The sequence below is a fragment of the Canis lupus genome, chromosome 36 (genome assembly GCF_011100685.1).
Source record: "Canis lupus familiaris isolate Mischka breed German Shepherd chromosome 36, alternate assembly UU_Cfam_GSD_1.0, whole genome shotgun sequence".
NCBI lineage: Eukaryota > Metazoa > Chordata > Mammalia > Carnivora > Canidae > Canis > Canis lupus.
In genome coordinates, this window is record NC_049257.1 from 20,783,596 (window position 1) to 20,927,774 (window position 144,179).

The 144,179-nt window shown below is 41.6% G+C and overlaps 1 long non-coding RNA gene and 1 pseudogene across 1 annotated transcript; both read right to left on the bottom strand.

Annotated features, from left to right (window-relative positions):
- Nucleotides 1–10,250: 10,250 nt before the first annotated feature.
- On the bottom strand, nt 10,251–89,410 carry LOC102151426. The gene is made up of 12 exons (XR_005384772.1): nt 89,086–89,410; nt 88,798–88,969; nt 83,300–83,427; nt 80,711–80,824; nt 58,447–61,962; nt 47,372–47,467; nt 40,507–40,595; nt 40,069–40,392; nt 37,710–37,847; nt 23,601–23,672; nt 15,171–15,341; nt 10,251–11,663 (listed from the first exon to the last, which is right to left on the bottom strand). It is a non-coding gene; the product is annotated as an uncharacterized LOC102151426 (long non-coding RNA).
- Nucleotides 89,411–123,716: 34,306 nt separating this feature from the next.
- LOC100688223 lies at nt 123,717–140,573 on the bottom strand (annotated as a pseudogene).
- Nucleotides 140,574–144,179: the final 3,606 nt, after the last annotated feature.

Genomic DNA, 144,179 nt, shown 5'->3' on the forward strand with positions numbered 1-144,179 from the left:
CTTGGTTTACTAGGTAAAATTTCTTGCAGCTGATGAGGCTAAGAAACAAATACTTTCTTGCTTTGAATAAAATGGTGTGTTTACAAAGCCTTAGTCAAATTTAAAACTGAAAGGTTTTGTGTATGCTATCCTTGTAATTCAGGAACAATTTCAAAGGCATATTACCCACTGGTGAGTTACTTTCCACAAACTACAAGTACGTGGCAACTCTGGCTTTGTCAAACACTTGGCACTGTACTGCTCCACGATGGCCACTACATAAATATTTGTTTAATCAATGAATACATGAATTCAGTCAATGCATTAAATTAGCGATTATATCATCTTGCATGGATAGATCGCTTTATAATCTGTTAAGTGCTTTCACGTTTATCCTCATTATAATACTTTGAATAAAGAAGAAATTCATTCAGCATGTTGAATTATACTTAAAAGCCTTGAGGTCACCGAATATGTCCATGGCCTGAAGTGAGAACTATAGTAGAAATATGCTAGGAGGTATGAATACTCAGAAAAACAAAACAGAAATGATAAAAAGTATACAAGCTTAATAAACAACATAAAAATAAACTAGAAAGGAAGATAATGGTTTAAAGGATTATGCCACTATAGCTTTGATACAATCTGGGGCAGAGTTGATGCCTGAGCCAGAATTCCACTTCTAAGTGATCTTTATTTCACTTGCGTGTGTATGTGTGTGTCCGCGCGTAGACATGTGCAGGCATGTATATTGTAGGTTTTCTGGTCTCCCTAGAAACAAAACCAGAAAAGCTAGAGAATTACAAATATGTACACCAGAATCTCACTGCAGGGAGTCAAGATGGACAGTAGAGTCTTTTGGGGTTTTTCCTCATTGGTGCTATGGTCCTGACCCAGCTGAATGTTATTTAAAGTAGTGGTGGGCAGTGCTTCCAGATAATCTAAGGACTCCGAACTGGCCCTTTCACGCAATTCTTGTGAGTGAAAGGCTTCCTTAAGGAATGAGAGGCAAAAACACAGAGTAGCTCACTTCAAGCTCCCAGACACGTCAGCTCCCGATTTTGTTCCAAGAGCTCATCGTAAATTGCTGTGCATTCAAAGACTCTCCTGGAGCAGAGCTGATAAGATGTTACCTGAAGTACACTGAATATTAACTTAGAAATAAGGAAATTCCTGAATTGCTTGGTTGTTGTTACTGATTTGTTTCCTTGGATGACTGCATTTGTTAAGCATACTTAGAGTAAAAAGGGTTATAATGAATTCACAGGATGGTAAAATTTAAAAAGTGTCCAGATAAACTGCATAAGTCCCTAAAAAAAATGTGTTCCCAAAATATATGTAGCTTGCTTTCTTTTTTTTAAAGATTTTATTTATTTATTCATGAGAGACACAGAGAGGCAGAGACACAAGCAGAAGGAGAAGCAGGCTCCATGCAGGGAGCCCGATGTGGGACTTGATCACAGGACCCCAGGACCACCACTTGAGCCAAAGGCAGATGCTCAACCACTGAGCCACCCGTGTGCCCCTATATGTAGCTTTCAAGCCCTGCCTCAGGTTCCCTGAGTGTGGGTTTCCTGGCTCCCAATCCTCAAGAGTCTCCCGGCCACAGTTAGGCTCCTCAGGGCCTTATTTTCTCAAAATTAAATTTGAAAGAGAGTAAAAAAAAGGATATTAAAAAAAGAACTAGAAAGCAGCAGACAGTAGATGGAAAACACATCTGGGCTTCTCAGAGACTGGGGTTCATCAAAATGCTCATGAAAACTTGTAAAGAAGCCATTTTTAAAGTTCACGTCAAAGGGCATTGTGATTTAGGATCAGAAGACTGAAGTTTCGTGTTCCTCTTCTGCCTCCTGGCAGCTGAGTATCTTGAGGCAAATCTCTTAATCCCTCTGAGCCTCACTCTCCTCATCTAGAAAATAGGGACACTAATACTATATTTGTGAAGTTTTTGTGAAGATATGATAAATAAGTATATGAAAGTCTTCATAAACTATAAAAGGATGTCAAACAGTTGTTACTATCAGTAGTGATATTTTTGCATAACACTTAGCGTTTTTAATAAAAAAAAATAATACGCGTTCATGGCAGGAAACTTGACAATTATGTAAGTTGTAATGTCTGAAGGATTCTGGGGTTATGTGCAGATCCTAGGAAGTCTAGAGCATGTGCCTTATATTATTGGTGTTTGCCTACCTTGAAACTCTGCTTCAGAGCTCTGGATGACAGGACTGCCTCAGAGGACCTCAGAGACTGGGGTTCATGAAAACTTGTAAAGAAGCCATTTCAAAGTTCACATCAAAAGGGATTGTGATGCCTGCATGCTTAGGGCCACTTAAACAGTTTCCACCAAAGACTTCCTAGAAGTAACCAACCAGCAAAAACTGCAGGTGCCCATAGAAACCATTGGGTGGCCTGTGTCCTGAAAAGAGACCTCTGGGATGGAGATCAGGGCGGGAGATATGTCCTAATTCTCCATTAATTCTTCACTTTCTAAGTCCCAGCTTTCTCACCTGCAAAAGGCCCTATTTGAAGAGCTATTCTTTGAGGTAGATGCTGGGTATGGTTTTTATGAGTCTGTGCTCACTCTATTGTTTCCGTGGGCTCTTTGAACACCAATAGGGACCAACCAGGAAGGTGAGACCTGCTTGATGTCAGCTTGGGGCACTTCCCACGGTGTTCCGGAGGCCTTCGGGAATCTTGAACACCACTGTCACTTGGTGTCACCCGTAAGATGCTGGAAGGGATAAGTTCATAAAGGTGATGAGGAACAGGCTGTTGCTCAGTTTACAACGTCTCCGTTCCCCTCTTGCTTTCTCTGGGTAGATGGATAAAACCTCAAATATAGCTAGAAAGCCAGAAATGTGAATTTTGGGGGTGGGAGGGGAGGATAAGACAGAGAAGCAGCTGTTGAGAAAGACCAGAATTCCTTACACCTCTAGAGGGAATAATAATATATTACAGGCCATTTAAATGTTGCTCCAGACTGTGGATTTCAGCCTAGATGGAGCCCTCGGAGTGTTCTGGAATGAAAAGTTCTTAAATGGAGTGTTTAAATGCTAACATACAGATTTAATGTTGGGGTTCTTTGACCTGAAATCAGCACCAGCTTCTGCCCTGATGAAAGCAGCTTTTCTCGGGGATTTGGACCTTGCCAACATTTGCCCATTCAAGGCAATTGACTAAAAATTTGGGTCAGATCTAATAAGAACACAGTAAAGAATAGAGCCCTTTTTACACTTTTAAAATTGGCATCAAGAATATCAGCTGTCAGAATGTTATGTTTAATATGAAAATGTGGTCTCTCAATAAAATCATTTTCCTTTCACTTTAGTGTAAGCACAGTAGACATTAAGCTCTGAAAGACCTGAGGCCAAAAAGAAAAGAAAGAAAAAGAAAAAAAAAGAGAAAAAAAAAGCAATAATTAAAAATGAATTCTTAAAAGCATAAAAATCTCAAAGTAGGTTTCTTTAGAACATAATGCAAGAGAAGTTGAAAAGGTAACTTGCCAAAGTGACACTGCTCTTGTAATATTACTGGAATAGTCTTCCGGACTGAATCAGTAATACACTACTTTAAAAAAAAAATTCGGGGAGGCTGATATACTGACATTAAATTCTACACAAATATTCTGGTTATTTAATAGTAATTTATTGTAGTTTTACTGGAAATTTTCTCCTCTTAGTTCTTAAAAGATTTTACAGCCTCAATTAGCACTTTTACTCCTAATAATCAATATTGATTTTACTGTATTCGTTTTAGATCTTAAAATTTTTACCTAGAATTCTAATCTTAACTGTTTTTGAAGTAACATATCTCATTAAAAAAAAAAAAAAAAACAGACTTGTTGGATAGTCCTGTGTTGCCAACTGGAAAATTGATAAATTTCCATTTATTTGAGGTGGGTTCTTTATTCAGAAAAGAAAGGACAGTTCCGGGTAACATGGACTTGACATTGTTAACAAAATGTTAAACAAGAATGTGCACACTATTTTCCAATGTCTCCTGATAATTAGGTAGTGGTTGTTATTTTTAATCATATTGCAGATTCTGTTTTTAGCCTTGCTATTTATCTCTGTGTTTCAGTATGCCTGCTATTTCTGGGAGCTGATTCTCCTGCTCACAACTTACATTAATTTTACGGTGCACACTGCCTGACTGGAGTCCACATAGGTGGCCCCCAGTGTGCAGTGAGATGTCCTCAAGAGAACAATGGACAGTTAGGGATGATTCCTGTCCACTCTATGTGTTCTGACAATGAACTGGAATTTCTCATTTTTTACATTAATAGCTTTTCACCCTGCTTTGTCTGATAACATGCCACACGCTACATGTGGAACACAAACGCTTTACCAAAACCCTTCAATGAAATCCTACAAATTGTTTTTGTTCAATGTCTCCTGGAATCTTGTATGTGGAGTTCAATATTATCTTTCTTTTTTTTCTAATGTATAAATGATTAGGTTTTTGATTTTTGCCTAGCATTTAGGGGTGCTAGTAAAAAAAAATAAAGAGTTTCTTAGGACTACCTTTTCCAGTTCCACGTTTCACAAACATTTGAGCTACCTTGGGTTGGCCAGGAAATGTCTGCTGCCACATTAGTGATGTGATAATGGGCTTCACACATCACCTGGACATTAATAGCATGAGATCACTTACTGCTTCTGAAAGCAGCTTTGTTCTCAGCTGGTGTCCTGAAGGCACTGTGTGAGCACAAAGGGACTTTCTATCACGGAGGTGAAAGTCAGAAATAAGCTAGTCATCTTTATCACTAGTGTGTATTTGTGTGTGCATGTGCATGAGTGTGTGTGTGTGTGTGTGTGTTTCATCTCTATTTAACAGGTCCATTGATATTTGATGGAAATGACCAAAAATTCAGCGAGTTGCAGAAAGTATGTCTGGGTCTCCAATCTGCTCCGCTCTGTGACATGCAAAACTTCTAATAACTGGGGACCTCTAACTCAGCTGCAATGGCCCATCAAAGGTGCAACTTTATTCTCTCATAACAGCCCTGTAATGTGATCAGCAGACATATCTGCAAACTTTTCCCTGAGCTGTGCAGATGTGGCCGTAAAAGAGGCACGTATGCCATTGTGTATTTCCTACTTTCCTCTGAAAATGAATTTGGTTTCTGGTTATGGCAGTGTAGCTGCCTGCCGTATAAAATTTCCTACAGGTGCACACCCTCTTAAAGAAATGTAGTCTATGAAAAAATCAGAAACTGAAAATGGGACCGATTCGGGGCTATTATTAATTTGATAAAGTGCCCTTTGCTTTGTAAAGGTATTTGCCAAAGAAGGCTATCATAAAAGGCTTCTCTGGTGCCTTTATGATAGCCCTCAATTAATCAAAAGCAGATGTATAGGAATTGTTCAGAGAGACACCCGTCATGTAAATTAAAATGTGGACATCATTAAACAATTCGCTGTGTGATTTTTTTGTTGTTGAGATAAATTATACACCGCGAATTCATTTGCGATATGATACGTTTACTTAAAAATTGGGCATCTGTGTTCTCCCTGAAAAAAATCAGGCTTTGAGTTATTGTTCCCCAAAATGAGATGTATAGTTTCTAAAACTTAATTTGGAGTTTTTAACCTATTTCTCCTCTGAGGAATATGGGCTTGTGAATAGCGTACATTCTTCATATCACATTCAAAGTCTAATCTGGTTTTCTTAGCAATCACATGGATAGGTGTAAACAGATAAATAGTCACCATACACTATTGACTGCCATGGCTCATTTTTCATCTTTTGAAATAAAAGCCCAAGAGAATTTTTGTTGGGATAAATTGGAAATAAAAAAAAAAAAAGTTCTCTTTTGAAGTGGATACTTTGAACATGGCAGATTTGTAGAGAATTTTCGTTTGCCTTTGACTCCTTTTCAGATCGAGATGGCTCTATAAAATTAGAATTTTGGTTACTATAAACAGTGTTTCTTCTGACCCCGAATTAAAGAACCACTTTTGAGCCAGTGCCGGTGCTGTTTTGGTTTTTGAAATTTCAGGTCTATTATCAGGCTTAACACTAAATTTAAGCATTATGAATTAGCTAACTTTTCCCTTAATTAGCCACCGCTACACTCCTACATAAAAGCTAAAAATACAAATACTTACATTTCCCTCTAAGGAGTCTAATTACATTATTATCTCAAATAATGTCTCCTTAATGATTCTTTGAACAATACCTCCTATGTTTTCTTCCTCCATGCAGACCTTTCATAAATAACATAGTCTGCATCAAGACAAACAGTACATTCAGCATGTTTTGCAAAATAGAAAAAGGCAAGCTGGAAAAAGCAAATGAACCAAACCTCTATATTCCCAACACGCTTCTAGACCACTTTAATGTAGAGTTCACAATGGGCATGTACATTGTTCGTTGGAGTATTTTAATACTTTTTTTTCATACAATGCCATCTATCAAATAGCCAAAGAAGGCAAATTACTCACAGGAAAGAATCCGGAAAAGCCCAGAAATACCAAGCTACCCACAGTGACATCATGAGAATAAAACACTCAGTGAATAATAACAATACCAGCTACTAACAAGGGAAACACGGTGCCAAATGAGTGCTCGTGGTAAAATGGACCTTCTTATTTATTTAGGTGGAAAAAAAAAAAAAAAAACAACCCTCTCAATTCTGCTCCATCTTCTTTATTTAAAACAAAATAAGACGATGCTTGCTTGGAACAAATAAAACAGGGTTTCCCGCAAATCCCTCAAGACATTTTAAATCCCACGTAGGATACACCGGAATTAAGGAGCATTACGGGGACTCTTGAATGGCACAGCTACAGAATTATTATCCATCGGGCTGTAAGGCACGGAGTCCCCTTAGCTCAGGTTTGCTTTGCTTTCCCAGCCGTCAGCATTTCCCATCCCATCGGCTGGGGAAAGCCAGGTGCACGGAGTTTCACTTTTCCAAAGGAATTCTGTTCAGAGAGTTGCGCTGCAGCACGGTGGGTCCCATGCATTGCTCTCCACTACAGGTTTCCCTCTTTCCCCAAATCCCATTTCGTGCTATGCTTATTCATTTTCGTGAAGGACGACCTGAGTTCACGAAAATAAATAAATAAATCAGAACTCCTTTATGCGTGCTACGTGCCATGGTCCGTGGGCATAAATAACACGGCGTGCATTCAAGTACACATCCTTTTCCCATTCGTTTCCATTCTCGGTGCCAACTTTGGCTCAATAAACAATGACCTTCAGCTTTAGCGTGAAGGAAGCATCCAGAACATAATGCACAGAGCGGTGCCCCTTCAAAGAAGGAACCCCTTTGGAAGGGCTTAGGGCCGGATTTAAGCAGAAGCTCGTGGGAGCACAATCCCCAAGGAGGTGGCTTCAAATCCAGCTGAGGGGTGGCCAGACAACTGTGCCTGAATCCGAGAAGTGTCTTTCGAGCACGGTTTTGCTGAGCACTTTGAAAATCATGACCCAAGAACAGGCCTAGAAGATGCTCGCCAAATGAGCACTTTAGACAGTCAGAGGACTGAACGAGATCTGAGATCTCCTGATTCATTCCTTGCTGCACGTGTTCCTCAGCTTCTCCAGCAGGAGAATGGAGGCATTAATCCTTCCCACATTTCTCAAAAGCATGTTTCAAGGATTAGAGAATTCAAGGTGGCAAAGGATCAAATTGCTATTTATCTAGGACTCCTTCTAACCTGGTGGGGCATCGCGGGGTAGGCTGAAAGGGCTTATTTATTGAATCCCCAATTGAATTGGCCTTAGAGAGTTAATACAACATCCACGGTGACAAATTTACTCACTAGGAATAAATTGCATTAGTTCCATTATTTGTAAAGCACTTTCCCATCTGGGAAGAAAGTTACAGCATAAATCCCATTCTGTTCAGTAGCATGGCTGGAAGGTATCAACCTTTTATGAGCTAGGAAAGTCAGGTTTTTTCTTCTATTAATTTGCTAAGCATTCTCTGCCCCATGAGTTTTAACACATTGGAAGTACAGCAGCTGGCAGATGATGAGGACAGGAGGAAAGAGGGGAACCTTTGGCCCCACTGGGCTGTGTCAGCTTTTTAATTCAGTGGAGGCTGGTTTCACAGGATTTGGAGTTGACTTTGGCTCAAAAATAGGGCTCCTGAGTTAACAACCTGGAGAATCACTTTTAGTTGAGACTTACTTCCAGGTAAGTCTCAAAATTTGAGCACCTCAAAATTTTAGTACCTACAGCATGGTCTCAGGAGTTCTAAAATCTTGAGGTTCTCTATCCCTAAGCACTTCCACAGCGGCAATATTATATAGTCAGCCCAACGATCTGAGTTCAAGTCCTAGGGTTACCATCCTTCACTGTTCGACTTTGATCAAATTAATTTCACCTCCGAGAGCCTCTATAAAATGAGAGCTAGCATTGTAGCAAGTCAGGAGGCTACAGAAGATGAAGTAAGATAATGCACGTAAGGCTCCTAGCGTGGTACTTGGAACACTGTAAACCATCACGCATGCTCGCTCTTACTGTTACTATTGGACAGGACTCTTCAGATGTGTTACCCGAAGTGTCTACTTGGCTTGAGATGGCACCCTCAGTGGCTTGGACAGTCCAGTAGACACAGAATCACCTCTCTACCATGTAACCAATGAACTGAGACACTTTCCCTGGCTCCTGTTGACACATTCTGTCCATCAATTTTGAAGCTCCGATTCTAGAAACTGACCTGGATTCATTCATCCATTCATTCAGAGGACATGGAGTTAGGACCTCTGTGGGCAGCTTGCTCTCTACTACAAGTTTCTTTCAAAAATAGAAGGGAGGGGGCGCCTGTATGGCTCAGTGGTTGAGCGTCTGCCTTCAGCTCAGGGCATGATACCAGGGTCCTGGGATCGAGTCCCGCATCAGGCTCCCATCAGGAAGCCTGCTTCTCCCTCTGCTTATGTCTCTGCCTGTCTCTCTGTGTCTCTCATGAATAAATAAATAAAATCTTTAAAAAATAAAAAGAATAGAAGGGAGAGCTCTTATTTTTTGGAAAGGGGAAAATGCATACAATTGTTTAAAAAGTAATATGAAGCCTTTCTATACATGCAGATGACTAGTTTGAATTTTATACAGTTTGATTCTTTGATAATAGCTAACACTTACTGAAGGCTCACAAAAGGCCAAGAACTAAGCTGAGGACTCTATGTAAATTATCCTCACAAGGATGCTAAAGGCAGACACTACTAGTATTCTAAACTTTGAGCCCCAAGAATTCAAGCTCCAGAGTCTGTACCTTTAACTACTACCCTAAACTCCCATCCACAGACAGTACTGATTTTTAAAAATTACTAGACACTCCTCTAATACAGTTTGTCCTCTTTGAAGACTGACCCCTTACACCTTGCTACCATGCTGTGTTGCATGAAACACAGTTCAATTGCATTTACTGGCCGTCAGAATCCCTTACACTTTTATTTGCAATTTTCAGTTCACAAAGGGGTGGTATATGCCTTGTTATTTACACCACCCCCTCTGTCATTTAGTTTTACGAAAATACTATAGGGTGCTTGTTTATGTCATCCTGGCCAGGAGGTGGCTATGATCTCCATTTTGGTGCTAAAGAAGCTGAACCTTGGATACAGCCCATGACTAGGCCATGGTCACTCCATTGATGAACAAATTGAGTGTGAACCCAAATCTTTTGATTCAAATAAATAAATAAATAATAATAAATAAAAGAAATCATGGCTATCTTTTAAAATTAGAATAATGCATATTATGTATCCAAAGGAAAAGTGACTTTAAACTGGGTGGGTGAGCCATTACATCACCCTTCTCTAGCTAGTTCATTTGTAGCTCATTCAGTCAACATCATGGATCTCCTCCCAAATAATAGGCATAATCAGACACAGAGCCTGACCACAAGGAACCTATTTGAAAGGGGAAATTAGAATCTTCAATCAAAGGTAAAATAATAATAATAGCCATAAAAGAAGGATTGGAGCCAGGGGATTCAGGAGGTTTTGCAGCTGGGCTTGCAGCCCTGCAGAAGGAGAGGGCTGCTTTGGCCGGGGAGGGAGCTCACGTCAAAGAACTACAGAAATGGTTTACTCTGGGAAGAGCTGATGAGATAGCACGGACGCCAAAAAGCTCAATCTGGCACTAAAATGAAGAACATTTTTTGTCTATTTTTTTCTACCAGTTGTTTTGTTCCCCCAAATGCAGTAAGAAATATTTTAGGAACTCCAATGAAAGGGTTCATACACCAAATGAGAATTTTGAAGTTCATAATTTTCAGTTATTTCATATGGTGGATTTCATTTGTTTGAATGGTATTCAATACTGTTCCACTACTGCATGGAGAAACATCCCCAACACATGCAGTTTCCCTTTAAGAAAAGACTCGGGTCCTGCTTTTCAGATGGTCATTCAGTGATACAAACCTGTAGGACTGAGATAAATTGCTCCAGGAAACATTTTCCTCTTGGAAAATCACAGATGAGACTAAATGAGACATTTTATATATATAGTAGCAAACAGTCATAGGTACATTTCATTTTGAAGGTCCCATCTGTCTTGCAACCCAAACAGGTTTTGACGCTGCAGAGTGATTGCAGGGTTTCAGGACGTAGGAAGAGCCAGGGATGCACAACAGGATGCTGACAAACTCACTATATTTTTACTGTTTGGGAATTTTTTAAAAGCAAAAATGTAATCAGAACTGTAATTATGCCTCTTGACTTATGCGACCATTGTATTTTGCAAAGTATAACTTGAATACTTCAGCCCAACATTTAAATATAACTGCAGCTTTTATAACAAAAGGGACCCGGCAAAGCTTTTTGCTTTTTTTTAAAATATTTTTTTTTTTTGCCAGGATTAGAGTTTTAATTGATATCATTATAGCTCAAAGTTTGAACATGATGGGAATAATGACTCTGGTGTTTTTCAGCACCTTATTATTCATTTTACATCTTTATGTCAGCTATGTGCCCAAGTCCACAGAGTCTGTAATATTTGAATTAATAATGTAAATTTAACTATTGCCATTAAAGCAAAGAGCTAATTAGGTCCCTGCTTGCTGACTGGCAGTATGATGCAATGAGTAAAATGCTTTGAGCTGATAGCTAACACTGCCAGGAAAATGTGAATTGAGTTCACTTGAGATTAAACAACCTCCAAGACTACAGAGGAGGGGAAAATTAAAAGTGTCTCATCTCATTTTTCTTAAAAACAAAACAAAACAAACAAAACAAAACAAGAAACCAATCCATGAAGAGACACGGATAGCTCATCATATGGCTCAGAACAAGATTTCCGAGATGTTTTGCAATTATTTTGTGCCTTCCATTCCGTGGCTTTCCTTCCAAGCTCCTGGTGGGGATGCAGTTTTTCTCAGGCATCAGTTAGCATGTTGGCCTTCTTCCATAGTTTTCACCTTCTACACCAAAGAGGCCAGCAAGCTGAACTTTACCTGTTTTATAAACACCTCTTTTAAGTAAACCCTAGCATTAAAAAAAAAAAAAAAGCTTGAACGATACTTCTTTTTTTATTTCTTGCCATTATTCTCATTTCAGAAAAACAGCCAAAAACAAATAGCAGAAATGGAGAGGAGAGGCAAAATAATGGTTATTTCAAGTTCAGGTAAGGAAAATCTGTCCTGTAACTTGTAGAAGTAGAAAAATGGTGCACAAAGGCATAAGCACGTACAGGTTTCCCGCCGTCTGCAGGGAGAGCACTCCTACGAAATCCTGCATAAGCCAAAGCAATAGAAATAAAGCAAGAAGCAATTACCATTAATTAATATGGAAAAATTGTTGAGCATTCCCAGCCCCCCAAAATAACCTCTTGTAGGCTTTTCTCATACCTTAGGACACATCTTGCTAATGGATGCACAAAATAAATTGAGATAAAGCACAGATGCTCTCAGACACGGTTCAGAGCTGCAGCGGCTGGGCCTGAGATGCCGAGCGTGGTCCTGGGGAAGGAGCGAGCTGGGGCTGCTCCTGCTGCTACTTGTGCTTTTGGCTTTTTTTCCCCAAAAAATCCAAATCCTCATCAGATTTGAGTTAGCAAGAGCAGCTACTAATTAGGTGTTTCATAAAAGCAAAGTGGCATAACATGAACTTTCGGAAAGCAGGGACTACCTGTACTCCACTTACTAGAGCAGAGCCTTCGCGATGGTCAGAACAAGGCCGGGACTTTCTCACACGCTGGGGTTTCCTCTAGAAATGGGCATGGCCTTGCCCAGCGCTGCACACCAGCTCAGTGGGAGTGCTTCCAGAAGCCTGCAAGAGGCCAGCCTCTCCCCATCTCTCGGGGCTGACCTAGCTGGTGGCTGCTCGCACACCTAGTGGGACGCCAGGGTGACCTGGCCGGAGAGGCCATGGAGCAATAATTGGATGTGAAGTAGAATGAGGGACTTGGCTCAGCATGCTTCTTCAGGCTTTTTCAAAATAAGTTTTGAATGTAATAAAAGGTGAACGTGCTCACTGAGGGATAGTTTCATTTGCTATGTGGAAAGACTGTTTTTAAGAACACTCTTACTCCGAGAAAAGCAATCATTTAGTTGGATTGCTCCAACCTAACACCATTAAATATTTGCCTCATTTAATTTTGTCAAATGACGGTTCATACATCTGTACTGATGAACTCATTTGCTAGGAGTACTTACTCACAGCAACTTTACTCATGCTCTTGTGTACTCTCAGCCATCTCCCTCCCTTTCTCCCTGTTTCTAAAGCGTCTTAGCATGATTTCCTAAGAATAAGTTGGTCTGGTTGTCCATTGTTGCGGAAGGCCCTCCCATGACCAATACTGCAGAACCCCATTGACCAAAAGCATTGTTTACCTTTATCTCCAAGTTGGCAAGGAGCTGGCACTAAAGTGGCAGACGGAATAGGAGTTTTTTTTAAAAATATATTTTATTTATTTATTCATGAGAGACACACACACAGAGAGAGAGAGAGAGAGAGAGAGAGAGAGAGGCAGAGACACAGGCAGAGGGAGAAGCAGGCTCCATGCAGGGAGCCTGACGTGGGACTCGATCCTGGGTCTCCAGGATCACACCCCAGGCCGAAGGCAGAGCTGAGCCACCGGGGCTGCCCGGAATAGTTTTAATTACTAAAAGGCTATGCTTGCTAAAGGTACTGGCCAAACTAGTCTTCGGGAACTTGTCCATACACTATTACTGTTTTCTGTTTCAGACCAAAAATTCCTTTTTATTTTATAAGATTGGACTGTTTAACCCTGCTAGAAACAATATTGCATAGTGGTTTATAAAACTAACAGCGGCTATGTATTGAGAGGTTACTATGGCTTCACACACACAATGTCACCTAATTTGCAGGACAATTCCATGACTGGCTTTCGAGTCAGACAGCTCAGTTGCCCAGCTTTGGAACTTAGTTCTCTATCTGTAAAATGGGATAATAATACCTCATTGGATTTTTGTGAGGATCAAATGAAATCCTGCATGTAAATTTGTAAATTGAATAAAAGCATACCCTGCAGCCTCACTAAATGGTGCTTACATGAATCACTTATTAGGAAGCACGAGGCTGTTGTTCCTGTGCTACCGGGGTTTGGTAGCTACAGTCAAAGAGTGATCGCACATTATGCTCATGCTTGGAGAGCGAAATTGGCTGGCCCTTTTGAAAATAGCACCCTTTCTAAAAAGATTTATTGGTTTGTTTCAGAAAGAGATAGAGCATGAGCATGAGCATGAGAGTGGGGTGAAGGGCACAGGGAGAGGGTGAGGGGGTGAAGGGCAGAGGGAGAGAGAGAGAATCTTAAGCCAACTCTACACTGAGCGGAGCCTGAGGGTGGGGCTCCATTTCATGACCCTTAGATCACGACTTGAGCCCAAACCAAGAGTTGTGCGCTTAGCCAATGGAGCCACCCAGATGCCTGAAAATAATCCCCTTTCAAGAGAAGGCTGTATTAGAAAGACTCTATTAAGTTTGTTATTTCAAACCTTCCTCTGGGGTGAATACCATTGCAGAATCTTTCTGAAAATTCCCAGTGGGCCCCCAGAATTGAGCTGCTAACGCACCCTTGATTCGATATGCCAGTATGAATTAACCACAACTCTTTTGGTAGATACTTAGGTTGTTATCAGTTTTAAGATACTTTAAATCATATTGTGGTTAATATATTTATAATCATATTTTTCTTACATTCTAGATGATTTTCTCAGAAACGATTCCCAGAGATGAAAGATAATGACTGGGTTTAAAAGTTGAGCATTTTTATGCATCTTGATATATATTTCCACATTCCTCTCGAACTGATCATGCATTGTGCAAATAGTTTTACCAAACTCTAGTACAAGCTTGAGTTCTTTTCTCTTAGAGAAAATCTCCAACTCGAAACTCTTTGCTAAAAGAGCACTACACTGAATGGTGTAAGTGTCTATTGGAGGGTACCATAATGAAATATGGTACTCAAAACTCCCAAGAATCCTTGGAAGTTGGAAGTCAAGGAAGAATTGCCATGTTGGACATAGGACCTGCAGGCTGTTGTGAAGAACTACATGAAAACCAGGATAACTCATAGGATCCCCAAGAAGACAAGAATAGCCAACACTGATTAAGATCTTTACCGGATTGTCTCATTAAATCCTCCCCAAATATCCATTTTACAGTTGAGAGAACATTACTAGCATCTAAAAGCAAAATTTCCAAGGGGAAGAGACAGGTCATAATAATCAGTTTAATTTTCTTTTTTGTATCCAAACTAGTAACTAATAACCACAGTACTTTCTCCAAAAGACGTGTGGGGCGTCAGGCATCAGAGGTGATGGTGGGGGTAGGGGAGAATCATCTATGAGTTTAAACAAGGAAGAAAAGGAAGAAGAAGAAAGGCAGTTGAACTGTCCCCTCTCCAGAAGACTTCAGAGGTGTCTATGTCACCATGACCGCGATCCTTTGGGTCAGCAAGACCCCTTGGGTCTGCAAGCTTTGCAGAATGGAAACAGCCAACTCTCTGCAAACATTGTCAGGCACTGGAGTTCACAGTGCCAATGGGCTGGCCTTTCCTGCAGCATTTCTCCATCTGCGAACCACAAAAACATATACATTCCTGTCCAGATCAGACTCCTGAGCTTTCTAGTTCACCTTTTCTTTCCTGAACAAGCATATTTATCATGGTCAACGTGAGAGAAATGCCCTTTTTCTGTGCAATTCTCTTTTGTCCCTCTTCCCACGCCTTAGTCCATCTAAAGAGCACAAGACTCAGTGACATTTTGTAGGATTTACCTCTGAGACTGGTGTCGTAAAAACAGCTGGGAGTATGAATGTATCCGGGTATTAACCACTGTCTTGTGGGGGGGGGGGGTGTCTTTCCATTGATTTTTACTTCTGAGTTCACAGGAAGACCTGGTGTGCTAACTTTGACTCAATGTTGAGATATAAGTATCCTGGGACAGTCTGTATGGAGATAAGAAAAAGGAAAGTAAGGGGGGAAAAGCTGCAGGCTAGCTTCAAAAGTACAAATACAAGCAAAGTGAGCTATCTTAACTGCTTTACTTCACAATAGAGTCGTTTCCTATTAAAAGACTATTTTGTGAACTCCCATTGCTCTCAGAATAAAGCCCAAGCTCCTTGGTGGGGCACACACAGCCCATTCGGTCTTGTCCACCTTCCTCCAGTGGCCACTATTTGCTCCTCATGAGATACACCCTGGTCTTACCCATTTTCAGTGCTAGGATCATATTGCTCTCTTTGCCTTGAAGACTAGAGTCTGTAGTAGTCTGAAGACTGATTCCTCTTCCTTTAGAGCCCTTCTCCTCGTTCCTTCCTTTGTTGCCTGGCTACCTTAAATGCCATCTCTTCCAGGAAGCACTCCCCGACCACCCAAGATCTGGTCATGCTCCTCTCCTATGGGCTCCTATCCATGCCCGTGTACTCTGTCCTTGTCCAAGTGCTTTTCCCACCCATTTGGGTTCCCTAGGGGCACCTGGGTGGCTCAGTCAGTTAAGTGCCAGACTCTTGGTTCTGGCTCAGGTCATGATCTCATGGGTCACGGGATCGAGCCCTGCATTGGGCTACCCACTCTGCAGGGAATCTGCTTGGAAATTCTCTCCCTCTGCTCCACTCCCTACTCGTGCTCGCTCTCTCTTTCTCTCAAGTAAATAAATGAAAATTTTTTTAAATAGAAGAAATTCCCTTTTGCTTATCATTCCCTTATTAGACTGCAAGCGGCTGCAGGATGGAGACTATGTCTTATTCAGTGTTTTCATGCCCATTCAGTGTTTGACTCCAAGAAGGCCCTTCTCTGGTCATTACTGTGGAAGTGTTGACTTGCCTGACAGCTTCTTTAGATGACATGCGCTCTCAGTAAAATGCACTAACTGTATAGAGATTCTTATCCCATTCCTGAATTGCAGGCTGTGAGAATACTTATCACCACCGCACAGCTCTGTGTCCCTCTTTCTTATAAACACACTCATACATAGTCACATTGTTAAGCTACGTCGTTGAACTAGACTGTTGCCGACAACACCACTTCATGCCCCAAAGGAGCATCCACATGGCATTTACCCAGAAAACATGGTTACTGGCTCTACTAACTAATCTAGGCAATTTGGTAAGGAATTGGCGTAAGCTTAAATGGAAGGAGGATGAAACAATATCCTCCTCCTTCCATCCTAAATAGCTGGATTTGGGTTCCTAAGCTGGATATGGGAACCCTCAGAAAGGGCACCTCAGAAACCTCCTGTTAGTTGGGGGAAGGTGGCAGGCGGGGGGAGGGTTTTTTTGTTGTTGTCCACCTCGTTTTCAAAATTCGGCTAAGACCCGAATAGATAAACACAAAATGTACTATAGAAGCAGCCTATTATTCTTGAGGTGACTGTGAGCGTCCCCAGGACCTTGCAAATCATCGATGAGAAACGCAACATACTTTCAAAGAATTAAAATGGCCCAACTTCAAAGAGTGGCTTTGTTGAGAGCCACCTGGTGACAATTTCTTTAGTCCTCCTGTCTGGATAGAGAGTGGGAGCCACTACTTACCACCTCGCTCCTGCCCTCTTAACCCATCGCTTGTTACATTAAGGTAGGAAAGTTTTATGCGTATAATTTGTGAAGTTCTCTTAAGCAGACAGTGCTATATAAATGTGAAATGCTGTTATTAATAATAAAGGTTGGCTCACCTAAGAATACTGTAGAATTAAAGTAATGAGATTCTATTTTTAGGCAGACTTGCCAATAACATGCAAGTATGATAAGGCTGTGATTTAAAGCTCGCTTTAACCTTCCACTGCTCCAAAGAGTACATTTTCTGGGCTGACTACACAGCAGTCAGCCGCCCAGAGCTCTATTAACACTAATGGTGGATCCGCACTTGAATCCCAGCATGTCCAGCTAAAAATAGGCTTCGGTCTTTGAGACATGGGAGCACATCTCACAGATAACCTGCTTTCACAAAATATAGATTGGCCTCTTCAGCCACCACCTCCCATACCCTGATCACTGTCTTGGAAATGATCAAAAGGCTTCTAGAATGTGTTTGGAGATTTCCGTACAACTGTAACTAGGTAAAGATACAGGATGAGTATGGGAGGCTCAGTGACGCTTATTTTCGATGTGAAAGATACTTAACGAAGGCCCGGGTTCAAAGTGATTCACAACTAGAAAAGAAGTCTCACTCCTCAGGAAAAAAAAAAATAATTAGCTCTTCCTCCACTAATGTTCAGGTCAATGCTTTGTCAATAACAGTAACTCTTCTTCACCAATTTAGTGCAGCCTATAAAGATCGTTATGACTCATAATTACAGATGCAGATTTATGTCAAAATGCATATATAAATCTCTGGTTCTGGCTATGGGTCACCTCTTATCAGAAAAAAGATTTGTGTAAGGAGACACTCTCCTTGATCCCTGTGGGGATTTTTCTCCTTTCAACTTGGGGGCAGAATTATAAGAGTGTGCTACCGATGACACAAATATGACCCAAGGCACGGTGCAGATTCACAGCTGGAGGGACTGGGGAACTGGCTGGCTTTGATGGTGGGAAACGGGGGAGGGCGATGTGGCTGTGGAGATATACTTTCTGGGATTATTGCTCTCTGGCTAAATGAAGACACCTTTTCAACACCTGCAGGCCGGCCACTATAAATCAGAGGAAAGATGATTATCTGAACAGAGGGAGATGGGTTTTAAAATGACTAACACTTCCTGAGGCCAAAGCCTACCGCTTGGTTCAGGGACACAGGGAAGTCTTAGACGTGAGGGGTTATCAACTTCTGTGGAAGCCTGAGTGGTCAGAGGAGATGTCAGTGTGGCCTTGCCCGGGATTCTCATATGCTAGGATTTGTTTTGTGACACATTTCCTGCTAGGAAATCTGAGTTCTGAAACATCACCTGGTCTCCAGAGAACAATCTCCCTGATGGTAGAGGGGCAGGATTTCCTCAGCATCCATGAAGGATGTAAAAGGTGCATTCATCCTCTCTGTGTGAACCGCTAACTGCTGAAAAGCTGCTGGATCATCTACTTAGTAACTGTTTAAATGCTGGATCTGGGATATTACCAAGAGTGTGCCCAGGATTCCCCTTTTTTCCTACCCACAGATCTCAGCTCTATGTATCCCCACAACCGATGTTCAATGCGGCAACTCTCCAACAGTGTTCATAAAATACATAAGGTCAACACATGCCTACCCCGTGACAATCGGTTCTACTTCTGGGGCTACGTGCAGAAGAAGCAAGGGCACATGTCCACAAGAGGACTCGTATAAGGTTATTCATTACAGCTTTGCTCCTAATAGGCCTAGGCCTGGCGACAGCCCAAATGCCCATCGACAGGCGAATGGGTATCCAGACTGTCCTATATCCCTGCATTCAGCAAGAAGAAGAACGGACTACCTGATGGTAGAGGGGTGAGGGTGTGTACACGACACAGAAGAATCCCAAAAGATGTTATAGTGCGTGAAAGCAGTCAGACACAAAAGAGTCCATAACGTGTGATTCCATTTATACGGATTTCAAGGACAGGGGCGAGGGCTATTGACTAGTAAGGTGCACGAGGGAACTCTCCGGGTGATGAAAATGTTTTATATCCTAATCTGGGCAGTGGTTAACTTGATACATAATATGGGAAAAAAAATCACTGGGCTGTATACTTAAGATTTGTGCATTATACTGTTTGTAAATTATAGCTTAATACATAAAAAATTTAAAAAGCTATCTGAAAAAAAAATCTGCAGAGCAAAAATACATGCTCTCCCTTTGCAGGAACAATCACCGAACAGACAAAGATAAAATCAGGAAGATATTCTAAAGAGTAAATGAAAAAAGGATAAATGAAAACACATGAACCTTTCACCTCTTCTCACTTTTATCACAGGACATGAAAATGCCGGGGCTGAGGAAACTAAAATCATTATATGATATGCTTGGGAATTCACCGAGAGCTCTTCAAGGCCTTGTTTTCAGAATGTTCCTGTTAAATGAGGGAGTGCTTCATTTGCAAGTTTCTCCTTAGGAAATGGTGGTGTTTAAACATAAACAGTCAGGAAATAGATATTTTAGGTTGATTCATCACTTGCCTAAGCCAGAGATCAATTAGTTAATGATACTGTTGGCCTCCAGCATGCTTCAGTAAAACGTATTTCATTCTCTTGAATATTTAGATTAATTGAGGTATGAGGCTACCGTGTTTTTATGACCAAAAAAATTGATATTAAATACACATTTCCCATTTTTCATACAATACACCTCAATTCTTTAGCATTTGTCTTTTGAGAGAGACTTTCAAGTTGTTAAAGGAAGTCTTTGGGGTACTTGTCTTCCTGTGTCGCTAATGAAACAAAGAAGGCTTATTTTTCAAGAACGATCATGACAGAGTTTCCACATGGTGTCTGCTCCTCATTATTCCGTTGACATTTCCATTTCTGGAATTCTAATGTTTCTCTGAAATGGTTAGCGACATTTATAAAATACTTGCAGAATTTCCAAACAGACCCTAGAGATCACCCAAGTCCCTACCCCTCAATTAGGATGAGGAAACGGAGATCAAGAAAGGTCAAGTGACTGGCCCAGGGCTCGACTTCTTGGGCTGACTTCTTGTGTGGAATTTGGATGCCTCTCTTGAACTGCCTGGTAACAGCAGATTCTCTGATCAAAGAGATACTTCCCCCTGCACTGTTCGTGAGCATGAGCTCGTTGTCTAGAATGAGGACTCCATGGAAAGATGGTCTTCAGGACCTAGGGTAGTACGGAGTCTGGGAAATTCTGTTTCCAAGCTCTGGACAGTTTCCCTGCAGTGAAGCTTGTGTCACTAACATTAGCCTAAGCCTATCTTTCTTCCCAGTAATACCCCGTGTGGAACTCCCTGGATCAATGTAATGTAGAACATGTGGCTTGGGACCTGCATTGCCTGGGTTCACTTCAGCCCGCATTGCTTACGAGCTGTGCAGCAGTTACCTGCAGTCCTAGGTTCAGGTTCCTCATCTGGAAAATGGGGATAATAATAGTATCTTACCTCCTTTTTTTTAGGTTTAAATTAAATGATGCAAGTCAAGTCAGCCTGGTCCTTAACAAAGAGTCAATAAAGGGTAGCTATCAGGTCATTTTGAAATTCCCCAAAAGAGAGTTCTACTCCATTTTATTTTGCCTGATATTCCTACTGGCACATTTTTGTACCTGCAGCTCAATGCCCAGAAGACCTCCTCACCCCACCTCTCTGAGCCCTTTCTCAGCTTCATATCTCTCACCAGTTGCTGCTTTGTCCTCCACACACACCCCTCATCTGATTTTTTGTGGCCTGCACAGCTCATCGTGCACATTTCAGCACTTGGCACTTGATTTTATATCTTCATCTGATGTGAGCTTTCAGAAGGCAAGAGCTATTGAATGCATTTCTTTTGCATCTCTAACAGGACCTGGCATAGTGTGAGGCATGTAGCCGGTGCTTGAAAATCACTGTATCAAAGAATTGAAATAGAGAAACTTAAAAATATTAAGTTTTGATTCCAGGGATGGTTGGTAAACTATTGCAACAGATATTTTCTATAAAATCATATTCAAAAAAATATTTTATATAGCAGAAGTACCATAGCCCCAAACAAACAAAAATGAAAAAGCCAAAACCTTGCCTGGAGCAGAATTATGACTTTCATAATAATCCAAATCCTGAAAATCTGGTGCTTTCTTTTGGTTCTGCTATAGTGCATGCAATCTAATAGTAAGACTGAGCTCCTGTTTCTGATTTATGTATCAAATAATGACCTGAGGCCAAAAAGAACATATGAAACAATATCTCCAATTCTTGTTCATAGTCATACTCTTTTTAAATACCAAAAAGTAACAGAGCCAGCAAGAATATACAACAGCAATGGTAAGATTTATGGTTTATGGCTAACATTTTACATATATTTGTGTAAATAGAGAAATAGAGAAATAGAGATTGTCTTGTCAAATTTTTCAAAAAAGTCCCCCAACTACATGGGCTTTGTGGTCATACCGTACCGAGTCCCTTCATTCCCTTTTTGATGCTATGATTCCCTAGTGTCCATTTCACAAAAGATCTTTCGCAAGTACACTTAAGAATGTAGAACTGTTTGGACTGTTGCCATTTACACTGAAACTTTAACCTTCTCAAGGCCTTGGTCCAATTTTGTGATTTATTTAAACGATAAATATTTTTTTTCCTGTTTACATGAATTCATTGCTAACTTAGGCATCAGCATTTTACTTTTTTGTGTAATTCCTAGGTAGCAGCCAAGATGTCCTGAGTGCCAGAAGAAACAAAGCCAGGCAATACGTAGTTCCTCCACTTTCTGTTGCTAAGTGATGGTGCTTGGCAGGAGTAAGAACTGTCAGGAAACCATCCTCTGCAAAGAGTTTTGCTTACCAAGTTTGCTTACTCAGGGTGCCAGCGTTCACCTGAAGTTGCTAGAATAACGCACACGTAAACACACACTATTAGTAACATACAGGGCATTTATGATATTCTCTTCCAATCTTTCTTCATTCACTCATCTATTCAACAGGTATCGAATGCCTACTGTGTACCATTGTGGGACACAGAGCCCAAAAGCAAGCACAGACCGGCCCCCCTCTTGCCTTCATGGTGCCTAATTTTAAGACCTTCTTTTGCCTTGAGCCTCTCAGAGCTTGATCCTTTGAGCAAAGGAGATCCTTTGCCTCTGTTCCATGATTAGGTTTTGACAAAGTAGCAGATAACTCTGCATTCCTGTGGCCAGTGTTTTCATTTCAGCATTACTTGTTTTATGTTATATTGACCAGACATGTCTCATACTTAAAATGTAGTCCAGGCATATATTAATTACTTTTTTTTTTAAATATTTTTTTTCTTTATTTATTTATGATAGTCACACACAGAGAGAGAGAGAGGCAGAGACACAGGCAGAGGGAGAAGCAGGCTCCATGCACCGGGAGCCCGACGTGGGATTCGATCCCGGGTCTCCAGGATCGCGCCCTGGGCCAAAGGCAGGCGCCAAACTGCTGCGCCACCCAGGGATCCCTATTAATTACTTTTTAAAGTCTGGTATCCTTTCTTTAGAGCCTTTGCCGTGGAGGTGTTTTCTTAATAAAGTGTATAAGGGGAGCGTTTTTTTCTAATGAAGAAAATTGGAAAAAGAAAAAAAAGAAAATTGGAATTATTTTAATGTACCTTATGGGTCTAAGTGTCTGTGATACTTGGACAATTAGCAAATGGATTGATGGTCCCATTAATGCTTTGTGGAGGCTAGTGTTTGCAGTAAATTGTCTTTTACTTTTTTATATTTATTGTTTTAGGGAGACAGAGAGAGCATGTAGGCAAGTGGGCAGGGGTGCAGAGGGAGAGGGAGAGAGAGAATCTTAAGCAGGCTTTATGCCCAGCAGGAGTCCAACTTGCGGCTCCATCTCATGACCCTGAGATCATGACCTGAGCTGAAATCAAGAGTAGACACTTAACTGACTCAGCCACCCAGGCACCCATCTTTTACTTTTTTTGTGTTCAAAAATGCAATCCATTTATTGTATTATCTGCACTCCCCATGCTTCTCTTTGCTATTATAACATATGTTAGTGATAGTATTTGGGGTCTAATGGTCATATATGGACTTCCATGTTCAAATATGAATGATGAGCATAATGTAAAGATCACTACGTTTTTGACTCTCAGCAGGACTAGTTAACAGAGTGAATGGTTTAGTTTGCACACAAAAATTGGTAGCAACCTGTATCGTGCTCAGTGGAGCAGAACTCAGGAGACATCCTAAGGTGTTCATTGTTCCTTTAGGGGATGGTGATTTGATGAAGTAATGGCAAAGGTGGGTATCGTGATTAAGATTAAGTAGGATTTCTCTGCAGCGTAGAAGTTATTTTCAGAACAGTTAATGGTATGTTCATCCCCCTGACCACAGTGAGATTAACAGGAAGTGAAGAAATCACTGCTAATTGACAGTGTTCAAAAACTAGAGGAACACACAAGCCCTTTTTTGTTTTAAAGGGCCGTTTATCTTAAGCACTACTCATGACTGCCCTACATCTTCCCACTCTAAAGAGGCAGTCAGTTGTTTCTATCACACATATGCATTTCAGAATAGCTATGTAGGAATGTAATTTGAAGCAAAGAGCAGTTGGGAAGTTATGAATTGCAATTATGAGTGGAAGCCATGGATTGTAGCCAAAACTCAGTTGGGTCTATATTTATAAATCTGAAATAGATTTTGGAATTTACCTCTAAACATTTCTGAAGAATTTCCTTTCTTTCTCAAAGTCCGAAGAATGACTCCCTTCACTGTTGATGGGACTGAACCAAATGAAAATAATAAAATAATATAAGAATTACAAAATAAAAACGGTAATCCTTATAGATCATTTTCCATTTGTCAAATATATGCAAAGTACAAAAACTGTTTTATTTAACTATTATCTTAACCCTACGAGTCTAGCGCATTTTAATAACCCTTCTACAGCTGAGGAAATTGAGGCAGGGAGAGATTAAAACTCCCACAAGCTCACATAGCTAGTATGTGAGGGATGGGGGGGCCTCCATCGCCTGTGCCTTTAACAGTCTTTTTACAATGCCTGTCAGGTTTCGGCAAAACAAAATAAAATTCTGTATTATGCTTTTTCATCTCATGGTTTTTATTCAAAGGTCAAATCCACATTCTCTTCCAGATGGACAGTTGTGGTTCTATGGGAAGGATGGTTCACGATTCTTTTCAAAGCCCTCTTTGACTGAAAGGGCTTATATCCAACTTCAAAAGTTGCCCAATCTGAGTAGCTTAAAATTATCTGCTGCTTACTTGCAACCTTTTTAGTAAATACCCTCTGGCTTGGGGTAGCTTTGGTATTTCATATTTAATAAAAGTGTCTGCTACCTGCCCTTAGAAAATTTCTTGGTTTTATGTCTCCCAGACTGCTTGTTGCTGAGGGCAAATTGTGGAATGGAGACTGGTGGAATTTCACCGTGCTGCAGAAATTAGGAGCGACTACAACATTAAAAGCAACAGCAGGTACTATAAATCTGAACTTTGGGGAAAAAAAGAATACAAGTAAAACATGGGAATGTATAGGCTGCTACATTGCCAAGCTGAAGACAGTTTTCCTAAAGAGACAATTAAGCCTTTCTACAAAGAAATCATTTTTTATTTTGGATTGCATTTAAAATCTGAAGGCACAATGCAGATTTCTCAACAGTTAATCATTCAGTCAATTTCTGCAAAGCCATTTCATCTCTTTGGGGCACCTCTCTTTTTCCAATATTTTAAAAAGCAGATTTTCTCATTATCAAAGTAATTCGTATTTGTTGTAGAACATCTAGAAATAGACAGATAACCCCAAATATCACAACACAGAGATATATACTGTTAACAGTTTAGTGTAGAGCCTTCCAACATTTGTTTTACACACACATAATTTTTGATGTTATCTGTTCTTGTCACTTATCAATATATTATAAAATCTTTTCATTTTGTTAAATATTCTTTGATAGTATCATTTAATGATGATTATGCCATTCCTTAACCAAACCAGTATGCTGGGAATTGAAATTGTTTCCAGGTTTACACCATTATAAATAATGCTGCAATGAACACATTTGTAGTTAACTCTTGGTATGCATCCATGGTTGTTGTCTTTAGGAGAAATTCCTAGCACTGGCCATGTTGATACCAAGTGTTTGCAAAATAACCTATGCAATTACTCCTCCGGAAAGGCACCAATTTACATTCACACAGTATGGCATTTCTGATTTTTTTCTTTTTTTTTAGTATTTTTTGGTGAGCTCTTATTTCTATACCAGAAAAGCAGGGCTCCTCTTTATCTGGGTGTCCAGCAGATAGGGGATGAAAGGACGTAGTTGCTCAGTCACCTTTCTATTCATTTCCATCTCTACCTCAGGCTTTGTATTTTGCTCTGTTGTATTTTGGTAAGGTTGTCATAAAGGAAAGAGAAATGGTAGGAGAGCAGGGTGAGGAAAAAGTAAACACAGTCTCCTCAATCTGCTTCTTTAGGATATAGTGTTTTCCTTGTAACAGACTTATAATGGGGGATGGGGAGTGTGCTCTTTATTTTTATTCATTTTCAGTTGTAACTAGCATTTGGAACACTGTATTATAGTATGTGAAAGGGACCTAACAAATAAAAAAATCCTGTTGAGGTGTTTCATAGTACTGCCCTACTTGGTGTATCCTTTGCATGGTGGCCTGGGGTTCCCCTTTGGCAAGAATATGCTCCTCATCTGCAATCAAGAATGGCTTGTTCTTGTGAAGAATGACTCTGATCCTTAAAACCACAGAGAAAATATTTAGAAATTGGGCTGGACTCCTGGGATAAAGGTATCTACCCTAAACTCTTAGGGGACTCCTTTATCTTTAAGCAGAGATTTGAAAAATGAAATCCCAGCTTTTTATTTTTAGAAAGCACTTGGAATGATCAATCATTTTTCTTTCCCACATATATCATGTATGAATAAAATAGGGAAACATAAACTAGTCAGGTTTTACCTCAAATATACTAAAATAAAGCAAAATCACTTCTTCAAATACGATATCTATTTTGGATAAAAACAGTGTGGTTTTATGGCATCAGCTCTTCATTATCTAGTTATGCCTATGTGATAGACTACAGGGCAAACTGCTTTAATTCTACATAATTTGCTTGTAGAGCCACACAGAGCAAAAAATACTGCCTTCCTTTCTTTTCTTCTTGTGAACAAGCAAAAGAAATAATTTTGTGTGAAAAATCCTAAGGATTAGATCAGTTGATGTAGTTCATTGAGCACAAAGAAGAAACTAGAGCTTTAATAATAATAATAATCTAGGAAACAGGTATAGTTATAGCAAAATTATGTTTTATAACCCAAATATAAACATAAATGTTGGTTACAGGCCTCCAGAGTAGTTGATAGAAATGGGCTTAGTCCACAGTGTATGGAAACCAGAGTTAATCCTAGAGACAACTGAAAGCCATTTGGTCTATGGATTGCATGAAAATGTGCAAAAAGTGGATTGGATTGATGGACATTCCAAACTCTATTATTTTCAAAAGAAGGTTTTCTTCTATTATGTCTATTCTTTATAAAAGAAACTGATATCACTATATTTTCCTGTGTTCTAAACGTAACCCTTTGCCAAAACCCTTCAATTTAAAATACTCAGCCTATTGCATGTCATATGCCTCTTTTTTAAATTTATTTTTTATTGGAGTTCAATTTGCCAACATATAGAACAACACCCAGTGCTCATCCCATCAAGTGCCCTCCTCAGTGTCATATGCCTCTTCTTAACCTAGACAAATACAGCTGCTTCAGATTCCGTAAGATTTATTAATACGTATTTTTTTGTATTTTCATTTGCTCATCATAATTAGCCCGTGTGTGTTCCTAATTCAATAGTCTTCACTGAACAGGGAATTTTTAGTGATGAAGAACTTCATCAAAACATCAATTCCACCACCTACGCTCCTGGGAGAAAGGAAGACTTTGGAGCTATAAAAATATGCTCTGATGATGTTTGTTAATATAGTTGGAACATTATTATAGACTATAACCAGGCCAATGAACAACCTCACTGATTTGGAGTTAGAACAGTCTTACTCTAGAGTGTGAATACAATAGTGTATAGTGAAATACAAGCCTGTGTTTTCACAGAATGGTAGCCAATCAGAGCCAAAGTAACATACCGATACCTAAAGAAAGCATCTTCCCAAATAAGGAAATATAAATTTCTTATTCCCCCGTATCTCAAGGATATTGGCACAATGTTGGAAAGAAACCAGTTTAACTTTTTGGGGGCTGATTTAAGCTTCTCTGGCTCCTTGAAATAAGAGTAAATACTTTTCTACATTCTATCTAGAGACGAAACCTTTAAGTGAAGCCCAAGAAGAGAATCATGCAAAGCCATGGTTCTCAGACTCTGATACCACTGAAACTCTAGGAGTTTGGCTAAGGTGCTTCAGAATTTCAGTATTTCTGCTTCACCCAGAACAGGCCTGCTTTTACCTGAGCTCTACCTTGGACGTCCTTCTCAGCAACCACTTAAAGGAAGGCTTCCTTAGCAATAATAACAGTGACAACGACAATCATAGAAAAGTACCAGTATCACTGTAAAACTGTGATTTACTTTTTAAAAAAACTTTATTTATTTACTTATTTGACAGAGAGAGAGCACATGCAGAAGCAGAGGGAACAGGAGAGGGAGAAGCAGGCTCCTTGCTAAGCAGGGAGCAGGACTAGGGGCTTGATCCCAGGGGCCCCGGGTCACGACCTGAGCCGAAGGCAGACACTTGACCGACTGAGCCACCCAGGTGCCCCAAGTAAAACTGTGATTTAAATAATGATTAAATTATGACCAGAATCTTAACTCTGCCATCGATGCCAGCATTTAAAGATGGTCTAATACTTTTACAGACTACATTTTGAAAGAAAGATTACAGTAGCCTTGTGTCTAGCACATAACAGGTGCTCAGTAAATATTTACAGAATGAATGAATCAGTGGGTAAAAGAGAGAAGAGAATTACACCAGTGGTATAAAGACCTGAATTCAAATCCTGATTCCTTAAGAGATTCTGGCTTCCTCTCTGGGCCTGTTTCTCAAACTGATCAGCTTCCAGATTAGTTTTGAGATCCCATCCAACATTGCCTGGAATTATGATCAGAAAAATGTGTGTTGTGTTGGAAAGGAAGTCGTAAAGGGAAAGAGCAAGTTTCAAATGCTAAAGGTCAGGCAGGCCAATAAAGATCAAGCCACCAACAGCATCTACAATATCCAGCACAGCCTGCGTAGAAAGCCGAATATGACTTGCTGGTCACAAGCAATTGCACACACATCCTAGGAATACTTTCAGCCCCATTTTAAAAATAAGAAAATGGAAGTTTGGCAAGGCAGGTGATTTTCTTTATATCACCCAAGTGGCAGAGCTGATTTTGGAAACTGAGTCTTTGAACACCATCACTCTGTGGACTCAAATATTTAAAAGGCTTTTACAACCTATTCACTCATGTAAGAGATCACCCATGTGGCAGAAGGATGCGACAGAATTGGGGTGGCCTAGCTCCCCTCTTCCAAGAAGGAGGCTCATAACCTAAATCTCTTAATTCCCGATCCAGAGTTTCATGCATGAAACTTTATGGCCTCTTGAAAGGTGAATGAGTAGATTTGATTCATTGGAAGTCAGAACAGCTTTTTTAAACATTTGGGAATCAAGATAGGTAGTTAGTCTGACTTATAAAATTTTCTTATGGATGTCACCATCAGAAAAATTTATCTAAGCTTAGTATACTGCAAAGCTTATTCAAATCCATCACATCTTCAGATGCAGCTATTGTTAGCTGAGGGTTTTAGCATGAATTCCAGCTGCATCTTATTCATGTGATCTCGGAAAATAGCAATTTGTTTCACTATCACCAAATTTCATCCATTTAAAATAGGTCACCAAGACATCACATTTTTATGAGGTTATTTTTACCATCTCTCTCTTTTTGGGCTGTAGTTTTGCAGGTTATTTTTCTTCTGTGTATTAATGAGAGGAGTTCAGAGTACTGAATTTTGTTTTTTGTTTATTTGTTTATTGAAGTACTGTCATCTTCGAATCTCAGGTAAATAAAAAAATAAAAAATACAAAATGAAATAATGAAATACCTTTTCTGGTCAAGAAAAGATAAATTCTAATTTTATAATAGTAATCAGGAAAGTTTTAAAATGAAAAAGTTCTTCATTTCCTATGTTTGTAAATTGGTATGATCTATACAAGTAACTTAAAAATCACTCAATTATTATTATTATTATTATACCTTAATAGTCCTTTTTATGAGTGTATCTCTGTGTGTACTTTTTTTTTTAAAGTTAGCGCTTTTTTAAAATTTTTTATTTATTTATGATAGGCACACAGTGAGAGAGAGAGAGGCAGAAACACAGGCAGAGGGAGAAGAAGGCTCCATGCACCGGGAGCCTGACGTGGGATTCGATCCCAGGTCTCCAGGATCGCGCCCTGGGCCAAAGGCAGGCGCCAAACCACTGCGCCACCCAGGGATCCCTCTCTGTGTGTATAAATATGCATACATATACCACACATACTCTAGGATAAAAATGAATCATTGAGGGCTTTTTTTTAAAAAAAGATCTTGTCCAATAACTTCACTATCTACATGCATTACCAAGATAATTTTCTGCAAATTAAATATAATAAAGGGGTGGTGGGGATTAAGGAGGGCACCTGTTGTGATGAGCACTGTTGTATGCAAGTGATGAATCACTAAATTCTACTTCTGAAACTATATTAAACTATATGTTAACAACTAAAATTTTTAAATAAAAACGCGAAACAATAAAATAAATTTAAAAAGTAAACAGCAACTATATTCCATTAACAAACTAATAATTGTAAATTCTAACTTGTTCTAATTATTTCTAATAATCTCTGTAGAGACTAATATCTCAAATAGTGTGTATGTGTTGATGATAGAAAGCAGGTTGAAAGTACTGATTTATTACAACCCTTCATTAAGGTTAAAAGCATTCCAGTGAGATGAAGACATCTGCCTTGTATTTTCACATTGCAGAAGAAAAGTTAAGGACAGGAAGAACAAAAAAGAAAAAGAACAATGTGTCAAGTTGAATTCAAGCCAGGTTTGAAGAAAACAATGCTATCTTCATATCTGTAAAAGTTTTTAAGAAAGAAACTTCCCATGCCCATGACTACCATTTATTATTGTGCTATCAAATTATGTTTAATACTGTATAGTAACAGCACAAAATATGCCGTATGTCCCTAAATTATGTTTCAAATTTTTATGCACAGTTAATCAACATATGTATCTTTCAATGTCTTTTATTTAAAAAAAAATTAACAAAGAAAGCTACTACCAGAAAGAATCAAGGTAGGGTAATTACACAGTGTACTGGAAAAAGATTTTTTAAATGGATTGTTTCTTTCCTCTTCTTTCAGAGGTGGGACTGGCTAAGGTTGGCAATTATAGGGTTTAGTGAATAGTCACTTGATATCTTGGAAATCAAAGGAAAAGGCCACTGGAGAGGGGCTGAACTTAGCTGTTGCAGGATTTTTATCTCTCTGAATGAGTGCTACTGACAGGAACCATATGTGTTACATAATATAGCTGAGGAAGAGAACATGGGTGGTTTTCCAAGAAGCTGTGACCTGCCTGTGTACTCATGTCTATCTGTGCGCACATGTGCAAATCTGATGTATTTATGATATTTAATAAACACTTAGGGACTCATGTGAGCTTGGGGACTATGTGTTTGTCCCGTTTAAAAGATTATATGTGAGTATTCAGACTGATTTTGCCTTAGAATTAAAACTGATCTTTGCACTTTGTGGTGCTTGTCACTATAAAAAAAACATTTGTTAAAGTGTGAGGCTTCCTTTGAAATGACAGAAGAAAACTTAATTGGTTCCTAACTAAGCTTGTATTTAGCCCACTTAAAAATAAAAAAGAGGCTTAAGCAGAGCTGATGATCACTCAAAACAATCTCACTGAGGTAATCAAATGAGTTTACTTCAGATTGTCATGTCAGGGCTCTTGAATGGCAGATATTTTCCCAGGAAGAGCAGATAGAAGTGGTATCTTAATTCATGTTTTTGTGGCATATCCTTTTTCATTTATTATTTTACTTTTCTCATTTATTATTTATATGCACATATCCCTTTACTTTTAACCTACCTATATTACTATATATGAAGTGTGTTTCTTATAGAAAGCACCTAGTGGGGAGCATGATTTTTTTAATCCATTCTAGTAATCTCTATTTTTTGATTGATGTGTGTAGACCATTTACATTTAATGTAATTATTGAGATGTTCAGATTTAGGTCTATCCTTTTATTTTTTTTCTTTTGGATTACTTGGACTATTTTTGACTATTCCATCTTAATTTATTGTTTTGTTTTTTACTATATATCTTTGTATAAATTTTTAGTGGATGCTCTAAGGATTATAATGTATACACTTAACTTTTTATAATCTGTTTAGACTCAGTACTTTACCATTTCAAATAGAATGTAGAAATCTTACCACCATATCGATCCTCTTATATTCCCCACCCTTATGTTGTAGTTGCCACATATTACATCTACACACATTGAAAATCCTATCAGACAGTGCTATAATCTTTCCTTTTCAAGCATCAGTTTTTAAGAACTCAAGAGAATAGTTTATTACATGTACCCAGATATTTACCATTTCTATTGTATTTCTCTTGTTCCTGAGGTTCCAAGTTTCCTTCTAACATGATTTCCTTTCTTTCTGAAAAAGTTCTTTAGCAGCAAATTATCTTAGTTTTCCTTCATCTAATAATGTTTTGTTTCACTTCATTCCTAAAGGATATTTTCTCTAGATAGAGAATTCTGTGTTGATAATTCTTTCCTTTCCGTACTTGAACACTATTATGCCACCTCCCACTGGTCTCCATGGTTTCTGATGAGAAATCTGCAGTCACTTGAATAAAGCACCTAATCTTTATAGATCCTATAGATAATATCCTGGTTTTCTTGGCTGCTTACAAAATTTTTTCTTCACCTTTAGTTTTCAACAGTTTGGTTATGATGTGTCAAGGCATGGATTTCTTTGAGTTCATCCCATTGAGATTCACTGAGATTCTTGAATCTTTAGGTTTATGTCTTACTAAATTTGGGAAATTTACAGGCATTATCTCTTCAAAATTTTTTAAGCATCACCCCCTTTTGCTTCTTCTGGGACTGAATTGACATGAATATTAGGCTTTTTATTTTCCCATGATACCGGAGTCTCTGTTACTTTTTTCAATCTTGGTTCTCTGCGGTGTTTAATATGCATAATTTCTACTGATCAGTCTTTACATCAGACTGTACGTTATCATCTCCATTCTGCAACTGAACACATCCAGTGAGTTTTTTATTTCAGCTATTGTATTTTTAGTGCTAAAATTTCCATTAGGTTCTTCTTTATATTTTCTGTTTTTCTGTTCACAGTTTTTTCTCTTTAAGAGAATTTATCATTGCTTGTTGGAATATTTTTATAATACCTACTTTAAATTTTATCAGATAATTTGAATTTACATGTCATCTTAGCATTGATGTTTATTGATTGCCCTTTCCCATATGAGTTGAATTATCCTGGTTGTTCATATGCCAAGTAATTTTTAAAAAATATTTTAAAAATTTATTTATTCATGAGAGATGGAGAGAGAGGGGCAGAGGCATAAGCAGAAGGAGAAGCAGGCTCCCCATGGGGAGCCTGAAGCCGGATTCCATCTGAGGACCCTGGGATCATGCCCTGAGCTGAAGGCAGACACTCAGCTACTGAGCCACCCAGGCGTCCCTGCCAAGTAATTTTTGATTGGAGTCTGGAAATTGTGACTATAATGTGACTATACTATGAAACTGGATCTTATTTAAAACTTATGAAGAATATTGATATTTTCATTTCAGTAGGCAATTGATCTGCTTATTTTCAAGCCATAAGTTCCAACTTACTTTCTATGGACTGTGGTCCTAATGTAAGTTCAGGTTTTAAAGCCCATTGCTATTCAGATCTGTGCCATGAGTGTACCACCCACGGTAAGTCTGAGACCTGGTTGAAAGTCTATTCACTTTTCGAAGTCTTGTATATACTGGCTAGGATGAGATTCACTCGTGCAAATCTCGGAATTTTAGAGTTAGTAAATGACTTTATGAGGTTGCTTTCATGAACCCTTCCCTTTCCATAATCTCCCTAGCACTTTCTGTTTTCCAGGGACTCTTCTTTTTTATTTTTTAAAGATTTTATTTATTTATTCATAAGAGACACAGAGAGAGAGAGAGAGAGAGAGAGGCAGAGACACAGGCAGAGGGAGAAGCAGGCTCCATGCAGGGAGCCCAACGTGGGACTCAATCCCAGATCTCCAGGATCAGGCCCTGGACTGAAGGCAGGCACTAAACCGCTGAGCCACCCGGGCTGCCCTCCAGGGACTCTTCTTATGAGGCTTTCAGTCAGAAAGCTGGGATTGTGCCAGGCATTTCTACAGCTGTGCCTGCTTCTGGGGCCATGTGGCAGGGAAACAATCATGGTAAACTCACACCAGTTCAGTGGCACTTTGAATCTGGGTCCTCCTCTGCAATTTTCTATTTACTGCTTACTTTTCAGAGTCCTCAACTGCTCCATACATCCTGTCCAGCTTTTACACCTGTATTCCAATGGAGATCAGAGAAGAATGTGCTTTCTCCATTTTACCCAGAATCTAAATCTTGGGAGTGACATTTTAAAATGACACATTTTGTTACAATAAACTTGTCAATTAAAGTTTCAGGGATAGTGTCCTCCATAATGGAGGACATTCAGTTTAAAAAGAAGTTTTCAGATATTTAAGTCTTAAATCCCTTAATATTATAAAGAAAGGCATGCATAGGTAATGAACCAGGAAATAGTTGTGACAAAATCAATACAGTGTCATATAAAAAGATAGGTGTGACAGTATAGATTTATTCATATTCCTGCATAAGATACGCATGCAGCGCTAAACTTTGCTCATGCTGATTCTTGTGTATTATCTATATGGTGGCTCCATAATATATCATAATATGGTATAATGTGAGATATTTTTAGCTCACAAATAATCCTTCTGTTTGTGTGTATACATGTGCGCATGTCCAGCCACACACAGAGCTTTGTTCTCAAAAATAATTTGTTTGGAACTAAATTTTCTGAAACAGTGGTTCTCAAACTTTTAATATGCTCTATCTCCAGAGTTTTGGACTCAGTATTTTTGCAATTGGGTCCAAGAATTTGCATTTATAACAAGACAATGCCAGATGATGCCAATGCTGGTGATTTCAGGGCCACAATTTGAGAACTGCTACCATAAAGAATGAATGGAGCATACCAGAATTTTATGTGGCCCATCAAAAGGCACAAATTGATGATTAAATGTAAACTTGTGACTTTCTATTAACTTTGTGAGATTTTCCAAGAACAAATTCATTCCATCCTTAAGTAAAATCACAATTGCTTTAAATTGATGCAAATTTAAATATTTTCAGTCAGTTCAAGTGCTGTTATAAACATGTATTCACAAATGCTTATGCAAATATTCATAATACTAACATTATGAATATACTAATACTAATATCACAAGCTGAAATAAGAATAATTCAATCAAATCAATTATTTGGCCTCACTAGTATCAAAAAAATGTTTAATTAATGATCTCAATTGCTACTCACACAATTAGGTTTTATTCACTTTTAATGTATAGCGGGGATTGGCTTATGGGCCAAATCTGCCCCATGGCCTGTTTTTGTACAGCCAGTAAGCTAAGAACGGGTTTTACATTTTTTAAACGTAATCTTAAAAAATGCCACAGAAACTTTATTTGGATCACAAATTCTAGAATATTTACTATTTGGCTCTTAACAGAGAAACTTCACTGACTCTGATCAAGGGCATTGTCTGGTTGAGTTGAGGTAGTGCCTCAAGAGATGGCATAGTAGAATAATTAAAGACATAGTTTTTGTTGTTGGATTGCCCTTGTTCAAATGTTACCTCTGCCAACCACTTTATGTAGCCTTGGAGAAATTAATGCAATCTTTCTGTGCATCAGTATCCACACCTACAAAATGCAGATGATGAAAGTATTTGACTCATAGGGCTATTACTGATTTAATTAGTTAACACAAGCAAAGCCTGTAGAATAGCATCTGGCACATAGCACAAGATAGATACTAGCTCCTACTATTCGACTTGATAATATACCATGTAAACACTAAAGGTGAGATTTGTCCTGAACATTTACGAATATTAAATTTTTAAAAGTAAGGTACAAAATGGCCTGCAACGATTTGTAGAATAAGCAAAACACAGAAATGATACCATGGAAATAATACACACAGAGACACACACAAACACACAGAGGAAGGAAATATTCCAACTTGTTAGCTGTGGTCCCAACTTATCACTCAACTTATTAGCAATGGTGCTCTGGATGATTTTCTCCCTTCTAGTCTTTTACATTTTCCGAATTTTCTAAAATTCACGGAGTCTCAGCTTAATGGCTGTACCTCAGAAGTAGCTTATGCCTCTGCCAAGATTCTTATCCCCAAGATAGGATAAAAAGATGAGCTAAGGCTGCAGTGGTCACCATAATTCTGCCAGTATTTATTTTGGTCTCTGTAAGTCAGGCTGTTCACATTCTTTGTACATAGTTGTATTTAATTAGGACTTAGAGCTAGCCATAAAATGTGCATTAATTGTCTTTTATTTCATAAATGATGGCCAAAATAACAACCTTTGATAGGAACAGTTTGGGGGTAAGCACTATTTGGTCTGTTCATCTTCCAAGGCTCCCTGCCCCAAGCAAGAGATTTCTACTTGTTATCTCCTTTATCCTGGAGAATTACTAATCCTGTACTACCATATTAAGTACCAATTAAGCAGAGATTTGTCATTCCTGCTCGAGAACATTGAGCTGGGCTGTGGCTGCATATTTCACAGACTTCTGACAGAAATTATTTTAATTAGACTGCTGCTAGCAGCATTTAAAATAGTCTGTACAGCCAGAGAGAGGAAGAATGGCTCCTCAGCCAGATAATTTACTTATTTTTCTTTTTCACTCACCATAAATCTCAGGATTGTGGTTATTAAGCCTTTAGAGGGGGAAGGGGATAGTCAGGGAAAGAAATCAGCTAAACTTTATCTTACTTTAAATACCAGAAAAGAAAGATCCCCCACAGCTTTACTGAAAAAGACACTTTTAAAAGAAAAATATGTTCAAGCAAAAACTGACACCAATAGGATATTTTTACATTATGAATATCTAATATGTTTTAAAAGGACTTTAACGTATGAATATCTAACATGTTTTAAAAAGGACTTTTATATAAAACTAACACAGTGGGAACTTTTCCTTTTCCTCTTTATCATGCGCCCAAAACTGAAGTTCTTATTTGGTAATTGTTAAGTTAATCTGCCACTGAAAAGCAAACTAAATAAATAACAACTAATCTGACCTCCACATTTAGTAGATCTTGATTAACTAGACAAAAGTTTTGCACTTGCAAAAGGATACATTCTATTTTATGAACTCCATTTGCCAAGATGACAAATTGGGTGAGTACAATTTTTTCCTCTTTTAAAAAATTTTAAATAAGGATTTCTCCGCCACATCCTGCCCAATCCTTATCAAAACTCAGCTAATTAGAATATTAATTGGAGTGTCTTATTCCAAACATTCTAATTTATTTAATCAGACCAAATATATTTTTTGTACATATTTTAAAAATAGGCTAAAATATTTAACCATCAAAATGCATATTTTTCCTTTGTGTTCTTCACTCACACATATGGTTCAATCTTCTATGAAGCAGCCACAACCCCATCACTTTACGTCTGTGGAATTTTAATGCTATATGGGTCACTTTGACAGGTTTCCCACATGAAACCCAATAAACTTCCAAAACACAGGATGAATCCAAAGACCACCAGCCCTTGAAGAACAAGCTAAAAGACTGTCTATATGCCCACCACTTACCATTAAAAATGAAAAACATAAAAATCACACGATCAGATTTTAATGGGAAGATTCAAAGAATAGAGAGAGTTGCTTGGATGTAACACTACCAGAGAGCTGCCCGTGGACAACCAAAAAACCTCAATAAATCATGAATGCACTTAGAGTCCCTCTTCAGCCTGGCTGGCTACTACACTATTATCATTAATCATTAAAAAAATATTTTTGGAAGAGAAGACATGAAGATATGGCTGCGTTTCTTAATGTAGAACTTTAGAAATGGTAGCCTTTTGGAGAGCCTGGATGGTTCAGTCGACTAAGCATCTGCCTTCGGCTCAGGTCCTGATCCCAGGGTTCCGGGATCGAGCCCCACGTTGGCCTCTCTGCTTAGCGGGAAGTTTGTTTCTTCCCTTTTCTCTCCCTCTGCAGCTCCCCCTGCTTGTGCTCTCTCACACATGCTCTCTCTTTCAAGTAAATAATAAATAAAATCTTTTTTAAAAATTAAAAAAAAAAAGAAATGTTAGCCTTTGTAACTCTATTAGAAATTTAGTATTTTTAAAAAATTAGGTTAGGGGCACTTGGATGGCTCCATCAGTTATGTGTCCACTCTTGGTTTCGGATCAGATCCTGATCTTAGGGTTGTGAGATGGAGCCCAGCACTGGGCTCTGCACTGAGTGTAGAGCCTGCTTAAGATTCTCTCTCTCTCTCTCCTTCCGCCTCTGCCCCTCTGCCCCTCTGCCCCTCTCTCTTTCCAAAAAAAAAAAAAAGGGGGGGTTAGAACTGCTATGGAATTGTGGGAACCCAAAGACAACTAGAGGTGAATGGAAAGTGTTAGGAAAGAAGGGATCGTGGCCATACCCACCGGAGGATCAGAGATGGTTATTCATGTCACAGCTGTGTGATGGTTCCATGAGCCACATTTGCATATGGTGGTAGTGAGAAGATGGGCATGTGGCCAGGGAGAGATGGGGAAACAGTTCTTCCTTGAAACAGTTGTTGGCTAGGAATTAACAGTAATTGATACAGTAATTAATTCACAGTCCTCTGACTTTCAAACTCTCCAAAGTCAAATTGTTAAAGTCCAGTTCTCCCTCACATAATTTTAAATGGTTTTCATTTATAATTTGCATGGTTTTCTGTTTATAGCACTTATCACAATTTTAATATTACAGACATAACAGATATACACTGGCTAACATGGAAGTTCCAGATGAGTGCTCAAAAGTTCATTTGTTGGTTAAATCCGATGGAGGAAAGGTATGAACTTACAATTCCAAAATGAATTTCTGAGATGCTTTTTACCCCACCAGTCCCGGGATCCCTGGGTGGCGCAGCGGTTTGGCGCCTGCCTTTGGCCCAGGGCGCGATCCTGGAGACCCGGGATCGAATCCCACATCGGGCTCCCGGTGCATGGAGCCTGCTTCTCCCTCTGCCTGTGTCTCTCTCTCTGTGACTGTCATAAATAAATAAAAATTTAAAAAAATAAAATAAAAAAATAAAAAAAATAAAAAAATACCCCACCAGTCCCTTTTCCTTGGTGATATATGTTTTGTCTGGTGTCTTCTAAGACAGACTAGTCCATCTGTATTGAGACAAGTCACATTCCTTGATGATCTACCCAAGTATAGATGAAACAACTTCGCAGCTGCATTATCTCACACTCCATTCTAGCACTTACTTTCATCATGTGTAGATGTATATGGCCCTTGAAACTGAAGAACCAACCATATGTGGTAGACAAAAACATGTCCTTAGGTGCATTGTCACCATAAAGTCAGGTATAAGCCATTAGGTTTCTCTTGAATGAACATCAGGTTAAAGCAGCAGCAGCATCAGCTAGAAACACGGGAGAAGGGGCGCCTGGGTGGCTCAGTCAATTAAGCATCTGCTTTCAGCTCAGATCATGATCTCAAGGTCTTGGGATAGAGTTCCATCTCGGGCTCCCTGCTCATCAGGGAGCTTGCTTCTCCCTCTCCCTCTGTTGTTCCCCCTGATTGTGCTCTCTTGCTCTATCAAATAAATAAATAATAAAATCTTTTTTAAAAAAAACAACACAGTAGAAATACTAATTCCTACCTTTGCCCCAAACCTGGTGAACCAGAAACTTTGGGGATTGGGCCCAGAAAACTGTAGTTTCATAAGCCATCCAGGTGATTCTGATGCTAAAACCTGAGCACCACCACTGGGGCCCACTTTGATTGCACAGTGGAATCCCACGGGGAGCTTTGAAAAGTCATGATGCCTGTGCTCACCACTAGAGGTGCTGATTTCATTGGTCTATGGTATGGTCCCAGAACGCATTTCTAGAAGCTTGCTGGTTGATTCAAATGTACAGTGAGGGTTGAAAATGACTGGATTCACCCAGACAAGAATGTCTCCTCTTTCATCAATCATCTTGGCAACAACTGTCGATCACTGAGGCACACATCTTTCCACAAGTTGGAAAACTATTCTTTGCCTTTCTGCATTATTCTTACTGTCAAATTTCCATTCCATATTGATGAGCAAGGTTTGGTTTTCCTCAGCACATTTACTGTTTTAGACCTTTTGCTTTTATAAAACTGTTTATTGTCTCCATCACAGTCATACACTTGGCATCTTTAGGATTCTCAGTGCTTTCGTAGTTATCAACTGTGATGGGATTGACATGTTTCTCAAATGCCTCAAAATGAAGTACAGACACACCAGACAGGACTTTTCCTGCCCCCCATTGGTGGCAGGTATCTTGACTGGCTTCTGCTTTGGAGGATCATTTTATTCTCATCTCTAATTTTTTTCCACTGGGTAAGCTATTTTACATGACTTTTTAAAAAGATTTTATTTATTCATTCATGAGAGACACACAGAGAGAGGAAGAGACACAGGCAGAGGGAGAAGCAGGCTCCCTGTGGGGAGCCCTATGCAGGACTCGATCCCAGGACCCCGGGATCATGCCCTGGGCTGAAGGCAGATGTTCAACCACTGAGCCACCCAGGCACCCCTACATGATTTATTTCTACATTTTCATAGGGAATTAAATCTAGGCAGGGCTATCCTGTCTTTAGGCACACCTACACACATAGAGCAATTCTCACCATAAGGCCCCTCCCCACAAATGCCGTTGGTGCTTACACAAGTATCACACTCGCTGATTGATCTATTTACCAAACACTCTGAGAAAATATACACACTGAATGAAACGTGATAGGACTGTATTACCCATGCCATGGACAGTAGCTTACCAAATCTTAGATAACAGCTACCCATTAGAGGACAATCTGGTAGAAACCTCATCAGGGAAACGTTGCCCACAGAGCCGCATTCTAGAACTCTTACACTGTAGCTATGGTGGTAGGGGGTGTCGATCCCCGAGAGAGTGGCAGTGTATCAGGGCGCTACAAGGAAGTAACCACTTTCCGTCGCCACAAAACGGGGTGGTGGCTTAGCATTCCACCCTCCAACATAGAGTCCCAACTACACTCATCAGATACTTATCGAACATCTACCAAACACTGATTACACATCTTTTCATGGAGAAGGCCGGGAACCATTTCCAAGTTGCCAAACTGTACAAAAGGATAAAAAAAAAAAAAGCTGTCAGTGATGCTTTGCTACAGGCGGGCCTTGCTCGTCCCACGGAGGCCGGGCCTAAAGCCTTCCAATTTCCCGGGTAGCCATACCTGCTTGACCGTGCCTGGGTTATTTGGTGGTGGGGCGCGCCTGAGTGCCACGTGAATAAATGCATTGTCTATTATATCCAGGTTTCACTCTGTGTGAAATAAAGAAATGGAGACATTTTTCATGAAAGGAGTTATTCACTTGCTCATGGTCCAATGAGACTTGGGGAATGTCTGCTCTCTGACTCTCCTTTCTGGTGAAAAGTCAAGAAAATGCATGTGGGAAGATTACAGTCTGAATTAATCCTGGGACTCGCTTCAGCGCCGCTCCCTCGTCCAACCCACTGGTTTCCCAGCCAAGTGGCGCTCCTTGGCCTCCCCTGGAGGTGAGGGTTCCCCCGGTGGTTCTGACCCACTTCTCAGCTCCCGGAAGTGACAGGTTGGTGGCCTCTGGTGCCCAGAGTTTCCAGATGCCCCCCAAGGCACCGCGGAAGGGGGGTAGGGCGCGGCCTGTGGCCTGTGCGGAGCTGGGGAGGCAGGGGTGGAGGAGCAGAACTGTGGCCAGGAGGAAATAAGAGCAAATTCCTCCCCAACGGTCTGCCAGGAAATGACAGAGTAGCGGCCTCACACGGCCCCACCGGGCCTGGGCTCGGAGCGGGGCAGGCCGGCCGGAGGCAGAAGGCCTTCCAATCACAGAGCCGTGCCAGAGCGCAGTAGGTGAGGATGATGAAATAATAAAGCATTTCCCGTGTGTGTTTTTCATTAGGCCTGTTTTGTTTTTCTTCCAAGTGCTGGGGAAACAGAACAGAAGCCCCGCTTCAGCCAGCACCACAGCGGCCGCCTCCCCTGGGAGCAGCAGCTGCGCAAATAGGAGGGGAGCCCTCTGTGGAATTGGTCCCAACACCTTCCTAATGGAAATAATGATTTGCAAAGCCCTCTTTATACCCTCTGCTACGTAATTAGTAGCCCAAAGAGCGAAAGATTAAAAACGCTGCTCCTGCTCCCCGCATTTTTGAAAATTTGGCAAAACATTAAATGTTCTGTTCTGAGGGCCAAACAGGTAGAGGGCTTTGTATGGGCCCCGCCCGGGCGGGTGGGCGGCTCCTGGAATCACTCAACACTTATTACGTAGAAATTAACTGGCTCGATGTCAATTAGTGGGAATTTGTTAACAGACGTACCTGAAGGGACCCACCCCTCGCCCAGTTTGGTAGTTTTTGTGGAAAGTATCTAGATGCCCGTCATCCAAGCTAACGTGCACAGTGTTAAGCGCCACAAGTGTGTCAGCCTCCTTGACGGGGTGTGTAGGTGTGTGTGGGTGTGTGTGTGGGGCTGTGTGCTCACACACGTGTGTTCAGGGCCAGGGCTAAACATCAATTTTTACCCATCTCCAGAGAAGATAGTTAAGAGGAAGCTCAAAAGGAGGCTGGCTGGGAACATTCTCTCCAGCCCTGAGAAATAACCAATCCAAAATGCCTGTTGTTAAATGGGTCATAAAAGCCCTGGGAAATCAGAGTTTGAGTTCGGTTTTGGGAGTGGCGGCTGCGGCCTGCGTGCTAGATCAACCTGCGATCGTCACTGAGCCCCGAGACCCAAAGAATCCCTGCGATAACCCTGGACACTTTGAACCTGGAAATCTCCCTTGTGTATCTTTTTTGAAGTAACTGCCCCCTCCACTCCATCCCCGTCCTGCGTAGCCCTTGCAAAATAAACTGCGTGATAAATAAAATAAGGACTCATTTTATTAAATATCTAGGAGAAGCGCTCGGGTGACCTGAAAATGTAATTAAACCTCCAAATAAGCAGATTACTGGCTGAAAAGCGAGATTGATAGATGAACCCCTTCAGCTACAAGGGATTGCTTAATGGACTGAACAACAATCTTGGACTCCTTCCACCTTGGAATCACAGGTCCAGAGCCAGGCAGGCTCCACTCCACCCTTTCCCTTCCTAAGATCAATGGAGACGAGGGCCCCGAGGTGAGACCCCAGGCCACGGGCAGACACACAGGTGGGTGACCCTCCTTGCGAAGAGCCAAAGACGCCCAGAGTTTCCAGGGCTCCTCCCGACTCACTACTGAAAACACCAAAAGAACTTCCTAGTCTCCAAGGATGAAATTTAGTTCTGGCTTTTTAAAAGGAAGGTATTAATTGCAAAATGAAGAGCTGAAAATGAACTGAAAGCCTCAGGAGGACAAAAGAAGCTAAAATCATGAAAACTCGACCTGTTGGCATTGCTCTCACACCACCCCTCCCAAAACAGCGGCCTGATGCTACCTTCCTCGGTGGCAAGTGTGACACACTCTCTGCCTCTGAGCATTCTGACCTCTTTTATGTTTTTCTTTTCAACAAAGTGGTCTTGGGGAAATTTTGGTAGTTTAAATTTTGGCCCCAGTTCTATGAAGTTGATATATTCCAGGTTTAAATATTTGGAACATTTCAGATTTATCATCTTGCTTTTCTGCTTTGTTTAATTTATAAAGCGAAATTAAAGGAGCTGTTCCCCGTAGCGCCGTGTGCCACCTCCAGAAATTGACAATGTCAAAACATAATGTCTTTGCTTTGCTACTGATAGGGGTTCGGTGACCCACCTGACCCCCGCAATTTATCACGAGGTAGGACCCACAGCTCGGCCTCCGCAGACTGACCAGTCGCAGCCACCCTCGTTGGCGGCTCTTGGACAGCCAGGCCTCTGCCGTCAGGGCAAGACCAGTCCTTGATCTAGCACATTCCTTCCCAGTATGAGGAGGTCCACAACACTGACTGGACGCAACAAGCCAGAGAAGATAACCTAATGGATCCCCCCTGGACGAAAACCCCATCCTCCAATTTACTTTTGCAGAACAACGGCATCGCTGCCCCTCAAGCTACAAAAGGCTGAATTCTGTCCTCTTCTCACTGTTAGAAGAGAGCAAGGGTGGAGTCCTTATCTCCACCTAAAGCTGTGAAAGACACATGCTGGAGGTCATGACCCCTTTAGCGAGTGAATAAACTGTAGTTTACTTCTTGGGGATGACATGCAGTGTGAAAAAAATAGATCGAAGACATACAGGCCATTGAGTCACGTACTCAACCTGGACTAGAGAAAGGGATTCCTTTGATGCTGAAGTCAGTTTAACCCTCCTGGAGCTCATCATCAGTAGGATGAGTATTTTTCTGGAGCACCTCAACCTTTATGGATTGGAGTAACTCAGCCTTCATTTAGCTCCCCACGTACCCCTCTTATTCACCTTGGTTCTATGTTCTTTTGTTCTTAATCTTATTCCATTATGAACCATGGGGGAATGACCTGGGTCTGGAGTTAACTTAAGAATGATCAATTTCCAGAGTAGGTGCAATTATCTGTGATCTTCAGTAAGAATTCCAGAACATGTACAGAATGTCCTAATGTCCCAATGTAGACCCAGCAAGGTTGGTGGTGAAGTTACCCTTAAAAATAAACGACTGAAGAAACCAAGAACTAGCCAAATAAAGAGTCTTTGGTTTCCTATGAATTAGTTGAAAGGCCACTCAAAATGGAGCCTTCAGAGTGAAGAGACTCCGCATGCTGCATAGATCATTTACAATATTCTTCCCTTACAACCACATTCATATAAGCCTAGTAAATAGGCCAGAGACAAATGAAATTTGGAGAAAGAGTAATTCCTATGTTTTCTTGGGCTTATTTCTCAAAGTTTGGCAAATAATCAACATTTAATACTGTGAGCACATGAACAACTTGGCATTTGAGCACCTACAATTACATGCGACTCTCTTGAAGGGGTGTTCACCTGAGAGTACAGTAAGTGAAAGTGTGTACCACTGACTTGGAGTCTAGTCTAGATTTCTATTGTTCTTATGACATCAGGCTTATGCATCGACTACACTGATTTTTCAACAGCCTGAGAGGTGAGTATCATGGTCTGGCCCGTAGGCTCAGGAACGAGCCTGCGTGGACCTGAATCCCAGCTCTACTACTTGTTAACTGGTATCTCCTTGGAAAGTAATAGCCTTTCTGTGCCTCTGTTTTCTCATCTATAAAAGAAGATTAGGAATATTAGGATCATAACCTCAGGAAGTCATAAGGATTAAAAGATTAATGTAGATAAGCTTAGCTTGCTGTTGGGCACATAGGAAGCGTGCTTCTGAAAGCCTCAGCTATTACTGTTACTATCTCAAGACACCAGGTTCCATTCTCCACCGCCCAGGAGGGAGTTCAAGAGAGGTCCTTTCAAGCAGCAGGAGCTGGAGCAGCGACTGTGGGTAGCATGCGTTGAGACTTTGGAAGGCTCCTCTTGACCTGCACTCTCTTGCAGAGTCCCCTCCTCATGGTAACTGCCCAGTTCAGCTTCCAAAAACTTCTCTGTTCTTCCCTCTCTGACCAAGATCCATTCACCTTCTTTCCACTCTCAGCTGTTTTGGTCTTCTTCGAACATCCTTGTGTTCACGCAGATGTAGAGCCAGTAAGGCTCTTTGCTTCTCCAAGTCTGCACCTCTCACCGTTACCCTGCCCTGTCCATTATTCCTACTACAAAAAAATCCTCCTGGGAAGGCAGAAGGGGAAGAAAGACTGAATAATTATACTCTTAAAATTTTTACCTCTGTCAGAATAAATAACTTTCTAAAATAAGTGGAAATGATCCTATGAATCTTTCTAATCTGAAGACAATGCCTGGAGTCTCCTCATTGGCATATATTGCACTGGCAAATTTATTTTTTTAAATATACTACTTGCTGTCAAGCACACTGGCAGCATGATAGAATTATTACTTTATTATTATTTGTTGTTTTTAAATTACAATAGCAATCTACATTAAGAAACCTACCAAAGCCTGTATTTTTCTTTTTACTGAACCATCAGAATGGATTGAAATTAATTTCAAATCATTTCTTAAAAAGAACATTCAGTGTTTCCTTATTGTTCACCATTTGGCTGACAAAGACAAATTCTATTTTGAAATATTATGTGACATTACCTGATACTGTTTTCCTATAAATAAAAAAAATTACACCTATTTTTCTGTTTAATGAACTAAGATAACTGAAGGCTATGGCACTCAATACATCTTGTGGCTTTTATGCTATTGCCCAATTTTGCATGATTTATAATTTACAACCCAAATGGAGAAGGCAGGGGTGGGCATGAATGGAAATTGCAAACCTCTTGGGCAGTACTTTTGAGTGTAGAGGCTTGATAATAATTAAGATGAGAGGTTCCAAGTTCTTCTCCAGATGTGCATCAAACTGACAGCAAAGACAGGTTTGCTCCACCTCCATCACTACTAAAGAGGAAAAGTCTACAAAATCATCTAAGGCTGGTAAAGTTGGCATTTGCTGCCCTGTCCCCACTGCTTCCTTTCAATTTCCATCCTTCTCTAAACAGCATCCCAGATTCCTATCTCCTGTGTCTCCCCTGCACCCCTCTTCTCATAATGGTCGTGATGGCTAGCTGCCCACCAAAACTTTGTGCTCCCCTTCCCATAACGCTCTGGAAAATGGCTGCCCAGGGTCTGCAATTCCTAGCCCCCCCATGCATCTGGGCAGGGCCATGGTCTAGTCCTCATCAATGGTCTGGGGGCACTGTGCTATGTCCATTCTTGGCCAAAGTGCTCATTACGCCTTCTTCTTGTTCTCTCTTCCCTCTTCTGCCACTGAAAGTAGAGGACTGGAGCCCTTAGGATTCTAGAAGCAAAATGTGGAAGGAGTGTGCATTTCTAATGTTCCATATGGAGCAAAGCTGTCCATCCACCAAGATGATTGTCTGGGATGTTACACGAAAAAGAAATAAGCAGCTGTTGTGTTAAACCACTGAAATGTTATGGTTTGTCTGGGCAGCAAGCATTACCCTAAATTAGATCATAAACTTTCGTTCCTGTTTCATTCTAATGCCCAGGGGTAAGTTAGGAGATTATAATTTCTCTTTCTCCAGCCAGAAGGATTTGTATTTTACTTGTGGGGAACTGTCCACCCGTCTCCCCTGCAGAGGACACTATGTGCATGGCTGTACACACTGAGGACATGGGTTTGACTCTGCCCCGTCAGCGTGACGAGCAGAAAATGGTGAAAGTTGGAGTCAGAGTTCCTGGGTCCGAGTTCTAACAACTTAATGTTTAGCTGGTCCTGAGCAGGTCACTTCCTGAACCAGAATTTTCTCATCAGAAAAATGAGAGGGGAGGGTATATTATCATTGTCATCTTTAAGACTTTGGAACCTCACAGTTCCTGGTTTGTGATCTGCAAGATCTTGACAAACTCCTTACCCTGTTTTAAGCTGTGGTTTTCTCATCAGCAAAATGCAGATAAGAGTATCTTTCCTGGGGCACCTGGGTAGCTCAGTGGTTGAGTGTCTGCCTTTGGCTCAGGGTGTGGTCCCAGGGTCCCAGGATCGAGTTCCACATCAGGCTTCCTGTAGGGAGCCTGCTTCTCCCTCTGCCTGTGTCTCTGCCTCTCTCTGTGTCTCTCATGAATAAATAAATAAAATAGTAAAAAAAAAAAAAAAAAAGAATATCTTTCTCATAGGCTTGTTGACTCACTCATTCTTATTCATTCATTCACTCATTCGTTCATTCATTCATCCGTTCATTCATTCATCTGTTCATTCATTCATTCATTCAAAAAGTGTGTACGGAGATCCTAGGTTGTGCCAAGCAAATTTCTCAACGTGTTTACAGGGGATACAGCTGTGAACAAGACAAGGTCCTGCCCTTACAAAGCTTATATTTGAATATGGCAGGTAATAATTAATAGACCTGTACTCAGCTAGTGTGGTCAGGATGAAACAAGCTAGTATCTACAAATTGCTCACGCAGTGGCTAAGAAATGGAAGCTATTTCTAGTGCTAACTACAAATGTGAAAACGTGTAGAATAGTAACTCCAACAGCATCCAATATGGCCCTTGTGAGGATTAGACGAAGCACATGTTTGTAAGTTATGTATGGTTGTCTACTTACTTGATGATTAGGAAGCAAATATAAAGAATATGTTGAGGTCCCTTTCACCATTTCAATGAGGTTGGGCTATTTTCTGGTGGTAGCAGTTGTTTACATCTGGAGAACAGAAAAACCACAGTTACAATCTATCCCTGATCCTCCTGTGCCAATCTGAGTAATTATGCTGAAGAGCTGTGGAGGGAATATATCTGCCCTCAGGTAGAAATTATTTAGCTTTGGTTAAACTTGAATGAGAGAAACCAGACACCCTCAAATGGCCTTTATAGTCTATCATTGGCACAAAGGAGAAGATAAGTCGCTGGGACCGGGATAGCAGATCTACCTGCCTTGCACCGGTGTTCACCTGCTGGAGAGCAGCCCTTAAACACCCCTGGCATGGAAGTAACTTTTTGCACTGGCCCTGGGTAAAAAATATATAAACAGGACGGAGAGTGTGCAAGGCATGCAGAATAAAATATGTGCAAGGCACACTCTTTTTGGAATTCTTACCATGTGATTTTCTTACAAATAGGTAAGCAGAGCATATTGTTAGCTAATGGTTTGAGTTGCGTAAGTAGGATGACTATAAAATTTATCATCCAATCTGGGACACTTTTGAAAGGGAAAGGGGGCAGTATTAATAATTATATCAAGACAGCAGGAATAAATCGGGACTGTCCCGGGGGCAAAACAGGACACATGTTCATACTGGGCACAGATTCTTAGGAATATAGTTTTTATTGATTTTTAATGTTCATGTTTCTGTTGGAGAAGGACAGGACTGTGTTTATAAAAATGTCTCAGCAGTAACAATATGTATTTCTTTGTAACCATAACAGCAATGTACTATATGGTTGGAATCCTCTCTGCATTATGTGAAAGCACTTGTCCTGGGTCTTATGGGGGCTATAGAGTTGTCCAAGGCATGACTCCAGGCCTCAAGGGACTTGTATTTTAGCAAAAGAGAGAAGCCATGTACAGTCAACCTCAAGTCAGAGTATGATGATACTGTGAGACAAGGGCAGGGGATTGTGGGGCTCAGAGCTGGCGTATGTGACTTCTACAAGGGAATCCAAGAAGGCTGCATGGAAGGAAATGGCACTTGAGTTGGCCTTTCAGTTTGGGCAAGATGAAGCTGGTGCAGAACCAGAATGATGGTCCACGTGGTGGGAGCAATAGACAAAGGCTCATAGAACAAAAACCCTGGTTGAGATAAGGGGGAAATGAGCAGTTGAGTTAGATAAAGGTGTTTGAGGATGAGAATGAACTTGTAATGTGAGTCTGGCCCAGATGGTGGAGAGTCAAGAATGCAGGATCTTTGCTTGTAAAGGGTTGGGACTGCTTCTTATCCCTGGATTTCAGAGCAGAGGTGAGGAGGTCTGTGCTACACAGCCCAAGGCCAGTCTTATGCCCAAGTAGACTATAAGGCCAGGTTTTCAGGACAGTACCCATCCCAGTAGGACTAAGGACTAATTTTTAAACCCCAGACATGACATTAAAAGCAGATCCATTTTGTTCTAAATGGATTGGCCTTTACACAGGGATGCAAACATCTTGAGTGCGGGACAAAATACAAGAAAGCCTTTTGATCCTTTGGATCCTGCAAAGACTTAGTGCGGAGGAAGGGCAAGTTCCAATCTAAGAGGGGATTTAATGGTCACAGTTTCCAATTGCTCACTACATGCAGGGATTAGCACATTATATTGGCAGAGAAGGGGTATGGACAGAATATTCTCAATAAGGTCCTCTGGAAAGTGGGTTGGAAGACACATAGGCCTCAAAAAAGAGGCCTCAAAGAGAGGAACCAAAACAGCAGCGAAGTGGCAATGTTCTGTAGCCCTGGGCATTTGCAGAATGGTGGCTACGGTGCCCTCTCTCTTATGGTACTGGGTGTGCATGGTCCTAACTCCGGGAGTGGCCAGGTATCTAAAACTGTCCTGAAAACAGACTCGGAGACGATGACTTGCAGGCAGGAAGTTCATTGGGGCATGTCCGTAGATGAACGGCCCAGCATAGCAGGATTGGGTAGAAGGAGGAGTTGAACAGTGATGTGGTCACAACAAAGGCCTCTGTGGATCTCCTGAGGAGCTCTGGCCTGGGATGGCCCTTCACAGTGTCCCACATTGAGGAAAGGGTGTCAAGCCTTTGGGTCCCCTCTCCTTACCTCCATAGATCAGTCATGCATGCAGGGAGCCACAGAGAGGAAGTGTGACCTTGGATGAGAGAACTCTCTTAGTGGACAGCAATGCCAGGAGAGGGACTTAGCTGAGAGCTGGAAGCTTCCAAATCCCCAAGGTCCCAGGGAGTGAGCACTGAGGTCCCAAGGGGGGAATCTGGGCCAGCTACCATGGCATATACTATACCAGGGGTTCTCAAACTTTCATGCACACCAGCAGCATCTAGAGGGCTCATTAAAATGCAGACTCTGGGCTCCATCGCTAGTTTCTGATCCATTAAATCTGGTGTGGGGTGCAAGAATTTGTATTTCTAGTTAGTTTCCAGGCAATGCTGGTGTGAAACATCACTTTAAAAAACCACTGCACTACATCAAGCATTCAGAACCTCCTGCTTAGGCACAGATAGCTCATTATTGCTTGTAAAACATGTAGCTAGGGGATCCCTGGGTGGCGCAGCGGTTTAGCGCCTGCCTTTGGCCCAGGGCGCGATCCTGGAGACCCGAGATCGAATCCCACGTCGGGCTCTCGGTGCATGGAGCCTGCTTCTCTCCCTGCCTCTCTCTCTCTCTCTCTCTCTCTCGCTCTCTCTCTGTGACTACCATAAATAATTAAAAAAAAAAAAAACAAAAAAACCATGTAGCTAACAGGCCCTCAAATGATTTCAAAGTTGAGTCAAGAAACTTTTATCATCTATAAGATCTTGGTTTTCTACTTCTTTACTGACAATTTGGTGGCCAAAAAGAAGCAAGTCCTGTTGCAATGAGCCATTTCTTTGGAGGGCTCTAGGTCTCAGCATCATAAATTATCTCCATTCCCCATAGGCCAGCAGCTGCTATTTGAAATTGTCATTAGCAATTAATTCTCCTACCTTAAGCATAGTCACCTAGAAAAGAGAAAGAATTTGACTGCCTAGTTTATGGTAATTCCTCTCACAACTTTGTCTATGCTATTCCTGCCCGCCCCCCACCCCCCCAATTCTTCTGGGACCTACCTTTGCCCCTGCTTTCTCAGGCAGTCCAATTCAGAGGGAAAGCTCTCATGAAGCTCTGGCCACCGTAACTGGTTGATGGGTGGACATAGGACCCAGATGAATCCATCTGAGGCCTTCCCCAGGACTTCTCTTTGGAGTTAGAGTTAGGAGCCCCTTCCTCTCTGGGAATGAGGAAATTAGCCTGGAGGTGCCAGTGGCATGGCTTTTGAGTAGTGGAGAAGCCTAAGGGCAGTGGGGGAAACAAGACCTCTCTGTCTCCTGAGGAGGAGAGAGACGGAGGTGTGAGGCTGTCATCCCTAGCTACATCTCTGCCCCTCTTGGTTATGGGAGCCCACAAATCCCTCATTTCCTTAGCTAGCTCAAGTTAGGTTTCCACCATTTGCAATCAGATGAATCCCATCTAATGCTCCCTTTAAATGTTTACCATGGGAAACTGAGTACATGGACCCACTCTAGCAACTTCCAAGAAAAGAATATAGGAACCGTATGAGAAGACTCTGGTCAGGTCTGGGTAGCACACTGCAGTAGGAATCCTTTGGAGCTTCGTTTGCTCTGAAAACACTGACAACTTGGATGGTAGTCAAGGAGGGAGACAAGAGATCCCTGGGTGGCACAGCGGTTTGGCGCCTGCCTTTGGCCCAGGGCGCGATCCTGGAGACCCGGGATCGAATCTCACATCGGGCTCCCGGTGCATGGAGCCTGCTTCTCCCTCTGCCTATGTCTCTCCCTCTCTCTCTCTCTCTCTGTGACTATCATAAATAAATAAATAAATAATAAAAATAAAAAAAGAAGGGAGACAAATACAGACACAAGTGAGCACTTACTATATAACAAGTGTTCTGCTACACGTATAACCTGCTTCATTCAAGTTATATTCCAGTCTGGCATGGTAGGTGACACAGAAAAGGAAAATGAGGTAAAGAGAGGTTAAGTGCATTTCTTAAAGTCATACAACCAGTAAGTGGCAAAGCCATGATTCAGACAAAACCTCTTTGTAACTGCAAGTCACACATATTTAACATTATCCTATATATGACTTGTCCCAAAAGCAGAGGCCACCATAGAGAAGAAGGTATAGGTTATAGTATAGCTGCAAGGAGGCAAAATTTACCCATTTCACAGCTTTGCTGAGGATTATCCCACAGATTGAGATCAGGGACCCTTTCAGTGATCCAGGAGCAATTTTGAGGGGTCGGGCAGTCTCCTAAAAGCCACAAAATCCAAGAATCCGAGTACAGCACTCAAGAATATTAAGTAAAGCATACTGCATTGAGGTCATATTTATATTGAAATTTACAGTTCTATTCTTTTGAATAGACTTCAACCCGAGATGAAATCATGGATTTCATCATTTTTTTTGTTGATGCTACCAAGATGTCTCACACATCCACGGCCAAGATACCCCACAGAACTCTTTCAAACAGTAATTCATGCCCCACTAGTCTGAACTCTTCTTATAACTTATACAATGTCTATGCTATACTATATTGCCATATATATATATATATATATATATATATATATATATATATATACTTATTTAGCAAAAAGTTTGAAATTTGTTATTTTATCAATTCCTGGATGTTCCTCTCAAGTAAACAGAATGCAATCTTATAAGAGTAAAGCTTTTTTTTTTTTTTTTTTAAAGTAAAGCTTTTTCAAACAAGGACTCAGCAATTATGAATTTCCTTATGAGGCTTTCACCACTGTGTCCAGTAACCAAGTCTTGAGTATTACAAAAGTTTTATGTTTGGGAGGCATTAATATGTAGGACAGGCCTGTTGTGAATAATAACTTTTTCATGAATGCTTCTTATTGAATTTATTAGTACTCATTTATGTCTCCATTTACAATAAATACAATACCTAATAATACTGAAACCCAATTTCTTTGAAAAGCATTTTGTATTGAGGCTTTTTTTCCAAGTCTCAAAAGCCTTTAGAGCATCAGTGAATTTGTTCAGGCATCACTCGATGTCACTATCCCAATGTCCTGAAATCAAGTAGATGGTTTGTAAATAAATCGTGTCTAAATTAGCTGGGGCAAGTGTTGCCCTAACTTGCCTCATTATAAGATTGACCTCTGAGATTCTGATTCAACAGGCCTTGTTTAGAACTTGGAAAGCTGTGTTTTCAACACGTGTCCTAGTGGATTCTAATATAGGCTGTCCATGGGCCGTACTGTGAGGGGCACAAAATTAGATCATGCCAAAGTTCTGTACTTCCCTTTGCAATGACTCTGTAGTAGGTCCAAATAATATAGTGCTGATAAGAATGATGTATATTTACATCAACCCATATGTGAACATAAGTGTAGCTGACATGTATCATATACTATGATTAGAGGCTTAGAGAAAAATTCCTTTATAAAAAGTTACAATCCCTTCATACAGAGAGAATTTATGGTGATTTTTTTCATTGTTACTCATTTCTTTCAAGGTGAAATTTAATTTTCCATGACAATCATTTCATCAAGTGACACACACTCACAAACACATAATTTTCCTTTGAAAAATTCAATATACTGTTCACCTCCAGGGCCTTTTCTTTGCAGTAGGATGATTTGTATGATTTCACACCTTAGCAGCATTCTTTGAATTCTTATTGATAATTGTGCATGATTTGTTATGAAGAAAAACACACATCAATAGGAGCATTGAGTGCTACAAATTATAAATGTAAACCAAATAAAACTGTTGTCTGTCTCTGCCAGCTTGTCTGGCAAACACATTTTATATACCACTTCTTTGACCTTGAAAATGAGACAAGAATTATTCAATCATTTTGAGACAGGTTTGAATATGGCCTTTGTTCAATTTATTAATTTTGAAACCATAATATTCCAATTAAATAAAAATATTATAAAAGACCACTGCATCTTGCCCTCTACTTTTCAAAGTATACAATTGCTACAGTACAAAGTTATTAATTTCTTTTTGCTAATTCACTGACTCATTTTTTTCCTAACAGCCAATAAGCTCTTGGTTTGTTGCAAAGGTTTAATGAACAAATTTGGGAGCATTGGCGTGTTCTAAGATGAAAGGTTTACAAAACACACCACAAGTCATTTACTAGTAGGCAATATATATTATCATTAGTAATTAAAACTACATTACCCTTGTCAAAATGAATGAAAAAGTGAGTCTTCTGGTGTGGTACTCTTGTATTTTATCATGTTTGTTTCTCATCTGCCTATTGAGGTGCTTTGTGAGATCTCCCATTGCAGTTTCTGTGTAGTCTCGGAGCAATATTAGAGAACAATGTGAAAGAGTATGATAAATTCATCCCTTGTCTATGCACAAGGGACCCACTATGCAAAATCTTATAATCTGAATTGGGTCTCCCCATTGTCATTAGTGAATAAGCAAAGTTCTGCTTTCCTGATCACTTTAGAAAAATATTCTAATTTCTACTCTTTGCTTTCCCCTTCAAATCCTGATACACATATGCCCTCATGGCTCATGAATTTTTTTCCCCCTGAAAGAGATGGTGATGAAATAAAGGCAAAGAGTACAGTAACCAGTCTTGCTTTGTTTATAATCATGGTGCCTTTTTGTTCAACCAACACTTATTCAGTACCTACCCATGTGCCAAACAATAGGGAGAAAAGATTAAATCAATGACAGGTCCTGCCCTCTAAGATTTCACATTCTATTTGGAGAGACCAATGCGTGAACTAAGTAACTGGAATAGAATGTGGCAAATGCAATGATATATACACATGGTCTGCGCACAGGACACACAAGTAACGCACATGCATGGCAGTGCTGAAAGAGCATGTGGAGAGCATCTACTCAGAGGATGTCCATCCATAAGCTTTCATAGTGCAACAACCATTGAGTTGGGACTTGAGCACAAGCAGAAAACAAAGAGCAGAGTACATTGTAACAGGAGGGGATTTTAAGGAGCAAGGCTTGTGGGATTGGGGTGCAGTAGGTCCAGTGAGTTAATGTAAAGAGAATGGGGAAGAGAGAGATCGTGTTGAAGAATGGGACAAGCTGCATGTTGTGGACTGACTTGTGTTCCCTCAAAATTCGTATGCTGAAACCCCAAACCCCAAAGTAACTATATTTGGATATAGGGCTTTTATATAGGTAATTAAGGTTAAATGAGATCATAAAGATGGGGCCCTAATACAAGAGGGCTTATGTCCTTATAAAAAGAAGAGACACCAGAGTTCTCTCTCTCCTTGAGCATTCAAAGAGGTCATGTGAACACATAGTGAGGCTCCTACCACACACTTGCCAAGGAACAAGACTTCAAAATAAAGCCTACTTTGCTGTCACCTTAAGCTTTAACTTCCCAACCACCAGCACTGCGAGAAAATTTCTGTTGCTTAAGCCACTTGGCCCACAGTATTTTGTAATAGCAGCCCAAGCAGTCTAAAAGGGCTTAAGGCAGGATTAAAAGGGCTTTGTATGCAGTGCTAAGGAGTTTGGACTAGAAGTGATAGATGACTACTTAGCAGAGCAGTGTCACAATCAGATTTGGACTTTTGGAAGACTTCTGGGTCAGCAGTGGGAGGGCAACAGGGAGGAAAGTAGACTGAAGGCATGAAATATGCAAAGGACAAAAGCAGAAAGACAATCAAAGTGCACTGTCCTGGAGTTAGGAGGGCCTGTATTTTGGTTCAGCTCCTCCACTACAAGGTGCGTGGCCGGGGGCAGTCACTTCACCTTTCTGGGCCCCTACTTCCACTCCTGCGAAATGAGAAGAGTTGACTCAAGGGTGGTCACTACGGCCTCCTGGTAGAAATCTTTCTTTGTAAACTTTCTTTGTCCCTTCCCTTTATTATGTATGGACCTCATGACTCTCAGAGGCTAGAGCTGATTAGCTCAAAGTGATCACCTGACTCAGACAGACTCAATCTGGCTCCTTCTTCAAAACTTTAGGAACCAAGCCACATGGATAGCAAGATAAGGTTTTGAACTCCTACTCTCGCATCCCACAAACAGCCCCTCTTCTCCCTCGTTCTGAGACCATTCTTTGCTTGGTTCTCCTCGAGTTCTCACATCTATATGCTTAGAGTAAATTTTTTTTCCCCTTTAGACTAGCTTTAGTTTCTGTTACCTACAACCAAAAAAGTATCATCCAACCTACCTACTTTCTAACACTTGATTAGTCTGAGACAAGGGCATGTCACACACTTGTAGGGAGTCTCAGGCCAGCCATGTCCACTCCAGAATGCAGTTTAATCCAGGAGCGGTAGTGGGGTACTATATGATCATGATTCCTCCTCTAAGATTTCTCTACTCATTTTCTGGCATGTCTGAAATTTCCACTCTAGCAGTTACACGTATGGATAAGAATGTATCCTCGGGGTTACTGTCAAAAACAGTCTTGGATGATCAGATTCACTAGTTATTCATCTGCAGGTACCTATAGATACTTTGGAAGTGGGAAGATTCTGAGGATGGAGAGAGGTGGAAAATATCTGGACTAAAAAAGCCAAGATAAGAAGCTTTTGCACAGCAAAGGATACAGTCAACAAAACTAAAAGACAACCTACAGAATGGGAGAAGATATTTGCAAATGACCTATCAGATAAAGGGCTAGTTTCCAAGATCTATAAAGAACTTCTTAAACTCAACACCAAAGAAACAAACAATCCAATCATGAAATGGGCAAAAGACATGAAGAGAAATCTCACAGACGAAGACATAGACATGGCCAACATGCACATGAGAAAATGCTTCGCATTACTTGCCATCAGGGAAATACAAATCAAAACCACAATGAGATACCACCTCACACCAGTGAGAATGGGGAAAATTAACAAGGCAGGAAACCACAAATGTTGGAGAGGATGCGGAGAAAAGGGAACCCTCTTACACTGTTGGTGGGAATGTGAACTGGTGCAGCCACTCTGGAAAACTGTGTGGAGGTTCCTCAAAGAGTTAAAAATAGACCTGCCCTACGACCCAGCAATTGCACTGTTGGGGATTTACCCCAAAGATTCAGATGCAATGAAACGCCGAGACACCTGCACCCCGATGTTTCTAGCAGCAATGTCCCCAATAGCCAAACTGTGGAAGGAGCCTCGGTGTCCATCGAAAGATGAATGGATAAAGAAGATGTGGTCTATGTATACAATGGAATATTACTCAGCCATTAGAAACGACAAATACCCATCATTTGTTCGACGTGGATGGACCTGGAGGGTATTATGCTGAGTGAAGTAAGTCAATCGGAGAAGGACAAACAGTGTATGTTCTCATTCATTTGGGGAATATAAATAATAGTGAAAGGGAATATAAGGGAAGGGAGAAGAAATGTGTGGGAAATATCAGAAAGGGAGACATAACGTAAAGACTGCTAACTCTGGGAAACGAACTAGGGGTGGTAGAAGGGGAGGAGGGCGGGGGGTGGGAGTGAATGGGTGACGGGCACTGGGTGTTATTCTGTATGTTGGTAAATTGAACACCAATAAAAAATTAATTTATTTAAAAAAAAACCTAAAAAAAAAAAAAAAAAAGAAAAAGCCAACAGGGCAGAAATGAGATTCTAGGGCTGCGGGTGATAGTCACGGAGTCCAAGTGACCTTTGAGGAAGGCTAAGCCTGGACCTCCAGCCAAACCACCCAGTGCACACTTCACCATTTTACTGGAGGTCAACCTTGGGCCTGTCAGAAATTCTGTAAATCTAGCTTGGGTTTTCTCCATGTTCTTCATGTCCTTTCCCAGTCACATGAGTAGGGGACCCGTCAGAGAGCCTACTGAGCAGGTTCTGGGCTGAGTCTTGGGAAGAGCATGTGCTTTAGGCGAGAGATTTGAAACCGGGCGCTGGCTCTGTCACTTACTAACCCCCAGGGCGCTATCCAAGGCACTTAACCTCCTGAACTTCAGTTCCATTTCTCACAGTGTGGCTGTGAGCAGAAGTTAGGTGCCAGAGAGAGATGTTTAGTAAATGTTCACATTGGAAGAAAAGAAAAATATCTACAACTATCAAACGGAGCTCTTTTTCACAGGCAAAAGCTTTCATCAAGATGCTGTTAAATGAATACAAAATGAGAAGGAGTTTGCATAGCACGGATTTGTTAGATTTTATGTTTTGTTACAAACTGTAATTGTAAGAATTCACCTAGGAATAGGCATGCTTTCTCAGAAAACCTTTTGTGCTGCTACAGGATCATTTTTGCCTACTGACATTTAATTGGTTATTTAAGGAAGCTGGCTCTGGCTGGAGCCCCAGAGCATGTGTCAGAACTCATCACCTGCTGGGTACTCTGAAACAGATGGTCGGCCTCTCTGTGCTCTAGCTTCTTCTTCATGTCTGAAAACAAACTCAAGGCCACTGCTCCATCTTACGCATTGTCCATGGGAAATAATAAAGGTGATAACTGACTACTTTCCTGTCAATTGAGTGCTAAGTAATTCAGGTGTATACACATGTTAACTGTAGATGATATGCATGTATTCACTGTATAGTATTTTTAACTAACCTGAGAAATACACGCTCCCTCCTCAGGCCCAAGCTAATTAAGAAGGTATGCATGCCAACAGAAGAGAAAAGCATACTGATTCTGTTCCTTTCACCCATTAACTAGGTTCCCCAAGCAAGAGAGTGGACAGTTTGCAAGCTTCCGTAAGTTTATTTGAATGGCCAAGGGGCTTATCTTCATTTCAAGATAGTCTCTGGGCCATGGATAACCTTAAAATCATGTTCAGCTTGGTGTCTTTGACTTACAATTTTGGTATAATTTTTAAGTGTTAAAGGAATCGTTTATTTGTCAAGTGTGGTTGCAGGCTGGTGATAACAAGCCCCCCCCCCCCCCCCGCCAGGTTCTCTCAGGTGGAGGGACACAGGCACATCCATCTAGAACCTTCAAGGCTCTGCCTGGCACTGGGTTGGTCAGAAACACTAAGGGCAACCACCGTCCAGGCTCTCCAGGGCTGCTGAGCCGGCTGGTGGGCCTGCACTGGTCCTTACCTGAACACAGCTGGGCGTCCGTGTGCACGTCCACAGAAGTGAGTGTCAACACTTCGTGGATCCTCCTTGGAAGAGAGACACAGCCCTGAGTAGCTCATGCCACGTCCGGATGGAGAAGCAGAGTAACGAGTCAGTGATTCTGTGTCTCTCCTGATCCAGTAAAGGTCTTAAGAGTTCGGCAGAAGAACTAGGACTCTCTTCTCAAATGGACCTCAGTACGAATCCTAACTCCGTCACTAGCTCCACCACGACACCCTGTGATCACGAGCAAATTGTCTAATCTTTCGGACCCTGTGCTTCCTTACCGGTAAGATAGATATTTAGGAACAGAGTTGCATGAAATAAAATGCCTGGATCAAATTAAGCGACTCTGTAAATGTTTGTTTTCTCTTTCATTATAAAGCCATTGGATTTATTCAGGATTAGGTACAGTTGCTTAAGTTAGTGTTTTCCACGAAACAAGTGACATTAACCACAGCAAGACATTCTCCCTTAGTGACTGGACAGAGATTCACTGACAGAGACAATGAAAGCATATTTGGGCGATGATCCTTGCCAAGTCTGCTTTGATGTTTTTGTTAGACAAGAGCAAAACCAGATGGGAGTGATGAGATGCCTAAGCTGGGTGCAAAACCATGAGACAGAGGTATGGTTTCCACTAGTGTCTGCCCACCGCAATATTCTGCGCCCTCCCCAAGTTACAGAAGAATCGGGTGCTTCTCTTCAAATCCCACAGATCACAGAGCTCCTATCCAGACCCCATAAGTCCTTTAGCAAAAGCTGACTCAGAGTTAAAAGTGGAACCGGGTCCTGAGCATCTGCTTTGGAGGCCTCAGATAACACTCTGGCTTATCAAGTCTTGATCAGAGGGAATGCCAGAAACACATGGGAAGGTCTTGCCCCTCTGACCTTCCCATCATAATATTTGGAAGCGAGAGGACCAGGGGCGATTTAGGGGGGGCCTGGAAGAGAGGTTAGTGTGCCTCAGTTCAGTTCCACACACATTTATCAAACCCATTCCTAACGCCAGACGTGCCGGGAGCCAGGGTGGAATTAGGAACATCACAGAAACCAGGAGGCATTCAGTCTCTGGAGCCAGGTTGCTCCAGAGCCCCAGCATCTTCGTAAATTCACCTTCACACATACGGTTTGCACATTCTGTCCTCTGTACGGGTTATAAACTGACCCAGCAGAACACAGGCATCGTGATTTTGGGTTGTTTAACATGCATGAGCTCACGGCGTCCCAGACATTGTACAGAACTTGATCGCAGTAGTTTAAAATTCGGTTTTGCATCAGATCTGAGACCCCCACGTGCCCAATTTAAAGATAGGTCCAAGGAATATGGTAAACTATGCAGGGGGAGGATGACGTGTGGTAGAAATTCATAATAATCTGAATCGAGGAACTGATGTGAGGATCCAACGGGAGGACTCGTGAAAAGCACCTAATTCAGTGCCTGGCTTCTTGTCATTCCCTTAATTCCAAATAAGCATCATCAAAATTTGTATCAAATCAGTGAAAAGTTGCTCCAAACAGGCCAGCAAGACCAGGAATTCAGTTAGGCAGTAACTGATAAAATTATGGAATCCCTGGGTTAAAAGAGATTGTGAAAGTTCATCTAACTCCTCCTATTGCTAGCCTAGATCTGTCTCTCTTACTGCTAAGCCCAGTTTTCTTACCCTGTCTAAGCAGATTCAGGTTGAAGTCAACTTTTGATTTTACTCTTAATGAGTGCCTATAATCAGAATTCCATCCAGCATTTTTTTTTTTTTAAACAAGCAGCATGTGCTAGCCAGGGAAAGATGTTTTTCCTCTAACTTCACAGCCAAACTTCAAACAGAAAGCGTCCTCATTGAAAGACTGGCCAGATGCAGGTATATATCTCTGGGAGTTGTCCTGGTTTCTTTTTAAATTAGGCAATGAATATACTTCTTGACATGCACACACAAGATTTGTGGCAAAAACACCTTTCTTTCATGTAACTGATTTTCCTTTAATCCCAACCTTAATGTATATCATTCTTGATGCATAATCTCAAATGGGCTTTGAACTAGCGAATGCTAACTTTGAATAATGAAGAAAGAGATGACAGTTTACTTTATAGCTGGGCTCAGGATATGGGAGGTTGAGGGCCATAGAGGTGTAACTGCTCACCTTTCACCTTGGCATCAGCAGGTAAAGTCCTAGAGGGAAGTGATTAGTAAGAGGTGGCAGCAAGTTAAAACCCCCAGGCTGAGCGCTCCCGACACATTTGCATTCCTTGGTTTGGAAGGCAGTGTTTAAAATAAAAAACCATCACCAAGACAGAAAAACTGCTATAGTTATATCACAGCACACTGAGTTGCAAACCTTTTAATGAAAGCCATAATTCTTCGGTTGTCTCCATCATACTATATTCTCATGCAAAACACTTTAATGCCCGGTGTAAATTACTTTAGACTTTCTTAGCATGTATTGCATTTTTTAATCATGGGTGTTCAGTTCTATTTTCCATTTGGAATCTGGGAGAGCAATATTGAAATGAAGCCAGATGAGTTCCACACCTGCAGCCTCCCCTTCTCTGGTCTCACTCTCTCCCCTATCCCTTCTTCTCCTTCCCCACAACGTCAGTTCCTCGTGCATCCTCAGTTAGAAGCTCTTGTCCAGACAAGGGAACAACTGCAGCCTGTGCCTGAACAGGATGTTATGCAGGGGTCATCAGAAATGCTCCAGCCACCGTGCACCGGGTCCATCTACACGGAGGTGAGGTGCGCCCCGCAGAGCCCTAGCCTTCTCACTGTGGTCTAGGTTAGAATGGCCACACAGAATCTTTCCATACTCATCTGCCCTCAGAGACAGACTCCACTGAAGAACATTTTAAATCATCATGTAATATGCGAGGGCCCAGAGTCAATGCACAGAGGGTTGGTGTTGCCTGCAGCAGCCTCTACACCATCGGGGAGGCCATCTCACTGAAACACCAGTTGGACTGAACCTTTCTTGGCACATGCTCTCATCTTCTACTTCTCTCTCAAAGGCAGAATTAATCATTCCTGAGCACTTCCTTAACCTTGCCCATCCGCCTTCATTACGGCAAGCGACACGGTGGCCTAGCGACGGTGCGCGATGTCTTCCTTGGAGAGCTGTAAGCACATCTGGGGTGCAGATTCTTTCAGCTAAGCATTGCAGGGCACAGCACAGGGCTGGTCTGTCATAATAGGTGCTCAGTCAAAGTTTGCTGAATAAATATATGTCTTGTAGAGAAGGATGTCAGATTTATACACTGCTATTTAAATCAAGTGTATTTTCACTTCACAGCCTCCAAATTGTGTAATGAAAGTAGGAAATACTCCGTGCTGGTGATAGAATTCTGTATTCTGTAGTCTGGAAAATATGTAATGATAGTAAAACATTGACTGTGTTTATCCATTTTTAATTCAGGAGGTTGGCATCATGGCTGCATTTGAGAGATTTTTGGGGGGGAGCAGGGAGTGAAAATGTAATATATCCTCTGCAGGATTCCTCCGTTTTTCCCTGATGGAAAAAAAAAAATGCAGCTTTCACTTATTTATCTATAAGTTTTGCAAGGTTCTATTTTTTCAGCTGGTTCTTCCTATCCAGGTTCAGGGTCTAAATAGGGGGTTGGTCCAAGGTTAGCTAAAACACTGGATAAAATGAGTGTTGGCATCTGTCCCTGTGACTATTGATTCTGGGGCTATGCCAGGTCCCAGGAGATTGGAAAGATTCCCTATCTGAGGCTACTTGGCTACAAAAACCCTTCCTCCAGCCCTTGCCAACTAAAACACAGTAGGAGCAAATGTTGTGTGGCAACTGGGTATAAACACAACAGTTGGAATGCTTCAGAAAGAAGTCTGAATTTCCTGGTTAAGTGTATTCAATGTTAAAACAACAATAACAGTGTTAAAAACACATTTGGGGATTGTTAGAATGCCTTACCCACTGATTCTCATTATTACTCATTGGATACACTGATGTCTCCGAGAAGTATTTCCTTGGGGGATCATCTTGGAAGCTATGTCTGCAGAGATTTAGGTAAGGTAAAATGGATTCAAATAGGCCCCCAAAGGAGGCAAATGCAACATTGGTTAAACCAACATCTTACCCGTGAGAGTGGAACAGTGAAAGGCAGTGTAGAAGCATGGGTCCTACTCGTGGCGATGGTTCCTACAAGCTCTGAGATCTCAGGTAAAGCCTGTCTCTGGGTCTCCAGTGTGCTCATCTGTAAAGTGGGTAGGTGGCTAATGGAAACTTCTGAAATGCCTTCTAGCATTGAAGCTCAGTGAGCACTGCGGCTCTCCGAACTTGACCAAACGTCCTTAGCCCAGCATGCTTTGTGTCTGAGTAGAGGGCAAAGGCCCTTCGTTTTTAAATCATGGCTGTGGTGTTGGCACAAGAACCGAGAGCCTCATGAATTGTTTACCCAAGGGCTACCTAGTGGGGAAGGACCACTGTTATGGGTTGTATGGCATCCCTTCAAGAAAGAGGTGTTGAAGTTCTAAAACCATGTTCTGAGGAATATCACCTTATTTGGAAACAAGGTCTTTGCAGATTTAAGCAGATTAGGATGAGATCATCAGGGGGCACACTACCTGGATATAACTGGCGTCCTTATAAAATGGGGAAATTGGACACCAATTTAGAAGGAAGATATGTAAAGAGACCCCAGAACAGCCCGAAGACAGAGGCAGAGATTATGTTGCCACAAACCATGGAATGTCCAGGGCTACCAGAAGCTGCGAGAAGCAAGGGAAGACGCTTCCCCTGTAGATTTCTGAGGGGGCGTGGCCCTGCCAACACTTGAACCCCAGACTTCTAGCCTCTGGATCTGGGAGACACTGCCTTGCAGCAGCCGTGGAAAAAAGTGCAGAGCCCCTCAAATCTCCCGAGTCCTTGTCTATCTGGCTTCTTCACGGGAGAGAATGGGTATTTTGCCCAGAGTGCGTGTGATTTGACATTTTCCAGATGACCTAGTGGACAAGAGACAAGCAGAGAAGGGGAGAAAGGGGGAAAGAAAGAAATTGGAAGGATAACTTGTTAAGGAAACAGAGAAGTCTGGGACCAGGGCTGGTATTTCACTCGTACGTCTGGAACGGCCTAACCCCTAAAGGATTTCTGTGTGAAGAGCCATTGCCCTGAGCCCTCGGAGTGCTCCATTGCCAAGTCCGCTGCCTCTGCTATCGGGTTGCTCTGTCCCCTCCTGGGTGTCCTCCAGGATTCCCCCCACCACCCCTGAGTCCAGCCAATGGAGGGTTGACTCCTGTCCCTGCAAGCGTTCTCTGGATTCTGCCCCAGGGCTCCCCCTGCCATAGTCCCTTTGGATGGCTCAGTACTCATTGTTCATAACATCATTTCTAATGGGGAACCTTGTGCATTGGGATTGCGGTATTGGACTCCGTGATGATGGGAAAACATGCAAGGGAAGGAGGTCAAACCACAGGTTACTGCGGGGAGTTGAGGAGAAACAGGCTTATGAGAGATCAGAGCAGCAGGAGGGAAGACAGCCAGGAAGCAGGGGCTCTCTGCAGCTACTACTGTACAGTTGGGATATTGCTTCCCCTAAAACTGCCTCTGGCCTTCTGACCCTTTTCCTGGCAACCCACCACTGATCCATGAGTAGCGGAGAGGGGTGGAAAGAAGGAGAAGGAGGAGTAGGGCAAGTAAGGGCCAGAGCAGGTGTCGGGGCAGGTGACCACCTGGTGATGCTAAGCATGGAGGCTCAGGTGAGCTGACAAAGCTTGCTCACAGGAAACTTCTGTGTCAGTCAGTCTGGCAGGCCATAGAGTGGATAGAGACATCACTTCTAACAGCAGCCACCCTCTCATTTCTGCATCCTCACCCACTTAATCCTCACAAGACCTCTAATATTTAGGCATTAACACTAATTCTCATTTTGCAGGCCAGGAATCTTAAATGCAACAAACTTAAGTGATTTACCTAAAGGCCAATGGCCAGTAAAGAATGGAGCCAAGATTCAAAATCATGTGTACTTGCTTCCAATTTCTGCACTCTTCACTATTAGTCCTTCAGTCATCTGTAGAGAGGTTATCTGGCCATGTGTGGCTCAGAGGCCACTCTGATCTAAGAGTGTGTCATGTGTGCTATCACCAATCCCAACCAAGTAAAATCATTTGACCAAGCCAAAGGGATTTATGTAGTGATAAAACCTTATACACTTGGATGTGATTGATACCTAGTTGTACACATGGAACAGGGTAAGCTTAGGGTCCTCTCAGTCTGCCATCTTCCCAAGCTTCTCTCCTCAAGATAAAATCTTACAACAGTGAATGTAAATTCCCACATGGTCAGAGACTTCTGTCCAAGTGACATCATTTAATACTTATTGAATGACTATTGTGAGTTGAGCATAGGATGCACTATTGTCACACACTGGCATTTCTCAAGATTTCTGTATTAAAAACAAAATGGGGACTATTCTCCATGGTCAAGAAGTGATCTTGAGAGATTAGATATTATTCTCATTCTAACCCTATCTACACACCAATTGGATATAAAGGAGCATTTCCCAGATATAATTCAGATTTATGGGTGACATAAATCAATTATTCTTAAATAAGATTTGCCTTTATCATCCAGCCAACTCTGGAGGATTCTTAACTCTTTATCTGTGTTTACCCCATCAACTCCATTTGGTGAACACCACCCAAGCATGCTCTCAAACATACCACCCTTTAGAAATCAATGTAAATGTAATTCTACCAACCTCAACAAAACTAATAAGATCTGAAAGGTCATAATGGTACCAGACATGCTATGAATAATAGCTATGAATGCAGCTCAGTGATTGATTCAACCAATGGCAATGAAGGTTCTAGGAGCTATTTAATTTTCTCCTATGCCCTAGCATGTTCTAAAGCCCCTTAAATTTGGGTTTTGTTCTCAGGCTCGCCATGTTATCATTACATCATTATTGGAGCCTGCGCAAAGAAAAAATTGTAAAAGTAGAGAAACTCGATTTCATTGTGGGCCCAGTATGGTCTCACTCTTGTCATAGAAAGACATTAAATCATCAAAGTGCATGTTTGATCTATACCCCTCAGACACATCCGTATTACTTTCACAAGATTGCCATAACAAATTTCTGCAAACTAGGAAGCAGAAAGCAAGAAAAAGATGCTGTCCTGGAGACCAGAATTCCAAATTCAAGGTGTTGGTTGGATTGCTTCCTTCGGAGGACTTTAAAAAAGAATCTGCCCTATGCTTCTCTCCTAGCATCTGGTAACTCCAGCCATTCCTTGGCTTGTAAATGCATCACTCAGACCCTCCTATCTCTGTCTTCACAAGGCCATCTTCTTATAAGAACATGAATCATGTTGGATTAGGGGCCTCCATTTCTCTAGTATGACTTCACCTTAACTTGTTACATCTAAAATGGCCCTCTTTCCAAAGAAGGTCACCTTCTGAGCTATAGGAGGTTAGGACTTCAAAATATCTTTTTGGAGGAGTACGGTTCAATCCATTGCAATCCATTGCAATCCAAAAAGAAAACAGAGTTCACAGCACTATAGCTATTAGGTTACAAATCAGACTAATTATTTACCCAAACAAGAATACAGAACATGAAAAAAAAATGAAAAAAAAAAAAAGAATACAGAACATGGAAGTTTTAGTTATAAGTAAATAGTTTAACTTGATTATATTTTTACTTTTTAAATTATAAAATAATTATAAAATATGCAAAAAGAATACCTATAATGTATGTATACTATAGAAAGGGCAATAAAATGAATATTGGTGTACCTGTCAGTTTAAGAAACAGGACATCGTGAATAAAATGAAAGCCTCCATATGTCTCTACCTAATCTTATTCCACTTCTTTCTTGGTGAGAAAGAGAGACTAGGTCCCTGCCCTCATGAAACTTACATTTCAGTTGAAGGAGACAGACACAAAATAGACACAAAAATGAGAAACAAAATAGGAAAGGAAAGTGCTTCCTACAGCATTAAAATAGGGTGATGTGATAAAAAAATAACTGGATGGCTACTTTGGACTGGAAGTTTAGAGAGGTTTCTTTGAGGTGGTGACATTTAAGCTGTGATCTGACTGAAAAGAAGCAGTCAGTATTCTTCCTGTGAAAACAAGGAAGAAAAGCATCTAGGACCAGGCAGGAGAAAGTACAAAGGCTATAAGGCAAGACAAGCTGGCAAATAAAAGGCCAGGTAGCTGGGACTTAGCAAGTGAGGATGAGATAAACTCATAGTTCAGAATGTGCCATAAAAACCAGAATAAAGAATTTAGATTTTGTTGCGAGAGCGATGAGATACTATCAAAGTTTTAAGCAAGGACATAATATGATCTGATTTATGTCTCAGAAGCCGTGGTTGCTATATGGCAGGGGCAGAGGAGAAAATCAGGAAACTCAAAACTAGACTAATAATGGTGGAGTTGAACCACATACAGATTTGGAATGTGCTCTAGAGATAGAGCCTACAGGGCTGCTGCACTGAATGTGGGGAATAAGGGAAAGAAAATGATGTTGGATGCAACTGAATGGACTGAGGTGCATTTTAATGAGATGGGAAAGATTTGTGGAGGAGCAAATTTGGGGAGGTGTAAGTTACAAGTTTACTTTTGAAAAATGCCTGTAAGATAATCTTGCGAAGATTTTGTAAGGCAGTTTACCATATAAGTCCTTGAATCTTTGTTTAAAACTAGTCTCATTCCTCATGAAACACAGTCAACTCTACATTAGTCAAGACACAGTCTCTCTGGTCAATTTCCTCAGCCATTTTCTTGTGGCCTTCTTCCCCTTTGCTTCTTGCTTTTTAACTACTCAGTCATTCACCAAATGTTTTCTAGTACTTGTTATGTGGATGAGCATCTATCATTCAGTAGACATTAAGTGGCTCTCTTTGAATATTTGTAGAATAATTGAATGAATGAGTGAATGAATGAGTGAATGGGTCAATTAATATATTGCTCAGGTTGTCTTGAAGCTTAAGTTTTCAAGGTCGAATAGTCTAGTATAGGAAATAACACAGGTACATTAAAAACCAAAATACAAAGTAAAGGGATGCCTGGATGGCTTAGTCAGCTAAGCATCTGCCTTTGGCTCAGATCATGATCCCGGGGTGCTGAGATGGAACCCCGCATGGCAGGGAGCCTATGTTTCCCCTCTCCTCCCCATTTGTGCTCTCTCTCACAAATAAACAAATAAATAAAAATCATCAAAACATACAAGTAAAGGGGATCCCTGGGTGGCACAGCGGTTTAGCGCCTGCCTTTGGACCAGGGCGCGATCCTGGAGACCCGGGATCGAGTCCCACGTCGGGCTCCCTGCATGGAGCCTTCTTCTCCCTCTGCCTGTGTCTCTGCCTCTCTCTCTCTCTCTGTGACTATCATAAATAAATAAAATTAAAAAAAATACAATTAAAGAGGTGCCTGGGTGGCTCAGTGGTTGAGTGTCTGCCTTCAGTTCAGGTCACGATCCTGGGGTCCTGGGATCAAGTCCTGCATTGGGCTCCCCACAGGGAGTCCCTTTATGTCTCTACCTCTCTCCGTGTCTCTCATGAATAAATAAATAAATAAAATGTTTTTTAAAAAGTGAAAAGTAAAGAGTTGAATAGGAAAGTTACTAATAAAAGATTGTGGGCTTTTAGAAGAAGATATGCAATTCAGAAAATGTGGTATATTCACATGATGGAATACCATTCAGTACTGAGAATGAAGAAACAAAAACTACATGCAACATGAAGGAATTCCACAAACATAGTGTTGAGCAACATAAACAATACAAAACCCAATTAAAACCACACACTGTATGATTTCATTTATATCAAGTTCAAGAAAGACAAAACTAAGCTATCGTGTGAGAAATCTGGATAGTGGTTGGTTACCTTGTGTAGGGGGGTTATGACTGGTAAGGAACGTGAAAGGAATCCTGGGATTCTGGTTATATTCTGTTTGGGGGGGTTTGCTTATATGCATTCACTTCATTAAAATTCACCTATTCTTACTCTTAGGATTTGTGTACCTTTTGAAAGTATCATATGTCAAGAAGTGTAAACTGTCCGAGACTTACTCTGCTTGCAATACTGCCACAGTTTTATACATGCTGGCAGATGACACGATACCCCTGGGTCAGAGACAAAGGAGTGGATTACTCAGAGTACAGCAAGCAGCATGAGCTGAACATTTGCTCTCATGGCCCCTGCTCCCACTCCTCAGAATTGCACGGGGAAGGCTCAGATGGATGCTGTGTATGCAATGCTTTGTGTCAACTGAGGAACCCCAAGCTCAGAAAACCCAAACCTCTCATAACAGGATACAGGCAAATCTGCCCCACCTCCATGGATGGACACCATATTTTTGTTATACTAGACAGTGATCAAACCTGTCCTCTGCTTAGGAGGGAGACACTACCTTCCAAGGCTGTTCTCTACATAATCATCCTTGAAAAGACAGTCTGAACAAAAGCTATCAGTGCTTCTCTGCTCACAAGGCATGCAGAACCGTGAGCGACCCCTGGAGGATTATCTCCCAACACGTTGTACTTCAATAAAAAGTTTATATTTAAAGGTCTTATTTGGGCATGATCCAGATTAAGGGAAAATGACTTTAATGCAAGGAACAGTGCGTGGATGAGCTTTAGTCGAACATAGTGTTTTCCAGACCTAAAAGGTCTTCCAACATGGGAAGATGAGGAAAATGAAACTCAAATGGCCAATTTGACTGTCTTTTTTATTGCTCAGATAAAGGTTTGTGGAAGGAAAGAAAATCATATTAAAGAATGAAACCAGACTTTAAGGGATCATCTGTGTATTTCATTTACCTTTTTCCCTACTCCCCCAACTGTGCAAGAGTTTGGATTATTTAGCGTTCAGAGAGTTTGAAAATATTTCCATCATAATATGTGCACAGTTCAGTAGATTTTATTTTGAAAATAAAATAAGAAATACAGAAAATAATAAACTCAAATGCCTTTAAAAGTTTTTTATTCCCGTAATTGAAAATTTTAAACCAAAATTATATTGGTCCTAATTAACTTTACTTTGAAAGACAAATCTCTAAATTCCTCTTGTCTTATTTACAATAAATCTAGATGACTCAATAGCATTTAAGCAGAAATGTGATATGCTTAACGCTTAACATTTTCTTAACATTTTCTCTCAGAAACATCCATTTTTATGCTACCTAGGTAAGAGTGTGGAAGTGAATATTAAAACCTCATAACCATATTTTGGTGCTGATGCTGCATTTTCACGTTTTATGATCTATCTTGAGCTGTTTGACTGAATGGCAGTCTGCTGTTTAATCAAGAGCCATGTGTTATTCTATATAAGTGTACTGTATTATAAAAGTGAATGTAAAATTAATTTCAGGATATATATGTTTAATTACATAGTCTCATGTTACATATCTGAATCAAATTGTGCATTGCCTCTTAATAGCTTGAAAAAGTTTGGATTAATTTAAGCAATGAAGCTTGAAATCTTTTAAAGGAGGCTTTTCTTAGATCATAACTCAGTTCTCAAAGTTGAATCCTTTGTGGTTTTTTCCAATTTAGCCCCTTGGGTGGGGAAGTAAAGAATATGACATTTATTGAATGCTTGTTTTGTACCAGGCGATGCAATATATGGCTTACATACACCACCTTGTTTCAAAGTCTAACAAAATTCCATAAGATGAATGTAATTCTTCCCATTTTACACATGAACAAAAAAATCAAGAGTAAACTACTTGAGGTCACATGAGTAAGTGGTGGAATCAGGATTTGAATACAAAGCTGTAGGCCTCCATGGTAAAATCATTTTTTAGAATATTACTTGCATATGAGAAGGAAAAAAAGAAGGGTGAACGTATACCACTATGCTTAGCCGTGGTTGGATTAAAGTTAATTTTTAATTCTTCATTTCATCATTCTGTATTGTCTGAATTTCTGATAATGTTTGTTTGTTTGTTTGTTTATTTATTTAAATATAGTATAGGATTTGAAATGACCTTGAGAAGTCATTCAGGTTGAAATGGTTAACTGTTAAGGGCTCCAGAGGCTATATTCGTATAGTGTCTCTTGACATGGGAGGTTTGAATCAGGCAGACTTCTGAACGCCCGAGTACTGAAGCTGTGTCTGGGGACTGGAAAATCATGGGGTCATAGTGTGTTTCCCAGAGACCTCGAAGGTCAAGCATAGTCTGAAGGATAATCAATTCAGAGCTCTACTCCAAGCCAGAAAGATTCTCGAGAACCTTGGACAGCTTGATTACTACTAGGTCAGGTAAGCAGGAACTACTCCTGCCTACTTACCACTACCACTTTAAGAAAAATTTCTCTAATAGCTATTGAGATTCATGGAATCATTTCACCCACTCCTCTAATAAAAGTGTGGACTTACTATTTATTTACCAAATAACCCTTTACTCTATATGTATCCTTGTAACAGTTGGGCAAGTGATTATCCACCACCATCCCTTAAATGTATCATTCCTTCTCATATTTCTGAAGCTAATTATTTATATGAAGGTATGGAGATAAAAGTCAGCTGGTTGAGTATAATAATAATGCTATGGTGTGCCACCCAGATTCCTCCTTTTGGACCAAGGTCCAAAAAGGTCAAAGTCATTCCCCCTCTGGCTTCCAGAAGTATCGTTTTGCTGGCAGCTCACGGTTGAGACCCTCCTCAGAAATTGCCCTTGACCAAAGGAAGCTGCCTTGCCCAAGCTTAGCTGCTTCCTCAGGGGTAGCCCACATCTAATGCCTAGACTATAAGTGGGCACAAAGCCCAGCACCCTTACTCCAATTTGGGGGCATCTCTGAAAGGCCATCCCAGCTCCAGACCTCCCTGTAAAATCGCCTGAGGCTCCTGTCTCAACCTCATCACAGTGTAACTTGCCCTTCTTCCCAATCCTCCTTCTCTCAATCCTTTATAGGCATCTCTCCTAGGAGTACTCACCAGTGAGCATCCTCCATGTGATTTTCTGTCTGAGTCTCTTTTCCCAGGAACAGGACTTAAGACTCACCTACCTCCATTTCCTATGCCCTCGGGGCCACCATTCCTTCCCAGCTGAGCTCTGGCAAGAGTAGCATCCATTTTGAGTATCACATTACCCGTACCAGGCAGATCCCTTCTTAGAGGAACTGAGTAAGGAGTTAATCACACAGACTCACATAGCAAGTCTGCTCAGAAAGGGTCTCTACACCCTGCTCTCCAAGCCCTGGGGTCAAGAGTTGTACTGCTGGTTAGCTTCTCACTGCAAATCGTCTCTATGGGGTCTCAATAAAGTGAGCACTGGTGTCAAACCAAACTCCGAGACTGTCTGCGGTTCTGGACTTCAGAGGCCATGGGTGCACTGAGAGATCAGAGCGGAGAGTTTTCTGTAGTAGCAGCCAACTACAGTAGCAGTGGTAAAACAAAGCTGTCCAGTCTGGGATGGAGCAAGGACACCACCTCATAGGTGACCTTCTGGAATCCAACACCTGTCTCTTGGGCTGAGCTTCACCATTAATCACATACAAGGAACCACGGTATTGAAACAGACCCTGTCTTCTCTGGGTTTGGTGCCCGGGTAACTTGGCATCCTCCTGGATTTTTAAACATACCATGACACCCACAAAAGCCAGCAAAGTTAGAAAGAGAAGATGGCTTCAAAGGACACCACAGAGAAATGTGTCATCTCTTTGGAGCAACTCTTTTTATAAAAAATATACTGGAACAGATTGCAGCAGGACACCCTGGTCAATAAAGACTTCAGAATATAACTCATGTAGGGGAACATTTTCCTTAACATCAGAGTGAGGTATTTTCCTCAGTACTGCAATGATTGTTACACATTTTGTAGACTCCCCCAGAACTCTCTCTAGATGGGATCTGCTAACTACCATCCACATTGATGCAAACAATTAATTGGCTCCAGGAGAAAAATATTTAAAAATCATTGAGAATGGTGGGTCTCTATCCTGCTAAACTTGTTTCTCTACTTCTCAGATATAATTTCCTCGCTTCGGCATTCAAAAAGAATTTACAATATGAAATAATTTCATTCAACTGGTAAATTAATTTATTTTTATGGAGATAAACTTTGTAGAGAATTCTTCTGGTTAGGCAGGATCAAGTGCTGCTTGAAATCAGACTATCAAAATAATTTTTTTAATGATCTAAATAGTCAACCAGTAACTTGTTTTAGCATTATTTTTGTCAAAACTGAAATGAAGCTATAAAACTTTTCAGGTTGCCCTCTTGCTTTGACTACTAGGAAACTCGGAGCCAAATTTAATGTCTAATACCAATAACAATTCTTAGCTTAGATTTTCTGATATAATCCCTCTTCTTTTCCCACCCCAACTTCATTCTATCCCTTCCAATACATGACTACATAATTTGAAAAATTATTTCTGAAAGTTTACCCTGGTAAAAGAAAAAACAGAAGATCAAGAAACACTCTTGAAATTATAAATATTTCTGTCTTGTTGGTCCAATATTTTAAAGCTGATCTAGGGGAAGCAGGTAAATCATAAGCAATTAATAAGTGGACAACAAGGAGAAGATGTCCAAGTTCAATGTCTTTCCAAAGACCAGGAATTTGATATGAGTAGCTGAATATGGATTATACATCCACCAGGGGAGGGAAAGCAGTCTCTTCAATATGGAATTCATTCTCCAAAACTGAATAGATCTGTGTCTCAAACAGTTCCATTGGACAAATTGTGCCTTAAATCTTCTTTGAACTGCTGAGCCTAAATTAGATTTGGATATAAAAGGTTTCATTTTGCATAACCAACATTTAAAGCTTCTATTGAGTCTTCAAAATGATTTGCTGCAATGCTTGTGTTTTTGGTGGGAGTCCAACTTTTTAACTTGTCTGAGTTTCGGTGATAAAAGTTCACATTAACTAAGATAACATGCCAGCACTGAATGGTCTCAGGCTAGTTATCAGTGTTCTCCATGTCTTCAGCATATTCAGATAAGATGAACTGAATCTTTATAAAAACTGACATTAATTGGCAGGATTCCCTATATCAATGCTTCAATCAATTTTAAAATATCTTTCCATATTCTTTGTGTATTGGAATCTGAGATAATGGAGTGTATATGTCAAGATAGCATGGGCCCTGATGTAATAAAAATATAACCCTAGAGTCCCAGTTACTTAGCACAATAAAGGCTTATTTCTTTCTTTTTTTTTTTTTTAAGGTTTATTTCTTATTCATGCGAAGTCCCAATGTGAGTCAGCTAACTCTTCAGAGTAGTTGTTCTCCATGCTATGACATAGAGATGCAAGATCTTTGTACCTTACAGCCCGACCATCTCAGTGCATACTCTTCTTTGTATCATGGCAGGAGAAAAGAGAGTCAGAGAGTTGCACATTGACTTTTGAATGATTTAATCCAGGAGTGACTCTTGTTCATGGCCCATTAGGCACATGGGAGCACATGGATTTTCAGTGACCAGCACATGCCTCTGATTCAGGGAGTGTATAGCATTCTGAGGGAGTGTGCAAATTTCTTGCATCTCTTTCTGTGAAAATGTAGGTTCTATCAATGTCACTGTTTTAAATAAGGTCTTGTGTAATGGGGCATATTTGAGTGAATACAAAACATCCATGCTTATAATTACACACATAAAAACAGAATATAACTTTGTTCCATCAAATAACTCCTCTTTTGTTTTTTATAAGTGATTCTTGTGTGGATAGTAAGATATTTTTTGATAAAGGCATTGTTTTATTGTTTGAGTGATAAGGGTCAAAGACATACCCCACGTAGGCAGGAAGTAGGGTTTCACTGAAATAAGAGGCTATTCATGGTGCCAGCCACCAGAATCCTAACAATCTTCTGTGGAAAAAAAAAAAAAAAAATCAAATCTCTTTTCTCCAAAGGGAAACCAGGATTGAGAGGCATTGCTCAGAAAGGCAGCAGAGTGGTAATGCTACTTCTCTAAAGAGACCATCTACTATGTTGGGAGGAGGCATGAGAATAAGTGGACTAAGGGCTGGGTGATAAGGTTCCTAGGCAAGGCAGTATGTCCTGACCTTTTAGAATAAGAACATAAGAGTGAGTGAGAAGACTGGCCTAGGCCCTGGGACCGTGCTCACTACCTCAGGACTTGGAGAAATCAGTTTAAGAATTCTTGGGGGGAACCAACAGCTTGGATTATCCTTTGGACCAACTTTGAGAAAGGAAGCAGAAAATCTTGTTAATCTAGATGGAGATTGAAATGAAGGAAGTAAGAAGTCTGCAGTGGAAGGCTACACTCAGAGACAAAGGCAGGATTCAAGCTGTTGAGCATGGCTGTATGATGTTTGACACCCCGGGGAGGAGGGGAGGAAAGATGAGGCTGTGGAAATGGATGGTGGCCGAATCATAGATTCACTTCTGGAGTCAATATAGAGTCACTGTGGGATTCAGAATCATGACAACATATGATATATTTTCATCGGTTAGGCCTCAGCTGGAGGCTATGGCTGTCTGGAGACAATGATTTGGGGAATTACGGTGGTGATGAGAATACAGCTCCAATATTTGGCATTGGGCTCTGTGGGACTTGCTATTAATGGTGGAGTGGGAGAGTTATAAGGGAATCACGAGGACTTCCAGGTTGCAGGCCTAGGAAACTGGGTAAGGATAGAGTCAGATTTGCCGAGAGACAGTGGAAGCTGGCTGAGTATGGAGAAGGTAATGGGATGGTTCTGTGTGTGGTGAATTTGAGCTATTTGTGGCACAGAACTGATACTCAGTAACTATTCTTTGAATATGTGAATTCCTTACTCCCTCAGAAAGAAAAGTAATGACTCTTTCCCAATATCTGAACTCCACCTCAGAAAGAGCATAGAGATCATTTGATTAGTGTCATGTGTCTATTAGAAATTGAGATTATTAATAAAGACTGAACTTTTATTCATGTTGTCCTCCTCTAAGAGATGAAGACTCTCCTTATGACTCAGATCTTGATACAGTGTTCTGCCCATTGGGTTAGACCTCCTGGTTCCGACTGCTTTGATCAAAGCTGAGTTCCCCAGATCTTCTGAACTCTGTGCCTCTACCAGCATGAACAAGCTGGCACTAGCACTTACCCAGTAAGCAGCTCTCTCACCTGCCCTCAGCCAGCCTCTCATCTGCCCTACCCAAGATCTTGCAGCCCTGCCACTCTTCTGACTGGCATCCTATAGCAATGATAGATACTGACTCTGGTGACCACCATGTGGTTGCCAATCTCTTGTTTACCAACCACATTAGGACTATCAAAATATACTATAGTTCTCCTACCTCAAATTTCAATGAGACATCTTATTCCTGCTTGATGCATGAAAAGTATTGAATCAATGTTCGTTGAATGAATGAATGGGAGATAAATAAATTAAATGGGAGGCCATTAGGAAAATAAACCTCTTACTGATCTATTGGTATATCTTGTGCTCACACACATGTGATTTTGCAATAGCCCCCATGCCAGGGATATATACACCTATCATAGATTAAGTGGTGAAGACAATTTTCACTGATCTCCGACTGGAAATGGCCCAAACTCATCATATATGGAGCTTGAGGTCCACACACACATGTCAGGAGAGGAGTAGACAGGTCAACAGCCTTTGTGACCCAACTTCCCTGAAGTATGGCAAAGCATCTTTTTTTGCAGCAAAAAAAGGATAACACATTGTTTAATTGGAGAGATTTGGATTTACTCTTAATTTAATTCAGCTGCCCAGCGGCCATAATTAGATTTGCATCATGATATATCTTCAATACTATCTATTTTCATAAATGCAAACTTTCCTGAACATGTTTCTGATGGAGCCTGACATTTTAAAATATGTCCTATTGTCCTTTTCTGTGCAATAGACCAAGCCTAGAGTGTTCACTCCTATATCACTGTCACTATACTATCATACCAGATGGCTACTTCATCACAGAATCAAGAATTAGGGATAATTTATGCTGTTCCTTGCTCTAGAATGTGAAAAGAGAAAGCGTTTGCTGCACACGTGCTCATGACAAGCAGCTCGAGCCAGCAGTGGCCACCTCGTCAGAGGGCAGTCGGTGCTAGGGCTGCCCTGCCTTCAGGAATGAGATGCCATTCCATGGAGCCCTAAGCTCTCAGGTCACAGCACGTGAGCTGACACTTCATCCAGTAACCAAATTAAGCCTGGAGTGCCTCTTTGTTAAGGAAAACAAGTTGCAATAAAACAGTTCTAAAATGGGAAAGATAATATCTGAATCTTCCATTGTTTCATATTCAAGGATTTCTCTTCAAGGAAAAAAATATGCATGTTGGCTTAATATTCAGAGCAGTTGTTTTTGTGTCTGTGACCATTAAATGTTAGAAACGGAAGAGCTATTTATCCTCAGCCTGCTGAAGAGAACAGTGGAAATTTCTTTTTATTGGTCTATAAATAAGCAAAGTCTGAACACACCCTTTATTGGGAGAAGAGCCACGGCGACTCATTACACATACCAACAGGCTCGTCAGGATTCCTTCTTTGAAGTTGCCATGAGCATGCAGACAGACATAGACAAAAGACTGTCCTCTCAAACTATCAAACCTATTTAACCTGAGGACCAACTAATATTCCCGAGGTAAAAGAAAAATGTCTATAAAATCAAACATTTCTGGTTAACAGGTGTTATTGTTTAGGAAAACCTAGGCAACTCAGTGAACTATCATTTAACACAAGCTTCGGAGTGACAAATCAAATGGCCCTTGGTTCCTTTGTTGTATAATCATGTACCATCGACAAAGAAACGTAGGGCTTTGGGGTTTTATCTCCATTGTACAAGAAGCAATTGGTCACAAAAAGACTCCCCCAAACGTCAGGTAAGATCCCTATTTGAATGCCACAGACCAAAGATCTGGTTGCCTTAATTTTTGTATATGGCAATTATTTGTGGTTGTGAACATGCAGAAGAGCCATTGAAAATGTCCCAATTATATGGGTAATATAATACGTCCCTTTTATTTGAATCTGTTTCATTTGTTCATGTGTATTAACTTTTTCAGATTAGCTCTCCTGCGAAAACAGACAGCTGCACTGGGGGAATTCAGTTGTGTAGGCAAAATTAAAAGGCTATCAGCATAAAAAGTGAGAGCACAGTGAACAGAAAGCTTAACAATTTGGAAAGAACAACAGACAGCTAGCAATAATCGCGCCCGCCCTTCCAGGGAAGGAACTGCATGTGCCTGTTCTCTGTACATGATTTGAGGCTTCTACTCATGTGAATGATGATACCTCTTCCATCAAGATCTTGGATTATTACCAGTGCCTGGGAGAAATTTTATTGGCTGTTGCAGTTCATTGAGAATTAATTGATATGACACACTCACTCTACATGAACTTGGAAAAAAGTCCATCGAGTGAGTGATTTAACTCATTTTATGTTAATTATAAATTATGCCAGGAAACACAGTTATGGCTGGACTCGTTTCCAGCTCTGGGACGGCACACGTGAGTGGTGTGGACTTCCCACACTCTGGACGCCCTGACCCTGGCTGCCTTACCCCCCCCCTTCCAAGGCATTGACTTGGCACCCCCACTACCAGGGGGGTTTTTTCACCGTGGCGGGTTCTTAAATCTGAAGGCCCACCTATCTCTCCTCGTGATTTCCCCGATCTCAGGAAAGACAACCTCCGAATTGGATAATTAACATTTTTTACTCACACTCTGTATATTTTAAATAATCTCTGAAGTGTTTCATAAAACCCAAAAGGAAGAGGGAGGGGATAACTGCTGCCAAATCAAACAGAAAATGAAAGATGACTTTAGAAAGAGAATGTGAGAATGACTGGCTGCATGTGAAGAACTCTTTTATTTTCATTTCCTGCTCAGTACTGCTGATGAGCAGATTCCTCTGAGTCGCCCTCTCGGGGAGCGCACACTAGTGTGGTTATTAAAAGGAGCCCAGCGATCGCCGTCGTTGTTATGCAGGAGCGGTAGCTCACGTAATGGGGGATGGCATTTCTCTCCACTCCGTGCTGCTCCGCTGGTTCTAATAGCAACCTGGAGCTCAATTTCCTCCTCAAGAACATTGCATTTCATGTGGAATGTCAATTATTAAAATGCAGTGTCCCGTGTCTTACTTCTCACTAGATGAATTCATTTGCGAAACTTGCTAATTTATGCAAATGATTCTTAACCTGTAACTGCCTGGAATCTATTTTGCCCTCTCTGGCTTTTGGGCAGCTGGGAGCCTAGATGCAGGAAGGAAATCCGTTAATGCAGAATTTGTCAGTTCTGTCATCGTTAGATTGGTGATTGAGCTGTTAAAACAAAAACAAAAAACAAAACAAAACAAAACAAAAAAACCGCACACTTCCTACCCCGCGCCCCACCGTGACCACCAGATAAAAATATGTTATTAAGTAGAAGCCAAGACGACAGTTGAAGCTGAAAAAAATTTAGAGATTAAATTAAAGATAAACCAGAATGAGAGGATCTGGTACCTGCAAGTCCTGACAACCTGAGTGATGTTAGAAGCTAATGACCTCTTTTCTGGGAGAAACTAACTGGTTAATAACCCAAGGAAGGTCTATCAACTACCCACTAAGACAGATACAGATAGTGGTCAGATAACACATTTCTTCCCAAGAATGAAAACCCTAACTGGCCTGGATTCCAGTCAATACAAAGCACAAAAGGAACTGTGTACAATTTTTAATTTTTGGCCATGGTTACATGTAAGACAAGGCAGGAAAAAGGGATATTTTTTGAGAGAAGGAGCGTTGTGTGTGCATGTGTTCAAATATAGGGTGTACAAGAGGGGTTGCCTGATATTTCTGGTTGTGAACGTGTGTTCCCACAGGTACCCTCAGCTCCTCAGGGCTTCCTCCAAATGACTTGCGTTACACCTTCTCACATCACTGGCACCATGTTTTAATCACCTCTTCTAAAAAAGACCCTGCAATTTTTGCCCCCACCGCCCTGACTGTTACACAGATCTTTTTATGAACAGTGTTACTTATAAAAGAGCTTTCTGGAAAAAGCTGCTTTTCTTTTTCCATTTCTTTTTCTGAGGTCAGAGGGAGGATTCTGACTCCTGGCTTCTGAATCCACAGGAAATGCATACATCACATTGTTTTTATTCAGTGCTCTTCACTCTGACAATTCCTGAAGGCCATTGAGCAATTGAACAACCTGGATTGGATTAGCCAGGGAGACTCGACCAGGGAGGCAGCTGGTCACAGTGTGTTTGTGTGTGTGTGTGTGTGAGAGAGAGAGAGAGAGAGAGAGAGAGAGAGAGAGAGAGATGCACAGCGGAGCTCTCGTCTGGACACCCACCCTGAGCCACTGCTGTAGACTCTATGCGCGAGCAGCCCCTCCAGCCTGCTACCCATACAGACCACCCTCCACTGTCCTTGTTTCTCTAACTTGATCTCCTTCTGGCTTATCTGCCTCTGTGCTACATGTACACGTACATGGTCACACGCTGTCCTTGTGACCTGCTCTTCTGACTGCTGGGTTGCATTTTCCTTTGCTAAGTGCACCAATAGTGCAAACGAGGTAGGGGGCATTTGTTGTGGATATTGGAATGGATTCTTTCAAGTCCACAGTAGGTTCCAATTAAAGAGAGGGAAAAAAAAAAAAAGAATTTGCCCTTGGTAAAACGGACAGTCACCACTTCAAGGGACTTGTCCAAACTCCAGAAGAATAATAGAAGAGTACATATTTAATCACTCACTTTGCTCCCCTTTCTTTCAGAACCATGTCTCTTTAAATCTACTGAAAAAGATATTCCTTCTGGCCCACAGGATGCCAAAATGACTTGATGATTTATTTATGCAGCACTTGGCAGCCCATAGTCCAGATTGTGGCTGAGGCTGAATCTTATGAGCCTTCCCCTCATGAGTATATTTTTAAATCATATGAAAAATATATTTTTTGAAAACCTCGATTGTGTTTGGCCCAGCCTTGGCCCTGAGAAAAACAGTGATGTGAGTAAGGAATTAAAATTGCTAAGGACCTAGCTAGTGAAATTTTTAGCGTGAGAGATGAGAAAAATGTTGAGTTTTCATTGGAAGAAGGAAAAAAACAGTATTTAGACCTAAATGCTTTAGTGATATTAAATGTGACCTCTATTTATAGCAATTCATCTGGTCATTCAACAATTTGTCGGGCTTTTCCTAGGTTCCAGAAAGTACAGTAGGCCCAGAAGACTGTGATGAAGGAGACAAGCCCTGCCCCTTCTCTTCTGGAACAGACATATCAGAGGAGACGGATGATACAGAGGTAAACACTGTAGGTGAACAGAAAGGTTTCAAATCACACCAATAATAATTCCCAAGTAATAAAGAGAGACATTGAGCTGAGACTCACCTGAGGTGCAGTGAGTTTCCATGTTCACCTCGGAGGACAGCTTCTCTAACATCAAATCAGAAAACAGAGCATCTGGGAAAACGATTTCCTGGACAATTTCACCTCTGCAAATTCCTGGCCAAAAACAAAAAGATATAGTTAAACTCAAAGGAAAAGGTTTAAACCAAGAGCAGGGTGTTAAAGGGCGCACGGTAATCGGACAGAATGGTTCTAGAAATGGCTTTATAGTTTGGCACCGTGAATTAAAACTTTATGTGATGGGTGATTAAGTGTTTTGAGGAGGCCCAAGTTTACAAGGTCTGAAGTAAGGCCAGAGGGGCAGGGTTTTAAGCAATGGGTAATAAAAAGTGGCACAGCAAGGATAAGAACTTAAAATCCTGGCCAGTCTTTACTGAGAATTATTAACAGTAATACCTCATACTTGCATACCACCTTAAGGTTTTTTAGAGTACAAGTCACACTTTTTATGTCTTTTGATTTCCACAACAATCCCATTAGGTGAAGAAACTAAATCACAGTAAAGTCAAAAATGGTGACGCTGTTCTCTCTACCATGGCTAGCCATTTCTCTCATAAAGGCAGATCCTTCACAATTTTAAAGGGAGCATTCTCTGTAATTACGTTACACACTGCCACTGTGGCGAGTTGAAAATGAAAACTCTGGTAAAGTTCATTGTTTTGTTCCTAGTTTTATCCATTCTTACGTGGATTTTTTTAAACTGAAGGTATGTCTTCAAAGTGCAAAAACAATCCCTTCAATAAGCAAATTGGTAGGGAAAATGCTCAAGTTGGTACATTCCACCAAACAAGCTGTTTGAAGCCATGGTGTGCTGTGGAGTCAAGTAGACTAGAAGTCAAGTTCAAAGGCTTAGTCTGTCTTTTATTGCTGACACAGTAGAGCTCGATTTCACTTCACTTAAATTAATACTGAAAAAGTGTAGGTCAAACAGAAGCCTGAGATTGTATCTAAGTCTAGGCCAGGAGATATCAAGGACCTTGTTGTTACTTTCTTTTTTTTTTTTTTTAAGATTTTATTATTTATTCACAAGAGACACAGAGAGAAAGAGAGGCAGAGACACAGGCAGAGGGAGAAGCAGGCTCCATGCAGGGAGCCTGATGTGGGACTCGATCCTAGGTCTCCAGGATCATGGCCTGAGCTGAAGGCGGCGCTAAACTGCTGAGCCACCTGGGATGCCCACTTGTTATCCTTAAAAACCATAGCCAAGAACAATCACGAAAGCTGAGACTCACACATGAGCAATTACAACCTAGACCTTTACTTAAGAAATGCTGACCAAGGAATGACAAATTAATAATTCAAATGCAACTTACTGAAATCATATTAATATCTTTTTGGTAAACAAAGATCTTTTCTCAAAACATAAAGTTTCAGGCGATTTATCACTTACAAAGGAATAGATGTAATTATTACCATGTAACATTAATTGAATGTCAAAAGCATTTTAATTAATTTATTGGGTACTAAAAATTACAAGGATATTGTATAGAACATGAAATCAGACACTTTCCTACCTATTGAGTGCCCAGACATAATTCAACAGATAAGACACAACTCAACACTCTTAAGCTGCAGTAAATCTATCATCAGGAAGCTTGCACTAGTGACCATCTTTTAAAAAATGATTTTTATTTTTGCAACTTCTCCCCAGTTTAGTCCTCAGATGGCCAGGCCTGAAAAATAAGATTGATTTAAGAGAGAATTACGTGTATGTTACTGGGCATTTCATTGAAGGTACTCAAGCATAAATTTGAGTCGGGATTGTGGTAATTTTGTTGTCAAAAAGTATCAAAGGGGAGAAGGCTTGACTTAAGAGATGTCTGATCGCCTTGTACGCAACTTCGTGCTATGTTGAGCTGATGGTTTGGGAAAACTTAAGTATCGTCAGACCTCATCTTATTAAGAATGTGGAAGAGTCCTGCTGTATTTCAATCAGGACTCATGGTGCTCCTTCAGGTGATCATAGGTAGATTCTGGACTCCACTTATGCCATTACTCATACTCCGAAGCAATCTCAGATAGGCAGATTCATAAACAGGAGAGCTCCTCAACTGGTTGAACATCTGGATCTCCTAGGACTTTTATAAAAAAGATGTTCTCATAATGCATGGCCATATGCTTTGGTTCCTTTTCTACTCTTTGGACACTATACTGAATTAGTCTCATTCCTCTTCTACATAATGGTTGCCTTTGGTTATTGGGGAAGTTTCTATGTCAAAGCTCCAGTGGGGCTAAGGGTCTAAAGCAGGTGATACCATAGTATTGATAGGTCTAGCTTTGGAATCAGCTGGACATGGATCTGAATCTCAGCCTATCCCTCCCGTGTGAATTTGGGCAGTTATTTTATTTATGAAATAAAATGAAATAAATATTATCTATATCATGACTCTTTGGGCTTCCTTATTTGTAAAATGGGAATGATTGTATCCCCTTGATAGGATATTGTGAGGATTCAATGACAAAAAAGCCCAGAATGAAGTCATTCCTAGAAAGTGCTAGAAACTCCAAGTTCCCTTACCTCGCAACTCTCAAGGACCTTGGCTTATAAATACATATACTTCAATCCCATACCTCAGTTCAGATTACAGACACACCCAGTGGATTTTATGCAGCATATTTCATCTGAAATTTCCAAGTGCTTCACTGGCATAGTCACGTCTTCTTTTAATGTCATCCTTAGATTTCTTGCTCTACAGCCACTGTTGAAATGGAAATGTGTAGAACAGTATTAACTTTCCTCAAGCGGGGTTTAAGTTAAACTCACTCAACTTATCACATAGCATAAGGCACACTAGGAAAAGGAGCCACCCTGTATGACCCTTGGAGGTGATCTTAAATTCCATTTTGGTCCTGCCAAAGTCAAAGTTTAAAAAAAAAAATTGAACTAACAATTGCCGAGTTTTGTTATTAATACCAAGGAAGGTAATCAAGTGGATTTAATTAATTCATTGTTTTCCCATCAAAGACAGCCTGGTCACTTTCACAGGGACAGGGATTTGGTTCCGTTTAATTAACATGACTGCTTGGAGGCAAGATTCTGGATAGACTCTGTGACTCCTATAGCATAGTCTATTTTCCTAACAGCTATCTAGACAGGATCAGTGTTGTGACTTCAAGAGTTATACAATGGAATAGGGGGGAGTTATAGGTAATCCCTTCTTCTGAACTAGCTCGAAATAAAAATTAAATGGGCCTTGAGCGTTTGTGAATTGCAGTGTTTCATTGGGGCCATGGAACACTAAGTGAGGCTCAGAAACAGGGTGTTAATTCAAGCCTAATCATTTAATTCCACTCTGTTATGTGCCGTATTTATCGCCCTCCTGGATCTGTTTTCTATGGCCTGATAAAGAGACAGTGATGCTCTGAAGCTCAATCAGGGACCATTTTATTTATATCGTTAGTTAGTCCAATAAAAGCACTGGCTTCAGATTCCTGCTGTTATTTTCTGTTTTGTAGCCCTGCCAGTAACTAAGAAAATGCCAAGGGGATTTAATCCCCTGGGCTGTGGTTGCTTTGCAGTTGAAGGGGGGGGCTTGCAGGAAGAAGAGATGGTCAGGACCAGATTGAGGGCAGAAAAGTCAGGTTTGGTATAACCAGACATAACTGACGGGGAGTCAACTCAGGGTTTAGCAGCAAACGTAAACTTTCCTTTGTTAAGTGTGTTGGCGTTGTGAAAACTTGGTCAAGATTGTTTTAGGGTGAACTTAGGCCCTTTGAAGCTGTGATTCTGTTTGTGAACCAGAAAGGTTTACAAAAAAAATTTTTTTAACCAAAAACTTACTGTAATTCTCTCCAAAGTGAAAACAGTCTGGATTCCACACAAAAGGAAATACAGTTCGCCTCTACAGTTATTTGTATATGTCACACAGAGCAGAAGTGATGAAAAACAAAAACTGCAATAGGATCACACTTCAGATTATCTTTTTTATAAATAGTTTTAATTGCACAGCTTAATTGATTGTTTTCCTAACAGTCTGTAAAGTGTTATAAAGAGGCCCAGAGTGAGAAAATGATGGCGGGAAACAGATTTATAGAGGTCGCTTGAATTAATGATATGGCAACCAGAAGATAACACAGGTGCATTAACGTAACATACTGTGTAATTACCAGTGTTTCCAATGGAGTTAATGTGTAGTTACCCATGTAATAACAGACATTATTCCATAGTAGATATGCAATTAGCTCATGCCATTGGTGTGTAGTGCACAAATGAAGCAAATCATTATTGTTGTTTTAACACTAAAAGATGGGGACGTTTTGAGGACCAGTGGGCCTCTTTACCAGACAGATCATCTTTTTAAATTTGTCTAACACATACAGTCAGCAAGTAAATTTGAAACATATTAACAGCCTGAGGCTTCCATACCTATGCGGGTATTTAGATGTTTGGAGCAATTAGCACTACAGAAAGTTGTATTTGAGGAATATGACTGAAATCATCTGAACAAATTTGGAAACATGAGCATCATTGCCAAAGTTATCACACTCTCATTGAAAGATAACGAATGAATATTTACTCATTTTGCACCAAAGATTTGTGGACCACTCTCTGTGGGAGATAGACAGCTAAAGATTTGGGTCACACCTCTAAGTACTGGATAGAGTCTGAAGATCCCAGAAATCTTGCCAATTATAATATGGCAGAAGGTGGCGGCCAAAATTTCCACAACCCAAAGAGCCATCTGACGTGAATAAAATAAACAATCTGTCTAATCCTCCTAAACACAGAGAGATATATCCTTGAATTGTGGAACATTGTCATTAGAATATTTGCAAAGTCCTGATCTGCTCCACCCTAATAGTGTCTTTAGCACTGGGGATATGGGGTGGAGAAGACAGGAGCACGGTGTTGTGTGTGGGGACATCTGAAAAACAGGAACAACACTTAGTACTTTAGAACTTATTAATCGTTTTCTTATACATTATCACATTTGATGTTCAAATCCAATTTGTGGGGTGAGTAGACCAGTTGTCCCTATTTTACAGATATGGTAACTGAGTCTCAAAGGGCTCATGGGGCTGGCCCAAGGCCACCTCCTGAGAAAATGGCAGCATCAGATCTTGTCACCCTTAATCCAGTACAATTTCACTACATAAAGATTGAGAGAAGTTGTATAAAGGAATAACAAATGGCTCTACTCCCTGCCAGTTTTAACTTTTTATCATTCTGTGACAAGTGTCAAATTGTGGATTCTAGAGAGAAAAGGAGCTAAGATAATCAAAGAAAGATGTCTGTCAAAGATGATGTGGGGAGGGGTGCCTGGGTGGCTCAGTGGGTTAAGTGTCTGTCTTCAGCTCAGGTCATGATCCTGGGGTCCTAGGATCGACTCCCACGGCCAGCACCCTGCTCAGTGGGGAGCCTGCTTCTCTCTCTCCCTCTGCTGCTCCCCATGCTTGTGCTCTCTCTCTCTGTCTCTCGCTCACTCAAATAAGTAAATAAAATCATGAAAAAAAAAGAAAAAGAAAAAGAAAATGATGTGCAGAGTATGTGGGAGGAGTTCTAGAGAGAATGGTAGAGACCCAGCAGGCTGTGGGATGGCGAAGGGCAGGATGTGGGGCTGATGGAGGATGCAGCATCCGGGATCAGATGTGTGCCAGGTGCAGAGGGAAGCATGAGGAAGCAATGGGAAATATGCGCTGTTGGTAGACAGTACCCAGATGGTGGGGGCCTTCAATGCGAGCTGGGGAGTTTGTTTTGGAAGAAAGTGAAGAACACTGAAAGTTTTGAGTAGGAGAATGATGTCATAAAAATGACTTTTTGTGAGGATTAGTTTCATAGTGTGCAAGAAAAAAAAGTAGCTATTGTTGGCAAAGACATAGTTATGAGACCACAGCAATTGTCCCAACATGAGGGAGAAACTAATACTGCTTGAGAGAATATACAACCGCGAGGATTTAATAAGTCTCTGGTGAATTAGAAAAATGATTTTCAAATGTTCTAAAGTATTTAAATAAATCAGTCACAGCTGCTCCCCCTTCTTGAGAAATAGCTCCAAATTAAACTTGGCTTTGAGCAGACATGAAAAGCAAAATTAGGCAATCATCTAAAATCCAGGGCAATGCCCTACATTTAATAGGTGCTCAATAAATTCTCCTCATAATTTTGATGAAAATATTATCCAATTCAATCAAGAAAAATCATATTCCTCTAGACAAGTAGCTTTTTCAGATATCAATACTTTTGTTAAAATATGATTTATTAGGCTGCCTTAACTCTTGTATGTATTTTGAATGTATATAGTAAATGAATGCTAAATTTGGAAACAAATGGATTTTTTTCTTCATAAGCTAAGTGACATTGAGTAGGAGAGTAGTAGGAATAAAGGAATAAATTCAGTGTTTTGAGTCTAGAATCTTTATTGTAGAGAAATCCATAAAACTTTGGTCTTTGCCAAGGGTCACAGTTTCCATTGGCTGAACCAGATGGCCTTAACTTAAGTAAGCTTTGTGATTCCCAGAGAACCTTGAGCTAAATTATGAACCAAGATAAATGAGCTTTTAGAGATACTGGATCCACCAGTGTAAATTGTAACTGGCTGGGTACACCTGACCAGCAGGCTCCTTAACATCTCTGGGCCTCAGTTTTCTCATCTGGGAAGTGGAGGTGGTAAGAGCAGTCCTGCCCTCACGAATACATTTTTCAAATATTAGTCACTCTTGAGACCCATTCCCTCATTCCCTGAGCGGAGCCCCCCACACCCTGAGGTGCCTGGTGCCTCTGTGTGGTCTTCTGGGCAGCATTCATTCTCCCCTCGCCACTAGCAAAAGTTACCTGCCCTAAGCTCCCCCTCATCATACTCAGCGCCCTAATTTGGGCCTGATGACCTGCTGCATGCCAACATGTCAATGGATGCTGATATGTCCACTTCCCAACTTTTCTGGACACCTTGTTCGCATTTGAACAGCGCTGAAGGGCCTTAGGCCAAACAGTGAAAATGGTATTGACCTTGGGGTCTTCAACTGGCTGGTAAGGAAGATTCCAGAAAGAGGGAAGGAGGGTGGACCTAAGTCACACCTCCAGGAATAAGGCCGGCTCTGGGCCGAGTCTGACTTCCTGGCAGTCCCACAGGGGCTGCACAACCAATGCCCGACCGCGTCGTAGCTGCTACCACCAAGCCAGGCCCCGCCACACCTGGAGCAGCTGTCCCGTTCATAAAATGTGCCACCATCCCCCGGGGCTTCAGCAAACGGGGAAGACGCCCTCCCTGGGCTCGGTATGTGAGCTTCCCCCAGGTTCCCCAGCCACGGGCTCGGTTTCCAGGCTTCCCTTGGGCTCCTCCAGCTCGGCCCAGGCCCGCGGGCCCCCCTCCTGCACCTGCCGCCCGCCCCGCACCCCCGCGCCACGGGCTCCCTCCGCTCGGAGCAGTCGAGCCACTTGTTCCCCGGCCGGGCGCCTACCTGCAGCTGTGCTCACTGAAGTGCGGCTGTAATTTGCTCCAGCATGCCAGAGTATTAATAGACAATTATTTATTGCAAATCTGAACCATTTATACTGTTTACTGGCTGACACAATGTACAATTTTGATCCAAATGTTAATGTGTCCATGACATTGCATAATTCTGTTCCATGCCACGGTTTTTTCTCTTCTAAATGAATCGAATGCGCCGTACGAGGAAGTGGCATTTTTAATGGATGAATGATTTACAGCCTCCAACTTATAAGGCTATTATTTGTGTAACTAAGGGAAGATTGACTAATTGCAATAACACAGCAAATTAGACAAATTTAGGATTGTATTGGGAATAAATTTGTAGGGAGAAAGCGAGAATAACTTGGTGAGTTTTTAAAGGGTAACTGATAAATCTCACTTTAGCTTTACAGGTCAGTTGTATTTTGGGGGGAGATCAGGTACCTTTGAGGCCAAACAGACTTATAAATATTCAATTGAGTAGAACATAGATAAAAATTACCTCTTCATAAAGAACCATATGTGTAGGAGAGAGTACTTCCAATTCTCCAAATGTTTACTGAAATTGCCTACGCAAATGTTTTCAGCAGTTGGGTGAAAACAAAGAGCTTTATAGTTATGTGGTTTCCACGAAAAAGACACCAATTTTAGCATATTTACCTTCTATTTGTTGAGCACGCAACACAATGCCAGGGAAGAATGATTTCCTAATGGAGATCTTCATGATTTTTCAAAATAAAAAATGTGTATCAGGAAAAATCATATTTCTTTTCTTTCCGAGGTATTCCTCTTAGGTTGTTTACATCGATTCCGGTTCTTCTGTTACTTCTGCCTGCAGAGAGATTGTTAAAGATAAAAAGTGCCTCAAGGCAGCTCTAATTAAATCTCCGAGAAAGGAGCTGGGATATCTGAACACAAGGACATCCGAAGGGAAGATTCCTTTAATACCTTAGTCCGGGTGGCTCCCACAAATTCATGAGGAAAGAAAATGGTTTTGCGGGGAGGGGGTGCTCCAAGAGTCATCATAAAATATTTGTGGGTCTCCCAAGTAGACAGGAAACGGCCTTCTCTTCTCCAGAAGGCCAGCCCCTCCCGCCTCTGGCTTGGTTTTCCGTCCTGCCTGCTGCCGACGCACTGGGCTCCAGCGTATTCTCCGCACGGTCCTACCCCGGGCTGCGGGCGTGCGGGGCTTCTCCGCTGCCGGAGCTGCTCCTCTGGATGGTCAAACTCCTGGGCTGGGGTGCTCAGGACCGAGGCCCCTGCACCACCGTCCTGCTGTCCCCTTCTGGCTGCCCCCCTCCACCCGCCCACCGCATCCCAGGCCTCCTTTGGCTCAGCAGCCCTATGACACTGACCATGAACCAGACGCTCCAGGGCACTGGTAGTCCTTGGAGCAGCCCACGTGCGTAGAGCTCACCTTTGCACAGGGCTACTCCCTCGGGTGCCCTCCTCCCTCTGCGGGGTGGGGGGTGGGCTGCCCTGCTTCCCCTGTCACAGCACTTTCACACCCAGCTGGGAGCCTCGGCTCTTTAAACCACCTGCACTGGGCTGGAAGCTTCTGGAGGGCACGCCTTGTCTTCTTTACCGGACTTGGCCACAGACTAAACACTTGGTAAATGAATGAGGAATAAAGGAGATCCTCCTTGAATATCCGCTTTGTCTCTGGCACCACACCAGGCCCCGGAAGAAGCACAAAAGTGGTTTGCAAAAAAATAATAATAATAATAATAATAATAATAAATTAAATTAAAAACAAAACAAAACAAAACAAAACAAAAGTGGTGTGCACAAGCTCTCTTCTCGCAACTACAATAGCTTACGATTAAGGAGTGACAAGAGAAATCCAGAAATGGCAGAGCAGAATGCGCTGAAAGGCCACGAGAGAGGCGAGACCTGCCAGAGGGTTTCAAAAATTGAAATTCATTCTTTAAAACTCATTATCTCCTGTGTTTCTCGTTCCTTACTCTGAAATCAAGCAGACTTGCAGTTCAATCTTCACTCAACCATTTTTAACGATGTGACCTTAGACAATTTGCTTCACCTAAGCCTCAGTTTCCTCATTTGTTTAATGAAGATAGTAATACTGACTTTACAGGAAGCCATGAGGATTAAGCGAGATTGTGCAAAGGGTCAAATGCACAGAAACAACTCTGCAGATGGTGCTGGGAATATTGTTTCAAGAGGATGCGCTGCTTGTTATCTCAAGCGTGCTCCTCTACACCTCAGCCCTTCCTATTCAGCATCTTCTATGTCACCCGTTGGGAAGGTATCTTAGAGTAGGAGCCTTATCTGCATGTGGCCCACAGCTTATTTTCAAATTAGGACACAATATATTCCATTCCTCTCAATATTAATTGTAAATTAATACTTGGAAAGGCCTCAGTACTATTAGGCCTTAATTTGGGTCTTTTCAAAATATTAAGGACTCAAGGACAGAAACCATAGTTTATGGTCTGCAGGTACTCAGCGACTTTTTGTTGAATTTTAATCAGCGAACTTAAAAAATCTGATTTATTTGTCCAGCACATATTTGTTGTGTTCTTGCCTAGACCTTTTGCTATATCCATCTTTCCTTCCACGGACCTCTGTCTAGAATGGAGAAATGTCAGGGGAAAATGGAAAGCAGTAACCAACTGCAGCAATGTAGACCATAGTGATGTCATCGCTGGTTGAAATTGGTTCAGACTTTAGTATTAATTGCACTTTCTGTGTCAGAGTAAAGGACCAAACACCACTGCTGTAATTTACATGATAAATGAAGCCAAGACTACTGCCCACCATATTAATTATGGGCCCATGGGTGTATCACAGTAAAAAATTTGGATTGTGAAATTAGACAGACCTATATGGCTGTGTGATTTCATACAAATTACTCAAGTCTTTTTATTTTTTTATTTTTATTTTATTTATTTATTTTTTTACTCAAGTCTTTTTAAAGTTCAGATTCTTCAGCCATTTCATGGGGATTATAAGCCCTACTTTGGGAGACTGCTTTGTGGGTCAATTAAGATAATGTGTACAAAACTCTTAACCCAGTAAGAACTCAAAAGATGGATAATTTTGTTATCATTTTGAAGGGAAATCACGGAATGTGTAGCATTTTAATATCTACTAAGGACACCTGTTTGAGAGAGAATTTTTACATCATTCTAAGTTGAATGCCTAAGCCTGTAATCACTGGCAAGTGCAACCATGTCCTCCTCTAAGACTACTAAAAACTGGGGCAGGTATTAAATACACATGCAAGAAACAAGATCAGTAGATGCCAAGATCCTAACTTCCCCAATGAAAAGAGAAATTTCACATTATTTATAAATAACCAGCCACACCCTCAGTACTTGTGATATTACTTAGTCTAGTTTTCTTTGCTATCAAGCAAAATTGGAATGTGAGAATATTAAGGTTTTCTTTTTTAAAAAAAGGAAAGACTATTTTTTTTAAGGCTTTAAGAGACCCATCTGGCTCAGGCCTCTGCATTCAGGAAGAGCCACAAATGGGGATCCTTGGGTGGCTCAGCGGTTTGGTGCCTGCCTTTGGCCCAGGGCACTATTCCTGGAGTCCCGGGATCGGGATCGAGTCCCATGTCAGGCTCCCGGCGTGGAGCCTGCTTCTCCCTCCTCCTGTGTCTCTGCCTCTCTCTCTCTCTCACTCTCTCTCTCTAGGTCTATCATAAATCAATCAATCAATCTTAAAAAAAAAAAAAAGGAAGAGCCACAAATTAGTTTTTGAGCATTTTCTCCAATCTATAACAAAGACGATACCCTGATAGAGTTGGAACCCACATCAGATAAATTTCAAGCTGGGTCCCCATACTGGAGACTGGAGCACACTGTGAAGAAATCTTATTTGTACATCACTTCAATATCTTTGGGATAACACAATTATCTTGTCTGAAATATTTCATGTTAAAGACATGAAATTTGTTTATTTTATTAATTGAAACTATGGCCCAAGTTCTGTAGCCCTATTAAGATGCTTCTTCTATTTTTTTTAATTTTTTTATTTATTTACGATAGTCACAGAGAGAGAGAGAGAGAGAGAGAGACATAGGCAGAGAGAGAGACATAGGCAGAGAGAGAAGCAGGCTCCATGCACCGGGAGCCCGACGTGGGATTCAATTCCAGGTCTCCAGGATCGCGCCCTGGGCCAAAGGCAGGCGCCAAACCGCTGCGCCACCCAGGGATCCCGCTTCTTCTATTTTTAATACTCAGAACCTCTAAAAATAGAAGGAGCCTGGGCCACCGTATTGATATACAAGGGAACACACCCTTTTTGAACTCACTCATGTGGTTAATGCCTGATTTTGATCAGCAGAGGGAAACTACCCCCTTTTCACATTAAATGTATTTATTTTATTTTCATATCCCATTCAAGAAGAGAAGCCATAAGCAGGAATATATTAAGAGCCAGTTTTTAATTGTGTCCAATAGAAGAATTCCTTGGGAGGTGCCTAGGGCTGTATCACTGATGTACACCAAGAGAAATTCAGATTTTATATTATTTGTTCTAAACCAGAACATTTTACTTATTATTCATAATACATGTTGAAAGCAGACACCAAAATGGCTCATTTGGAGCCTTTTTGTGCTCGCCCGCTAATGCACATTAATGCCAGTACACATTCTGTATTACAGATCCATAAAATGCATTTGCATAATATTGAAATTATAATCCCAAATGTGTAGTAAAAACCTTTATGAAAAATTGTTACTGCTCTGCTACTATACAGTGGCTAATTTTTAATCTTCAGCCTCTCAGCTGCGAGTAAAGATAGGATCTTCTTTAAATAAAAATCTCAGGAGTAGGAGCCTGGAATTGAACTCTCCTCTCTTTTAAGTAGGGTATTTTTAGTTAGGGGAATATAATATCTAAGTGGCTACGCAGACACCTTCATGGTCATTCTGGCCTTTTGTGAGCTGATGTCTTAACTTTGTAAATTGGGTTGAAAAATATCTCTAATTTACCTGCCTTGTATCAGCAGCGGGATGAAGGCCTTTCTCATGACCCCACTAGGATCTCTTCCGAGTCAGTGAAGAGCCTTCTGGAAAGGAATCCAAGTGTCTGGGGGTAACAAACATTTTAGCAGAGAATACCATTGCCCACTATTTCTTGGGTGCCATCTCTGTTGGGTGGTGTGGTGGAGTCTTGATTAAATTATAACAAAGCCGCATCATAATTCAATGCCAAAGACAGGTGTCCCTTATCATGAAAGTCTATAGAATGTAGGCACTTGCCACATCTGTTAGCTCCCATGTCTCAACTGCCATGTCCAATAGTGTTAAATACAAATGTTTGATACTTCAAACAATTGCACAACTGTGCTTTCAAATAATTTTCAGAGAGTTCTAGATGAGACTTTCCTAGATTAATGTCACTGAGTTGTCAGCTAGGCTTTTAATAAGGGGAAACCTCCCTAATGGTTGGGCTGAATGCTCATCTTGTGCCCTTTAGGGCCCAGAGAATGGCCCTGCATTTCCTCTGTGCAGGTGGTCATCTTTCAGCCATTGACACCTCTTGCCATCTCACGTAAATCTGGGCAGAGGTTCATCCTCTATGCAACCCTAGGAAGTTCCACACAATTTACATTTATGCCATGACCAAACTGTGAAACAAGGACACGTTCTCTAAGACTCCTTCTCCAGGCCGTACCTCCTTCTTCCTCTTTCTCTCTTTGAAATTTATAGCTAGAGGAAGGAGAAGAGGAAACCAGAGTCAAGCAAGCGCAGCCCCACCGGCCGGTCACCTTGTACTGGTGGCTTCCTGACGAGGACCAAAGGAGAACTGGACATCAGACTGAATGAATCCTCTCCTTTATTTGCAGGATTGCAGTGTGAAAAAAAGGTTTCTTCTTTTCCTACTCACTTATCCTATTTAATTTTAATAGGTATTACACGCAAATTCAGAAGGTCTAATCGTTCACAAGTTACCTTTTGTGCTATGGGAAGCATATTTTCTACTTCTTAACACAAGCAGTAGCATATTATACGTGATATTCTTTACCTTGTTTTTTTTTTTCATTTCATTAGAAATTTAGAAATCCCTTTTCCAGAGCTGCCTCTTTATTGTAATACATAGGTGCCTTAACTCATTTAATCAGTCTTCTTTTGATGGATATTGAAGTTGTTTCCAATGATTTGCTATTACAAACACTGCTGCAATAAATCAGTAATTCATAGGTCATTTCGAAATGTGTAAAGAGATGTGTTAGATAAAGTCCTGGAGATGTAACCACAGGGACACAGGGAATGTGTCCTTTTAATTTTGGTAGATTTTGAAAAATTGTCCACCATAGGGCATGTCCCAATATACACTCTCCTCGCCCCCACCTCATCCCACTCCCTCTCCACCAGCAAGGCAGGAGCTCTCCTGGCTTAACCTTTTCAGTCGGGGGTTTCTGGGCAGCAATGACTGGGACTTGAGAGAAGACAGATTCAGAGGCAGGTGGGGCAGAGGCCCGGCTCCACAGAGGGCAGCCCGAATGCCAGCCTGTTTCCCAGGTATGTGACATAACGAGAAAAACCAAGAAACTCTTGATGAGCCCATTCTGATTCATTTCAAACTATTCTGAAATAAACTCAAACATATGGGTCTCCTGTCTGCTGCGAAAAGTCTCCAGGAGGTAAATTCCACAGCCTTTTTGGGTAAACTATTTGGACTTCTCACAACTCTTCTGAAAGTCAGGACATTTTTCCTTATGTCTAATATAAATCTTTCTCACATACATCCACTTGTGAAAAACGTGTGCTAACATTACCCCAAAGCCATGCAAGTTCAGCTGGGTAGACAACATGATGCTATAATTTCATGGCTAAAGTATGTATCCTCCTTCTTTAAAAAAAAAATAACACACATCCCCTAAATCACTTGAAAAACTTTTAATGCATATGCAAGGGATAGCATGAGTTCTTTTATCTTATTCCACATTTAACTTACTGTGTGTGTGTGTGTATACTTGAAAATTTTGCCACACTCTTCTTTTATTCTTCTCATGTATAATAATCCTAGAATTATGATACACTCTTGTTAGATGCTGATTAACACAGAGCTTTCCTAACAACACTTCTAAAATCACTTCTGCTGAACAAGACAATGTCGCTGTGACGGAGAGGCTTGCAGGTTATTTCTGAGGGTATCTTTCTTCTTCTGTCTAGATACAATAACTATTTTAGGAACATTTGGCATCCAAAAAATCCTAGCATTGTGCAAATTAAAACATCTGCTTATACTTTGACACCCTCATTCTTCAAAGGTTAGTTGGATTTGCGGTTGCTTTGTTCAACAAGACTGCTGCTCTTAGAGCCCAAGGATGCACATTTAATTATTGGGAAGATATGTTTGACAGAGCTGTGGGGGAAAAAAATTACCCTTCATATTCAGACCAGCATTAACATTTTTATAGAACGAGATTGCCCGAGAGTCAAAGAAGGGGGAGACTCCAGGAAAATAAATATGAATCTATTTGGTCACTGGTCTTCTTTTACTGATTTACAAGACACCAGCCAACGACTCTTTGCTCTGTTGCCTAGAACTCATCAGTTTGCTCTCAAACTGGCATTTCTGATTTCTGCTGAGGTTCAAGACAGCAAAGTAAACTCTGCTTCCAACAATAAATAACAGAGGGAGTTATTCTTTTCATTCAAACAGGCTTTAGATCACCACAGACAGCTACAACCAGGTGCATTTAGCTACATTTGTCATTGCCACGAATGCAAAACATGTAAAGAATGTGCCACACACCACACGGAAGAGTCTCCAGCCAGCCTATTTCCCCCTTAAACATTCGTCCATTCCTAATGGTGTTTGAGCCCTTGTCAACCAGCAGCAGAAAGAGGGAAGGGCTGAGGTGCCTATAGCTACGGCACCATCTCCTGATTGGTTTGTTTGTTTACATAGGTCACTGGTGCCAGGTAGCAGATTGTACACTGGAAGTCTTTCTGTATCTCAGGCCAAGGACTGGTAATCTCCCCAGGCAACGCCGAGATAACACATGTCAAGAGGCAGCAGTGGCTGGTAAGCCAACTCATCACTCACCTCGTCCCACCACCCCTCCTGGCCCCCTCCTGGTGCAGCCTTTGCGTTGCCATTCCAGAAGCCACAGACCTTCGCTGTTGGACAGGGGAGGGAAGGGAGAGGAGATGGGGAATGCATAACATATGCAGCAAGAGGGATTTGGTGAGGCAGGAGCCAGCAGGTGAACAATGACTCATTTGGAAATGTGCAGCTGGGTGTGCGTTATTTGCATATCAGGGACCCTTTGTTAAAGTGGCTTGCCCAGCTGTGTGGGCGCATCGGTGGGGGGCCAGTCTGAGGCGGGAGATGAATTCTCACAGAGAGCAGAGTCACTTCCTATCTAATTTGTGCACAAGTTGAGAGAAGGCGCTCTCATCGGGGACCTGCTGCCGAAAAGCTGCGTGGTTCTGAGATTTATTTTCCTTCTGCCAAGTATATTATTTCCAAACTCGCCTTTTCAAGATCTTGCAAATTCCCTTGAAAAATGATTTAACAATTTAATGAAAACAACAGTGAAACAAAAGCCGTGTTGATGAGGGACAGAGGTAAGGTTGGGCTTGAAATGAGTGACGAACCTCATAATGAGGTGTGCAGCTTTGTATATTAAGCGATTTCTCTGCGGTACTTTTCCAGATGTGATGGAATACATTTATTTTTGTGCTCATCTGAACTGAAATAATACAAATGAGATACTAAAAAGATATCATTACGTGCAGAAGTAGGCTAAGAATTTAGAATCCCAATTCTATAAGTTAACAGCTGTGCGCAAAGCAATTCGAAACTGCTTCGAGTCTGCAGGTTGCCCGGGAACCTCTGTCAAGCTCGTATGGACCAGTGATGATCTACGTGTGAATCCTGCATGTTGATAGTTCAAGTCTACTTTATTTCAGGCAAAAATAAATAGCTGGTAGTAAGAAGTCTGTCTCCACCGAAAGCCCGCACTACAGCTGAATACAGCCGCTGTGGTAGTGCCATAAAATGGGATGAGTTTTAAACTACCAGATGGTACCCTGTACAGTGCCTGAAATAAAATGGAGAATTAGGGTGCCCTAAGGTGTGCACAGGAAAGGCAATTACATGAAATAAATGGGCCTCAGGCCTACAGGATGCTCAAGTATGCTACACAGGAGACAAATAGTACATCTGGTGAACAGATTTTATCACACACTGGAAAGCCATAAAGCACACCGTTGAATATCGGATCCCCATCTCACAATGACATTTTACCTGTGTTGGTATTCAGTGCTGTTTATTTTAAAAGGTGCTGTAATCTCAATGATGTGTTTTAAAAGCCTCCTTAACACTGTGTTCTACTACATGCGATTTTTGAGGGGACAGATTGATAAACAACGCAATGAGATTTTGTGGACAAATAGCCACTCTGGTGGGACGGGATCATGTTTTTATTTCATTTATCTCATTGCTGAAGTGATTTTAGTAATAGGATTATACTTGTCAGCACTCCCTGTTTGGGAAAATGCCAGCATATTTTTAATACTAGTTCCCACATCTCCATTTCATTGTCTGTAACCTCACTAGAGTTTCCCCTCCCTGTCCGCCCTCCTTTTTCTTAATGTTCAAAGAAAAAGCGATTGTAGGTGGTGAGGGTCTAAAAGGAGAATTTTTTGGCACAGGGCCCTTTCTCATTTCTTCTTCCACGAACGCAAATCTGCTTTCTGTTTGAATATTGTGTGTTCCTTTTCTATTGTTAAAAAAAAAAAGGACCAAGGAGCACGTAACATTCATTATTGTTTTAAGAGTTGCTGTAATAAAATCCTCTCAGTACTTAAAGATAGTTTTAGTGTCCCTCCTAGGATTCATTCTAGCTTTCATAATTGGGTAATTGCATCCCCTCCCCCACCAATAAATATTTTCACCCAATTAAGTTTAAAACTATAATAAATTTTAAAGAATTATAGTCTAAAAATTCATACCCTAGAACCAGTATTAAGTATGAATATTTATCCTAGGCCACTGAGCAGTGCTGCCTGTTTAAACAGCTTCTGTGCAGTGTCCCAGGTCCCCGAGTGTCCGAGAGCTGCCATTGGCAGTGTGGCTCCCCTGACAGCCGGCCGCAGCGCTGCAGGAGCTGGGGTGTGGTTTTACAGACCAGCAATCCTTTGCTGCCGCCTTCCAGGCCTTTGTTTCCAGGCAGCATTATGCAACCACTCACTCATTTATTCACTCAGCCATTCACTTACTCATTTGCTCGTTCATTCATTCATCCATTCCTCTGAGCACAGAGCGGGGCCCCGGATGGACGCGGTGGCATTGGCATGGAGCTTTCTGCTCCCTGCCATTTGCCCTCCCCCCCCCCTCAAAAAAAAAAACCAATGTGTCCAGATCAGCTTCCAGGGCTGGCGTACAAGGCAAGCCCTCTGTGGCACAGGAGCACATGCTGTCAGTGGTAGAGGGCAACTTGATGACACAGGCCCCTGACCCCATGGTTCAAATGTGGAGTGAACGCACAGGAGTTCACAGTGCAAGAGTCACATTTCAAGATCCAGCCCACTAGAGACACACAAAGCTCTGTTCCTTTCTTGATGAAATAGGAATTCAATCACAGCCTCCAAAACCAGTAGCTTTCGGCCACAGTAATGCCCAGGGCCCTGGAGCCAGCAGCCTGGACGAAAGGGTGCCATTGGATGGCTGATGGTGAGACTCAGTGCAGCCACAGCAGGAGCGAGAGGCAGGGAGCGATCACTAGGGGAAGAAAGAGAACCAAAAGGAGGAGCCCAGTAGGCCCAGCCAAGTTGAGGAGAGGAAGGACCCTGAGCTCTGGGAAAAAGCTACTCCTCAGGGCCTTGCTGGGAGTTCACTCATGGCTCACCTCCACCTCCGTTCCTCAGGCCAGCTATTTCCTTTCATCCCCCAAAGCCAGCTGGTTCAATCACGCTGCCCTCAAATGCCCAGACGGACTCTTCCCTGGTCACTTCCTTCGCCTCCACCATCAAGGTTTAGCCTCCTCTGTCCCTCCCCACCTAGGCACGTGGTGATATGGGACACCCAGGTAGCTGGACATCCAATGAGAGAATAACACCTTGAAAACATACGGCAGTGGTGCTAAATCCCCAGCTAGTAGCATTTTAGGGACCGAATTCTCTTAAGGAAGACTATGCCAATGATGGTATCAAGTTGGTGGGAAAACGCTAAGACATTCAGAAAAACTCTAGCTTCTAAAGTTCTATCGAAATCTCAAGAATTTCTGAGAACATTGAGAGGGAAGTTGGTTTAAAAAATTGCAGATTGACACCTGAAAAAAAAATCAGAATCTAGATTTTTCCTACCTTCCTCAAGGTGGGGAGAGGGGGTGGGTGTTGGTGGTGGCAACTGAAGTTTACAGAGAGGAAGCATCCTCAATTTTGAAGTTCAATAGCTGAGCTGGAATTAAGACCAATCTGGTATATGGCTTATTATTTCGTATGCAGAAAGTGGTGCTTCATTAAAAAAAAAAAAAAAAAAAAAAAAGTTTAAAAAAGGCAGGCTAGGGCAGCCCAGGTGGCTCAGCGGTTTAGCGTTGCCTTCAGCCCAGGGTGTGATCCTGGAGACCGGGGATCAAGTCCATGTCGGGCTCCCTGCATGGAGCCTGTTTCTCTCTCTACCTGTGTCTCTGCCTCTCTCTCTCCCCACCCCCCCGTGTCTCTCATGAATTAAAAAAAAAAAAAAAAAAAAGAGGCAGCCTAAGCTAAGGGCTGGGAAAGATGGGAGGGAAGAATTTGCAGGGAATCTCTTCTGTGTCTGGATTCAATTTCTACTGTACACAAATTTTTTCGTCGGATCTTGATAAGCAGCACAGTTAAGCTGCAGGCAAGGGTGGAGGGTGACATGAATGGTTGTATGTTTCTAGAAGCTAAGAGGGAAAGTGTGTGGAGGTGGGAGATCTTGTTATGAGGTGTGTACATTTGTTTCAACGCTGCTTCTCCAAGGGCAAGTTGGGCCACGGGGGCTGCCTGCTGCTATTGATGGGTCACCTGGTCTGAGGACAGGGTTAGCTGAAGAAGGGACCTGTCCACGGGCCTCCTGGGTGGCTCAGTCGGTTAAGTGTTTGACTCTTGATTTCGGCTCAGGTCATGATCTCAGGGTCATGAGATCGAGCCCTGCTTGAGATTCTCTCTCTCCTCCTCCCTCTAGCCCTCCACCCTCTCTGCTCATACCCTCTCTCACTCTCTTAAAAAAAAAAAAAAGGATCAGTCCAGAATTAGCCAAGGTTGTAGAGAGATACCTCTGCCCCCCGCCCAGATGCAAGCAGCCTGCACACTTGTAGAGAAAGGTCGTTTCTATGGCAGCTGCCATTAGGCACCCTGCCAGTGATGCTGTGTAGGACTTAGTTGATGGAAGGCAGGATGTGGGCATCTCCATCCCGCACTGCTGTACCAGCCATCGGTGAGCGCGCCCAGCCTACTGCACGAGGCCCTCCCATAGGCCGACTAATGCAAGAGTGCACAGTGGGAACCCCTACTGCTGTTGTTCTCCAGCTGTGGAAGCCCAGCAAGCTGATTCCCCCCTTAAACCTCAGTTCTCTGCTCTATAAAGTGGGCCTAAAAATACAGTACTTTCCTCACGAAACTGTAATGAAGAACAAAGGAACCAATCCAAAGACAGTGCAAAGGACAATGCCTGGCTCATAGGAAGAGCTCAACAATTTTTAGCTCTTCTTCCAAATAATAACTCTGTAGGCAAGGATAAATGAATTAGAGGTGTGGAGAGGAAAAGGAAAGGAGGCTTTTGGTGGGGCATTACAGAAAGCATCAGAAGGCATATCAGAGAAAACAGATGGGGAGGCTGGCACAGTGGGCATGGAAGACATGCAGCAGGAGGTCCCAGAATGAGACCGAATTAGAAATAGAATTAGCTTGGCCCCACTCTCCACCTGAGATTGCAGGATTCTCGACCATCGAGGAGCCTCATCCAAGGAATAGAAACCCTTTGGGATAAACAGAGGCAAACGGTGAGTATGGGAGAGTCATTCAGAAGCCTTTCTAGAAGCTGGTTTGGTGACAGTAAGTAATGAAAACTGTGTTCCAACTTACCCAGTAGTTGTTGGATACGGGGAGAGATGGGTTATAGCTGTCACGGTCCCTGTTGGTATAAAGATAGGGAAAGTGGAGAAATGGGTCCAGAGGGTAAAGGTTGGCTATTAAAGGAAGCCAAAGTGAGGACAACCCTAGGCTGTCATCACACAGATGTTGCCAAGGCTGTTTGAAGATCCTTAGAGGATAGAGGATCTGCAGTGTTCTGACATGTGCATGAAGGTGGTACAAATGAAAATGTTTTGTGCTTACAGAAAATCAGCGACACTGAGGAACGGGAGGGATCTCTTCAGAAGGGTCTGAGGGAATGTAAGTGGCATCAGACTCTGGCATTCAATTTTTTTAAGGGGACAGAATAAAATGCATGTTAATTTGCAGAGAAAAAAAACAAGAAAAGTAAAAATGAAAAGGCAATGAAAATATAAGGTTTGAATCAACTCAGAGATAATTCCAAAATGCTCTGAAGACAGAAAGGATTGAAAAAACAGCCACGATGTCAGAATGCGCCTGCAGTAATGCTGGATGGAGCAGAAATGAAACCAGACTCTAGAAGTATTTCGATGCCAATCCTATTAACTACTGAGATTTGTACGGCTTTGAGATCAGCAAAGACCTTGCTGTGTATAGTTAACTTTACAGGGCTGGATAGGAGAACGATAAGGGAGAGAATTTCTTTAGGCTATAGACAGAAGAGAAATAGGAAGAGATAAGCTAGCAGTACATGAGAACAACCTCCATAAATAAAAACCCTATATGTGCATACTGTATTTTTATATATATCTTGCAGAACACTTCTATTTGCTCACCACCTTACTGCTTTCTCACCTTACTGTTTTCAATTCTGAGTTCTATGTCAACCCCATTAACTCTCCTCTTCCTCCTCTTCCAAACACCAATTGCCAAGTCCACTTACCTGTCTATGTATACTCATTTATTCAGTGCATGTTTACTAAGCATAATCTACATGTAGGACCCCATGCTAGATACTGGGTGATATGTACCCTGCCTTCAGTGAGTTTATAATCGGAGGGGAAAGCAGAGGTACACCGATGAATATATACAAGACAAGAAAGAGATCAAAATTGACCTCTACAAAGACAGTGCTTTGAGGACATGGTGAATGAAGCAGCAGCTATAAATTTTCATTAGGCGGATGGAAGGGGTTTCATGGGAGTTTAGAATTTCAAAGAGTGAGAGCAAGATGTGATAGGATGTTCTAGGCAGAGGGACAGGACTGAGGCAAGATGTTCTGAGGGAATGGTGGGAAGTAAGGAGATCAGGAGAGTAGAAGAAGCACCTTCCAATCGTGGAAGACCCTCTTTGCCACATAATTTCATTCCTCGCATTACAAAGCAATGCCTTCTGCTATGTGGACAAACAGAGAAACCAAGAGTCCAGGGAGAGATGCTGATGGCCTGAACTAGGCTGTAGCAGAAGGAATGGGGTTGGGGGCTGGGCTTGGGGGACACCACAGAAGTAAAATGAATGAGACCAAATGCCTTGTTGGGTGTGAGGAGTGAGAGAAAAGTTGGAACCCAAGATTCTTTCAGAGTTTTCATTCTCTTTAACCTTCTCTCCCACGTGACATTGCTTACTACTCTTGGCTTTTTGAAGGTTTCTTCTGATTCTTTTAATGAGGCGGCACTGCCTTCCTTCTCCTTCTGGTCATGAACAGAAACTTAATAAATGACCTTTGGTAAGAAATTCGACTCTTCATTCCAACACTCATCTCTTTCTAAAAGATTAAGTGATTTATGTGACTCAGGTCAAGTTTGAGTTAAGTGGTAGGTCTGAGACTATGAGACTTGTCTACCAAGCTGAGTTCCATCCCCCAGGGAGAAGAAAAGGGAAAGATATTTGATTGCAGGTGTGTACAGATGTGAGCCTCGAGAGTTGAAATGTTTCTAAGACTCTTTGGCTGGGAACAGTGCTTCATACCAGCAGGCAAAAATAGTTTACAGTTCATTCCCAAGATAGTGAGTTTTAAGTAGAGATATGATTTGGAATGGTTGACATATAAATCTTCTTCCCAGGCTTCAACATGAAGTACAAGTTTGATCCAACAGACAGCAATGAGTCTTTAAGAGCTGTAATGGCCCATCATGTCAAAGGGTATTTATGGATTTACAGAGTCTTCAGAAAACTGGATCTTGTACAAGCATGATAAAAGCCCACTGAATTTTTTGCACAAATAAATGAGGGCTTAGCTAGCTGTGTTTCTTAAATTAAATGACCCAGCCATTGTTCACTTGTTGTAAAATACCCAAGGGTCCTAGTCTACATTTTGGAGTAATGTGCTGCAGCATTTCTGTTGGGAGAACAAAGCAGTTTGGGGCTGTAGGAAATCACTAACTTCTATATTTGTTTTGTACACTGCTAACTTAATAAGAAAAATGCTGCTGGATACATGCTTTTATGACTGGCATTTCTTGGGTCATATCTCTAGTGACAGACAGGGGTGATGAGAGCAAAAGAATCTTGATTCAGGGAGCACCTGAGTGGCTCAGTGTTTGAGCGTCTGCCTTCGGCTTGGGGTGTGATCCCAGGGTCCTGGGATCGAGTCCCACACTGGGCTCCCCACAGTGAGCCTGCTTCTCCTTCTACCTGTCTCTGCCTCTCTCCCTCTGTCACTCATGAATAAATAAATAAAATCTTTTCAAAAAAGAAAAAGCTGATTTGGGACATAGATCAATAATCTTAGGAGCCAAACATTTTGCTAGACTTCCAATTGATAAGACTTACAAACCAGATTTACCTGGCTGACACAAATCATAAAACCTTTGGTCTCTGATTTTCAGTTGAGCCAAAGCACATTGGTTTCTGGCACACACAGAAGACCCTGGGAAACAGGGCCTACTAGGAATTATTTCTTTAAAATCAATCAATCAATCAATCAATCAATCTTACCCAGTCTTTACTTTTTGTGAGATCAATATCAAGGAAGGGGAGATAGAATGTTTCTTTCTTGGTTTTAAGTATTAAAATGGGAACATGTCATTTAATGGTGGCCCCCCTCAGAAGCAAAGTCAGAGGGCCTGAGGCAGGGCTGCTGTACCATCACCACTGTGCTAGTCCTCCAGGAAATCTCCTAAATTCCCAGGAGAGAGGCAGAGTTCTCCAGCTTGCTGATGTGGGGCCTAGGAGATCAAGAAAAATGGGGGAAGACCAGGAAGGGTTGTACATTCTACCTCTGCCAAAGTGACCTGGCTTGCCTTTAAGTCAAGCCCTCCTAGATTTGAAGAAAGAGTCATTGCCTTATTTGTCTAGGAAAAACTCATTTTTCTAAAGAATCTGAAGGTGAGTGGCCTCAACTTCTATTTACATGATATAAGTGACTATTTAGAGAACGCTAAAAAACCATATGTAATGGAAGCTCCCCTAAGAATCATACAGACTTCCAAGTATGTATTTATAATACAAGTATATATTTAAAGAAAAGTAGAAGGGTGGTACTTTAGGGACACCCAAGCAGTAAGATGAAGATTTGTTTCCAAAAGGAAAAAGAAATCAATTGAAATGAATGAAGTTCCCAGTCCTCTCTAGTGATGCTTCAGGAAGATTCCAGACTCAGCTTTAGGGATCGAACAACTTTTCAGGCATATGAAACCATACACATTTCCTTGATTGTGAAAACACTTAATCTCCAGGCAAGATGGGAAACACATGTGTGCCTTCCTTTCATCTCTCTCCAGTGCAACACACTGGGTGGTGAATACTCAGAGGGAGTGGTGAAAAGCCCTCCTTGAGTTTTCCAGCCTCTTCCCAGTACTGTCCCCTAGGGTGGGACCACCAACTCATCCTGGATTTGGGGCACAAGGGATTGGCAGTCATGTACCTAGGCCTAAGGGGTTAGGCTGTTGGTTCTGGCCACTAACTTACTTGGATAAACAATGGGCACTAGCAAAGACCATTGAGCAGAGAAGGGGCATTAGGTGGAGCTATGTTCTAGAAAGACCATTCTGCCAGTAGTGTGGAAGAATGAATTTGAGCAGGAAAAGGTTGATGGCAGGGAACACAGTCTTAGCTTTTCCCAAAGTTCTAGTGAGAGACGGTGAGAATCTGGAGGACAGAGGCGATTACACAGCCCACCCATGACCACAGTTATTGATACCAAGAGCAACCATGGAACTAACCACCTTCCACATGACCCCATGGCATGCCTGCCTCAGTGGCCTCCGTGTCTACGACTGGCTTCTGCCAGGAGATCTTCCACACCTTCCCCAGACATGAGTCTACATGTCATAAGCATGTCTGCTTCTAATAGGTTTTAATGTGCATTCCTTATCATAAAAGACTTGTGGTGAATTTGTGGTTTTGGCACAGGGCCATTTCCTCATCCTGCTCCTAACTAAACCCAGCAAGATCTCCTTTACCTCTAGCACGCGTAATTTCTGTAACAGAGACAGGCGGAACAGGGATGTGTGCACGGGGACACCCCAGCAAATAGCCTTTCTCTTCCAGGATGATGAGTAAGGTCAGGAGAGGACTCTACAGCTAAGATCATCATCATCATCATCATCATCATCATCATCATCAAGAATACTAATGACAAATAATTTTTAAAATACTATTACAGCTTTGTACTTTGCACTGAGCACTTGCTTTGTATTACATTTAGGGCTGTGTTTATATATGTTTTGTCACTTAATTCTCCTAACAACCCCATCAAGTGAGTACCATTAGTGTTTCTATTGAACAAAAGGAAAACCAAGGCTTAAATAGAGTTTAAGAAACCTTAAATACATGTTAAAATTATACAGCATCTATATTAGTTATATTTCAACAAAACTCTGTATTAGTTATATTTCAATAAAACTCCAGGGAAATCCATGCAGTAAACAACATCCACACACAAAAAAGAAACTTTCTTAAAGTTACACAGGTAGTAAGTGGCAGAGCAGGGTTTCAAATCCAGGGTCTGTCTTATTCCTGAGCACCTATCTTACTGAGTGACTTCGTGCCACAAAGAACACTGGCGCCTAATCATTTCCTGCACATCTAGGAATGTTAATCTATTCCTGGGGTAACCCCCTGGTGTAAAGTCAGACTAAACCAAACTGCAGGCATTTCTTCCAGTCTAATTCAACAGGGAAAGAAGATCTGTCCCAAGTCACGGGAGACCCTTTCGGATTGCACTCAGCACTGGAGTTCTGGGTGTTGGCGGAAGGGGCTTTATCAAAGGATCCAAACCAGACAAGCCCTCAGACCCACTATAGCACAGATCCAATTCAGGTTCTGTGAGAAAGGAGAAGAATGGATCCAGCACCCACAACGTCCCTCCTTCCAGAGTTGGTGGCTAACTCATCCCAGCCATCTTGCAGGGACTTCCTGGCAGAGACAGGTTCCTGTCTCTAATTCATGAAACGTCTGAGCCAATGGCCAGCCTTGGCTCAGGTGAGGTTTTGTGCCTTGACACTAGTTATGTGTGAACTCCAAGAGCGCTGAGCAGACAGACCTGCCAAGGGAGGTGGGTCCATCGGTCAGGGCTCCGGGATCAAGCCTTCACCTACCACACAGTGCCTTGTCAACTGAAAACACGGACTCTTTCTCAAATGCAAAAAATCCTTCTCATCATCAATTAAGAGCACGTTACAAAGAACCTCTAAAAAGTCTGATGGCATATAGAAAGTAAACAAAAGATTAATATCCAACATTTATATGCAAGCAATACATCATTAATGATCATTATAGAGAACTTGCTTAGTTCAAATGAGGTTCCAGAAGACTGGAAGCGTTCCACTGGAACACCATATTTATAATAGCCACCCTGGGGAACAGCAGGCCCATCAACTTGACACAGCTAATATGCAAGGTAATGGAAATAAGTAGAGGTGAAACGGAGCCACGCGGACACTGAATTATCTTGGGAGCCAAACTCCATGCAAATAATTAGAGCCTGCCTGTTTGTGAGCACAGTGGAGAGGACATTCTTCAGACACCTTAGGTCGTCACATTTCAACTTACCATTTGAAACTGGCACATCCTGTCACCTTACTACTTAAAAATCACAGCAATTGGTGAATTGACAGAGGACAAACTGCTTCTGCTGAAATATGAGGAAGGAGTTTGTTCACCAGGTTGGGGAAGTGGCGTGCTGCTGCTGAAGACGGATTCTGGATTCTAGTCCCAGTCCCTAGACACTCACTGGGCAACATTTTTCAAGTCACGTAACCTTCCCTTCTATTAGTTTCCTCCACTCTGAACTGTGGAAAATATTGCCAAACCACATGTCTTATACTTTGTGTAAAGCAAAATACTGGCGCCTATTTCAGAGTGTTTGGTGTAGTATATAAGACAGGAGAGGGAAGGGCAAATGCTCAATGGGCCAAGCTGCATGCCTGTGCGGTGACAATTTGGCAAAGGGGCAAGACACACCCTCTCACAGGGCCCGTCAACTCCAGCCTGTGTTACCTTGAATATGCCTCACATCCTGGGTCCTCTCTTTGTAAAGCAAACCTGCAAATAACTGGTTGTTTTTGTTTTTTGGGGTTTTGTTTTTTGTTTTTGTTGTTGTTGTTGTTGTTGTTGCTTTTTGGTATGTGTGCAGAATTGCTCGATTGTAAAACAGAGCAACTAAAAAGTTTCTAAAACTCTGTTCACGACTGCAACCCATTCATGGCCTGCAACTTCCCTCTAAAGGGTCATATGTTACAAGAGCAGCTAGGAATTGTGTTAGTTGATAATAATAACTGCTAACATTTACAGAATACTTACTACGTGCCAGGTACTTGTACAAGTGATATGAAGTAGTCGCAGGAAGCCCACGAGACAGGTAATTTCATAATCCCAATTTGACATATATGGACACTCGGTGAGGTTATCACTGGCTAAAGTTAACCGAATATTATGGAAGCCTTTTTCTTTTTTTAATTCAGCAGAGGGTGTGATGTAAGAACCCTTCCTCCCTCCTCCACTCTCAACTTTTCGTAACAAAACCCCTCCCCTGTGACCGTTCCAAGGAAATATTTTCACAAAGCATAGTTAACTGTAGATACTGCCTATAAATAAGCACAGAGAATTTGTCCGCATTTCGCCTCATGCATATACTTTTCTTTACATTATCCTGACCCGTGGAGTTAATAAACCAAATAAAACTAACAACTCATTTTTATTTAGCTGGGCAAAGCAGGGAGTCAGGGAAGGCAATTTCTTAGCCTGATTCAGGTACCGGAGCTCAACATCAAGTGGACAAGGTAAGCTGCACAATGTTCATCCTGTGCTGACCTCAAATACAAGGTCACTGAGTCGAGAGGTGGTTTCACCTTCTTATTATTGTGAGTTAGAGACTCCACCAGAAGTCTTCTGTCCTGGAAGATCTATCTAGAGGTGGCCTTTCAATTCAAGAAAGGTGTTTCCTAAAAGATCTAGGAATAAAGACAAAGGCCACCTGGAGAGAAAGCCTCTGTCTCTAGTGAGCACTCATAACCAGGTGATTATCTGAAGGGTGAGTGAAATATGACTTTATCGTCCCTGACTCGTCCCTGGGTCAACCTCTGTCAAGGCCTCTGCTGAGTCACGAGACTGCTGGACAGAAAACGAAAACGAAAAATATCTGAAAAGCAGCGCTCCCTGTGGGACCAGCAGCAGAAAATGATCACTTGTGATTACTGGAAAAGACCTGAAAGAAAGGTCTGATACTCTGAAACCCTGGAGCAGGGGACCCCTCGGACACCCCCATTTCCCACACTCGTGTTGCCCTGCGGCGTGGAGACGATGGGAGGCAGTTAAAAATACCAGAAGGAGCTGGCAACTGAAGGCCAGAGTGATGGGAAGTAAGACATGGAATCTTACCAAGGGTCAGCGTGTGGCACTTGGAGGATTCCGGTGCACACGAGTGACGTACTTGGGCAGAAGAGAAAACAAAGTGGCAGCCCAGACCCAGAGGAGCCTCAGCTCATCCCCCCCCTGTCTGTGGGGCTCGGGGCCCACGTCCCTTCTCTTCCCGTCACAGGCTGAGCGCTTCCCCAAGGAACCGGGGAATTCGAGCAGGATGTGTGTAACCCCCGGGGGATCTGAAACAAAAGCAGAGCAAGGAAAGAAACTTCCCTTCCTGTGCCCTTCACCAAAGGGCATCCATTCTGAGCAGCCGAGAGTTCTCTTAAAATGGCGCTTCCTCGGCCTGGGAGAGGGAACTGTCTGTAAATTCTCAGAAGCACCGACAAAGGAAGAGTCTTGGGATTAGGACAACTCGTAGGGACCCGTGATATTAATCATGAAGAGGGAAATGGTAACCACTGGAAAATCCCCAAGAAAAGGTTATGCTGGGCCCGAGGGGAGAACGGTCCTGATGGTTTTAAAAGGAGCAACATGCCTCCCATCGGCCTGTGAGTCTTAAGCCCTTTACAACACATCCGGTTGTGTAAGTGTAAAGCTTTGGTATGTGCCTGGCACTAAGCTAGGTGGTTTTTTGGGTGGCCATTAAGAGAAGGCTTTTTTTTTCCCCCAGCAGAATCAGATCTATGAACAAAGAGAACAAACTGATGGCTGTCTGAGGAAAGGGCCTGGGGGAATGGGCGAGATGGGTGAAATGGGTGAAGGGGAGTGGGGGCTACAGGCTACCAGGCATGGGGTGAATAAGTCACAGGGACGAAAGGCGCAGTGTAGCGAATACCATCAATGATATTTTAACAGGGCCCTATGGTGACAGATGGTGGTGAGGTATAACGTATGAAGGGTTCGAATCATTGCAGTGTTAACACCCAAAACTAACGGAACAGTGTGTGTCAACTATACACAAATTTTAAAGACAAATTTTTTTTGAAGAGAAGGCCTTTTTCATTAAGCAAAGGCAGCACATTGGGAATGGAGCCACTAAAGTCAGGACCAGTTTTCATGATCCGCAAGCTTAGTGAGGGATTTAGGTCCTGGTCCTTGATCCAAGATGGGAGAACTGTCTCATGCACATCCCAGAAGTGACCATCCCAGAAAGTGAGAGCTTGGAAGTCATCTTGGGCCCCTAAGGAATCACAGGGCCCTCAGACAACTTGCAGCCCCTTGCAGGCCCCGACCTAATGCTCTGTGGAGAACTAGACCTAATTAAAACTGGGAACTGCTCTGCAAGTGCCAAGTTTCAGGCAACTTCTGGTGGATTTGGAATGAGGAGTAGAGGCAGGCCCAGAGCAAAATGAGCTGAGTAGGGAAAGGGGAAAATAGATTCCAAATGTAAAAAGCAGGGTTCTTTGATGGGCTGAGGAACTGACACATGGAAAATGTAATGCATTATTGACAAACACGTATGCTGGCTGCAAAAATAATTAACACAAGCAGAAAAGAAATAGGAATGAAATGGAGCAGAAAGACTTTGAAAGATTGTGAAGTGGCCGCTGAAATTGCCAAGCTAATGTCAGAGAGATGATTAAAATTTTCCAATAGAACAGGTGAATAGGTAGTTAGGAGAGTGTGGTGTAAACCAAGAGAGAGTGGCTCATTATATGAATCTGTACTGAGGTACTAATCAGCATTTTATGTGCAACTTTGCAGTGCACATTTTAGCAGATGGAGGAAGCTCTTAAAAGCTGATAGCTAAAGCGAGTCTGACTGCCTTCCTACTCCATAACAGCCGTCCCCGGAATGGGTGCTTGCTCCAAGTGAGCACTGCAGGACCAGTTCTCAGAATAGAATTCCAGACATATCTAGCCACTCACCAATAAAGATAACTGCAAAACTCGAGGACCGCGGGAGAGGAAGGGGAAGAAACAGGAGGTTTCTGTCTTCTAAGACAGAGGGGCCTGGATGAACAGGCTCCAAACAGATAAGCTATAGGCTCAGTAATCAGAACTCCAAGTCTCAAAAGTAAAGATCAAGTAGCAACCAGGAGAGATTCTTCTGCAGGCCAAACTGTATGCGTGTGCGCAGGCACGCACACACATTCTTGTAGAAACTGTATTGCCGCAATAACAAAAACAATTAGATGGCGGATTGTGGGTATGTTAAAAGGGAATAATTCTTCATGATCAGAATGATTTTTTCGCTCATTCAACAGAAAAAGACTCTTATTTTTTATTTGTTGGCAAAGCCAAATTAGAAAAAATATATATCTTTACGACCACAGGAGACAAATGAGTGATACCAAATATCACTAAAAATGCTATTAATCTACAGTGATATAAAATTACCATCTCAGCACAAAGAAAGCCTATATAATCTGAATTTCTCTAGCATCATAAAAACGAATGAGAAGCGAAATTGAGAGTAAGTATGCTTTTGAGATGCCGTTAAGAGTTACATGCATTGTTAACAAATGTGGCTAGACAGACTGGTGATTTACCTTGAGAAACAAATTCATAGAGACTCAGAAAATTTCCAAATGGGACCAAACTCATTCCCCTTCTCGTTGGTTGATGACACCTTGGAGGGTGTTATTCTCCTTTCTTAGATATTTAATTGACTTTGGATTATTTACACCCCCACCCCGGCCCCGTTTTCATTTGCTCATGGTCTGCGCATTTCAGAAGCCCAAAGTAACTTGGGGTAGGGGGCAGATATGACAAGGAAGAGAATACAGGTCAGGGGTTTCTTCTTCAGGAACGAGAGGAGCCCAAGTGATCCCACTGGGCGACCAGCAAGGAGCACAAAGCACTGTTGGCTCCTTCCCTAGTGGACCTCCCCAAATGTGAACAAGGCCACCCCCTGTCGTCTTCCCTCATCTTTTGCTCCGTCTGTGGGAGGGGAATATTAGCCTAATTCCAGAATGTTTCACAAGTCCCTGGAAGAGCTGGAAGAGGGGAATGAATGGCTAGGTCATTTTTTGACCAGAAGTCGAGGGCAGCGGTATTGGGCCATTGACTGGGTGGGAGGTTCATGAGGATAAGGAGGAAGACAGGTTGAGAAAGGTACGAAGTAAGTAGAAACAGGGAAGAAATGAGTGTTTCTACTTCTTCCTATATAACAAAAGGAAAAGGAAAAAAGGCAACTCATCACCAACAACAACTCCACTTTGAGAAATTTAGAAAAGGACATGTGACAGTTTTCATCTAGTCTCAAAGATGATAAGGGAACAGCATATTAAGGTGGTAAAGCTTCACCAAGATGCTACAGGTAACCTCAGTTTGCTGCTAGCCAGAGGAAAAAGCATGATACCAATAGTTTTTTTCCTTCTTTTTGGCTGCCTTCTTCTACATAGGTTTTACCATCTATACACAATACTAGGTAGTAATAGCATTACTATATGTAATACTGGATACAGGACATCCCTGGGAGATGAGGAGGCCCTTATTTATTTAGCACAACATATCAATGGTAAAATGTGGTCACAGGGCACTATAGTGGCCTGCCCAGGGGCACATAATTAGAACAAGCCTAATTCAGAAATAAAACTGAAATCCCTCTCTGATCCATGTCCTTTCTATGAAACGCTACCAGGCACCAAGTCCTAACATCCCTATTGGCAGGGATACCAGCCCTGGGGACACAGGGATGCTGGGCATGGCCTTCTGCGTCCTAGCAGAAGTGAACAGAAGAGACAGATCCCAGTTGGTGGCATCTGAAGCTTCAACTTCTGGGGTATTCTTTAAGAAAAAGAATTCCAAAAGATGAATGCAAAATCAGGGATGAGTAGAAAAATTAATCTGAGTGGGTAAAGAAATTGCATCAAATCAGAAATTTTATAAAACTGACCAATATCACAAATTTTCGAAAAATCCAGAAAAGTAACTGAATAACAGAAAAATATTTTTATTAGCTTATTAGAACTGATACTGTCCTGTAATGCTGGTTTCCCTACATTTCTTCCCTTCATTCTCTATGACTGCCTCTTTCTATAATAACGATTTTGTAATATTTCCTAGAAAAAGGATAGACAAGTAATTCAGTCTTTCCTCCAGCATGATTGATCAAAATGTGTTTATTATTGATGGCTTTAAAAAGTGACTCTGCTTCAGCCTTTTATGGCAATGCCATATCTGTAAATTCTTTAGTAGTTTTTTGCGTGAGAGGTGTTTCTCACCCGAGGCCACAGCTTTTGGAGATTTGATCAAGGTGGGAAGACCCCCTCCCCAGTTTCCCATCCCAAGTCCTCACCTCCCTCTTCCTCATCAGGTCTGACCTGAGGGTAGAGGTCAGGATGCCAAGTGGCCATAAAGCCACGTGATAATGAGCAGTGCCTGGTTCAGTTACTTCTCACTGAAGGCAAAGCTGGGTCAGGATGCTCAAGGTGTCCCGCCAGAAGTAGTTGTCATTAAGGACCAGGTGGGTGGGTAGATTGTACCCAGTGTGCCAGCCCCACCAGCAGCCCCAGGACCACCACAGGCAAGGGCAGTGATGCCCCCAGCCTGAGGCAACGCTCTTTGTCTCCCAGCTCAGGTGACTGCTTCCTCCTGCAGGCAGCACCTATGCCTTGATAAAGACCTTGAATTTTCAGCTTCTCCAGCTCTGCTGGGACTCCGCCTCTAGTCCGTTCTGGCCACATTATGAAATAGCAGGCTTGTTTTCAGGACCTTGCTTTCTCTCTTTGGAGCATTACCTGTTCCTGGAATGTAATTACAGTAGAAATTCACAAATAGAGCATCTGTAGTAGGAAGTAACTTTTCTACCCTGTCAATAATAAACATTCAAATTTTGATCAATCTTGCTAGAGGAAAGACTGAATTATCTTTCTACTTCTCCTATAGCAAATGTTACAAAATTGTCATACGAAGAGTCACTCAAGGAGTACGCAGCCAAAAAAGGGTAGGAAAAAAGTATTGTAGCAGTGTGGCCTCCTCAGCAGCCCCGGAACCCAGAGGAGACACTCCTGTCATTGCGGTACCCCTAACCCTAAGGACAATTGCTCTTGGCTTCTTGGTAGAACTCATTAAGAAATGTTTTCCTTTCAAATAAATGCCTGGGAAACATTTAAAGTGCCTCATACTTGGGTGACTGAATTTAGATCAGAAATATTAAGACAAAAATCCTCCAGATTTTAAGGAACATAGCTGTTAAGTGCAGTGTTCCATGAAACCAACAGGGAAGATACTGTGATCTTTGAGAATATCCCCTCAGTTAGGCCAAGAAACAGACCCACCCATCACATGTATGTCTACAGTCAACAACACATTTTGTAACCTTTCCATTAGTCCTAATTTCCTCACCAATTAGGAAGGGAATGGTACCAGGGTTATACTTAGCTCAAAGGGTGTGAAAGCACCTACCACAGTGCCCTACATATGTGCTTAATAAATGGTATTTCCTTCCTATGGCTTTACAACATCGGCTCTTGAATTTTACAGACAGTGTTCTATGGCGTCTTTCATCTTTACTAAATGCTCCATTTATGCAACTTGAGTTCCTGCTGGAACCCAAGAGACCCCATTGTTTTTAAGGCCTCACTAATTCCTGACTTTTGCTTTATCTTCTTCACCCACAGACCAAACCCTGAACTCTTGCTTCCACTGTATAGTGCCTGTTTTGTGTGATGTTGACACTAATCCATGGAACAAATGAGCTGGCAATGTTAGATCATTTCTTCACGTAGCTTTTGATGTTCAATCTCCCCTGAAAGACTGCCTACACATCTCAGAGGGGAATATGAGGCATCATGATACATGTCAACTACTTTTTCTCTTTCTCAGACTTCTGCAGGCTGCACATATTTCTAATTTTAGGAGTGCCTATAAGCATTTAGGGTCACGCACTTACATATTCAATGGTCTGTGCAAAGCTGTCCATGTCCAATCAGATCACACATGCTGAATTATTCTTTGAGTCCTTTCCTTTGAAATGGATGCTTTAATGCTTCAAGGTTTTCTGATATCCAGCAATGTACTTTTCCAGACCTCTTCCTAAACTATGTCAATTTTAAGGTCTACAGTAGGGTTTTTATCAGGTTTTGAATGCTGAATGTATCTGGCACATTTATTATTATTATTATTATTATTACTATTATTATTATTATTATTATTATTATTCCATGTTTGCTCATAAAGGGGCAGGGGGCCATGGAGGAGAAGACAAATAAGGTACAATTCTAGCTCAAAACAAGTTGATTAGAAAGTAGTCATAGTCTTTCCGATCTTCAGCCTCATTCTCAATCTGAGACAGTGGTCTCCAAAGGTGGAAAGAGATGGCTTAGAAGTAAATAGGCAGCACTGCTTGGATGTAAAAGTGATTAATACAGGCACAGTCCATATCAGCAGCGCCTTCTGAACATGGGAGCTTGCATTCATATCATATCATGTCGTGTCATGTCGTGTCATATTATGGCTTCCTTCAAATTGGTCTGCATTCTTTTTTTTTTTTTTTAGATTTTATTTATTCATGAGAGACACACACACAGAGAGAGAGAGAGAGAGAGGCAGAGACACAGGCAGAGGGAGAAGCAGGCTCCATGCAGGGAGCCCAACTTGGGACTCGATCCCGGGACTCCAGGATCAGGCCCTGGGCTGAAGGTGGCACTAAACCGCTGAGCCACCCGGGCTGCCCTGGTCTGCATTTCTAAACTTAAAGGAACAAGACAAATGCTTCCAGAAATTTTAACTTGAACAAATAGGTTTGTGGCATTAGTATAGCACCTTGAGTTCTTTGGAGTCAAGGCACTGGCTAAATTTTCCTTGCTAATAAATGTTTTGGTCACAAACTTCTACCCAATTCCATTATCTCTGTAACGCATATGAATTCCTTTGGTTTGTAGCAAGACCACCAGGAATTAAAGTTATTTAAAAACCACTGATCAATTACCAAGATGTATCCTAATTAGAAATAAAGCCCAGGCACGACCCTAGATGTAAAGAGATGGTTTAAAATAACCCCACAATTGGAGTCAACCTTAGAAAGAATTTCACCCAATCCAGTCATTTTATGGATAGGAGAACTGAGGCCCAAGTCACTCACATGATTTGGTCAAAGAAAGCAGCAAACAAGCATTAACATCCAAGTGTTCTGATGTCTACCTGAAGTCATGACACGATGTGAGAACATTTGTACATTCCGCTGGAATAAGCCATGGGGGGAGGGGGAGAGCCTTGAGGACACCTGTACAGGCCAGGTGAAAACACTGATTACATTTTAAAACGTATTTTCTTACTATAATAATCAAAATAAAATACAGAACATTTGAGACGGATATTAAATATTAAATTCATATAAAATCTCAAAATCAAATCTTTTCCAAAAATCTTAATGAGAAAGTTGAGAGCTTGCTCCCATGGACATAACTGTTTTATACCAAGTTTTATGTCTGAAATGGCTACAAGCAAGTTCTGATCAAGTCTTTTTAATGATCTCTTCAAATTCTTGATAGTCCCCATTGATGAGAAACTTTGTTCACACAAGTAGGTGATAAAAAATTTAAAGCCATTTTTTACAGCCATTCAAAAATTTACAACTAGTCGAAATTATCCTTAAAGAATCTACGAGTTCTTCTCTTTTTATTGTCTTTGACCGACATAGATGTTGAAATTTCTTGTGATAACGGAAATGAATTTCAAATCCAGTCAAACTTTTCCGTTGCACAGATTTGAAAAGAGAGGTGCTTGAACGTGTGGAATGTGCACACGACGCTAAAGCCCTTGCCCAGCCACTTGTGTGGACTCTACGCAAAAGGCAGACCTATGCAAACAGGCAAAAGTAAGCAGTCTGTGTGAAGGAAGAGGCACAGGGCTACCTACTGAGCTAGGCCTTGCAGGAGTCCCACCTGGCCTCCCTGCCTCCCCGTCTCCTACTCTCAACCCAGACTTGGCCTGCATATAATGCTCACGTTCCACAAGCCCCTGCGACTGGAAGTCTCTAGCATTTCCACAACCCTTTTACCTACAGTGGGGAGCAGTGTACTCTGCAGCAGATGGTTGAGGTCAATAGCAAAGGGCATCTTCTTGGCAGTGCTCAGTGCATTGCAGAGAAACTCACGGTTTTAGCCATCGGTGGGGAATAGGGGGCATGCCCAACAGAGCCCCCGGGCTGCTCCCGACGAGCCCTCTCATGACCAGCTTGGGACTTCAGCCACCCCAGGCCTCAGGCACTGAGGGCTTACCAGTTCCCAGTACGCCTGTAACCCATTTCAGCATGGCAGTCGGGAAGCCCAGAGAGGTGCAAATAACTGGTGCACGTCTGCAAGTGACAGGCTGGGTCCAGACAGGATTGTCTGCCACTCAATCTGTCTTCTTTCCTCTTTCCGAGGTGCACCTCCATTAATAATCTAGCCAGCATACTCTCCTTGAGGATGAAGGTAACATCGCCTCAGTTCTATCAGGGGACCAGCAAATGTGGTAGTTTGACTCCCCTTGTCTAATAAATGGTGGTCCTGGAAATTCATACAATTAGTATCTAATTGAAATTTTATTTTGCAAATAAATTAGTAATGCTAAATCTCATTATACCCACTTGGATATCACAGACGTATGACTCCCCTCTTTCTGCAAATGCTCAATGTCAGTGAGAACAGCCCCACTGACCACCGTAAAGGCAAACATCATTACGGATAGAAAAATACAATTGAGCACTTTCTTTTACAGTGTTTCACCCAAACTCCATTCATTATCTGACTGCATAGGCTTCGTCCATTTCAGTTCCCTTGGGCTGAGCAGTTTATGTCATAAAGAACTGCAACCTGCACTAAAAATGCCCTTCTTCCATCTTCCTTTAGAAAAAAAAGAAACACAAAATAAAAAATAAAAAAGAGAAACATTTTTGTCTGTGATTGGTGAGAAGTGCTGAGTGGACAGTCCTGGTGGCTTCTTGTTTATCCTGTGAGCGACTATGGCACCAATCAGCACCAAGTTTCTCTTGATTTCTGTCTGGAATGATGTTGTCCACTGTTGGAGTCCAGGGGGTGATGTATTTGCTGCTGTCAGACATGCATACCTAAGAGCAGCTTCAGCACCTCCGACGCTGCCAGAGAGAGTGGCAGCCCAATTCTGGCCCTGAGCTGTGGTGGGCAAGAGCACCCTGCCACCGTGCCCCAAGGGGGGGTGCTCCGTGTGGCAGCCCCCACCATTTACAGCCTACTCGCACCTCCCAGGGACTCACCCCACCATTCTGCTCACTCACCGCGCCCTCTAAACACTATACAACACACATTCTTTGCCCTGTTTACTGGCCCAGTCAGCGGTTCTCCTCGTGGCAGATGGCTACGGCCACGGTCATGTTCTATCACAACCCACCCCCCAATCTCAGTGGCTTGAAAGAATCACCATTTTATTCTTCACCCTACGTTGGATTTGGCAGATCCAGGCTCGCTTCAGCTGGCCTTGATTTCAAGCCACAGATTGGGTCCAGATCAGCTCTACATGTTTTTTTCATCCTCTTCAGACCACCAGACTAGCCGTGGTATTTTCTTCTTGGGCAGATGCCCGACTGCACAGGCATATCTTCCATGTTGCTTGTGTCGTGTCTGCTAATATTCTATCGGGCCAAGCCGGGTCACACGGCCACTTGTCCCATCAGTGGAGCAGGAAAGCACCCCCTCCCCCCGTGAAGGTATAGAGGGGCAGGAGTATTTGCTGAACAATCCTCTAACCCACCACACACCAAATCCAAATTACAGGACCAATAAACATGCCATCAGGATGTAGTCAAGCCTGAGACGGTCTGCTCTGAGAGGTTTATGTAAAAGAATACATGTCTCATATTGTACAAATATTTCACATCAAAGCATTACCACTTGGCTCCTTGCTCAGCTCCCAGTTGATCTTGTTTGACACAGTCAGGACTTGCCCGGTGAGGGACCCTGGTTTCCAGAACCAGCGGAGCCTCGTCTTTAAAGAAATTACTCTTTTCTCTGGCTTGTATTCCATGCTGTTTGAGCTGCCCAGGCTCCAGAACCTTCTTGGTACTCTCTTTCTTCCAGTCTCACCCCATTTCCAGCTCTCCTGCCATCTAAACAGATGTCTTTCCATGTCCCTGACTACTTCTGGGGAAGTCTAGGATAGCTTTGCAAACTCAAAGGAAGAAGAAACACGAGATCCTTGGCTAACACCCTCTCTTCTTCTAGCTCAATGTGTGCGTGTGTATCTATGGCAAGTGTGTGACTACACTCCTATCACTGGTGATGGAACAGAAGTTAAACACACATAACCAGCAACCACATGCATCACACGGGCCCCTCCCTGCAGGAAAGGAAAGTCACAGTGCTGTCCTGGGGGCGGGGGGGGGGGGGGGGGGAGCTCACCTCCATTGTTCTGCACGCCTTTGGTCTGAAGTGGTCACATGGAAGGCTCTTTCACAGGGACAATGACATAGCAGATAGTCACACGTTTAATCTTTCAGAGTCAATATTTGCAGAGAACATGAGCACAGCAGGATACTGCCTTGGAGTTGTTGATTAATCCCTTTCTGAGGCTTCCCTTCTTTAAATCTCCTTTTTATTTTCAGCTCCTCATTAGTTTCGTAATGGGGTGTGTGCCTGTTTGTGTGATTACATTATCGTATTGCCCCCAAAGCCTGGCAAGGACCATGGTGAGCCGTGATTCTAGATGGAGGCATATAGACTTCCTCCTTCCCATCCTGTTCTAGAATTGTAAGAATGATAAGAACGACTTAACCCAGTGTCCTTGGGAAACAGGGACCAGCCACAGGTGCCTTCGAGAAGCAACGTGGGACCGATGTCACCTCCAACCTAGCTGACGGTCCCCTGTTTAGAAAGCTGAAACCACCACCACGAAGTAAATGGTTCTTTGGCACCCATTTCACATGCAAAGCAAAAGAGGCTCGTGGACAGTTGAAGTGATGAGTAAGAGTCACACTGTGAATCAGTGGGAGCCCTGAATGACCTTTAGGAGTCTCTTCTTCTCAGCACACTGAAATCCTCTCTTGAGACTTGACACCATAAATCTTTCATTGTGCAAATCCCCTTCAGATGGCTTTCAGATAGCAGCAGTGGAACTGAGAAAATATCAGAAAAGTTGTTCTGGAAGAGGAAGGACTTTCAGTCTCCTGACAACTTTCCATTCCTCCTTTCTAGAAGGTTTAGACAAATTTTAATCACAAATCCTCTGGACCACTGGTTTTCCATCCCATCTGCTACAATGTAAGAGAGAATTCTGTTGTCTATTTGCATGATTACTTATGTAGCCCGTAGACCTCAGAGAAATGTAGCACTGATGTACTTCAGATATTAAGACCTGACTCCATTTTCTATTTATTCCCAAAAATGTAGAGTCTGAGCGTCCTAGATTAGAATCCTTAAGTGCCAAGAAATGAGTCTACTAACGTGGCTCATGGAACTTGAAACAATTACAGTTTCTTACAAAGCTGAAAAAAAGAACTTTTTTTAGTCAAGGCCATTCAGCCAAGCTCATGTGAAAAGAAAATTCCATTAAGTTTTCTAAAACCTTTTTGCTGGGCAAGAGGTAAAAATAAATTTAGAAAGCCATGAAGAAAGCTAAAAGTCATTTAGACAGGCTTCTCTGGGCAAAGGCCTTCAGTGGGTCTCTGCCCATTACTGGAAGTCAAAACCTCTAATGTCCATTTACTCTGGAATCTTCTTTATTCCCCACCCAGAGCTCATAGTCAGCCTGTTTCTAATTCCTCTGTGCCAGCATATCTGTTAATGTCCCAAGCGGCTTCCTTTACAAGCGTGTGATCATCTGTGTATTATTAACTAACCGCAAATTAAAGTCATTACTTGGTGCTTAATTTTATGTAACATTTCTTTGTGATGTGTACAAAAGAAATTTGTTTTTACAGGAGTTCGGTAAATAGCATGTGCCGTGATTAATTAGAGAATATAATGGGTCTGTTGATCTGAAATTAAATTCAGTGCAACAATTTTCTTTAAAAAATATCTTTTTAAAGAATGAAAATACACCTTGAAAATGACATTTCAAGGTGTATGAGTTTTAAAAAAAAAAATTAAACATCTTGCATCAATGGTCCTTATCCCACAGATCTATCTGTTGGACTTTATGGACTAAGGGACTCATTTTTATGCTTCTCAAATCTGTAGGCACTCTCAGGAACGGCAACATTCAAACAGCTATCTTAAATCCTTTTTGGACCAAGGCAGGGTATAAATAACAAACTAACGAGCAATTTCTTAAATACTTGGAGGTCAGTCATCGTTCAGTGTAGCTCACTTCCCTTCAGCTCTTGTGCTCTTCCTCTTCTTCAGACACACCAAATGTATTCCTACCTTAGGCCTTTGCACTGTTCCTTCTGCCTTGACATCTCTCTCCCTGAGAGTTCATGTAGCTCAAATCTTAGACAGGGACAGGGCACCTGGCTCCCTCAGTTGATAGAGCTAGTGACTCTTGATCTAGGGGTTGTGAGTTTGAGCCCCATGTTGGGTGGAGAGATTACTTAAAAATAAAATCTTAAAAAACAATCTTAGACGGGGATTTCTTCTCTGACCATCCAAGTTGAGGAAGTTCCCTGCCCCAGTCCCTACCACATCACTGTGTTTAAGGTTTTATTCACAGAATATGTCTCCTCTGACGGTATCTGGCTTTTATTTGTTCATTGTTTTTCCTCTGTCTCCTCCTAAGAAGGTAAGGTCCCTGAGAGCAAAAACTTGTCTACCTTGTCCTCTCTGCATCTCTAACACCTAGAACAATGCCTGGTACATTAATCAGTGCTTAATACATCTTTATGAAATGAACAGATGGATTTCATCACTCTAACAAAACCCCGATACATAGCCATGCTCCTGACTGAGACAAAGCATAATTGGTTTTAAAACTTTTCTTGAAGAAACAGAAAGAGAAATTCAGTATTTGTTGGCTAGGCAGGAGTTGTACTGGAAGAAAATAAATAATTAAAACATGAACAAATTAAATGCTGGGAAGGACAGAAATAAAGGTTGTACAAACATCAAGTACCAACCAAGAAGAGAACCGTTGGATCAGTTGGCACCTCCTCTCTTTATAAGCCCAACAAGCAGTTTGAACTGTTCCCATTAAAGGAATTAGCCAGGCCACTGCCTTTGCCAATAACAAACTAAGAGATCTTAAGAGTCTTTCAATTTTCTTATATTTAAAGCAGAATTCTGAAGGTTGGGATGATGTTTCACAGTACAGGGCTATGAGGAAGAATAGGCTGCAGGAATGTAACAGAGTCCTGACCAAGAATAAAAACTAAAAGATATAAATTTCCATGCTCAGTGTCATATTATATTTACATTTTATACTTAAAGATACACTGAAGTCTCTTTCCCAAGACTCCTATGCCTTTTAAAGCTCTTCTGCAACTCAACATGAAGTCTGTATCAAACCAATAATAACAACAATAGTCATAATACTGGCCTCATAGTATTAATAAGATTTTATTTCCCAATTATGAGTGGGGTCTGGAAAATGTTTATTCTCTGATTTTCTGAATGCACATAGAATGGACAGAAATCTAGGTGGCTCAGTGCATAATGAGTTAGAATTTCCTTATGTTCAAGTCCCATCTCTGCCATTTACTAACTGTAAACTTTGGCAAAATTTCTCTAAGTCTCAGTTTTCTCATCTGCAAAATGGGCCTCATATAACTCATGTGAATTAAACGTGAACCACTTGTTTTCATGCAATTATATGTGTCAGTCATTTTATTACTTTTAAGTTATAATTTAGAGTTAACTCCATGCTAGGTTGTAGAGTAATTCCCCCAGACTTGCTATTGATTCATAGTCAATAGCAATTGATTGCTGTAATAATCATATTGTGGTGGTTTTGGTATTGGTGTTCTGAAACTATTGTATTGGTAGTGTGAGCTAAAGCAAAAATGCATATATACTGGTGTCACTGGGGCCTGGGACTTTCAGCTTAAGTGAGAGCAGACACAAATGTAAGATCAATGAGATCAATTCTATAAAAAATCTATAGTTCTGCAAATAAATCTGACATAGCAATTCTGATTCAGAATGTGCTTTATGTTTAAAAAAAACCCTCATTTTCTGGTTCTGTCCACTGGAAAGGCCTGTAAACAATGAATAACCCAATGGCAATGAGCATCCCTGGAACTTAAAGGTATCTCTAAATATTATTCCCTATCAAAGGAACCAAGACACTTGGAAAGATGGCTGATTCCAGGCCTAATGAATTTCTAGGAAGTTTATTAAATGAGCCTGGAATATCTTGTCATACCAGAAAGCAAGGAAGCTTTGAAAAACTATGGGGTTCTGCCCAAAAGATCTGAGTACTGTTTTAAAGAGGATCCAACTGGTCAAAGATTTCAGCATCAGTGGGCTGATAAATGCAATGGGTTGAAACATATCAAGTATATTTCAATTTGCAAGTTCAGTATGATACCAAAAAATTAGACTCACCTTTAAAGGATGTTATGGAACCAATTCATTGTGCTAAAAAAAATAAATAAAATAAATAAGATGAACAAACCAACAAACAAAATACCTGGTCTCAGGGTAACCAGAGAGTCAAGGGAGATTTTCTCTTCATAGAAGCTTTCCAACTAACAAATGAATAAATACCAATAGAATCAGGATATCACCATTTTGCAACCTCCTATTGAATTGGTGGATCTAAGCAATGACCACCAATGGCTGCTCAGATCACTAGAGAGAGACAATCAGGCATTATGTACCTCTTACAGAAATGCAAAACACTGTGTAAGAAATATTCTTTTTTTTAAAGATTTTATTTATTTATTCTAAGACACACAGAGAGAGGCAGAGACATAGACAATGTGAGACTCAATCCCAGGGCCCCAGGATCACACCCTGAGCCAAAGGCAGATGCTCAACCACTGAGCCACCCAGGCCTCCCTTCATAAGAAATATTCTTGACAAAATAATTGAACCTAAATCTTATCAATCCTCTAGATCTAACTGCCAATTTAGAGCTTCTAATGACAGAGTAATACAATAAATAGGGACAGTCAGCAAAATCCAAACTTTTGGAAACTCCAAGACAAAGAGCCAGTTTCTTCAACAATAACAACCAAGATTGCAAGGGGAAAATGGAGAGAAAGAGAGCTGATAGGGAGATATATAAATCTTTTGACATGTAAATGTATTTATTTACTCCTATTTTAAAAGGCAGTGTAGAATCACAACCGTTTTTAAAACAGTATTCCCTCAAACAGACTGAAATTCAGAGCTACTAGTTTTCTTCAGAAACTTCTGAAGATTGAACATTAGCAGCCTAGAAACCTTTTCCTTCCTCCCCAGACTCTCTCACACTTGGGATGGGGGTGGGGGAGACAATTGATGCTAAATAAATAGCATATGGTTGAGCTTGCCAAACTTTCTACTCCCTCTCATGGGCAATAGGGTGACTGGGCTTATTCCTGAACTAAAGTCATAGAGTAAGGAAGTAAGCTTATCAAACAGAGAATAGAGGGAAGTTTCCATTGTAGGTAATTTCCAAAGGTAGGAATGGATGAACTCAGAGCTAAACTGTTCAGTCCTTTCTTTTGTTGCCCAAAGTGAGGTATACTATTGATGGTGCTCAGATCCGTGGCTCATTGAGACATCAGTGTAATGTGCTCAGCTCCTTTGATCGTGTTAGAAAAGCCATCTCTGGGTAGCAAAGAGAAGCTAGTCTATTACAATGATGGTACTATACGAGGAAAATCAAAGCAGCAAACACCAGGCAGTGTCCCTTTCTTCTTGAATTCCAATGATCAGCTTCACAGTCTAAGCAAACCCAACTAGGAGAGCAGATGGTGAGGTCAGAAAAATGAGGAAAATTTTATCCAGGACTGTGGACCACCTCAGATCTTCTCGGGCTCCTAGCATCCTTACCTCTGTCATCCAGGTAGTTATGGGGGATTAAAGGTTTAAGACTTCATTTTTTGACCAGTGCAGTAAAATGGCATACATAGCTGATCCTTTTGAGGTATACAATAGATACTGTGTTCTTTTCCGACTGCACCCTCCATGGTTTAGATGTGTAGACAGCCTCCCCATGGATGCACCACCACTTCCCAGCAGCAAGAAGCCTTTCTTGGATGATGGGAACAACTGGTCCATCTTTAGTTGGTTCAACATTGAGAAGATAGTTGCCTTTGAAACCTACTGTCTAAACTAGTTCTGAAATGTCTGCAGAATCGCTTACGATGTCAGACATGGCTCCATCACAATGATAATCCTGGATGGCTTGTAGGTGGTGGTGCATATCTCCCACTTGTGATCTACTGACCTTCCCGGCTTGAATTTGTCTTGACAGCTATAGTACCATCCTTGGTAACAGGAGCATTTCTAACCCTATAGGCCATTTCCCTTCATCCTTGACAGAGCTATCACTGAAGATTCAAGAAAGAAAATTTGTAAAGTTCCAGTAAGTATCAGGACATTCTCCTTCTCCACCAGACCAACAGATCAGGTCCCTGTTAACAAGGTCAAATAGCTCTGGCATTGTTTTCACACTGACCAAATGCTGTGTTTTGAAGCCATTTCTCTTATCAAGTAGATAGTTGATGGAACCATTCTAAGAGTGAGTGAAAGACTCAGTGGCATATGTTCTTCTTCCAGACTGCTGTTCCCAACTCATCAACTCAGCAGAACACTATTGGGATGGGGTCCCAGGGCCTCAGAGTTCTGGCTCCAACATAGGACTTGGCCATTTTGAAAAGGCTCTGTGATACTTTGTGGTCAGGACAACCTACTGGCTCCGTGGCCTGGATGAATTCAGTCATTCATTAGGGTGGAAGAGGTGCAAGGGGAACTGTGACCTCAAGTCTGCATAGCTTTTGCCAGGTTGGCAGCTGTCACACCTGAAGCTCTGGTACTGGGGTGGCCCTCGCCTATTCAGTGCACCTGTACCACTCACCACCGCAGGCTGGCTTTAAGAACATACCCTTGGGGCACTAACCCTCCAAGCTTTGCCTCGCTGAACCAATCTAGAGTTGAGACTTGGTCACTTCAGGCTATAGCGGTGCCCGACCTGCATTGAGCCCCCAGGACCCACCTGGCCTCAACACCAGTCAATCAAGAGAAATTTTTAATTCATCAATCCTCATGAATGGACCTTATGTGGAACCTGACCCAAGCAAAGCAAATGCATTGTTATGCTCTGTTTTGTGTGAAGGAAAACAGAATCAGTATGGTGATCCTAAAAGGAAGTCTGAAAGAACTGAAAGCCTTGGGGTAGAGAGATTGGGAAGAGTGGGAGTGCAGGCCAAGGAGGTGACTGTGGGACCTCCTTGCTGCCATACTCATCTCAACCTCATTTAGCTCTCGCCTCTAATTAGCCCCTCAGTAAAATATTTTGGTTTAAGTAGAAGCCTAGAATAGGAATCCACAAAAATATCAGCTCTATTAAACCATGCCCTCCATTTCAACTAGAAGATAAAACAGGAGAGAAAAGAGACATATCTTCAAATTCAATTCTATCTTCAGTTATGCTTTATGGAGAACTTATGTCATTCACAAAAGAGATGCAGTTTCCCCAGGGGAGACAGCAGGTGTACATTTTCTCTCAAGGTTATTTAATTGCTGTCAGGAAGACATATGATTAGCAAAACCAAATGCTGGAAATATGAAGTATAGACAATTTTAAAGTTGTTTATATAGTTGATTACAGTATATCATACAATGTGTTTATATGCCATAAACCTGCCTATCACAGACTGTTTCCACACCTGTGCATCCGCATTAAACAGCCCAACGTTTAGCTGTGCATAAATTCCCGGCTGAGAGAATGGCCAGCACCCAGCAGAACCTAGCTGTCTCTGTTGGCCTCTCAGTCACCTTCTAAGCACCCTAAGGCCTGCTGACCTGTAGCATCCTCTGCTGTGGTGAGAGCCCTCTGAGCTTCACAAAAGGAGACCAGCACGAAAATGACAGGCTCCTGGGGGTTCCTCACTGTCCTTTATGACATTGCTATTCAAAACAGGACCCACTGTTGTAATCTTGGTTACTGTTCAGAGATGAGACAAGCATAGAATCGAGAGAAAGCATTTAAAATGTTGAGAGCCATTTGGCATGATGAGTTTATGTCTGTTCAATCTAATAAAAAATAGGACTTGAATTTTGTGTGGATTGGTATTTTATTCCATTTTAAGTTATTTTTATTGCCCCTTACAAAAGATCAGGCTGTGACAGATTGGAAATTAAGAACACAACACAAATAACTTATCTTTCACTTACACATAATTTCAGATGCACTGCCTTAGAGTGATGGCTACCATGCATACCAGGAAGCATCCCAAAGCTTCCTCCTGACACTCTGACAGTTCCCAAGAGGCAGCTGATGGCAAAAACGTGGACCAAAAAAGATGGTCTTCCCAAAGAGTCCAAGGGGCATTCACAGGTGGGAAGCGAGCATGTAATCTGCACGGGTGTTAGGTCCACATCAGAGGTTGGTAGATCTCATGAAACCAGCCCAGTTGACCTCTGGTCACAGCATAACCCTGAGTCTTTCCAACAGTAACAGTGTAGTAATGGTATTAGTAGAACCAGCAGTAGTCAAGACTTACATAGGACTTACCATGGTACAGCTACGGTCTTAAATGCTTTACATACATCAGATAACAAGTGGTTCCTCCCTTTGCCGTGACATACGTGCACACCTCTACATGTACACTGGGAAGCGCAGCATCAAGTTGGTTTACATTCATTCCATATATGACCCTGCAAATTTGCTAATGACTGACCCTGATTCAGGTATTTCAAGACATCATGCTGAACATACTAGAGACAATTATTAAAGAATAGAAAAATATTACCCCAGGAAGAAAATTTTAACACAGAAACAGCACTCAGTGTTGGAAAATATGGAGATAGTTCAAACTACGTTTTTATTTTTTTGCTGTCGCACTTGGAAGTTCTCAGGCAGGAAACAGACATTCACAAAATACACGGACGAGGCAAAGACAACAACACAACAAGACTTGCTTCCCAGTACAGAGAGGTTATCTAGTACCAAGTCCTTCATTACCTAGCTTTCTCCCCCCGGGTAGGTTGTAAGACTGAGGCGCAGTTCATATTTCCATACTCCTTGCCCCATGTTGAGCTTTAATAAATGTTCAAATTTTATGAAGTCTATGTTTCACAAGCAGAATCTATTTGCCCTTTAAGAAGTCTTCTTGAGGCTCTGCATAAGCGCAGATACATTTTGCCCTTTCCTGTAATCTCTGCTATTTCCAAAGCGATCCCACTGCCATTGGCAGCCAGCTTCCCTACTTGGCTTTGGAGTGGTCAAAAGAAGTTAATCGCACACAGATTTTCCGGACATCGTTGTAGGGAGGGATCAAGGAGCTTACCCCGGGGAAACAGAAATAGAGGAAACGTTAGCTTCTCCCTCATGTTTCCATGGCCTTTGTCCTTCCTTGGGTTCTGGGGTCAATATGAGGCTCCACTTTGTGGTGTTAATGGATGTTCCCAAACCAACATGAGCAGGCATGGAGATGTTTTCTCCCAAATGACTAAAATCTTTTCTTCTTCCCACCAATTTAAAGCCATACTAGTAAAACGGTAATGCCAAAGTCCAATCAATTAATATTCACTGGAAGCCCATAACATTCCAAAGCCATGATTCCTGTCCCTAATTAACCATGAATCCCAGGAGACTCTTCTCCACATTAACTCTATGTGCCCTTCGAGATGAGGTCATGGGTGTGCGCATCCTCCTAGCGGTAGGTAGGAAAGAGAAAGAGTGGGCCTCCAAGGCAACTCCATGAAAGATATAAGATGAATTAGTGAAAAGACAAGAAGAGACGGGTATCTGTTGCTTAGTGGGAATGTTTCCAGGAGAGAAAGTCCCAACTTGCTTCTTTGTGTTATTTTTTCTGTCTCTGTAGTAACAAGATGTAGGGTGGTTCCTTATAAAATGCCTTCAAAAAAACTGTTGGGGTACCTGGCTGGTTCAGTAGGTGGAATGAGCAACTCTTGATCTTGGGGTGATGAGTTCAAGCCCTGTCCTGGCTGTAAAGATTACTTTAAAAAAGCGTTTTTTAAAAATGGTCATTTTACCTTCCCAACAAAGTAATGAGAAAGATTAATATCTCCATTTGACAGATAAAGACACGAAAACTCAGGAAGAAGAAGTCTTCATGCCCACAGTCACACATATCGCAGCAGAGCCAGGACCTTAACTGAAGTCTTTTGCCCTGAACCACAGTGCTCTTTTACCATCATAGCTGCCTTTATGGTCTTTTTCTGGATTTAACATATCCCAAACAGATTATTCCTCCAAATCTTTCTTCTCTCAACTTCTGTATAAGTCTGGGAGTAATCTTTGGACACTTTATTTGGGACACTTTCCCAAATCCAACCCATCACCAAATTATGGCAATTTTACCTCCAAACACCCCTCTTCCTACTTCTCGCTCCACTAAGTGGTTCGAGTACTCCATTTATTTGTTACATGCATGTCAAGGTGGAATGTGTCCAATTAAGAATGTTACCAGGAAGACAGAGTAGTTGGGAGATAGATTTTCTTTTAAAAATAAGATTTTGAGGGGTGCCTGGGTGATTCAATTGGTTAAGCATCTGACTCGTGATTTTGGCTTAGGTCATGATTTTAGGATTGTGGGATCAAGCCCCATATTCTACTCTGTGCTCTGTGGGGAATCTGCTTCTCGCCTTCTTCCTCTACCCCTCCTTTTTCCTCTACCCCTCCCTCTTCCTCTATACCTCATTCCTGCTCTTGTGCTCTAAGTCAATCAATCAATCAATCAATCTTTTTTAAAGATAAAATTTTGAGAGGTTTCTTCAAAAGCAAATAAGGAAAAATTAAGTTTGTGACCTACCATATTTGCTTGGATATCTTGGAAAATATTTGTAGTCATGGTCATATTTTTTTTTTTAAGATTTTATTTATTTTAGAGAGGCAGAGAGAGAGAGAGATGTGTGAGCAGAGGCAAGAAGAAACAGAGGGGAAGGGCCAAAGGGGGAGAGAGAAGACTGAAGAGGCCTCCACACTGAGCACAGAGCTGGAGGTCGGGCTGGATCTCACCATCCACAGATCATGACCTGAGCTAAAACCAAGAGTTGGATGCTTAACAGATGAGCTACTCAGGTGCGCCCTGTCATGGTCATATCTTAAGTTTGTATTTTGATTTCTCTAAATGCAACTGAAATCCTTTTGGGAACAAATCAGACTTTCAATTAAGTGCATTGTGGTTTAATAACAAAAGAAACTATTGCTTTAGATGATCTAGTTTTTCTCTCATAGCCAGACTCTCAAAGCTGGGCAAACAAATATTCTTACAATTTTACAATTGGGGGCACTTGGGTGGCTCCATGGGTTGAGCATCTGCTTTCAGCTCAGGTCATGATCTCAGGGCCCTGGGATAGAACCTCTCATCTGGCTCTTTGCTCAGTGGGGAACTGCTTCTCCTTCTCCCTCTGCCTGCCACTCTCTGTCAAATAAATAAATAAAATCTGTTAAATTTTTTTTTTTTTTTTTTTTTTTTTTTTTTTTTTACAGATTGAAAACTGAGGTACAGAGACGCAAAGTGACTTGCCCAGGGTAACAATTAAGATTAGGATCTGGAGTACCCACACCCACACAGGTGTTTTTCCCTATAGGCTCTGCTAGCCTCTCTGATGCATTCTGTCCTCATATTTTAATGCTAAGATGACCCAAAGAATAAAAGGCAATCTAGTGAATTCAAAGATTTAGCAGAAGTCTTTGGTACATACACTGTGGCCCAGATACCATAGTTATTTTGTTGTTCAGACACAGTGTGTGTGTGCTCCAGAAAATCAAAAGCAAAGACCTTAGTAAGAAATTTTCTTAAAGGAAAGAGTATTAAAAATATTTATAGCTAGAATAATTTGGTAATGAATACACAATATAAAAAAAGGTAAATTGTGACATCAGAAATGGAAAAGGGTAGAGTTTTTGTATGCGATCCAAGTTTGGTTGTTAATGTAAAATAGACTATTGTATCTATAAAATATTTTATGTAAGCTTCATGATAACCACAAAACAAAAACCTCCAGTACATTCACAAAAGAGAAAAAGAAGTGAATCAAAGCAGTCCACTATGCAAAATCATCAGTTCACAAAGGAAGGCAGCAGGAGATGAAGAAAGGAACAAAGGGATTCAAAGCAGCCAGAAAACAGTAAGATAGCATTAATAAATCCTTACCTACCAATAAGTACTCTAATATAAACAGATTAAAATTTTCAATCAAAAGGCATACAGTAGCTGGATGGATAAAAAAACAAGACCCAACTATATACTGCCTTTAAGAGACAATGTTCATATCACCCCGAGGCATCTATAAATTCAATGCAATCCCATCAGAATGCTACTGGCATTTTTCAAGAAATAGGAAAAACAATCCTAAAATTCATGAGAAACACTGAAAGATCCTGAATGCCCAAAGTGACGTTGAGAATGAAGAGCAAAGCTGAAGGCTTCACACTTCTTGATTTCAAACTAGATTACATAGCTTTAGTAATCAAAACAGTATGGTACTTGCATAAAGACAGACACACAGACCAATGGAATAGAATAGAGAGCCAGAAATAAACCCCTGCATGTCTAGTCAACTAATACTTGACAAGGGAGCCAAGAATACTCAAGGCAGAATGGATAGTCTCTCTAATAAACAGCACTGGAAAAACTAAGATAACCACATGCAGAGGAATGAAACCGGACCTCTATCTTATACCATACACAAAAATTAACTCAAAATGAATGAAAGACATAAACGGAAGAACTAAAACCATAAAATGACTAGAGGAAAGCACAGGGGAAAACCTCCTTGACACTGTTCATGGCAATAAATTTTTGGATATGGCACCACAAACACAAACAACAAATGCAAAACTTAAAAATGTAAACTGAGACTACATCAAACTGAAAAGCTTCTGCATAGCAAGAGAAACAACCAACAAAATGAAAAGGCAACCTAGGGAAATGGGAGAAAATATCTGCAAATCATCTATCTAAGGGGTTATAGTCCAAAAGATATAATGAACTCCTACAATTCAATAGCAAAACAAAACAAAAATCCAATTTAAAATGGGCAGAGGAACTGAATAGATATTTGTCCAAAGACATACAAATAGCCAATAAACAAGTGAAAAGATGCTCAATATCAGTAATCATCAGGAGATGCAAACTGAAACTACAAGGGGCTATCACCTCACACCTTTAGATGGCTATCCTCAAAAAGACAAGAAATAACAAGTGTTGGTGAGGATGTGGGAAGAAGGGAACCTTTGTGCACTGTTGGTGGAATGTCCATGAATACAGTCACTATGGAACACAGTATAGAGGTCTCTCAAAAAAGTAAAAATAGAACTACATATGATCCAGCAATCCCACTTCAGGGTATACATCCAAGGAAATGAAAACAGGGTCTCGAAGAGATATCTGCCCTCCCATTTTCACTGCAGCATTATCTACAATGGTCAAGACATGAAAACAACCTAAGTGTCCATCAAAGTATGAATGGATAAAGATGGATAAATCTTTATATGTATATACATATAAATCTTTATATATGTGTGTGTGTGTATATATATGTATGTATGTATGACCATATGCAATGGAGTACGGTATTACTATATATACAATATATACCATATTTCTCTCTCTACTTAGCTAAGAGAAAGAAGGAAACCTTGCCTTTGCAAAAACATGGATGCACCTAGACGCCATTATCCTAAGTGAAATAAGTCAAACAGAGAAAGACAAATCCTGCATGGTATTACTTACATACAGAATCTGTAAAACAGTCAAACTCATAGACACAGGTGTAGAATGGTGGTGACCAGGGGCTGGGGCATGGGGAGATGGAAAGATGCTGGTCAAAGGGTACAAACTTATAGTCCCAAGATGAATAAGTTTTGGGTGGGAGTCTAATGTTCAGCCTGATGATTATAGTTAACCATACTATAGTATATACTGGAAAGCTGCTTAGACAGTAGATCTTACAGGCTGTCACTACAGAAAAGCTATGGCAATTATGTGAAGTGATGGAGGTGTTCACTAATGCCCTGGTGGTGGTCATTTCCCAATATAAGTATCTCGGACCAACGAGTCGCACACCTTAAACTTAGACAATCTTATATGTCAATTATGTCTCGAAAAGCTGGGAAAAAAAAATCTTTGCTTTATCAGTAAAACAACAATTCTACAGGAGGAAAACTATGACATATTTCTATAGTACTCTTACACACTGGTTCTTTTTGCACCTGATACAAATGTTTCATTAAGTGACTCTTAATGTTACCGATCCCCTCCCTTCAAAATATCCTTTCAGAATATGGGGTTTTTTTTTCCTATGGTTCTTCTTGGAATCAGAAGCCATATATCCTAAAGAAACGTAAGAAGCAATCTAAAGAAGTTTGTTCAATTTATTGTTCTATATGGGTTGGATAGGGTTGCTACAGAAGAGTATCTTTTTTTTTTTTTGGCAACTCTCTGTAGCCTAGGCAAAGTATTTTTCTCCCCAGGTCTATGTTGTTGAAAATTTTGCTACAAGCTTCCCAAAAGCTGGGTTTTACACTTGATCTTAGCCAAAAGGCCGAGAAGCGATCAAAAGCTGGGTTTTAATGCTAAAGTACACTCCTAGAAGTGCAAAGATAGTAAGTAAAAAAAAAAAAAAAAAAAAAAAAACCTGTCAGTGATGTAGATGAAAATGAATGTTAGAGCAATTCCCGGGCTGCAGAGAAAGACTCCAATGTTTACATAATCCCAGTGTGCATGCGTGGCTTCTTCTATATTTCCCTGCTAAACCTCATCTGGCTTTGCTCAAGACCTCAAATGCAGTGAATTCTAGGCAGCACCTAATATTTATTCATGCCATTGTCAAGAGCATCTTTGCAGTTCTTGCCAAGATCTGTCGTTGAATATGTTTATCCAGCTGCATGGCAAAAACATAATACACAGTCATCATTTTACTCAGTCACCTACTCAATATTTTCTTCTATGATTAAATTAACTCATAAATATTACACTTTTAATGCCAGAAAGCCATGGTTCATCCAGCCAGTTGAATACTTGTTTGTCCATTTTCTAATGTTGCCAGGCACTCAGTCATTGCATTACAGAGTTTGAAATAATGAAAAGCATTGCATTTACTTAACATGCACAATACACAGAGCACGATCTTTCCACAGGCTCCTTTATTACGCAGGGCAAGGCTGTGGGAGAAATTTTGTAAGAAGCACTGAAGAACTGCAGGGAGGGACTATGTTGGAAATGGTTTTGGTGTCTATGTGCAGCTCTTCCCTGATGGCTCGATGCAAAGGAGAAAAATGCTGGCTCTCTGCAACCGGCACAATGTCTTGCTCGACCAAGGAGGATTTCAAGTAAACACACAGGCACCTTGGTCTTCCTTGTACTTAATTTCCTGTACCAGCCTGTAGGCGTCTGCCATGTACTGTGACATTTCGAAACTCCGCTCTCTAAACATCCACACACGGTCTGCTTGTTTAAAGCATCCTCCAGAAGGTCTTCATACTCCTCTTCACAGTGAAAGGACTGCAGTTTAAGGGCAAGAGTCTGCCCCTACCTTCCCATGCTAGGCCTGGTGACAGTGACACAATATGCATCTATGCAGATACCTGGCCCTGGAGGCAAGAGCCATGTACCATAGGACCCTTCTCAGATCACCTTCTGAATGAAATATTTATAGCTGGCAAGGCAGGGTAGTTAGCTTTTCCAGAATTATATCTGAATTTGCGCTATCATTCTGGGAATAGCCTTGGTTAGCAATTGCTCATAATGTCAACACTTTTGGAAACTTTTTACAGTCATTTTATTGTTTTTATTTCAAAAATAAAACTTAAAGGAGCTTGAAAAGTAGGTTTTTAGATGATCACACAATGGCCTGATTTCAGTGGTTTCAGTTCTGTGCATTTTACTTTATGTGCACCTACTGAAATTAACCAAAATTAATCCATATTTGAACAAAGACTGTGGATACAAATGAGCCCGAACTTCCTAGACTCCTCAGTGCAGCGCACTAGCTGAAGCGTTTGGAATGCATTGGCCCTGGGAGGCGAAGAAGTTATGGCAAACAACATATGGGCTTTAAAACTGGAACTATCCAAGACAGAGCAAGAAAGCTATTTTCACTTTACTTGTTCCTTTTTTTTTTTTCCTCTAGAAGATGAATTATTTCTAATCACATTTTATTTTCATCTTTAGAGCTGGATCCCAAAAGAGCCAGGTCAGTTTAAACCCGCTGGTGAGTTTGCAGCCCCGTCCAATGATTACCTAATGCATTTGTGTCATCTGCTTTCCTTGTTGTGTGAAAACACACTAAGGAAATGTGTAAGTGCACTGAATTGTTCCCAACTCTTTTATTCACCTTTCAGCATGCTAGTTCCTTCCCTTGGCATTGATATCATTATGCATTTGTCAAAGATAGACTGTCACTTTAGGGCCTCTATTATGTGCAAGAATTGGCAGCAAATTTTGCCACTGGGATTTGCTTATATCCTCTGTATGTTATTGTACTTCTTTGGCATTTAGTAAATTCCGTACACCCACTTCTTTGATGTTCATTCCAGCCCCTAAATGTGGAAACAATGACTGAAATTTTGGATCAAAGCATCCCGTTGATGGCAGGCAACACAGCTCTCTGCTAGTTCACTAAAACAGAGTATCCCCCACCCCCCACCCGCCACAATCTAGAGCTGTTCTCTAGGAACAGCTCTGACTTCCCCAGTGCAAAGGCACAAGAGGAAGTTAAAGAAAACAACTCCAAGAGACTTTTTTAAAGATTTTATTTATTTATTCATGAGAAACACAGAGAGAGAGGCAGAAACATAGGCAGAGGGAGAAGCAGGCTCCCTGTAGGGAGCACGATGTTGGACTCGATTCTGGGACCCCACTATCACGCCCTGAGCCAAAGGCAGACGCTCAACCACCAAGTCACTCAGGTGCCCCCAACTCCAAGATTTTAAGAAAAAGAAAGAGATGAAACAAGAGCGAAAATGAAGCTTATGATAATTTTTTGATCACAGAGAAAGCTAAGTACTGTTCCAATTGGTCCACTTGCCAACCTCCCCCCCACCCCCCACCGGTCTAGTCTAGTCTAACACTTCTACTGAGCTGGACTTTCTTCAGGTTTGGGAAAGTGTCTAGATCTCATTTCTGTATAACGTCAGCTACACTAGATGGCTCAGATTTTTTAAAATAACTTTTTAAAAGAAGGATTAAAGGGCCCATGAATTAAGGAATTATAAAAGTAATTGACAAAGAAAACCAGAACTACCAAAATTTCAGTGGGTTAGTTTTGCAAACTAGAATTAGCTGTCTGGAACACATTTTCAGTGTTTGCTTTTGCTTTACTCCTGGGATGCCAGTGTAAATAATTACTTCATTCAATTTATTTCACAGGTCAACTTTGACTCATAAAAGCATTAAAGCAGGTAACCCCCTAGGGATGTTGGGAAGACAGATGAGCAAATAGATATGAAATTGTTATAAGCTCTTTGAAGAAGGGCAGGGAAAGACACTTTATAAATCCAGGGTATTTTATGGTTATGTTTCACTTCATTCCATTTGGTATCCAGAATGTGTTAGTTATAATTAATATACAATGCTTCGAACTATTATCAAAGTACCTTACTCCTTTTGAATATAGCAAAGAAGGTAATTGTGTTTGGGGAATCTCATCCTGTATAAATTAGAAGAATTCCCACTAGAATGCCATAATTGAGAACGGGGCTGACTGCACAGAATGCAGAAGAAAGTCGTCTTAGCATGGTGGCGGGTGCTCCATCAAAAGGTAGAGCGCCAAGGAGGTAACATGACAGCCCTTAAAATACCAGTTTCAGATCCCCTAAGTGGGAAGTTTTTATGGCCACAGGTATGCAACAGTGACATCCAGCGGTCGTAGAGATAAGTACAAGTGTGTCTCACTTTAAAATAGAAAATGTTCCCTATTAGAACCAAATTCGCAGTATTGTCAAAGGTGCCTGCGTTCTTCATCGGGCCACAGTGTAAGTCAGTAATTCGGGCTAGATGGCCAGTGCAGCTAGATTTACTGTTTATTCACCAAGTAGCTTGCAAGGTCTGTTGTCCCATTATTATTATTTTGTTGCTTTTTTAAGTTCAGGAAAATTATAACGGGTCTACTCCCCAAGGGTGTCTCTGACCCTCCTACGCACACTTAGATATTTTTGCAAGCATAAATGAGACTTGGTGCTGCTGCAAACCCAGCAAAAATGGAGGCTACATTTGACTCCACTGTTAAATACTCCAGGGAAGGCATGTGACTCCGAATATTTTCATTATTGTAGAATTGCTCTAAGAAATCCATTACGATTTTTTCCAAGTCACTGGCGAAGAAGGGAAAGAAGGGGGAGGAAAGAGAAGAAAAGGGAAGGAAAATAAAGAAGAGAAGGGAAAAAGGAATGAAGGAAAACAAGGAAGAAAGAGAGGAAGGAAGGAGAGAGAGGAAAGAACAGGACTACCCACTGATTTTTAATCAGTTTTGGTAGTAGGTCCATTAATGTGATAATACATCTAAAGAGGGAATTCAAAGAGCTTAGCCTCCACAAAATTCTTTTTCATTTTAAATTGCATTCTTTCAACTGGCAAGCAACTAACTCAGTAAGATAAACAACAAGAACAGTAATAGTAATTTTCATTTTAAAAATCCGAGGAGAGCCCCTGCTGCTTGGAAGTACCTAGAACAGTGCCACTTGAAAGAGGACACTTAAAAAGCGTCCCCTCCACCATGTTGGTAAAGAACTCAACAGAAGCCTGTTAGGTCACCTGAGCCTGTAAATCATTTGCGTCCCTGGCAATGCTGAGCACATCAGGTGATGGCTTACCAACTTCCCAGGCGGCAACTCCTTCAGAGGAGCCGTCATCTTGTGGCAGGCTGCTCCTCTGATGTTCTCTTCACCTGCCTGCCTCTCTGATGTTTCTCTTCACCTGCCTGCCTCTCTAAAGCCCTCAAGATGGGAAGAATTTAGAGGTGCCCTCTTTCATTTCTTGTTAGAGGAGGGGAAACAAATCAAACAAAATATCTACCCAACTCCAGGGAGAAAATCAAGACATAACTCCATTAAAAGTGCCCACTGCTCTTTGGCTAATGCATCGCCTTTGTGCCCAAGTGGTGGAGAAGAAAGAACATCATAGAAACTGCATTGCATCGAAGGAGCATGTGTGTGTGAAATCTGTGATTTGCATCAAGCAAAGGAGCACTAAGACAAAGGGATGGGGATGGGGATGGTCTCCGCAAGGGAAGTCTGGGAAATGATTCCCATTCATGTCAGTGAGAGTTAGGGGCGATGTGCACTGAAACAGAGCAGGGAGCCAGGGTTGGTTTTCCAAGGCCTTTGAACTGCAAGCTGGCCTATCCAGATTCCGAAGAAAAAGAACGCCATTGCTCCTATCACTGCTCTCACCGTATCTTCACTTGGAGACTCCTCCGCCCTGTGGCTTCTCCCAGAAACTTCCACAGCTGGGCCTTGTGGGAAACGCACCAAGAATTAATATGCCCAGGTCTCACCTCTCCCTGGAGTTCTCCAAGAATTTGGCTGGGCCAGCTCTTATCTGGTGCACCCTGGATGCCCAGGTCAGAGATTTCTAGAGTCAAGTCCAGGGTCCCTCCAACACAAAAGTGGACCTTTCCCTAAGCATGCCAGGGTTTCCTGCACTAAGATTGCTTCGGCCACCGCATTACCATCTCCTGCCAGCCCGAGGAGCAAGAGGCTGGCATGAGGAATCAATTCTCTCCTTTTCTCCCTAAAGAAAAAAACCTGCCTTACAAAGCTTTCTTCAGTGTTTCAGTACAAAAAAAAAAAAAAAAGGCAGTTGCATGACATGCATACCCTTTCCTCGCTTACAGCTCTGGGTATAGTTTTACTGCAGTATATAATCTAATAATCCATTTAATTTCTTTAGAGAGATGTTTTATATATATACAGGTGGCATTTGGATGGAATCACATGCTGTAAACCTGTCTGCTCCTATCCGGGTTCAGAATATAGAAGAAGGATCTGTTTTACAGACATTCCAGAATTTTTACATGGTCAATTGGCTGGTTTTGTATTCTGGAACATATCAGGGCGTCTGCAGGAAAAAATATATATAAATTCTATAAAATGGTGGCAGGATTTCTGATTTACTGATAGTGCTGGTTTGAATTTTCACAAAAATATTTAGCTACAGGACAATGTATTACGCGTATTCTTAAAGGTAAATAACTGCAACCAATAAAAGTTCGGCCTATAAAGGGTCCCATCTTCTACTAGTTTTCTGCACCGAGAATTACTACCAGTATAATCATGGCTCCCTGCACACTAATATTTCCTCTGATACAGTATGATCAATGTTGTGGAAAAACATTTATTATATTTCTTCTAGCTACTTAAAGGCATTACTGAATTATGGGCATCGCAAAACGAATCCACTGTGCATTTTTTCTTTATGTGACGTTTTTACAATCTTCATTTTCTGCTTTGCAGCCACTGAGCTATAGAGATCCACACTTTGTCCCTCTTACAACTGCCACTGGGGCCACCCTCTCCTTTCTGCTTTATTACATCTGAAATGCACTTCATATGATAACATTCCTTTTCATTCTGCGCCGGACTCTTATGTGAAAGAAAGAAGTCATGAAAGAAATTAAACAATCAGTGTTGCTAATAATAGTTCTTAATCTCCTTACTTAACAAAGGTTATGAAGTTTAGACTGAGAAAAGGACAAGGGGAGGAGATGGTATTTTACAGAATCATTCCAGAAGAGCTGATGGACTCGGAACGGGTGTGGGGTTTGCAGTTGTGACATTTAACAATTTTATTAACATCTTTGCTTCTTAGGCACCTCAATCCGCAGGCTCTGCAGCTGGGAGAGAGTGTCCAGCTAACAGCCCGTGTCTCGGGCCCTGCCAGGGGATGAATCAATTAGCAAGAGAAGCAATGATGCAAATGCTCCGGGGTCACTCGGGATGCTGTTTGCCTTTTTGATAGAGAAAGCACGCCATAAATAACATCACACCTCAGGAAATCATTCCGGGAGGCCCAGATGCCGGCAGGGCTGCTGCCGGGGACGGAAGGAATCATTTGCTCATTGTGTGGATTTCCCCCCATCTCAGTCAATGGAGGATTTGTAGTAAAATCAAAGTATTTAAGAGGAGGACAGTATGTGGTAACGGAGGCCTGTTTAGTAATTTTTTTTTCGTACCAGAACCTGTGATTTACGACCCGGAGTTACAGCCAACTTTATTACAAAAATGACTTCACCCATAATAACCTTATTCGGGGCTCTCTGGAGGATGATGTAGTACCCAACGGCACTACAATCCAGCAAATACTCGCAGACAATTCCCGCCTCCGCCCCTGGGGCAGGCTTCCCCCTTCCCCCGCTGGGACAAGGGGGCTCCCAGGAAAGATGGGGCTCCTGCGGGATGAAGGCCCGGAGGCTTCCACCCCTGCCCGAGGCCTAGTGAGCAGAACACACCCACTCGCGCTCCTCTCCTCCGCCCGGCCCGGGGCTGCGGCCCAGCACGGGAGGTGGGAGGTGGGAGGTGGGAGGTGGGAGGTGGGAGGTGGGCTGCCGAGGCTCCTCCGCCCGCCGTTCAAATTGCCATGGTAACCGCCGGCTGCACGGAGACCGCGGGGCTGGGTGTCGGGGTCCCCCGGCGGCCCCGGGTCTAGCAACGGGCCCTCCATCTTCTTAAACTCTCGTGTCAGTTCTAGCAATTGTTTTAAATTTACACCCTCGGAGTGGCTTAGTGGGATTACATGTCCATTTGCATTAAAACAGGTTTCTGTCATTAAACTGCCATACAATAAGCTTCCTCGGGACAAATGAATGAGCTCTAAATATCATCAAGTACAAGTTCACTTCACCGAGAGGCCTGGGGGGGCGGGGGGCAGGCGGAGGCTGCTGGGCGCCCAGCCCCGGGAAACAGCAGTGCCACCCGAAGGAGGCCCGGCCCTTCGTGGCTGGGAGAGAAACGGGTCTGATTCAGGGCCCATCTGGGAGTGCCGGTGACATTCTCCTCGTTCACCCAAGTCCCACAGTTCACCCTCTAGTCCTTACTCCAGCTATGCCGTTTACCCTTGACCTTGGCTGCTGAAATTTGCTGATGGCCCACCAGCCCCGTGAGTCTGTGACCTGTCTCAGTCCGTCTGTCTGTCCTTGAGGAACTTGTGTGCATCCAAGTCGCTGGGCAACAGCATGCGCAGCTCACAGCACCCCCTGTGGCTAGACAGGATCCTCCGGAGGGTTGTTCCAGGACTGTCCTGACCATCTGTCAGGGATCCGGAACCCAAAGACCGGTCCTGATTCGGAGTACCTTACTCTGGTCATGCAGAAGCCAGACAGGAACAGGAGGCAGTTTTTTGGGCTGCACTGTCCCCTGCTCACAAGGACTGCCAACACGGTGCCCTTACAAATACAAATAATGTCTAAGTAGAGATTTTTCATCAAAAACAAGTAAATCAATCTCCAAACTTTGTTTTATGGAAAGGAGTAAGACTGGCTGCTAGACAGACTTCCTGATCCACATAAGCCGTGATCTCATTCCTGTGCAGTCCTAACAGGGAACAGTAATGTATGATTGAGACACTGCTATATTTAGGAATGACAAGATGGGCATTATTAATAGCTTAATTGACATTAAGGCAATTACCCCTACCCTTATTACAGTTTGTAGAATTACACAGAAAATATTGGCTGAGGCCTTTTTCTCCCTAGAGCTACCCAAGGATACAGCATTTTATTTCATGCCAGATCCCAGCTTTGACATTAGATACTTAGCCATAGAATGATTCCAGTAAATCATTATAAATGCATTATAATAAAGATGTTATGAGCTATCAGATATTAACCCCCAACCCCTAAAGAGAGATAAATAGTCCAGTTGCTTGATTCCCACTTTTGTTTCATAAGAAATAAGCTTTTGCAAAGAGCAACTGACTAATGAATTATAAAATGGTGTGTTGAGCTCAGATAATTAAACAATGCATTTTAGTGTCTAGTGCAGGATGAACACTAAATCATAGACAAATAAAAAAGGGAAAAAACCTAACCCCTGAGCCCAACTCCTACTTTCAAATAACATTAGAGGTTGATCTATAGTCCAGAAATGCTTCAACCCTTTTCTTATCTGAGGAGGGCATATCAAGTGTAAGATCAAGACACAAGTAGGTAAACTAAACCAAGTGTTAGCACAAGAATTCTGGAGGTGCTAATTTCAGATAAGGCCATAAAGTGATTTTAATAGAGATTTTACACGGAGATAACCTTTGTTACCAAAGTGTTTACTGGGGCAAAAGTCTAGAAGAGTCATGAAGTTTCCAAATTTCCTTATGCTTTTATACTTTATGTCTGACTCATAGTGAAACATATGGGAGGGGTGTTAAAAACCGTGGTATCGATGGTGGTCTTGACCTTGCAGTAGAAAAACAAATGGGAGGTGGGAGAGGTGGAGAGGTTGGTTGAGTTGGGTTCTCAGCGCAGTTCTCAGGTGTCACCATACCTGGCAGGGCTCCATCTAGTGGTCAACTTTGGATCACCAAGAAGTTTTAGCCTCCCGGGCCTCCATGTGAGACTGGTTTGCTATTGACTGCTTTCTAGCGTGTCTTGAATTTGCCCCAAGATTTGAAGCTGCACCTAAGCATGGCCTGAATATGTGTTTTAGTCTTCCAGTCTCTCAAAGCTGTGGTGACTGCCTCAAGGCAGTCTCACATTTCTTGGTCAAACAGCATGCCAATAATGACCATGTGGCCAAAATGAGAGATGACCTTGGACTCCATGTGGGCAATGACCACTGTGCTGGTGAGGGGCTTCCCGGGGACACCAGTTATATCCTGTTCCACTTAGCCATTCCTCTCCTGTGCTCCAGTCAAGCCAGACCACACAGCCCAGTCTTTCCTCCATTTCTCCAGGCAGCTCTAGTGTTGTCCACTGCAACTGACTTTATCTTTCCTACCCAGAGGGTTGTGTGAACATTAAATGAGATTGATTATATAAAGATCTATCTATGTAAAGTACCTATTAGAGAGTAAGCCCACAATTAAATGCTGACTATTTTTATTTTAGTTATCTTGTATCTCTCATCTCCTGCTTCTTCTCATTGTTCTGCCCTTGTATCTTAGGGTCCAGCACAGCATTTTGCTTAAGGCACAAGCTCCAAATACTCCTGCTATCCTGAACAATACTGATAGTAACAAGTACTAGTAAGAGTTAACATTTTCTGACCACTTATTGTGAGCCAGCCACTCTGCTAAGTATCATCCCCTCATTCAATTCTTTCAACAAGGCTGTGTGGCAAGTACTAATTTCATTCTTGCTTTATGGGAAACTAAAGTTTAAAGACGTTATATAACTTGCTCAAGGTCACACAAGCTCATAAGTGGGCAACCAAGGTGTAGACCCAGAATTGGCCTAGATTTGGAGTCTCCGCTCTCTGCCACTGTGTCGGGCTGGTTTTGTCATCTTTCTTCTCTTGTAGACTGGGCTCCAGCAAGAGATGAGTCATGAGTACATATCCACTCTTAGATGGACGACCCTTCAGGCTTTGATCTCTGACATTCTGGGTAGTCCAGAAGTACAGGCTAACTCCAGTTTATAGCTGCCCAAAAGTCACTTGTCTGAAAACTCCTGGGTCATTACATAAAACCATCCAAATAGACTTTACAATTGCGCACCCCATAAAGTTAATTTCACTTTGAGAGAATGTGTCTGAGGGAGGTGATGCACTCTGTTATGTATTCAGGTTGGTGGCTACAATAGATGGAGCTGTCCTGTCATCCTTGACACCCTGGCTTACTGGCAGCCTCGCTTCATCACACTGTCACAGGCTAGGAATGGCCTCCCAGTCTTGGCTCAGAACAGTTATGCTTCCTAATGGCCCAAGCCTCACAAACCCCACACCTCCCTTAATTAAAGAAGTAAATTAAGAGGAATATTTCAACCTTAGGGATGAATTATCTTACTAATTTAAGACTGACATTTTATTGGATAAAAGGACACACATGGGTATTTATTAAAAATGCTGCCTTCACATGCAAGGATCTGTGGAAGAGGATGTGTGAGGTTGTGAGGCATTTGGGTGGCCAGAGATAGGCACTTACAAGCAGCAACCAGGAGGGCGAAGAGTGAGCTCTGTCACTAGAGAACACAACAGATTGGCTATTTGTTCTACATTCGTCCTTCAGACATTGCAGAGCCAGACATCTGGAATTTTCCACAGTCTTGATTTCAAACTTGCTGACTCTGAGTGCTGTGGTGGACGCTACTAATGTCACAAAGAGCCACACACCCTCTCC